The sequence below is a fragment of the Syngnathus acus genome, chromosome 11 (assembly GCF_901709675.1).
Source record: "Syngnathus acus chromosome 11, fSynAcu1.2, whole genome shotgun sequence".
In the NCBI taxonomy this organism is placed as follows: domain Eukaryota; kingdom Metazoa; phylum Chordata; class Actinopteri; order Syngnathiformes; family Syngnathidae; genus Syngnathus; species Syngnathus acus.
Window position 1 is genome coordinate 3984375 of NC_051096.1, and position 101543 is coordinate 4085917.

Genomic DNA, 101543 nt, shown 5'->3' on the forward strand with positions numbered 1-101543 from the left:
AAGGAATGCAGACATGTAAATTGTTAATTTGGTAGCAAAAAAAAAAAAAGACAACGCCTTGGGCCTCAGGTGGTGGAGAAAAAAAGCAATCCTCTTTCCATTAGGCTACTCTCCTGACTGCTGCACTCAAGTGATTCCTATTAGAGTTCAATTTAGAAAACGGTATCGCACTCAACTGTTTACCAGCCTGATTGAGACCAGATGACTTTGTCTTGCTCTAATTTATCTCTCATGTCTCCTGCCCCCCCAACCCCAATGGACTCTCAGCCCTTAAGACAACTTTTTCGCTTCAATTGACCTCACTTGAGTCCCACAAGCTCCCAGGTGCTTCCGTATCTCGAGGTAGGGACAAAACCCAAACATTTGACTAATTCCATGAGCAAATGGATGAGCGCCGGGGAAACTATTACTAACTCACAGGCATCCAGCTATGCCCCACATGACGTTCGCCCGCTGTGATATGCACCGCTTGAACCGATCTCTGTCTGCCTCTTTCATCTGAGCAGACATCCCAGCTTGGGGGGATGGTTGGGAGGAACAAGAGAAAACTCTTGAGATGAAAGAAATCTGACCTGGGAAAGCTCTACTGATGGACGTAGATAGCTCGCCGTGTAGCCATTGCATTGCATATTTGGAGTACCGTATTTTCTGAACTATAAGGTGCACCGGATTATAAGGCGCACCTTCAATGAATGGCCCATTTTAAAACTTTGTCCATATATAAGGCGTACCGGATTACAAGGCGCACCTTCAATGAATGGCCCATTTTAAAACTTTGTCCATATATAAGGCGTACCGGATTATAAGGCGCACCTTCAATGAATGGCCCATTTTAAAACTTTGTCCATATATAAGGCGCACCTGATTATAAGGCGCACTGTCGGCTTTTGAGAAAATGTGAGGTTTTTAGGTGCGCCTTATAGTGCGGAAAATACAGTATAAATGAAAGTAATAAAGAGACTGATGATTGCAGCCTTAATGAGCACTTCATTTGGGACCAAAAGAGGGTAGAAGACAGCTACCTGGCATGAAAGAGGGCTCCAAAACCCTTGACATTTCCTTAACCTTTTGTTCGGAAACCCAAGTAGCCAAATAAATAACCGTGATTAACAAAGGAGATTTTACTCAGATGGTGTCTAATTTCAAGGTCAAGTTTGGTCTCCATTCGAACTCCTGACATATAATTGCGCAACCACGGACACTAAAATCAAACAACTCCAATTCAGTGAAAGGTGGTGATATAAAGTCCAACCACATTGATGTGAGCTGAGTTTGAGCGCTTAAAAGGGATTGGACATGTTCAAGGCCATCACAAGCTAATTGGTCTTGGTGAGCATGGCAACATGAGCTGCTACAGTGAGCTTTCCTTCGCTTCATTAGCGCTGCTGTACTTTGATACAAACACTGCTTTCGAAAACAAGATAATTAGTCCAATTGGAATAAATAAACTATTTTTAAATATTCAAGCCGCTGACAATGGTGGGATAATCAAATGCTGAATTTGACAGACAAAAAAAAAACATCACATCAAAACCATGATTTATCTTTTTGATTTATTTTGATTTGGTGGTCAGGTTGAAAGACAAAATTGAGCTCTACGCTTGGACTTTTTAAACATTTAAATTTGAAAGCTATTTAAAAAATTACCTTGTTAAATCCCGTCATTGGAATCAATCATAGGTGACCTTTTACTGCCACCGTCGAGTGTGAAAAGCCTTGATTAAGCGTGCCACTGCTTGTTAGTCACAATGTCCCTCTGCTATTTTCCATCCTACACCTTCTAATCACAGCCAAACACTCAAAACATTTCCAACTTTCGTTAGCTGATTATCAACCTTTGCAACCTTCCACAACTCAACAATCAACGTGTCTCCATTTTATGTCCATTGCAAAGATGACAACAATGGGAGAAGGGAAAAAAAAAAAACCCAGCAAAAGACTTTTCTGAGGTCTGTTTGGTTTCCCACAACCTCAAATTTGCCGAAAGAATAGCTTGCAACCACAAAGCTTGATGTATGAGCCAGAGGATGATGTGTAAGAGATTGCCCAGGGTCTTCCTATCAAATCCAAAAAATCATATCAACACTATGACAGTGGCAACCAAGGGAAGAGTGGAAAAGAGAAAAATGGGGGGAGTCTGAAAACAACAGACTAGAATTCTGAAACAAGAAAAATCATTCCACCAAAGCGTGTTCAAAACAAAGTATAGGTGGAAATGTTGAAAATGCTTTTAAAGAGACTTATTTAAACGCTGAGCTATGATTGCCTACAATCCCATAATTAGAGCCAAGAAAAGTTCTTTGTTGCATCTAGGGTCAACTTGAAGACATTCAAGAAAGAAAAGTGCTAGGTTTAAAACAACAAGTTGACATTTAAATAGCAACCTGCTGAGCAGCTTGTAATACACAAAGCTGTTAATCTCCGTTATTGCTACAGCAACCTTGAATCGCCTTTTTTAGCACTCGATAACATTGGTGGACAAGTTCAGGAAGTGGACTCCACAAACTGGACTAACATAACAGACAAAAAAAAAAAATTGTATCCTCCCAGGTCGAGCTAGAACCAAAGATTGTTTTTCTTTTTTTTTTTTTTTTTTTAACAAAAATGCATCCATCCATATTCTGCTAGCTCAGATTTTTTTTTGTTTTTACCCATTTGCGTGTTCACGGAGTGAGTGACAGATAGTCAAGCTCTGCCTGGGAGATCCAAAAAGCCCAAGCGACTGTGTCTGACGCTTCACTGATCCGGGGCGAGGCTTTTTATTTCTGTATCCTCCGAACGGACAGCTGCTCTGTCAGGTCACTCCAAGTCATGGCGACCTGACATGGCATTCCAACCTGAACAAAACAAAAAAAAGCTGAACTACTGTAACAGAGTTACAGAAGGCTACAAGTATGTGAAAGTACACAAAGTTCCCCTGCGATATATTTATGATTTTTAATGATGCTGCAATTTGAGTGCCAGGATGTAAACACCCTGCAATAGTTAACGGCGGCTCTGAGCAAGGCCTTAGGCTCACTTCTGAGTTGAGAGGGAAAATTCCCAGAATAGCACCTATTTTCAAAAAGGTGACAGACATCTCTTTCATTGCCGTATTGCACACGGTTGCCATTGGAAACCGACACTCAGATCTTAATGACATTTCAATGTCATTGCACCACAGCCATTAATTATTGTATTGCTCTTTGGAATAATTTGCATTCATGGTCTGAAATAGCAAAGTTATTTCCTTTTTTTGAACACGGGAGCCAAAATAAAGAAATCTTCCTTTGGTACATTTACAAAACATCACTCAGATGAAAAATGGATTGCTTTCACTTTGATGTGATTTATTTGCAGCTGAGTCCAGACAACAAATTCTCTGCCTCTTATCTTTGTTTGCCTTCACTGCGGGTTGGCTCATCAATAGTTGGCGGTTACAGCGGCGTTTGTGTTTGACAAGCCACAAATCATTAAATCATATCAATAAAGTTGCGACACGGGCTTTGTTGTAAACTGAGCACTAGGCTACAATTCGGAAAGTACACAATCCTGTCTTTTCTTCTAATGATCAAAATTGATTACGGGGGTCACGGTATTCATGGTATTCATTCCGGCGTGTCAAACTCAATTTTGTCGCGGGCCATACTGTACTCATTGTTTCCTTCGGAGGATCAGTATGACTGTCAACGCCTTATATTGTATTCAATATAAGCTTCAAAACAAACTGATGAATAACTAGCTTTGAAATCAGACACTGGTAAAAAAAAAAAAAAGTCCAAATATTGAACAAATGGTCATAAAAATTGCTAGCAATATCTGTAGTTTTTAAAAGTAAAGACTATTTGCAATTTTAGTATTGACACATGAAGTCGATTTGTCTTCGCGGGCCACGTAAAATATGGCGGGCCACATCTGGCCCCTGGGCCTTATGTTTGACACCCATCTCCTATCATATTGATTTTTCTGTATAAACAACAAATTTCCATAATAGTCCATTAGGTGACGTTTTTTTTAAAAAACTTTTTTCATCCACCTTCAGCTGTCTAACCCTGTCTTTGGTGACACGTCATTCTCTCTGACGACTGTCAGTTTTCTTTCCGAGTCTAGTCTAGTCGAGCCGCCACTCTGCCTCCAGGTAGAGCAGCCCTCAGGGGGTCAGGGATCAAGGAAAGCGTCGCACACTGACACGTCAGAAAGACTTTTCAGTCAGAATAGCCAGCTGCTCAGATGTGGACTGCTATTTGATCTTCACTCTAAACTAGTCACCAGCTGTATCTGATCTTTTTCAACATCTTCTCTCAACCTGATCTTTTGGAAAGGGTGCCCAAACAAAATACATATTTTGCTGTCTTAATGATTGCCCAAGCGTTTGTGGAAAAAGGCCACCACGGTGTTCTAATCCCAATTTTGTGGGCAGAAGGACCATTCAAGTTTCAATTTTACACTTTGTTCTCCCACCCAGATTGCCCTGCTTGCTTGTCTTTTTTTTTTTGGCTCGCTCACTCCTCTTTCTCTGTTTCTCCATAATCCTTGGAGGCAGTGCTGACAGCAGAGGTATGATAGAGGAGAGCCTGCTGGAGCAGGGAGGGAAATGATCTGCTAATGGTACACTCGCTCCCAAAGGACACCTGCTTACACTCTACTACTCTGCTGAGCACTTAGCTGCTGCTGTGTGTGTGTCCATGTTTGTTTGTACAAGAGGCACTCTCATCTTTGTAGGGTATACACCTTTTTTCAATCAGCGACCCTCTGTTCTCTTCAACATCATGTTTCAATCCAAGCGGAAGTATCCCATCGACGGGACTCCTACAGGTGCTTGGAATTTCGATAACCAGTGCAATCGGGGCTCGTGAAATTAAACTAGATTTGATTAAAATAATTAGAATTTAATTAGACACCCCAAAGCACTTAATAAGCATTCATCACTGTGGCCAGCGCTCTGTTTTGTGGATAATAAACAATCAAGTAAATTGATTAACCCCCAAGCCGCGGTTTCATTCTCATTTCAGATATTCACACGTTTGAGCTCATAGTCATTTCTAGAAATAAATTTAATCCCTTTGGACCAAGCATGCTGGAGTGTCATTTTAATGGCATGCGAGAATCATGTTTTGCTCCCACAGCAACGATCCGTGGAGTTCAAACCTAAACTGGAAAATGTATGCATTATAGATCCCAAATGACAACAACTACTCCTCCAAGCGCTCGCAAGGTAATCTAATATTAATCTGTGTAATCATGAAATTGAATCCATTAAAGTAATACATCTTCTAATGTAATAACATAACAGGATGACTTTGGGAACCAATAAGGGGCAAGTAAACATCTTTAATCGCCCGCTTGAAAGTCACATGACATGAATCTGACACCAAGCATAGCTGGAACATATGTGCCTATAAAAATGAAAACATTTGGAGACTTCTTCTGACTTAAAGCCACATACTTGTCCAGTAAGGTTGCCATGGAAACAAGACTTTCTTTTATATCCAGATACGACCATATTTGGAGTATGTGAGTGTAACTCAGGTGACTCTTATCTGGATGGAATTCAATCAACGGAAATTTTTCGCTCTAAAACATCCCATCTGAATTCACAATTGTAACTTTGAACTGATTCTTCTGTTTGTTCCCGTCACCGGGGAGCCCTGCTTGTTATTTTTGGAGGGTGCTGGTAATTAAGAGTCCGTGTGTTTGTTTGTTTTTAACACCACGGCAGATTTGTGTTTACACCAAAGTAGCACAATTAATGGATCAATATGAAGTAGAGAAGCAACGAGCACTTCAGTCACTTTAACTAGGATGAAAATTAGTGGATACACGTGAGGTGGGTACAATAAAGTACGATTACTTATGCAAATTGTATGATTAAGATGCCAGCTAAACAGGAAGTGATTATGTAATCTGTATTTAGGATGAAATATTCAACATGCACGGATGTGTGCATTAAAACTTTTTTTTATTATGTATATATTATATTATATATATATTATATTTTTTATATATTATTTATATAGTATTTTATTATATGTATAATATTTATATTAGATGTGTGCTTCATTAAAACTTGGTGGTTTTTTATTATATTTTGTATATATATATATATATATATATATATATTTATATTGTTCTTTTTGTATATTATTTATATAGTATTTTATTATGTTTATATTTATATTAGATATAATATTTAGACAATTTAAGCAAAAGTGGACAATTCCCCGTAGCACAGATAAATATGGCGCACACGGCACTGGGGTGCCACGGTCTCTGTGTGCCGCTCAGGTATGATAGATGAGAACGACGTGGGAGGCTGATTGTTCCCGCGCCGCCCCCCCTTCACGGAGGGCCGAGGTGTAAGGTCTCATCTCCCTGATCAGCGGGTGGTAGATGACTTTAATGAGTGGATGTAAAGGGCAACATGTGTCTGCGCACTGCAAATACGCACAGAAAAAAAAAAAAAAGATTGCTGCAACAAAGCTTGATATTTGATTCCCCAGCAAAAATATCCAGAAGTCACTTTGCGTGTGTAGGGCTCACCTCCCTACCACCGCGCAAGTCGTCATCCGACAAAGCTGGATTTAAACTCTCTGAAGGTGACACGCTCAAAAGGCACAATCCTACACACGCAAATTACACATTCTCGCAAAGACATGAAAAAGACGGCAAGCAAATGAGGATTTGTCCATCCTCTTACCTCCCGCTAAAGTGCTCTATCTCCACAAACCACATTTGTTTTATTAATTTCATGTCACATCTCAGTTGACTCAAAAGTAACTTACTTGCCTCAACTTGTATTTCTATTTTTTCTCATTTTCTCACCAACTACTTACAGAACAAAGCCCAATGAAAGAAAATGTGAGTGACTAAGTGAGGAAGAAGGCTGTGAGATTACAGTCGACTGCCGCCTCCTCATTTTCGTTTGCCCTTTAGATAATGTCAAGTTAAGTAAAAGACTGTAGCAAAGGTAGCCTAACCAATGTTTTTGTCCTGTAACACGATTTCTCAGCTTAATATCGGAAACGACAAGGAAAGGACATGCCGAGGGTTGTAGCGGAAGAGAGCATTTGTCATATGTTGAAAAGCTTCAGTCCAACTGCAGATTCTTCGTGACCTCCCCAATCAAGCCCAGCTCGCCACCATTTTCTTCACTGATTGTTACTTTTCTGCCGTCCGCATTTAATTGGCCACTTTTAGCTGTTCATCAGTGCATGAACTCGTTTTGGCCTCATCAGCTTCTATTAAATGAACAAGCCTATCCTCACATCCTCAACCGAACCTTATCAGCCATTCCAATAACCCAACAACCCTGTTTTGGTTTGACAGAGTACTTTGCATTTATTTAGCCGGAGGTTGTTGTTTTTCCCCCCACTAGCCTTCAACACGTGTGTTCTTTGTACGTGTTGTTAATAACAAGCGAGTTATGTCTGATGTCACCACCAGTGTCCGGAAAAAGGAAAATAACATTGGATGGTGGGGGGCTTGATTGTTTGTAGCTCAGGTTTGATCATGGTTTGTTGCATTCAATGTAAGAGTGGATAACAAAGAAGCACAAAGCAGAAAAAAAACAAAAAACTGTCAAATGTATGGCTTCTAAACAATGAAAGGCTTTTCCAGAATAAAACAATTCAAACTTTTAACTAACAATTTAAAGAACTTACTTATCCTATACAGCTCCAACGCTACAATATAATTAGGATGTTTTTACGAGGCCGTTATTCACAATGACTTTAAATATATAATCGGAAGTTTTTATGTCTGCAATTATTCTGTTTGTGTGAATGTTTGGAGATTCAAGTTCAAGCTCACCTCTAGTGTCCGGAAAGTTAACGTCGGGGAAAAAAAATCATAAACAAGCTTCCTTTTCTCCGCTTCACATCTGTCCGAGTCTTGCCCTGATTGCTTTGCGGTTGCACTTTAATTGCCAATTAGTGGGGAGACCAAGACAGCAATCACAATAGGTGTAAGCGAGTGTGTCTGTGCGTGTGCGTTTATTTTGGTAAGCCGAGGCGAGAAATTCTTTGTACGGGTCCACGTGTATTTTTCCGATAAAGTAACCTCCTTTTACAACTGTCAGTGCTTGTAGACATGGTTACAATTCTATGTTTAACAACAACAATAATGCTGGTAGTATGAAAATAAATAGAATGAAAACATCATTGCAGTATATTTTTATAAGAATATAAAAAAAAAAAATAGAAATGTTGCCATTCGCGAATTCACATCGCCTTTCGATAACCGCACTGGTCGCAAATTCTTTTGTTCCAGTCTGACCTTTTCCGGCTCGATTTCCATCCAGCAAGCCTTAATTTGCCATGACTTTTATTTCCTCTCACGGGGTATCCCCTTAGCATGCTTGTCCATGGGTTGGCATACGAAGCAGGTCAAATACTAAAATTTGAATCAAGGGGCTCGATGAGAGCAATGTCAACTATTTTTTTTTTTACGAGTGCTCAGGTACCGAAAGCACGAGGAAGGTTTTGATTAACTTCATCCTAATGCCAACGCTGTAGCTTACATTTGAAGTCAGATGGGACTTGAGTCAAATTTTGAGAGTCTAATGGCTTGATAAAAAAAAAAAGCCACAATGGGATTTATAGGGAGAGGTAAATAGCGCGAGAGAGGTGGCGCGCACAACACGACAACTTGGCGTGTCAGTCAAGGAGATTGATGGAAAGGAGTTGGGCTCTTTGTGTTTGATTGCATTTGCATCGGAGTCACTCGAGTGAATTTCAATGAATGTGTTCATCAGCGACATGCAAATCGAGCATGATCATCCCAATAATTCATATCAAAACCTATATGGAGTATATTTCAAAAGAGATGTATCGTTACTCGCAACAACAGATTGCAATAAATCATTAAAAATGAGTCAAAGAGAAAATTGTCATTCATTTCATTTAATTTTAATAGCCTGGTCCTTGTTTTGCCCCTTTTTCACAAATGAACACAAATCGGATCTTTTGGCACTTTTTGATGACATATGACAGCCCTCAACCTTCCTTGAAAAAAAAAAAAATGGCTGCTTGAATGCACATTTCAAAGACTTTGCGTCATAATCGGAAGCATCGACCTCAGATGAAAGCTTCGCTTTCCATTCAAACATCCCTGCGCCGTCGTTTCCGATTCCTCTCCACGGTGACATACGTTCTAATCACCGGGTCACATTTTTTACGCTCTCGCCGACATCAAAAGGCCCACGTGGAGATGCAAAACAATCTCAAAAGACGCAGCGGAAAGAAAAGGGGGAGAGAAAGTGACTTCCCGGATTGGTTATGCGGAGGAGGAGAATAGCACATCTGACACCTCCTTCCTCGCCATGCCGACGAGATAGAAATATACGCTAACTCTGATGATGAATAAAGCCATTTCTTCAAACCTGTACTTGTATCATGATGTCATCATATTGCAACGCCAAAAGCTAGTCCTGCTTAAAGCTCCTCATTTTTTTTCCATATGTACCTGACGGTGCCTGCCTGCAGCACTGAATAAATGACACTGTTCTCTGGCTTATTACAAATGGATTCTGTACTGTGGTTCGACCTGCGGCGTTTCATAGCACAAACATCACAAACCGTGTCCGAGCTCTCCGTGGTGCTGAAAGAACTTGAATTACTTATTACTTGGTATGGAAGGCATCGATTTTTGCATCGGTCTGCATATTACGGGATTCCAATGATCAAACGAGAGAGCAGCTAGTTTCCGAGCACTTCAATTCTTGGAAATTTATTTGTCATTTTATTTCCACTCATTTTCTTTGAAATATCCTTCATACATTGGACGAGATATTCAATTAATTACCTAAAAAAAATGAAGGTCTCAAAAGGCTACAATAATCTTCTGTTCTTGGAATGGCATGCATACACACACACGCACGCACACACACACGCCTAATCAGAGCCCACACACTTCGCCGTATCTCCACTTACACTCATTTGTAGAGCTGCTGGCTCGCTCAGGGAATAAAAAGAAAACACTTTGTGAGTTCTTTCTTGTTTACCAAGTGCACTACCTTGTCTTGCTTCTGCAATCTACCCAAGTGGTACATTTACATGTAACGGGTCACCTTGTCACCTCTCAGGTCCAAATATTACCCAGCACCAACTCTGCCAGCTTTGAATACAAGTACGCATCCTTCCCACGGCACACAAAGTCGCATTTGTGATAAAGCGCTCAGAAGGCAAAGGTTCCCTCAAAGGAATGAAAATAAAAAAATAGTGCACACGCACCCAGAAAAAATTTGAACTCAGCGGCATCCCCGTGAGAGAAAACATGTTTTGTCGCGAGAGTAAATATGGTTCCTGACTCTTTTGAAAGTCTATTTATACACGCTGAGCTGTAGGTTGAACTGTCACACGAGAGCGAGGGAGATGTCAGTCTAAAAATCGTCAAGTGACAACACTGGAATTTTCTCCAGGCAATTTGCGTCTGGCTGATCCCCCAATTATGCTAATTATCAGTTTTGCTATAGTTTAGCACATTTCGCGGTAGCAAGTATGTTTCGCAGGACTCTGGAATGGCAAAAATACAAAATAAACTTTTAGGCTAACACTTAATATTAGTTGTTTTTTTTATTGCATTGGTCTTGTGTGATCTCTTCCAGCAATATTGTAATTTAATTTAATTTAATTTATAATGAAGCTAATAATTATTGATAAATATTACTTTGGGAAAATTTTTGATTTGTGACTGAATTTTATAAACAGCACAGATAAATTATTCTTTTGCACATTTCCACCTACTGTGTAAATGTTTTTGGGCCGTTGTGAATAATCTCGACTGCCTGTGCGTGTGCATGCACATGAGATCATGACGCTTTCAAATTGATTAAACATATTGTCCCTAAACTCCCCCTTGCATAATGTGTGTGTATCAAGAATCTGAATAATTTAGTTCATTTTCAAAATATTATGCAAATGAGGAAAAGTTAATTATTTTGCATTGTAACCATGGCAACTGGATTTCTAATGCCTTATCTCTGTGGGGACTTTCTTTGAAATACCTTCTGGTGTGAGCAAGTTTGCTATTTAAAAAAAAAAAAAAAATGGTTGAAGTTCACGATTTATCGCAATGTTCTGACCCAGTGTCCTTTCACCGGGCTTGGAGGGGGGTTTGCAGCCTCCAGCTACAAATCCAAAAATCCATTACGCAAATGCACTGCATTATTTTGCTTTTTCTGTCTTCTCATCACCCAAATTATTACTAATGTGCCGTGTGGGCCTCATGCAGATGAGGCGCATTCCGTATGCAACAACAAACTTTATATTTTATTTGTCTTTCAATTTAATTTGTCCCACTAACACTCATCCTCACACTGCCCCAGTTTGATGTATAATCACGCTTAAGCGACTAAATAAAATACATGTCCCCCCTACTCTAAAGCTCCACACACACTGATTCTTTTGTTTTCACAAAGCAGCAAGTGGAGACACACGGAGAAACAAGTAATTGTGAGTAATCAAGTCTGTCTGCAGTCCTAATTACACTCACATCTGGCATTTAGTCACCCATGAGTTGCCAAACACGCCAGGATAAACAAACCCTTAGAGTCAATTCTTGCCCATCAAAGAAAAAAAAAAAACTTTTCAAAAGAAAGAAATACACAGACGTGACGAGCCAATTCATTCTCTTCAAAGTGGCAGCAACAAGCTTCTTTCTCACTTGGGCTCTCTAAAAATTGCTATGCAGCAACCGAGTGCAGTAAAATAGGGTGGAACAGCGAGAATAAAGACATTTCTGACTGCATGGAAAGCTTTTTGTTCAAGCTGATGTGTTTGTGTTGGACCAGCAGATGATACAAAAACCTTGAATGCAATCACAGGTGGGAGGGGCATACAAACTCATTTTGAAGCTTCTTGCTGAGTAATTATCTTGAAATATTCAATTACCGTATTTTCTGGACTATAAGGCACACCTAAATCATGTCATGAAATCAATCACAAATGGCCCGCTGAAGACTATGAATCATGAATCAAAAAGACTATGGATCATTATTTTGTGATTATAAAGTAATTTGTTGCGTCTGAAGTTGGAATAAAAAAGATAAAATGGAGAATGATTTGATTTGGATTAAAAATCTGACATGAAAAAAGATAAAATGGAGAATGATTTGATTTGGATTAAAAATCTGACATGATGCATTAATGGTGCGCCTTATAGTCCGGTGCGCCTTATATAAGGACAATGTTTTAAAATGGGCCATTCATTGAAGGTGCGCCTTATAATCCGGTGCGCCTTATAGTCCGTAAAATACGGTAAATTGCATATTAAGAAATTCTAACGATAAACGCCGACCTGTGAATCCGTCTTGTTCGAGAACACCCTAAACAATACAACTCATGACAAGAATACGACAAAGAAGCTCGAGGGCCCATCGAAGGAACAACGGGACTGCTGCAAATCGGTCGAGCCGCGGCTTGTGGCGCCGGCTAATCAAATCGGAGCCGCTCGTCAAGCTCCGGCTGACACCGCGAGCTGCAGCAATTAGGGCCGCCTCGACAGAGAATGAGTTTTTTGCTCGGGGGCTGATTGACACACATCAGTTGGCACGGTCGCAACGCTCACTCCGAAATAATCGGAACAGCTATTGTTTGCAACACATGGTGCCGATGCATTTCCAACTCTGAAATATGTGCAATCTGTGAATGTGGGAGATGCTTGGCGATAACTAAGATACGTTTTACGAGCTTTGCTGGCCTGATGAGGAGGCTCAATTGGCCGGGCTGGTATTTCTGCGCGAGCGTACGAATGAGCATCTATTATTCACGATATAATTATGCAGCAAGCCACTTTGTCAGAATCTCGCTTTTCACTACGGCGTCTTTCGATGCACCACAAGAGTATAAACGGAATGAATAGAGCGTTTTTTCTTAGCAGCGGATCAAAATAAGCACATTTCAATACCGTTGGATTGAAACGTCAAATGAGAGTTGTTGAACCATGACGAAGGGTCAGTACGGTGAAAGAAATACTCGCCATCTTTTTACTATGCTTTCCAAAGTGAAGGGGAAAAGTAGATACACAGCGTGGTGGAAGAGAATGTACGTCTTTTCCGCTTTTGGCTTATTTGTTTTTCCATCTGTCAAGCCCATCTGGTTTGGAGGATTCGAAAACAACTATTGCAATTTGTTTTAACCAAATTTGGTGGAGGAATCAAGCATGGGATAAAGAATAAACTATAATAAGATGGGGAAAAAAGACATTTATAGAGAATGTGCATCTGTTGGTGAAATTACCAGAGCCACTAAAGAAAATACAAAACTGAACAAAACTGATCAGCGCAAACAACAAAAATGATGAAAGGAATAGAATGACACAAAAAGATAAAACTGAAGGTTCAAATTATTTTAAGCTCATTAAAGTCTTTGGTAATTGCTAAGGGAAGCCAAGAGGGACAAAGTTCAATAGCGTAGCTGCAGTATGAGGCAATAACCCGTTTCACTGCAGGTGTACGATGATAAAAGCGCTGAGTCATTCCATTGATCACCAATTAACGGCAAAAAAAAGTCACTGCCATTGGCATTATGGCTGATTGAACCTGACTTTAGTGCCGACTCTCCAATTTTAATCACTTGAGTTGATACAAGTGATTAACGGGAAATGCTGATCGTAAATCATGTGCAAATAGCAGTTTTGCCTCTTTTGTTCAATGACGAACGACATCTGAATATTTAAAAGGGGCAACACAAATTATACTTTATTGACTGCCAACTGAATCAATCAACAATAGTCAATAAGCCACGCCCACTTTTGCCAGACCAGAAACACAATCCGTCTTCTTTGGATTTTCCTTATGGATTCCATCGTCTCGCTATCTCGGAAGCTGAAAAATTCAGCGTCATAAATCATGTCATTATTCAGCCGACATTGCCTTCGCCAGTCGTGTCTCGCACTTTGTCGTCTTTTTTTCCAGCTACTGCGGCTCCTTCTCACATTTCCATGCATGTAAGATTAATTGAACTGACTGAGATGTGAAAAGGTACGAGCGTGAGGGTGGAAAGATGTTCTCGCCGATTGACTGCCAATCATTCTCTTGCCTAAAGTCAACTGGAACCGAAGCCGGCTCACCCACGAACCATTACGAGGATGAAGAAAATGTAAGGTGGGATTTGTATGTGGACTTGAAGAAAAATCAATTTCCATGCCGAGGTATCAATTAATGTCGCAAACACACAAAACGGGATGTGAACGTTCTCCCGATAAAAATGGGACCTGTTTTCGACACACAGAAACTCTAGGGGGATAACTTCTAATGATTCCCTGTGAGACTAATTTAATCAAAATTAATGACATGGAAAATGAGAGGTTGAGATGGAATGGTGAACAAATGGCCGATCAAAACACTCCGTGCATGCTGGTAAACAACTAAAAGGAGACAAAAAAAAAGATAAAAGCTGCTCTCAGTGTGTTTGCCAGTCAAAGCTGTTCTAAATATTGACACTATGTTTTTATATCTTACGTATGTTTGTGTGTATATTTACTCTCCTTTGAAAACAGTAGCGAATGTTAGGAGCGACAAAAGTGGATCAAAACCGCATGTTTGTGCTGTAAAGAGCTGAGAGAGAAAAAAAAAAATCAAGCCCACTTTACTGTAATGATGTTGACTCGAGAATTTGATTTGAAAATGGGGGAAAGTGTTTTCAATAGGCACGCGAAGGAGAGCGGGAGAAAAGGAAGACTGTTATGAGGAAAAAAAAAAAAGGACAAGACAGGCGGAGGATGATGGATGCTTTGAACAATGTCGTTGACAAATTGAGTGTAATGGGAAGGTAATTTTCAATTCAATACATCAGTGTAACTATTGTGTCAGGGCAGGGGGCAACGTTTTCGGTTTCCAACACAAAATCCTGATCAGGACTGATGCCGCAACAGTCTATGTTAAAAAAAAAAGCCACTATTATCACATTCGGAGCAGGAAATGATGTCATACATCTACCATATTTTCCGGACTATAAAGCGCACCTAAAAACCTAAAATTTTCTCAAAAGCCGACAGTGCGCCTTATAGTCCGATGCGCTTTATATATGGACCAAATTCCTAAATTTAAACTGGCCCGAAGCATTGTGTCATGAAATCAATCATAAGTGGCCCGCTGAAGACTATGAATCATGAATCAAAAAGACTATGGACCATTAATTTATGATTATAAAGTAATTTGTTGCATCTGAAGTTGAAATAAAAAAGATAAAATGGAGAATGATTTGATTTGGATTAAAAATCTGACATGATGCATTAATGATGCACCTTATAGTCCAGTGCGCTTTATATAAGGACAAAGTTTTAAAATGGGCCATTCATTGAAGGTGCGCCTTATAGTCCGGTGCGCCTTATAGTCTGGAAAATACTGTAGTTATATTTTAATTAATTAATTTCTAAATTCAATCCCATTGCTGAAACTTGAAACTAAAACTAATCGCTTCAATACTGACTGACAAATCAGCCCGTGTAACATCTTTTTATTTTGGATTTGTTTGCCAGCAACAACTTGAGTCATTTGCTCCATTCGATAGCAAAATAATGGCGCATTGATTGGCTGCGGACTCATGAAGGCCAAAGTCAAGATGACATGGATATTGGGTTTTCCTTGAACAAAATGTCAGTAGGGGAGTGGAGGATGGGGTCGATCATTCTGTGGCCCGCTGATCCACTTTTATGCCTGTTTGCCCCATTAGCACTTTAAAAAAATCGGCAACAATGTGCGTGTGTATAAGCCACAGCAACACACCTTTGCAATTCTTTCGTCCCTGTACGAAGTCCAGGTAAGTGGCTGCTGATAGGCCCTCCTGGCATTTTCCTATTTGTCTTGATTGACGTGAACCGTAAGAGGTGTCAAAGAAACGACGTGATTTTGACAGCGGGCCAGCGAGAGTCATCTTCATTAAATATCCGTCCAAGGCAGGCTTGGTGCTCAGGGTCATGACGCTATTGTGAATTCAGAATGTTTTGGTTTTATAGCTGTCTACAGATTTTCTATGCTTTTTCTGCATCCTTTGTCTACAAAGAACAACATTGCCACTTCACCGAGTGCTGGCTCTATATTATATAGTGGATGTGTTAACACAAATGCACATGAACGCAGCAAACGCCTCGGGTCAGCATTGTACTCCCGTCATTCATCACACGAGATGAAAATACAAGAGCTTGTCAAGAGAAAACACGCACCTACACGACGATAACTGTTTCGCAACATGTGCTTAAACGTGATGTCATCGTGCGGAGGATTTTGCATATTTAAATTAATGATGCATAGAATTAAGAAGTAGTGAGCATAAGAGGCTAAATGGGGTCAAATGATCCAAATTGAAAATAAATCTTGAGAGTTAACAAACGGTGTAAGGTTTTACTTCTCTTTGGTGCATTTGTTTTCATTTTCGTTACATCAGACAGTGACTGATATTGATTTTTGGTTTATGCAAAGGCGTGCAAGGAATCGGTTCCCGCAGCTGGAATTCCCGATCAATATCTTGGTACAATCATGGTGTAATGAACCCGCGCTTGTAGATTTAGAAACGTTCTGCTTTTTAATTATGGAGAGAAACATAACGGAGAATCTCACAATTTGCATGGATTTGATTGCATTGTTAGCTACGGCGAGGCAATTTGCCAATGTCACACAATCTTTTTTAATTTTTTTTTACTTGCACATGGACAAATCAATATGAGGAAAATATTTTGGAGCAAATATCTTCGAACGGTCACAAAAATTTAATTCCCAGTTGAATTTTTTTTTCCTAGCAGCTCCTACATTTAGCTAACCCATATTAGCAATACACCAAAACTAAAAAATATAGTCAGACTTTCCCAAACTGACATTGAGAGAACATGGCATGCTTTATATTTATCAAATGTGGGTGGAACTATCCCAAGGGCATTCCATATTTCAGGTGCTTTGTATTGCAACACCTTGTGTGTTTGATCCCCCCCCCTCCCCCATCCACCACACCGGGACACTAGCTCCAGATTGATTTTAATCAGACCTGTCACCGGATCAATGTAGGTTTATTACCCCCGCAAGGAGCAGCAGCAATGAAGCTCTGCCCCCTTGGGAAGTGTAGTTTTACCAGCCTTCATACAACTTGCGAGCCAGCGAGCGTCCCTCAGAGACCGTCTGGCATAGGGAATTGCACTTTTTATTGTGCGTAGTAAATATCATTGTTATTCCTCCGAAAAGTGATGGATTGGCCAGTGATGCGGTTGTGAAATGGAATTGAAAAGTGTCCCATAACACAACACAACATAGCTGAGAGGACATTTGGGCTTTGTTGAATACAAAATGTCAAGATCAGACGCAGATAGACAAAAAAAGGAAGCGCGCAACAGTAAATGCTATTTATGTGCGTTGCCTATCTTGTCAGCCTGGTGGGAGGGAACTGTCAGTTTCCCGGCCCGCCTGCCGAATGTTTCGTCGAGCGGCGATGTTTGAAGTGCTGCTTTTGATTTCTCTCATTGACCACTACGACGGTTTGATTAATTAACCAAACGGTAATCCTGACATAAACTGCCGACTTAAGCATTTCTGAGCACTTGTACGCGTGCCAGCAAACACACCATTTTACATGATCCCATTCTCTCGGGGTTTAAACAATTACAAACAAAACTACTATCGTCGCCATACTTCATCGTCCCTCCTGCTTTGTCCGATGATGTACGAGGTGAACCTAATACTGTTCTCAGCAACCCAATGTCCTGATTACAAACAATAATTCATTGTTACTTACAGTAATAAAGAGCTAATGGAGCCTCATAAATCTTCTCTTAGTACTAATGTTTAATCCCGGAGGGGGTCGCCGCTTGGCCCGTGAAGAGCCCAAGCGAATCGAACAGAAAAATCGTTGTCAATCCGTTACCATTCAAAAAAACTTTATTGACTCCGATTCAAGAAAACTAAATAGTCAACGGAGGGAAGTGAGCTTAACCTTTATGAGTGATTAAGTATGTCGCGAGTGTTTTGTATAGCATGAAGGATAAGTTAGAATATCATCCAAAAATGCCTCATAAGGCCGGAAGATTCCATCCTTGCCAAACACGGGTAATTCAAATACATTACTTTGGATTAATGGACCACCTCGAGAGAGAACGGTGGTGTTCGCATAACATTACTCCAGTCAGTCACCGAGGATGCTTCATTGAGATTCCACTCATCCTTTCTCTCTTCCCCCCTCCCACCTTCTTTCCTCAGTCGGGGTGAAGCGCCTTTCCTTGCAGCGTTACATAAGTGCCCTGGAGTGAAGCATAAATGCAGAGAATAACTCGTGTATACTTTGCACATGTAATCCTTTGGAATCAGTCATTATGCTCTTAAAGAGGGATTAAATGACCAGCCGAGTTGATAAGACTCAATAGATGATGTTCATGAAGGACTTCAGTCATTTCCAGACAGCACTTAGTGTTAATTTAAAACACTGCACCGGGATGGGAGATTCAAAGGAACACATGGAAAATATGGCCGATGGATGCCAATGGTCGGAATGTTATGATTTGGAGTCGATGGGGTCAGAAGTGGAAGCGAGGTGATGTGATAAGTGGGCCGTTTGATTCATTTGCATCCAATGTCAAATGCATCGCTCTCACTCGCGGCCAAATGTATTTTCAAATTTATGCCGATGTAGCACATTATCGCAGCCGTGGAATGAATAGCCGTTGCTGTCATGTGACATTACGACATGCGGGGGCTTATTGCTGAAAGACCCCCCCACACACACACACTCGTCCCGTTGGCTGGTCCATTAAACATGTAGACAAGAGACAGAAAAGTCACGGGCAGCCGAGTGTCGCTTATTCAAACGATCAATCATACATTAGCCTCGTAGCAGAGCCACCTGAGTAAGCTAGCAAATAGAAGGTGAGAAGAAAACAGTGGCAGGCGTGAAAATCATAATAAAATATGAGCATAACGAGCCAACTCTGTTATATCTAGGCCAAGTGAGAAAAGATTTTTTGGAAGCATTTAATCAATTGAATCCAAAGAATTGAGATGAATAAACTTCATGTTTTGGTTTTCAGAGACTCTTATTTAAAAAATATATATATTACCAAGACAAAAGTACCATTGAAGGTCATTAATTTGCAACTCAAGAATTGATGAAGAAATAAAAAGCAGTCTGTGCTTTTTAATCCAAAAGGAAAAGTATGTAGCCTTCCTGCTTTATCTGATTAAAAGTGCTTTTTCAAAGCAGCAGAAAAGAGATTGTAAATATTTCATCTTCACTGCAGTCGACCACAACATGAAGCCATGTTTAGACTTGCTTGCTTGCTTTCTTTTCCTTGTCCATGAGAGCTTCTGAGAGTTTGACTTCTGTTCCAAAAGAGCCTCATAGATTTCATCTAACAACAACCAATTTGATCACTGCGAATATTTAATCATTTGTTTCAGTGAAGAGCAAATTGGATGTTTTTTTTTTTCTTCTTCCTCGATGTCATGATTCTTTGAGCGTGACTATTAAAAGACGCCAAGTGTGTAAATTATGAACAGAGGCTAAAATGGGAGTCGTGCACGCATGCTGCAGTTGTTTAACTTCACGCAGCCGAATTGTACATCGTAATTCCCACAGCATGCCATTTTTTTGTGTTCTTTTTTTTATTGCAGGCAAGTGAGGGGCACAGGGGTTGTGTCATCGCATTTGTGCAACAAAACACTTTTGAAAAAAAAAAGAAAACACATCAGTGGTGATTTCTGCCACATATCTGTCTCCTTTTGTGTACTCGTATGCGGTCACAAAGCGACTGGGGAATAACAGCGCTGGCCTTTGCCTTTTACTGTTTGCAGTGCTTATTGGAGCATGCCGTCTATGCTATGACGCAGCTCCCAAAGAAAAGATTCCATTTAGTTAAGAGCCTATACAAGACCTGTCTTGGGGCTAAAAGACAAAGCGGCAAAAAAAAAAACAAAAAAAAAAACAACAGTAGTGGGAGAGTCATCAAGGGGCTTAAAATGGAGGACGGCGCTAGGTAATTGCTTGTGTGTGAGTGATGGATGGCTTTTAGAACGAGCAGGTAAAACTCAACCAGACAGCTCTTAAAAACTTTATCTTGGGCCGTGTACACATTAAATAAATTCTGCCGTGCTTTATTTAATTTGATTTTTTTTACATGCGCCAAACTACTACCTGAGTGTTGCTTCATTTATTAGCTAAGAGTTCCGCCATTTTTTTTTTTTTTGGAAAGTGGCGCTATGCTAAGCAATCTCATCTGGATTGGATTGTTGTATTCTCAAAATGATGGAACTATAGCAACATTTCTTCTGCCCTTCCAAAGGGTGATGGGTGTTTTCTGCTGGCATGAAATTGCTAACTCATCTCCTTGAGGGCAAGATCAAACGTCATCACAACTGTCAAGGTGGATTTAATTCATCGTCTCCCTCGGCCCACCTTGCGATGATGGAGTGCAACAAGGTTTCTCAAGTCAACTGGCGATAAAGTTCAATTAGGGTCTCGGACCCGAAATTATTAGTTGATTCTTTTATAACGCGGTCTTTTTTTTGTGTAAAAGGGATTATTTTTGTGTAAGCGTTAATTGTTGTGTTCATCTGCAGCGGCGATTTGATCAATACTCCGATGAGCCACCGTAACAAGTTATCAATCGTGCCTTCAGGGAATTCCAAAATCATTTTCCTTTTGTACCTTTCAATATTCACTAAATTGAATGATAGCTTAACCAGATCCCGTCGTTATCTGTGACTATAGCCCAATAAATAAAGTCACGGTTGCACGCTGTTGAAATGAACTCGCCCGGCCAAAGTCAAATGATCGTTTTCTTTGTGTGAACTCGTGTGGCCCCTAACGAGCAGTGATGGATGGCGCTACACACTCCGGTCCACACTTGGTTTCAGATGATCTTGAATGTGTGGAGGGGATGGACTGAGCAAATGGAGAGAGGAAGATATATGAGAGGTGAGTCGGGGCGGGTGATAGGTGGTCACGAAGACGGGGTAAGTTCAATGGGATAGATGGACAGACAACTCGTCTCGCTTACTCCTTCATAAGTAAAAGTAGATTTCAAACCATTCCCAAGTTGTTTTTCCGTTAGATTCCCTTCCTAGCACAGAGTAAAAACAAATGTACAAAGTAGCAGCGTTGCTTGCATGTGAGCGTAAAGGGCAGCAGCGTGGCGGACGAAGAGAGAAGGTGGCAGTAAGAGAGAGCACAATAGAATGGATTGGGGAGCCGGAAGGGAGTTTTGTACCCACGAGCACCATCATAATTGTCACATTTGATCAGGGAGGAACTATAGTTAGCTTCATGGACCACTGCTTTTTACAAAACTCCCACCCTAGCCAGGATCCGCTAGACTGCACATTAGGCTCGCACAAATAGGCTTATACACCCATAAATTATACTTGGCACTCATGTACACAACTACACACAGCCACAGCCATATGTAAGTTCCATTTAGCTTAAAACTAGTGAAGTTGAAGTTAGCGGCTTAAGTCTGCCTTGGTGGACTCCGAACAAATCCAACATGTTTATTGTGGAAGAACATTCGGAACACTCTTCTGATTAGCATCTTCACATTGTGAAAACACTTTGGGCATTCTTCCTATAGCGTCCGTACAGAAGGAAGCCCTCAGGCTACAGCAGATGTCGGCTAATCAGGTCAAGGGGCTCCTCTGACTTGTGCTGATGCATGCTACTTGGACGTGTGCTGTACGCGCGTCTCGGCGCATGGACAATAAGAACGGCCGACCTAGCTGCTTCCTGAAGCATGCAGGTCAGCAGTGCCCCTGCATCATATTTCTAAAGATATTGTCTAGCTGTACGAGAGATGGTTTATTAAGCAACCTACCGAGCACAATGCGGGGGATTTGAAAAACTGCGTAAAAAGAAAATCCCAATTGCAATAGTCCCTATCAGAATTAAAGGCCACAAGAACTGTCCATGGTGCTGAAATAGCAAAAACACTTTTCATATGATCACTATTACACATTCTTATCCTCAAATTATGCCAACATCAAAAATCCTAATTGCCATAGCCCCTAACAGAATTAAAGTTCACGAGAGCTGTCCATGGTGCTGAAATAGCCCAAACACTTTCTATATGACCACTATTACACATTCTTATTCTCAAATTATGCAAACATCTAAAATCCTGATTGCCATAGTCCCTAACAGAATAAAAATTCACGAGACCTGTCCATGGTGCTGAAATAGCAAAAACACTTTCGCTATGACGATTCCACATTCTTATTTTTAAATCCAGAGTTCATAGGTCATCTATTGCCAGAGTCCCTAATAGAATGAAACTTCGCGAGAGCTGTCCGTGGTTCTGAAATAACGCTTTTATATACAAGTTCTTATTCTTATATTGTACCATACAGAGTGAATCCAATATAAATTCTACTAGTTTGAGCTGAATACACAATCATTAATCATAATGATCTCAACTGTATTTTAATTAGATGACTTTCCGAAATGAGTGAATCTGACAACTGCGACCTTTTTGCTAGTGTGCACTTGACCTCGTTTTTCAAGTGTTTCTTCAAAGTACAGACACACACAGACACAGTTCAGAGCAGTGAGACTTTTAACACCCATGACAATGTGATTATTATTTCTCTGTCAAAGAGGCTGTTGAGGTTAATGAAAAATGTCACTTTCTGGTGACGCGCTTCTTCCGAGGCGCTGTTATTCTGACGGGTTGATGTATGAGGATGCGAGCGTGTCAGCTTTGAAGGATGTTTGTTTCTATGGTTGATATTAGGCATGAAGGAGGAAATGTGTTAGCATTATGCATAGGGTGATTTTTCCATTAGAAATCTAACACGCTGAACCATATTGGAGTGTTCAACTTCTTTGTTTACAGAAACAGATTGAAAATAGGTAGACAGATTTTTATTGGCTAGTATTGTCACAGCATGCCAGCTTTTTATTTCGCCGGGGTTTGTTCACTCCCACAACGGCGCACACGCTCTTTTCAAACGGCGTCTTCCATTTTCTGGCAGCGCATTTACTTGTTCCGCCACTATTCAACACCAGCTCAGATCATTAAAGATGCATATTTTAATGCTGATTAACTAGCAATCCCTGTATTCGACAGTGGATGTGTACCTAATTAAGTGTCCAGTTAATTCACTCCACTATTCTTCGACGCGGAAAGACGCAAGTAATTCTGGATTTTTGGAAAGTGCGCGTGCAGACGTCACAGTCACGAAGCAAACGGGGAAGAGCTGGAGTGGGGGTGGCATACGAATGGGGTGTGGGACGAACGGGGTGGGTGGGGGGGATTCTGTGAGCGCGCTTGACGATTCTCCCGGTGGAAGGCGACGGGAGCGCGCACCCTTCCTCCGCTCGACAAGCGACTGCAGAGGAGGCAGATGCCGACTGAGAGCCACTGCCTGTGGATACTCTCTCCGAATAGCACAGCAGACGTTATCGTCCCCCTCACCCTCCCCCATGACTTCACGGATGAAGCCAAGAGGACCCATGAGGTGGGGGTAGTTTGAATATTTTGGGTTTTTTTTTTTTGCGTCAAATCAAGAGCTCCCTTGGACTTGGAATACCGGGCATCGGTCGAAAGAAAAAAAAGAAAAAAGCTCCCCACTCCGCTGCCTCTGCTGCTGCAGCTTGTCTCTTTGCTTTGGAATATACATGCGCCAAACCATGGAGAATATATGACATGGATTTATGTTTTTTATTTTCTAACAACCAACGCAAGCAAGGTGGCCCTTTTCTCCTCTTTTGTTTTTCTTTCCTTTCCCCTTTTCTGTTGATCTTTTCTGTGCTTTCCTTTCGACTCATGCTTACTTTATGATTTTACGCCCCTATAGTCACCCTTGTTTTTTTGGTTTTGCTTTAATTTCCTTATTAATATATATATTTTTCAAATTTACTCATGGGATTCTCACCAAGAACATTTGTGTGGAGAAGATTCCGGAGCTGCATCCTGATTAAATGAATGAATGAGTGATCGTCTATCTCGCTGCCTGCACCTGAGACGTGCCATGGATGAGAAACTTAATTTGGATCCACGGAAACGTTCGGGGATTACTCGTTACATCAAATAACTACTTCTGACAACGATCAGGTAAACCGTAGTTGTACTTTCCAAAAAAAATAAAATAAATTTAAGCATGCTGCTTTTGAGCGAATCTATTGATTTTATCCTTGACGTCTTTGCCTGATGATGACGACCATTATGGTGCATTTTGTAAAGACACAGTGAGCAGAGTTGATCCAGTGAATGCCGCAGCCACACTGTGACAAACAGCTCCACTCATCGGCCACTTTATTAGGCACACCTGCACAGTCTAATGAGATCAAAATAAAGATCCTGCTCAGATTTGATGCACACAGTCAACGAGGAGGCCGTTTGGCATCATTTCGAATTGTAGTTTGGAGATGCGTGGAACTGCACAGGGACGTTTTGTGATACTTATAATTCCCTTTTTAGTCACATTAGAAAGCAACATTTTAAAAACACCTCCCACTGTGATGCAGTGCAGTTGAACATCACTGCATCCATAATAAATACTAATTAATAGCTAGTATGTGCTAGTGAAAACAAAAACGTGGATTTTGCTCAGCATTGAATTGTGCAGGTGTGCCTAATAAAGTGTCCATTGATAAACCCTGGTTGCTTTATCACCACCAACTTTGAGCAGTACCCGCATTGGAAGACGCACACACAAATGTGAGTCACGTCCCAAAACATGTTTTTCCTGTCAATATGACGGGGAAAAAAAAAGTGGATCATCAACACAGCTTGAGTCCACCAATATCTTCCCCGGCTAGAATGTTCAACTACTATTTCCACGTGTGGATCGATAGGGTCACAGGTGGGTTAAACCACGCCGCGGGAAGGCCCCTTAGGGGATAAGTGATCACTTCATGTGCACATACTCCATCTTAAGGCATCTGTTGTCAGTGGCGGGTGTCATGCCGCAATGTCGCTGCTACTTTGATGACACTGTTTAATTAAACAAAAATAAATAAATCACTTAAGTTCTAAAGCGTTTGGTCCCAGATTTATTTTTATTTTTTTTAAATACTGAGCTCTCCTGGTAAGCAGGTGGCAAACAGGATGGAACCATGTCTAAGCCTCCATGGATGATCTCCACTTCTCCAACTCTATCATTTGATGTAAAGCTGATCCAAATTGGCAATTTTTTTGTCATCTTCAGTCCACACATCAACAAGTACGATTGGATTCTGAGTTGCAGGCTGTCATGTGCATCCCAACCAACAGGTGGTGCTGTTAGCGCTAAATGAACCAATCAGAAAGTCAGGGCTGAAAAAAGGGCAGAGTCACCACACTTGGATTAGATTTTCACTTTTGGGTTTCTTCTCTGTTTCTAAATCTGTGTTGAAATTGTGTGGGAGTGGACGGGGGGATAAAAAAAAAAATCCTCGACCCCCCCCCACTGGGAGCACTGAAAACTTTGGCTTCTTTTATTACAGATGCAGTGACTGATCTCATTTGTTTTTATTTCTTTGGGCTTCTGTTGAGAACTAATGGAGCCGGCAGGGCCGTGTCCCCTTTTAGTGGTGATGAGCAATGTGGGGATGATGGCTGATGAGTTGGATGTGCGAGAGGGCTGATTTGTAACCCTGCTGAGTAGAGGACAAATAGCAGTCGGGGACAACGACTTGGTGAAGCACTTGGGTGAATTTGAACCCGCAATTTGCCCATCTGTGAAGTGACGTGATTGGTGTTTGATGAAAGTGTCCTCAGGCACCATTTTTTTTTTTTGTGACAATTTAATCATCACATGTCAGCTATGGGGACAAAATGATTGACATGACTTGTGAAAATGCAACGTTTAGTAACTCTGCTGTTGTTGGAAACTTGGGATGCTTTTAGAAGGAATTTTATGAATTCAAAGATGTCATTTTTTGGACTCAGACTAAAATTATACAGAAAGCATTTAAATATCATTAGCAGTGCCAATGGAAAAAAAAAAAAAATCAGCCTGTGTTGTTAAATGTGATCGTTATTTTCAGAGTGGGAGCGAAACGTTCCATAACTCGAATGAGTAATTCAACGTGCAAGGTTAAACAGGATAAAGTGACAGCTTGCTATCATTGAATGATAACGCCGAGGCTTGGGACCCAAATGGCGCTGTGACGCCTATCAGACCAAGATGTATGAAAAGCATCCAACTCGTCGACACTTTTATAAGGCCTGGAAATGCGATACTAATAGCGTCTTCAATATCCGCCCACATGTCACGCACTAATGCAAGCAGCAACAGCCGAATACAAACCGTGCTCGTCGTCTGCTTCACATCTTATTTTTCATGCAAGCAACTCAGTGCAGTGAGCAAGCAAAGACGGCTGCGTACACTTTCTAATGAGCTTCTCAATGAGCCACTTGTGACGCTAAAGCTCGGCTTGTGGAATCGTTCGGAAATTACCGGACATCTGTGGCAATTTTGTGTTTTTAAAAAAAACAACTCTATGTCTCAGCAGGCTGTTCAGTTCTCAATTATTTTTACCTCTGGTTACCATCCTGACCGCCTGTTAGCTAAGCAACTGTTACATAGGCATCATCCAAAACATGGTTAGTCACGTTGTCGGTGAACGGCACTATCAAAGTTAACCGCGTGGTTGATGGGCAAATGAAGCTTCAAGATGATTCATGAACTGTTGTTGTGTTTACTGAGCCTTCTAGATGGCACTCTGTTCACCGAAGAGCTGAAAGCACACCAACTTAAAACCCTGGCTTTAAACCAACATTGCCATCTAGAGGAGCCAAAGAATACAACAATTGGTTCATGAAGCAATTTTGAAGCTTCATTTGCCCATCATTAGCATTCCTTGTTTTGTTTACTTGTGATTTTATGGAGAGGTTAAAAAAATGGATCGTCAAGTGATCCTGAGCTCTCCTAGGGAAAAAAATAAATCATATTTTTTTTGTGTTAACGAGGAAAACGTAAATCAGGAAATGGTTGAAGCTAACGTATACACTTACATATCGTATAATCTTGTAGTGTGTCATGTAAAAGTTTCTTTTTGCTCTTTTGACAGTTAGCGATTGCTTCCAATCAAATACGCATCATGTTTGAAACCTTGGAGAAGGTGTCTTCTTTATCCTCGGCGCTCATCTACTTTGTATCCTTGCCATGCTCCATTTGGAGTCACAGATGCCTCTGTCACTGGGGCGGCACTCATTTGGCGTGGCCTCGGGTGCCTGTGTCAATATTTGCGAGTGGAGCGCTATTTGGGCTCGCGCTTGTCTCTAAGCATGACTGGGCTCGGGTGAGGCTAAGGCTAAAAAACGTCACAGAAAAACAAAAAGCCGGTATGTGGAACCGCTGTCTGTAATTAATGAGGGCCTTTTGGCAACAACCACAAAAAAAAAAAAAGATAGCTTTCATTGAGAGTCGTCGGGCAGAGTTGGCCGGAAGGGCAAAGACACGAATAAATGAATTGTCAAGAATCACATCGGTAATTTACTTGTTGAATTAATCAAACGCAAAGGGGGAATAACAAAAAACTGTTTTATTTAATTTAAAGTAAGGGAATTTTCCAAGACAGTGACTCTGCAATTTGTCTGTGCGCTCAGTAATTGTTTGGTCAAATCGCTGCATGTCCCAAGCCAAAAATATTTGCCTTACAAGCTATATTTTTCATAGAAGCCCTGAGGGATTGGGAAAAATAAGAGGTGACAGAATCTATTGATCCAAAAAGTTTGAAACTGAGTTTATAGAATAGTATAATTCGCGAGGGCAGGTTTTGTTTCTTCGGGAGTTGTCATCATTATTTTATTTTCTTCTCTGCCACTGCATTGTGACTCTTATCTAATTTGTAATTTGAATATCACTCAAGTGATTTACAAGCTGATAATTCCATGCCGATGCAATAGGTGGTGCTATAATCCTCAATTGTCTGTTTTTAAATAGAAGCGCAAAGTCGTATCTGACAAAAGGCGTGTAAATGGTAAATCTAGTAAGCTCATCTATCTTACTTGAAGGCATAATATTAAATAAATCATACCGGGAGATAATGCAGCACAGACTGAGAAAAAAATAATTTAAAATGTTGTTTGAATAGACTTTTCTTCCCTTTATCATAGACACCCAACCACACAAGCCCAAACATTTTTTTTTTCTCATTATTTTCTTTTTAACTCCATTCAATATAATCCCAATGGTACAAAACATAGGGGTTGGCTGTTCCAATTATTCTGAATTGAAAACGCAGCCAATATCTTATCCCAACCCTTGGAACACCATCTGGCCCTTGAGGACAATTCCAAAGTCATCTGCTGCTTCGTTCCCTCACATGACATATGACGTCTTTATTCTACTTTAGTCAACATCTAAGCGGGAAATAAATCGGAATCAAAAGCTCCCACGACTCTCGCAACATTTGCCACATGGAATTTACGGGTCATGCCTCCATGAATGAAATTCAAGATAAAATTTCAGACGGGATGTTTTATGCATTGAGACAGCGAGTGGTTTGTAGGAACCGGTACATGAGATTGCATAAGCAGTTGTTTTTTTTTTTTTTTTGCTGTCTGGTCAAAGCTTTTCTCTGCGTGCACTTGTACGAGATAGCGAGAAGGCGGAATTATAGAATATTATCTTGCTGAGTGGCCTCACAGCATAACAGGTGGGGACTGTATGGCATTGTGGGGTTGCCATGGAGACCGTTTGCATGGTACAAACTATCAAGATGCAATCGGTGGATACATTTCTCAGCTTGGAAACTTATTCTGAGGTTTTAAATTGTATGGCGGTATTTTAAGTCAGGTGACACGATGGCGTCATTTCCCGAAAGCGAGAAGGTTAATGGGTTGTGGGTGGCGGCAAAAAGAGAGAAAGGTTAATTGGTGACGCTCACCCGTAGGTGTGAACGAAAGCCGTCGTCTGTCTGTGTCGGTCCCGGCATTGATTTTACGTCCATCTTACGTGTACCCCATTTTTCTCTCCCCAATGTCAGTCGAGATGGATCTGGTTGGTCCTTGATAAGCAATTCAGATAACAATTTAGTCTAAAAAAAAACCTCAAATTCCAACATGGAGATTTTTATACCTTGGGGTGTGACGGTATTTGGATTCCCCTTGCGGTTCTGCAATCTTAAAAATGACAATTTCCTCTCAGCACGCCATCAGCACCTCGCACCCCCAAAACCAATTTAGGCGCTGATCCCAAATCTGGCACGCTTGGTAGGGACCCTGAAGAGAAGTGCACATGGCGGAATAGCAGCCGTGCACCTTCGAGGAATACACCACGTCTGAGTGTAATTAGATAGTGTCAATCTCTTGCTCACAAACTGTCCAAGAAGTGAGCAAGTGGAGATTTTTTCTTGAATGAATGTGAAAAATTCTTCTTAATTCATAAAATCAAATCTTTGGATGCATCGAGATTTTATGTCAGTGGTGGCGTTGAGGTTTTCCAAATATTTTTGTGACACTTCTACCTCCCGCTTGCTTCTTTATTACAGTTTTTAACTCCTTCTGGGATCTGTGAGGAACTAGATTGATCTGTCTTGTCGCATTCGTGAACAAACAACCCCCTGCCGGTTTTGTCTGTCTCGTTGGCAAGGGTCCCATATGAGTTACCGCAGTTTGAAGTGTGCAAAAACAAAACGTTGTTTGTTATTTTTTATTTTTTTTTGCAGAGGCTTTTGTTGATAACATCGCGGCATCCGATTCATTAGAATTTGGAAGCAAAACTGGAGTGAAGCAGCATGAATGGAATTGCTGGATGTCAGATGCTTTTGTTTCTTTCGGCTCGCTGCCTCCTTGTTTTGGCCGCGCTTGCGTTAATTTTTGAGAAATATGACGCAGAGCAACAACATATTATTAGTAGAGCGAACGCCATTCCAAACAACAAAACATGTGCAGTCAACCGGGCCAACTAGCACCATCACAAACATCCCCCGAATTTTATTTGCTCTGTCACTTCCATCCCTTTCAGGTTTTATTTTAAACTCAATGCCTGTATTTTTTTGCATTTAGTAGATCTGTTGCCATGGCGACTGGGTGTCTTTTGAAAAATGTGTCGAAGTCATTCATGAGCCAACTGGAGCCAACTTTTTTGGTTAATTACCAGAAGCTAGTATGCGATGGTTGTTCGGATTTAACAAGACTCTGATGCCGCCGACTGTCTGCCCTCTTTGCTCTGAACTGCCACGCTCACCTCCGCCTATTTCCGTTTTTCGGCTTGAAGACGTCAAGCGCTTCGGCTGTCTTCATTCACATTGACGGTCTGTTTTCCTCTCTCTAACACACCTAATGAATCATGAAACGTCAGTTACGGTTATGATCAGAATTGGATTGATGGAGCCTTTTTTTCTACCTCCTGTTGTCAGGAAATTTCACACTTTAGTGGATCCCTCCAGGCATGCTTGTGCATCCAATTAATCTGGGAAATTGGACCCATTGAATTAAAAATGCCTTTATATGTATGTCAAGATTAAGAAACATATGGTTGATAGTATCCATTGAGAATATCGAGGTACCGGTATCGGTACTCGCAATGGTAGCAGTAGTGATGTGTCAAGAAAAAAAAAATTGCTATTTGGTAGGATTTTGCAGGTAAATTAAGCTTTGTAATAAAAAAATAAAAAAAATCGAAGTTGCTAACAAAAATGGGAGCAAAACACGCAAGTGGACTTGCATTACCAAAGCTGTTGACACACACTAAATAAAATCAAACATTTTCCCCGCAATAATTATCCTTAATCAGACTGTCACTGCATATTTTTCAGAATAAGTTGACTTTAGTAGCTGTGCATAAATCAGCCCACCGCCCTCGCTTTTTTTTTTTTTTTTCCTACTTAGCATTCCTGCCAGCAAAATTCAAGTTCAGTTGAGGCCAGCAGGTAATAAATTATAGCTGTAATATCTTTCCTGGCTGACATCCAGATCTCATCTCTATACACTTTTCAAAAATGTGTGCGTGTGTTTAGTTATATTCCTAAAAGGTTGACTTTGCGTGTGTGTGCGTATTTGCTTTTTAACCGCAATGATCTGTCATCAACGTCGTCTTGTTCCGTCATTAACTTGAACAATCCGATACAAAACGCACCGTCATGTTCTTGTCATTTTGCCGCCAGGTGATTATTACTCTTTCCAAATTGTAACCTCATCAATCTCGCCACGTTAGGATGAATTTCATCAGGTTGTCGCCATGTTTTCAAATGACAGATAATGTGCTAAATGTGTCGCTAGCGCCCGTCTTCCCTCATTAAGTCACCCAGCGACATTTGACGGTATCAGAAGCCCGGACGAAATTCTCAACCTGGTGGAAGCTTAGTTTTTTTTTTAATTGACTTTGATCCTTTATGGTTGCCATAAAGTCTGGCATGCTACTAGCAAATCATCTTGGCAAGTAGGTGGATTCTTTACGGTATGAAATATATGCTGGGCATGCCGCTCTTCTTTTTCGGCAGCTGTCGGAAATACGCGAGCTTAATTGCAAGTCAAAGGTCATCCCGACAGTAGGCGCTTGGAATTGACGCGATATTCAAAGTCTCGTGTGAAGTCAGAGTAGATTGAAAATCATTATGCATGACTACTTTAGACATTTTCTCAAGTGGGAACATATCAATTTGAGTAAAGAAAGAAAGTTAGACCAACTGTCAAGGTCTTAAAGTGGGAAGCAAGTAACTCCACCCATTGCCTGTATAAATTTATGCCATTATTACAGATTAACGTTTTTATGAGTCGGGCTGGAATTAGCATTAGTGACGGTTTTAGTGCCAAATTCCCGTTTCAGCTCTGTCACTCCCCGCCTCCGGAATATGAGACGACTTAATATCACAGCGAGCCACCCCGACACGGTGCCAGATGAGCGGATCACCGTGGTGGCATTAGTACATTGGGTCACATTTGGCCTCTCTCGCTATTCAGAGAAGGCTAAAGCTTCTTTTCGTCATGTCGAGCTCTCATTCCATTATCACAATTGTCCCCTTGATTAATACGTTAGTATGCGCAGGATACATCCGTACAAAAAAAAAAAAAAAAAAAACTACCCAGAGGTGTTTCTTTGAATCGAGCTGGCCGATTAATTTGGAAGCTTATCAGCTGAACCACAAGTGTCCAACTCAAGATCTGGGGGGAGAGGGGGGTTGAGGAGGCACCAAATAGATTAAATTAATATAATATATAAATAAATATTCTAAAAATGAACTAAATGAATAAATAAAATTATTGATAAAATGAATAAAATAGATAACATTAATAAAATAAATTAAAAAACAAATGAATTAATAAATGAAAATAAATAAAATATGTCTGGTTCAAGTTTTTTAATACGTTTTTTTTTTTATTTCTTTCACTTTTAAAATAAAATAAATAAAAATAATAGATACAATTAATGAAATAGATAACATTCATAAAATAAATAAATAAATAATTTAATAAATGTTTTTTTTTAATTTCCTTCACTTTTTTTAATCAACATTAAGTGCAATTACATTTATATGTAATGATAGGATGAGGTCTCAACCCGTCTCTTTAGGAAAACACTAAAGTTCTCCATAGCGATTCAATGTTGGGTCTCCCCCAGCGGGACGTGATCCCATTTGTGTGCTCCATCTTCAGCGAAACGAGCAGCACCGGAGATGAAGTTGGAAAGCTCCCATTATTTACCATGCGGAACTCTCCATGTCGAGCCATTAGGCGCCATACTTGAGCTATATCTCACCCCGGTTCTATCAGGGGATTTTTATATGATCTAATTACTTTTGTTCATCACTAGAGAGCTAAATGCCAGCAAATCTCACTGTACGTCCCGCGCCGCCGTCAATCACAGAGTCGGACAAAGATGATATACGGCCTTCTTTGCCGCATGTAAGATGAGCCTTTAATAGTCCAATGATGAGGACGAGCTTATCGCTAGCAATGTACAACAATTTAGCCGTCTATTAAAAACACAAATGGAGGGCTAGTGCGGGATTAATGCGCAAAGCGGCTCCTGTAATCTTCACACTACAGAGCTGCTTTTGCGAGAGAAAAAAAAAAAAAATGTTTTTCAAGAAACTCAAAGCCTAAAACCAACATGAATAACTTGTTTGATCACTGGCACTTAACACGGAATCACAAAGAATTAACAAGAAAATTGCCAGCCCATCAAAAGGTTTTCGGGCTTGTCAGAAGCTAATTTTGCTCTGCTATTGCAACAGTTTTTTGCCGCACTGCCTAAGGAGAAAACAGAGCTTCATCTTGTTCGGTTATCTCACAATGTTGGGTTACTAAATGCTATTTTGACTTCAATATTTTTAAGTGATGTAAGTTGGTCCATGTCGTTGAACCGCTTGTCCTGACTAAACAAACCAGCAGACTGGATGGTGGGATGAGCCAGATGAGAGGGTGTATATTTGAAGTGAGGGATGTGCCTTTAATCCCTCCTCTGACTAATCCTCCTCTCCAATTAGAGACCGCTCAATGCCCACGGCTACAAAGTCTTGTAAGTCTTTAATGTGGAGCCATTGCATACACTTTGGGCCCTTCATTTTATGTATTCATTCATTGTCCTCTTTACATCTGTCCATTATTTGGATCCCTCTGCGTCAATTTGTTTTTTCTACATATGCTATTTGCATCCCGCTGCGTCTCTGCATTGTTTTTCTAAATATGCAATACTCAATCTCACAAAAGCAGGTGGAAATGATCAGACATGAACATGAGTCATAAAGTAAAAGTAAATGTAAGCAAAGCTATGCAACACGGTCAACAAAATCACTCCTACTTGGGTCAATTTGACCCAACTTTGTGCATTGATGTGGGTAGAAAAAAAAGGCCAACCCAACTCATTTATTTTATTTATTTATTTATTTATCCATTTATGTATCCATTTATTTATCCATTTATTTATCCATCTATCCATCTATTTATATTTAAATGTTATTTATTAATATTTAAATTTTATTTATTTAAATATTGGGTAAAATGAATGGCCATTTGGAGTTGTTTAGACACATCAACTTTTTTTATTTTGTGGATTTCTCCATCATTCGAAACAAAACGTTGACTCGGATACTTTTAGACCTAATTTGGGTCATCTTGTTTCACATGCCTGTCGTTATTACGAGATAAGCTGCAGCCTACCTTGCACTGTGCTGTTGACTTTTACTAAATTGTTGCTATGGTGAAAAAACCAAACTGCAAAATTGCGTGGCACCGACCATCCATTTGTAATATCCATCAAAGTACACAATGTACAATTATTCCACCAGAAAATTATTTCATGTGTCTGCCTGTATAATTTTTCCAGTCAATTCTTGCAGGAACAAATGATTCATAGATATAAATTGGATCTTGAAGAGTAGCGCAATCGCAAAAAATGAAATACTGAGAAAAAGGAAGAAAATGAGAGTGCACTATAATGGGAGTTCCTAGCCTGGTTTGCTTTCTTTTTAAAAAGGAAATTAGAATGGAGATCATCACACATCACTATTGTCCATTTTGCATAATTACATCATATCCATCCACAAAATGCAAACTCATTAATTTTCGCAATCGCCATCAATTAGTGATTTCTTTTTTGCTGATCAGGTAAAGCAGTAAGATATTTTTTTCCGTTCATATCAAAGTAACTGAGATGTTAATGTAACATTGGCAAGACGTGTCCATTTGTGGAACGGCGCCAAAGTAGGCATATGCAAGAAAGTACAATATGTACTCACACGATCATATAGCATGTCAGCCGCTCTTGCACTTTTACTCCCACTCGCTCTTGCAAATCTAATTAGACGTACTAGCCCGCTGCATTAAAATGTACATTTGAACATTTATGGATCTTTTTTTCTTGCTCATTAATCGACAATGAGCGAGATGAAGTGCTTGTTTGGTTGCCAATAAACTTGAGGTGGTATATATTTGATTTTTTTTTCTTTTTATCTATTCTTTGACCCTTTGGAATATCTCGAAATAGAAATTACTTTACCAGTCATCTCGGTAATCGCTTGAAAACAGCACAGATCAATAATCATGAGAGTCACTGATTGTTTGGATAATCGCACTATTACCGTTTCTCCATAATTAACTTGCCTTTTGAAAAGGCAAATGAAACAATCTCCGATCTGAGAGAAGATGTCAGTCTTCTATCTTAAGTTCTCCAAGGAGTTCTTTATTTCATCCTTCAAGATCCTCTTTCCTGCCATTATGGACGATCACTCAAGGGACAACGGCGAAGATGAACATAAGATGAGACACATGACCATCTTACTCAAAATGTTACTACCTGGGTTGAGATGGTGTCCTGTAACAAGATCATCTCTCTGGTCCAGAGAAATTGATTTGAGACATCTTGAACCCTGCAGGGAATCCCCAAGTGGGTAAATCCCGTCATGGTCCAATCGTCTGCAAGGCTGCACAATGATGCAGTGGCCCGGTTTGCGAGTGGGCCACCAATGCCGTCGTCAGTTGCCACCCAGCCTCCACAACACCATTTTGAATGACAAGGTCAGCAACCTCCCCCCCCAGAGTTCTCTGCTCCCATGGTGCTCCTTCTTCACTCCATCTGTTCCCACCAACCACTGTCATAGTCAGGGACAGCATCATTAGACGCATTCGTTATCCTGGTGCCATCACTGTTACTCCAGTCCAAAGGTTGTGAACATCCTGTGTGGCAGCACTGGCTTCCGCAAGAATAATCTCAACACCCATCTCCAGGGCGATTGCAATAATCGGACTCCAGACATTTTTTTTTTCGCCGCAAATGATTCAGTGCCATTGTATATTAACTACTGTCCATCTCAAAGATGGAAAGTTCACCTTATTCAATTTTTGCAGATATGATGTTTGACGGAAATGGACAAGGAATACGTTTTTTTGGAGAATGCATTTCAAGTTTTCAAACGGGCAAGCTTAGGGTGGACTGTTAAGCAGCCTTGACCTCTGTTTGGGAAAAGCAAGGTTGTGCTGAGCTTTCCCCAACCTGACTTGTAATTCATGTCAGCCATGACCTGAGACTCCACTTCAATCCTTTTTTTTTTTATTGTACTACAATAAATCTAATTTTATTGAATGAGACAAACAAATAATGCATTATGCTTTAATGTGTTTGTGTGCATGATATACACCACACGAACCATAATCCCAAATGCTATGGGAGATTTTTATTGACTTGGAGGAAAAGCTTGTGTATGATCTTGAGCGCAAATTTCCCGTCGCTGCATTAACATCGCTATTAATCTCTCAGCTCGAGGCGAGCATTACTGTGGTAAATTTCCTGTATGATGCACTTCCATGTGCCTGCGTGCATTTACGCTTCCACATTTGCACATATGTGTGTGTGTGGTCGGTAAAGTGAGATTTCATACCTCATGGGTAGCTTTCGTTTTTTTAATACACTTGCATACTTCATCGTTTTAAATACAAAAATATCCCCGGGGGATGCAGACATTTGTGAGGATAGCGAATGAATTGCTGGAGTGAAAGATGATAGCGACGAAATATAACCGCCCTTGAGGGTACAATGTTGTCCACCTAGGGACGTCAAGGTCTTATTATTCAGTGGAAAAGCAGGATGCTGGCCAGAAAAGACATTTTTACATAGATGGTGATTGCTGCAATCTGCAGGGTAATAAATTGAGAGGTAATGATGTCAATAGACAATCGCACAGCCGAGGCTTGATGGAAATCGGGAGAGCATTGGCGCATAATCACACGGTCCAGCTTTAATGTTGCCCTTGGAAGAATACCCTCAAGGATGGTCCCCCTAATGCCCCCATTTTGATTTTTATTGCCGGATGGTGAGAGGAGACACGTTCATTTACATTGGAGTATAAAATTATGATGATTCGATACAAAAGCAGTGAATGGATACAGGATACTTATAAAACATTATTTTCCTTTTAAGTTGGTTTGTGTTGACGTAAAAATGACAATTATTGTCTAAGATTTGTCAGCGACCCGAAATGGTTCAAGAATCTCCTGTCAAAATATGACAGTATATTACGTAATTCCCTTCTCTCAGTGTCTAATAAGGCGTTTCCTTCTTGCTTCACGAGATGCGAATTGAGCAAAAGAAAGATAAATAGGGGAGAACTTGACAGTTTTTTTTTGTTTTTTTGTTACACTGACACGTCTCACCCAGAAAGGGCCAAAGGAAGGAATTAAGATGAAAAGAAGAAGCTCTATGGAGGATTGTAAAGTGAGATTCTCGACTACTGCGCTCAATAAACACATTTTTACAAAAGCAAATCATTTGGAAGATAATAATAACTTGATCATCCTGCCAAATTTCATTTAGCAGGAATTGATACTGCCCGGCTGGTCGTAATATATTCTTTATCTGCTGCGAAGACAGAAATGCAATCCCCTGTTTGGTCTTCTTTCTTCCTCCCATATCTTCACCATTCGTATTTTTTTGTTTGAAGAGGCCTTGCTTATCTCACCTGCTACTCTGTGAATGTGTTTGCATTCAAGACTAAGTGACACCCGGGTCCAGCAAACGCTTTATATTGGTTTAGATGGATTGCACTTTCCGCCAACATTTACACGAGGGGGAAGGAGGCACGGCACGGCGGCCGAGGTAAAACGAGGAGAAAGTAGGACGAGAGTACGTTCGCTCATCCCTACAGAGGATGAAATTAGCCTAGCCGTGTCTGCGGTCACCGCTATCTGCTCCAGCGAGGATGATAATAAATCTTTGAATGGGATTCAATATGCATGCGTACGAAGCGGCCCCGGCGGGAAGGCGGCTTTGTCGGAGCAGGTGGGTGCTCCTGTAGGAACAAAAAAGGACTGTGGGTGGAATAAAATGAATCAAGCAAAAAAAAATAATTCGCGTTTAAAACGTTCGCTCCCATTGACGGCTATAAGAGTCAAAAATTTATCGGCAGAGGAGAACATTTTTGTTCAAGAGTAAAAACTCAAAATGTGGAAAGATTTTGTAAAACATCTCCAAATTAGGAACCAACTGAAGCTTCTCCCGAGTGATTCTTGTTTTTGCTTTTTCAATGCATTGTACTGCTTTTTTCTCATCTCTCCCTTACCTCCTAATTTATTGGATCTGAGCACTGTGTGCAAAATGCTAACTTGGAAGACGAGGGAAAAAAGAAGTCCTCCGAGCCAGAGACATCAATAGCTTCCTTTTAATTCCGAGAACTTTCTCCTCCACATTTTCTTCTTTCTGCCTCAGTCTTTTTTTATTCCCGCCACTTCCGCTAATAAAGCCAAATTGGCATGAAAGCTTGTGACCTCCCCCCCTCCCCCTCAAAGGCGTTTTCTTCTTCGGGACTTTACCCGTGAAAGAAACAACGTTTTAAACAAAGCTGTTTATTTCAAATATGTTTATCTAACATCAAGCTTTCACGGTTTTTACATTTAATGATTTCTTTTGATGCCGCTCTCGGCTCTGATAGTGACGCTTTGGTGTTTGCTTCCCTCGCATTTCTTCTTCAATCTCAAAGGCGTACTGAAAGATATTTTTTTTTAACTCACTGTATTGACTTTTCATGTGGTTGCTACTCTGACTGCTTTTGTATGTGCTCCGATAGACCTTCACAGTTTCTTGAACTTCAACGATACACCTTTTACTCACCGTCTTATATTCGTTTTTATTCTTTAACCACCTGTGTGTACGCGGAGAGCTCCCAGCGCTTTTTGAGTTATTCATAAAACATTTAAAAAAGCCTTGGATTGATCTTTTATTTCTGTTTCTTTTGTTCTTACTGGTTGGCTCTTATCCTGCTCTGACCATCTTTTTTCACATCAAAAGAGTGACACCAGAGGTAAAAAAGTAGTTCCAGGATTGGCCGGCACCACCTGTGACAACGTTGATTAATGCAGCTTCATTTTTGGACCGCCTCTGGTGTTTGTGTTTGAATTCCATCTTTTTATGCGAGTCTGTCACATCCCTGTGGGAGTATTTACACATTTTGTTTGAGCCACCAATGATTATTTTTGTCTTTGTAGCTCTTTTGTACGCCGAGGAACTGAGGAACTATTATAATTGGCAATTAAATTAAGCCAGCAAGCTTTCCACACAACCTCTGGTGAGTTTGCACTGGCTCTCCCAAAATAATCTGCACTGGATGCTTAGAAAATACCAGATATGTGATAATTATTGAATCTCTTAAGTTTAAATTCACTCAGACTTTTTTCCAAATGACTGACTACATTGGTATGTGCAACATTGGCCCGAGCCCATTACGAGGAACCCATTGGGTGCGAGGTTTGTTTAGCTCTGCGCCGACGGGAGTGAATGTTGTTTGAAGGCCCGCCATTTCAATCAGGATTGTTGTTCCTACCTTGTCGTCTACAGGGAACCCGTTCCGTCTTTTTGACCACATCTGTAATTGGATTAGATTTTACGTTCATGAACTTTTTCCCCCCTCACGGTAGCTTTGACGTCAAGTAAAAACCGCGACGGCGTTCCGGAAGATTTACGGAAAGCCTGTAGGGTGATTAGCGGTTTGGGAAAAGTGGGTAAAGTCAATTAGTATCGTTAAGGATTTGTCGATTCTGATTAGAGGAATATTAATCTTGGGGATTCATTTGTTTATGGACAAGAAATTTCATTGGAGACAACAGATTTTTTTTTGTTTTTCAGGGTCAGGCCAATTAATTATGATTAATTATTATTAAACAGGACAATTGCCGATTAGTGCTCATGTGGACGTGTGGGTTGAGGCCATACCAAGTATTAACACAATTACTTCCACAATTTTGACACTTGGCAATCTTGTCACGCATACTCATCTGCTTCAAAGACACTAGCAAGCTGATATTACTGTTAGCTGGGATTACGACGTACTATATATATTGTATACAAGCGGCATTAACTGGCTGGAGATGGCTTTGCGCTGCATCTATTTTTAATGCCGCACTTGTGCTGATCAGAGCCTGCAGCGTTTTAAGCAAGCACAATCGGTCAAGCGACTAATAAAAGAGCTCCTTTTTTGAATGTGCGGCTTTTTGGGGTTGATTGAAGCATTCAAATAACAGATTCAGAATTTTCTTACTTGCAATAAAAATACATGAGATACATTCCAAGACAGGTCGGGATAAAGATGAGATTCAACCCAAGAGAGAAGTATGAAGGGAAACATGATGGAGATTTTTTTTTCCAACCTCAAGGCTGCTGTCAAATTGTGTGAGAAAAGGTGAACTCAAGAAAAAAGTGGAAACTTTCCAGACTTTATAGCCAACTACTTGTGACATTGCAAATTGATGAAATAACGTTGACGATGAAACGATCTACGTACGGCAGCCGTTAAAAAACGACCTTTCTCCGAGCGAGCACGCTTTACAGTACCCTCACTCTCCAATGACGCTGGAATGATAACTACTGCCTGACACCTATCATACATACACACGCCCGCTGAAATCATGTCAAGGTCTCGCTGCAATTTTTGCTGACATGATAAATCCTAACAGGTTGGAGTTACATGCGCACTGGATCCGTTTATTGATTCAATATGTGACCCTCATATAACTAGCGCTCGCTAATTAGCCCTGTAGGGGAAACTCAAATTGGACATCTCACATTGCGGTTCCCAACGTCACAACGAAAACCGGATTCTGATATTCTTCGATAGCACGCATCCTGGCTGTTTGCCTCCCATAAATATTAAACAAGACGAGAAGATACCTGCAGCGTCAGCTTCTCTTGCTTTCCTCTAAAACAAGAAAAGGAAATCCAGATAATGACATAAATACCCTTGCCTGGCAACACCTCAAAGAAAAAAAAAAAAAGTGTTCCACTGCAGCTGGAGAGGCAGAGATGGTCCAGAAAGTAAAACAATTGGGAGATAGATGAAGTTTGATTGCTTCCCAGCTGGACAGATAAAAAAATCATATCCTGCTGTTTGGTTATTTTGGATCAGTGAGCAAACATTAACTTGTTAGTTCCTGATTGGCGGAAACATAAACAACTTATTCCACCACTTTAGCTGGTGCCGTGCCAGAAAATAAAAACCGTCAAGGCCGCACAAATGATGATTCGCATTGATTTCCGTTGACCGAGCTTCCGCTCATGGATTTATTATTCATGCATTCAATGTAATACGTCCAGGTTGTGTCCATTTAATTTGCATGCATGACCCCCGCCCCCCCCCAACCTCATTAAAACACTGACCACACTCTGCAAGGCTTATCTTGACCCACCTGAGACATAACTCACACGATTTAATCCATACGGCAAGGAGAAAACACGTTTGATGGATGTCTTTTCCTCCTGTTCACGCTGTATACATGCGAGTGCAGTGACAAATGTACGCAGAAGCTGTCAAACTGTCAGGGAAGCTCGCAAAACCCCCGCCTTCCGATTTTTCTGCCTTACTTGCAGTTCGCAGTGACATAAAGCTCTACAATTGGCTTTACGTTGTTTTTATTACTGCTCATCATCATTACTGCCACTTCAATGGCAACTTCTTTCTGATTCCTTTTTACGTGTTCTAAGTAGTATTCCAGACACGCTTAATTTAGAACCTGGAACGAGTTTAGCTCACTTATATTTCTGTTTGATCAAGGACTTCTTTGTTCTTAAAGCTGAGATGCAAGATATAATTGCCTCTTTACCACACCTGAAATAAAACTTTTTATTTGGGTCATTTTTTTCCCTAGCTTTTGATTTTTTTTTTAATTTCTGGATGCTGGTGCATTTTATGCAAATGTGACGTGTCCTGACAACAATTAGCAGTTATTTTACGGAAGGTGGGCATATTGAGTAAATAAATATATAAATATAAATGAATAAATATTACAGAACATATGAATAATTCTATTAAAAAATATATATTTTAAAAATAAATACATATATAAATATACTAGAAACAAAAAATATTATATATGTAATACATAAATTATATATTAATATATATTTTAAAAATGAATATATAAATATAAATACAAATCTTATAGACCTAATATATAAATAATTATATATTAAAAATATATATTTTAAAAATAGTCAACTACAAAATAAAAACCTCTTCATCCACAACAGTGCCACATGTTACGATTTAGATTCATGCTAATGTTTACAAGCTTGCGCACGCCACTGGTTACGCATGCATGAAATTATAGCGATGGGCTGTCCAGATTCACTTTTAGTCCAGCGGGATCTGACTGCGTGCACATGTGTGTCACATTGAATCCCGTTCAAACACTCAACAGATGGTGACCTTTTTCTATTTTGCCCCCTAACAAGAAAAAGTTAAGGGTGTGAAGATGCCTGCGTGAGTTTGGTGGCGTTCGCAAGGCCAAGCTCGACATGTTTGCAAAATTGTGTTCTGCTAAAACACTTTATCATCAAATCTACACGGAAAGGGCACCACACCGCCAGTTTAATAATCATTTCCTCTCTTTTAAATCCAAACGTGACTCCATCCTGTTAAAATATGCTGAACTTGTGTCCTCCTCTTGATTTTGTGCTTGCACTGGTTTTCACAGCAAAGACAAACATCAGATGAGTCATATTGTCACTTGAGTGTATTAAAGAATGAAGACAAGCCTAAAAGGAGATGAGATGAGAGCGAGACGGCAAGAGGGAGATTCTTTATTTCGCCCTCCTCGGAGATAACATTAATGTCAAGGTGGAAGAAGGGGGAAGAAGACATCCAAGCTAATGAATATTTATTGTGCCCACAGTAAAGTGCTGTTTTAGAGTGAAGTGGGACAGAATGGAGCTCAAGACAGCACTTTAGGGCCTTGTTCTTGCATGTATGAATATTCATTGTTCATTGTCCCAAAAACAATTTGCTTAACGCTTTTGACTTCTTTTCATCTGGAAAATCTTTTTTTTTTTTTTTTTTCCCCCACCTATGCATGGTTTGGCTTCTAACTTCTGATTACTATTTGTTTGACATTGGAGAATGATGGCGAACCTGAAAAAGAAAATTTACTGCCTTTAACTTGTCATTTATGTTTGTTGCGCAAGAGTCTTAAGATATACAAGCCCTGTGGGGTCATCTCTTGACATGTTAAAATGAACAGTTACTCGTTACCCGAGCCCAGTGGACTTTGTGTTCCGTGGTGCAATGCTTTTACACATTTGCATAAATCCAGTTAAGTAGCATACTGTTGTGTTTTATTAACATCTGCCTAAGGCGAGTGCGGGTACTTTTTGCTGAAGACACAAGCGTGCTTCACTCGGAGGGAATGTAGATGTATGTTTATTGATGATCCAAAATATTTCCTAGACTAATAAAAAAGCGTGTAAAAAAAATAATAATTAAATATCTGACTGTTGCTTCTTATTTTAAATATAACAGCCTCAATTTTGGGGGATAAAAAAAAAAAGCATCCACCAGATTATACAGTGTCGAGTGATGTGACTGTAAGCCTGAATTTTTAAAAGACGCTAAGGCTGCTGGGGTGTGCATGTTTGTAAGTTTTTGCAGTAATTACAGAGCAAGGAAAAGTGCTTTGAAGCTATCAAATTCAAGTGAGGCAGCAGTCTCGAAACCTTTGCTCTCCCACATGTCCTCCCTCATACTATCATTATTTTTGACCCACTTGACAGTTGCAGGTGATGGGAAAGGCTCACTGTGTACACCAAATAGCAAATTATGTGCTGGATGCTGAAGTATTTCAACACTAAAAGAGTATAAATATTTATGCTTGTCCGAATTTTCCTCGTATGGTCCTCCAACTCCAGAACCAAAAACTCCATTTTTTTAGGGTGCAATGAAGGTGCTAATTGACATATTTTTTAATATAATTTAATTTAAAATAATTAATTTTTTGTAATATTTCTAATTGACATTAAATTGTTCCAACTTAAATGACAATTTTAGCCCAAACATTTTGTTCTACAAAGCAGTATTGAGATACCAAATTCCCTTCCAAAAAAAAAAAACCCAGCACAATATGTGCTACAGTAAATTCATTAAAAAAAAAATAAAAAAAAATGCTGCGTGTCATGATGGACATGAACATGGACTGACATCCATTGTACATCGCCCAAGGATTACATAAACAGCAAGTGACGGGAGAACCTAAACAGAAACACAAGCCACATTGGGCCGCAATCCTCCATGCTGATGTAGTGAAATTCCTGCCAATTTTACAAATGCATGTCTAATCCCAAAATGATTTTTTTCGAAACATAATATCTCTGCCCGTGTGGCTAATTCCAAACGCCTTCTCGCTCTTTTCTCTCCTAGGACGAATGTCATAGGATGAACACTGCTGGCGGGGCGTATCTGTCTGTGCTGTCCTCTCTCCTGGCTGTGCTCGGGGCCCTGGCTGCTGCGTCTGCCCTCGCTCTGGCTCCTCTGTCCGCCCTGGCCCATGTTGCCTACGGGGCCTCCGACGTCATCCCCAGCGCCGGGGTAGCCGGACCCCCGTCGCCCATCTCGTGCTCCAGCTTGGTGGCCGGGGTGCTCTATGGCTCTTTCTCCCTAAGGGAGCTTTTCCCCTCCAGGGCTCCGGGGTGCTCCTGGTCCCTGGAGAACCCGGACCCCACCAAGTATTCCCTCTACCTCCGCTTCAACCGCCACCCATCCATCTGCCGGACGCATTCCCCCATGCTGCTTTCCCTTGATCACCATCTGGCCAATCAAAGTTGTCCGCTTCACTTAGAGGCGGCCTTGGCCCGAGATCAGGAAGTCATTGATCTCTGTAGGAGCCAGTCCAATGAGGATGCTCCTTATTCCTTCCTGCAGTTTGATAAGAACTTCGTCCAACTATGTCTCAGCAGACATCCGGCCGCCGACGAACCTCAGGTATCCAAGGATTTACTGGAAATGAGGCTGGTGGAGGTGCTACTCATCAACAACGAGAACTCGAGTCAGTTCACCTGCGGCGTGCTCTGCCGATGGTTTGAGGAATGTTTACGAACGGGTTACCACAAGGAAGAGGGTGTTCCGACCCGGGACGGTTGCGGATTGACGCAAACGGGCTGCATCTGTCCCAATCACAACATCATGCCGGCTTCTATCCCACTGATACCCGAGACGCCTCACAGTTTCAGCAATGGCTCGGCGGTTCCCGATGACTGCTGCGTTACTGAGCTGCATTCCAACGACGCCATCGCCATCGCGCCCAGAGATGTCCGACAAGGTAAGACCAGAAGCCCATCGTCGAAATGTCCTTATGCTGTATTTCCTCACAGGCACATCCATTTTTTTTTGTAAATGCAGCGCATGAATTTTGTATGATGGCCTTTAATTAAGATAATCAGCTTAAAGTGGACCTTCCGAGCCCTTCATCAAAAAGATTTGCTAATCAAGAGTTCAGCCTTCTGATCTATATTTTAAAACCCCACCTCCCTTCCCTTCAGGCCAGGAAGTGTTATTCCGAGCACATTGCTTGACATTCTGCACATTATCATGTGTGCACATGCGTGGCCAACTGATTTTTTTAGGACATGATGATATTTGACAACCATGCGCATACACATGGTCGTTCATCCATCAATGCATAAAACAAGAGGAGCGGAATCTGAATATACACAAGAATGGACATGGACATATTTCTGTGTTTTCAAAATAGACTAGAATATGTACGCCTACATACATAAAGGTGTTTTAATATCCTAATAAATCCGCCCAACACGCACTTTATGGTTCTTCGTCAATGCTAGCTTCTCGATGAGTACCGTATTTTCCGCACTATAAGGCGCACCGGATTATAAGGCGCACCTTCAATGAATGGCCCATTTTAAAACTTTGTCCATATATAAGGCGCACCGGATTATAAGGCGCACTGTCGGCTTTTTGGGTCGGGTTTTTAGGTGCGCCTTATAGTGCGGAAAATACGGTTTCTCACTCGTATCCTTCTCCCACTAAAACAAATGGAAGGAAAAGTGCATGTGTGAAAGAGGCTGTCTGAGGCAAGGGGGGGATTAGTATTCTCTGCTCGTGAGCGATGGTTTTCTCTCTGACCGGGATCAGCACTGAGCCTCTTTATACTCAGGGAAAAGGCCCTTCCACACGCTGCGCTTACTTGCGCACACACGCGTGCTAAGAAACTTGATCTGTGCGTGTGATACGTTCGTGTCCTACAATGGATTGTTCAACCTTGGCTGTATTTTGTGAGCTTGTTGACGCAATTAGAATGTAATCTGTCAAAATTGAGGGCTCAACAAATTTTTCTTGGTGATGCACAGGCTAATGAGATGCAGGATTAGGTTCAGAATACGAATTGGGTTTTAAAATTAGGAACAGTAATGGTGGCTCACGTTCCCCTCACAACGTTTCTGTCCAAATCAAGTACTCTATTTTCCGCACTATAAGGCGCACCGGATTACAAGGCGCACCTTCAATGAATGGCCCATTTTAAAACTTTGTCCATATATAAAGCGCACCGGATTATAAGGCGCATAGAATAAATAACCTTGCTCAAACGTTAATGCAATCACAATATAGTAACACTCGAAATATTGAAAACAATATATCAATAACTCAACGTTGCTCAAACGTTAATATCACACAACACACAAAATAAACACGGAAAGCTTACTTTAATAAATTAGTCCTCATCCACGAATCCATATTGGTCCATATATAAGGCGCACCGGATTATAAGGTGCACTGTCGACTTTTGAGAAAATTGGAGGTTTTTAGGTGCGCCTTATAGTGGGGAAAATACGGTATTTTATCTCAAACTTACACTCACAACAACTCAGACTGATATTCATACAAAACGACAGACATGCCATTGGGATTTGAATGGTTGGAAGTTGACGGAATATTTTCATGCAGTCACGCAAAGTCAACTTCAACAAGCGGATGGACACACACATGCACGCACACACGCACAGTAAACAGTAAATCGCAGGACCCTGGGGGATCGCATCACATCATGGGCACAGGTGCACTATGGGATGCGAGGCTATTTTCTACAGTTAATCGATCACATGAAGGCACTCGAGCTTGACTAGGAGTCAGCGAGCCAGAGACTGATGCGGAGTGTGTGCGTTTGAGAGAGAAAGTACGCAACGTGGTCATACATCTCCGTATTTCATTGCCATCCAGTTGCTCTACAACTTCTCAAGAGCGGCACGAGCCTCGTGAGATATACTGCGGCTCCCAAGTTATTCTGTCATCCACTTTACGCACACCCGAGCCGAGCACGCGTGTGAGGTCTCGGGGGGTTGGCTAATGTGGCCCACTGGTGCCTTCAGCAGGCATCATCCTTCTTTGCTGACATGTCACTCCAAATTCCAGACTTCTACTTTCCATCCCATCTATGTGTTCACCTTTGTACGTCATACAATTTTCATTCGGGGTCAAATTCAGAAGCAAGTTTTGAATCACAAATCCTATTGGATGATAATAGGACAGAGCACCTTCATAAATATTTGAGATTAATATATATGTTGAGTTGATTGTGATATTCATTACTTTTATAAACGGATCTAAATTTTAAAAAAAACTGCCGAAAAAAATCCCCAATTGTCGTAAACAACAATATTCAAGCAAAATTATCATTTTTCTACAACATTTACAAATAAAATATTCCATTGCTGCTAACATGAATAATGATAATCATGATGTATTAGCATGATATAAGGTCACTTTATTTCCAAAGTAATTCCACTGAGCCCAAAAGTCCTCCATTAATAAAAAGCTCTGCAAGGACGATTTTATAATCATCATTTATCTACGCTGTTGCCAATCTTGCTCACAGTGCTTAGCTGAGCTCATCCCATACCTAAAGTTTAATTCACCCCTCTATCCTATTTAATCTTGGGAGCTGTGAATAAATCAGCCAGTGATAAATAGTCACTGCGAGACTCCACGGTAAATTCGTTTAACTCGTTTGTTTTACATCGTGATGAGAAAAAGATTACATTTGCGGTAAAACAAAAGAGATTCAATAAAACAAGTATGATACTCGGGTGGCCATTTTATGTTCGCAATCAGTTGACCACCTGAGTCCACATGCGTGTGCAATCAGACATGCGAGAAGATTGCGCAAGATACCAATTTACACTGGCAGCCATTTTAGATCCGCAATGGAATAAATAAACAAACAATGTTTGTTTGCAAACATTCAATTCTTCAAATCTGGCACCCACCAAAATACGTCCTTGACGTTAAAGTGACACTTGAACCCATGAAAAGTCTTCCCGGGGAGCTCATTTGTGTTAATCTGCCATGACGTTTTGGGAATCTATTTGCCAGACACAGCCTTGCGCGATAGACAAGGGCTATTTATCCTAACACGGGGAATGGGATCGCTTCACAAACATACTTGCACATAGACATTTGTCAATAACTGCCAGCCGCCAAGCATGACTGCGTTTTGTTTTACTGCTAGCGGGTGTAAACTTCCCACAAATATTTACGCATCACATATTGCACGAAACCGTATTTTCCGGACTATAAGGCGCACCGGACTATAAGGCGCACCTTCAATGAATGGCCCATTTTAAAACTTTGCCCTTATATAAGGCACACCGGACTATAAGGCGCACCATTAATGCATCATGTCCGATTTTTAATCCAAATCAAATCATTCTCCATTTTATCTTTTTTATTTCAACTTCAGACGCAACAAATTACTTTATAATCACAAAACAATGATCCATAGTCTTTTTGATTGGTGATTCATAGTCTTCAGCGGGCCACTGACGATTGATTTCATGACACAATGCTTCGGGCCAGTTTAAATTTAGGAATTTGGTCCATATATAAGGCGCACCGGACGATAAGGCACACTGTCGGCTTTTGAGAAAATATTAGGTTTTTAGGTGCGCCTTATAGTCTGGAAAATGCGGTACTACAAACTGGCACTGCAAATAAGCGCCAACTATAATTGACACTGACGTCTAATTGTTACTGGAGAAAAAAAACCTGATAATTGCCTGGAATGGAGACGTGTGTGTACATCAAGCACTAGACTGCATCTAATGACCAAATCTCGGTAGACAATGACCGCGCAAAGCCGTCCGCTCTGTGACAGACTGGTGTCCTTGCTAAGTCAAAGTTACTTCAAAACAAATACGACTCCCCTCGTCTCGCTCTCTCTGCCTCTCGTTCTCATTTTGTCACTGCGTATTAGCGTCACCGGCCGGTGTGTGGCAATTAAATGTATCCCAAGGCAAAAGGCCCAATTTAGAAATCATTACAAAACAACGGAATGCTATCCCTTGAGTTGAGCTGGCTGGTGTGTTGGGTGACTGGATCGGTGGGTGGTAAGGCGTTTTTCTCCAAAGCTTTCATACAGTTTCACTCAAGCGTGACTCTCTGCTTTGCCGATACGTCTCCCATGGAGCTGTGAAAGCTCCCCTCCATTCTTCCACCTTCCAACTCGAGATGATATCATCTCAGTGGAAATGTAACGGGCCAGCGGGGGTGATGCGACACGCTCTTGTGTTTGTTTGTTGGTTCTAAACGAGATGAGCGGCGGGCTATGCAGGTGAAAGGGGCGATCAATCATGTTTTCAAGTTCCCACCCACCCCCTCACAAATGTCCTTGACAGTGGGAGTTGTTTTGTGAGAGGAATCGAATTATGGGGAGGTTATCGCCTCAGCCATGCGAGCTGTTTTGTAATCAGAGTTTGATCAGTACAATAAAAGTCCATGATACACGTTCACTAAAACTATAAATAAAATATATATATATTAATAAATAAATACAATCATAAAATAAATCAATAAAATAATATACATATATAATTTCATTTTATTTTATTTATTTTATTATTAATTTATTATCATTTACAATATAGTACATATATAATTTCATTTTATTTTATTTATTTTATTAACAATATACATGAATATACATATAATTTTATCTTTTATTTATTTCAGTATATTTGTTTATTTATTAATATATATTTTTTCTATATATTTCTTTCATAATCTTATACGATATATTGATATGATAAAAATATTTTATTTATTTTATTTTTTCTACATATTTCTTTCATAAAATTTCCTACTCCTTTTCGAACAGTGATATACTATATCGTTTGTTGTTTGTTTTTTATTGTTTTTATTCTTTAAATCATGTTCGAAATAAAGATTCATTCATTCATAATTTTCTAGAATATGTATCCGACGGAAAGAAGACATACAAAGTCGATAGACATTTTAAGTCACAGGTCGTCACGGGCACCTTCAGTAACAGCTAGGGAAGGACGTATTGATCCAGAAGATTCTCTAAGCTTAATTGTATATTTTAGCTTTAAATAATAATCCCTACCCTTTATTTAATAGTCTTCAAAATGAGTCGAGTAGTCTCCCATCCTTAAGATAACCAAGTCCTGCAGAGCTCAGGAGAAAAACTTGCCAATATTGTTCCATCTACCGTACTAAACTGCACTTTATTGTGGTATCAGCCATATCAAAAGACAAAGTAGATCCAAAATGCTGCTGGCAGGCTTTTAACAGCACTTAAAAGCACCCTTTGCTGCCCTTCACTGCTTACCCATGCAAGTTTTACAACTGATTTCACTGCCTCATTTAAAAAGCCCGCATCGGCGCGGCCTTCTCCTTACAACGGACTCTCCCTATGGTTCGTATCTTCACATTGTCCGTTACTTCATGCATTATGGGCTGCCAATCACCAACAAGGAATACAATTAAAGTTCACGACGCATGTCACAGCACGAATAAATAAAGAATGACACAAATAAGCAATCATGGTGTTTTTGTGTTCTGAAGGGAAAGCATAAATTCAAGTATTCTTCTTTCTTGCTGAAAATGCGTTTGGGATTTATTGACATGGTGGCTTACACTCCAACAGTTACCAGTGGTGGATTTAAGAGCCAGGGGGAAACCTTCGTTATAGTCTTAACCTTGATGCCGTCTTTTCCGGTCAGCTTGCCGCAATTACTTTGACGCGTCTGCGGTCGGTTCTTGTTGGGGCAATGGATTTTAGATGGCGCATTTTGGTGGAGCATGAGTGCCAAGTTCCTCACGTGGATCAATAATTTTTATTGATGGATACACACTTGGCAGTGAGCCTTTGGGAATCTGCATGTCAAATCTCTACAGTTGGCTTTTAAATTAAATGCTTATCTGATAGATAAAATTGATTAGCTTCTATGTATTGTTGTCAACAAACTTTGATATCGCTTTAAAATATTCCTGTGCAACCATTCAAGCCCTCAACAATAGCAACAGCATGTGTCAGACATTTTTACATTATTCAACAGGTACACACACATATTTACGTAACACACACACTTACTCAGTTCCCTGACGGGACGGATGTTCAAGCTTGGGAGTCGGTATCGATCGACACTCGTCAGCATGTCCTCTACGACAAGCGCTGTCCCTGAAAGCACTGCAGCGAGCCTGTCAGAAAAAGAGATGGAAAAAAAATAGTCAGAGAAAGATGGAGAGAAAAATCCTGTATCGGCTTGAAACTTTAAATAAACAGGGTGAAAACTTTCAGATATTAAGGAGCACCAAATTATGAGGTGTTTTGTTTATTTTGCAAAAATATTATCAAGATCTTTTCTTGTCCCTTCTTGCAACTTTCATTTAAGATTCTGAGCAAGGGCAGAATTGCTGCAAGTGAAGGGCGAGCCTGATGATGATAATGATGAAGTATCTAGCCACCCGGCTAACGAGAGCCCAGATCTGCCTGGAGTCTGCCTGCTATGCAAATTACCCTCACACAAGCAATGAATCAAAGACGTAGCAAAGCAATGTTTCTCTTCACAGCACTTTAGCAAAGCCATCATTCACAAAAGGACACAGCAAAGGCGTCCACACCCGACACAGAAAAAGCAAGCTTACACTCATGCTAATCGTTTCTGCGTAAGAGAATATAAGATTAACTAAATTAGTCCCCAGAACTATATTTTATTTTATTTTATTTTATGAGGTTACACAAGCACAGAGTCTAGCATGACAGTAATTTGCTCTAATTGAAGATGAGGCGGGCTCATCTTGTGTTCTGAGAGGTTTCAACAGGAGGTGACCTTTGACCTTTCTTCCTGAAGAGTAATCCAGCATGAGTGTTTTGTTTGCGCCGGGTTTTTAACAACGCAAATGACAGTAGCTCCTAAATTCTAAGTAGAATTTCCCGATTAGCATGCATGTTAAAATCACACAGTGTTGCAGTTAAGCCCTTGATGGATTAATAGCCACTTTCACTCAGCAGTCGATAAATGCTTTGGGGAGTTCCCTGCGAGGTTCAGGATAGCTCCAAATATATAATTGTGTGTGTTCCAGTGCGTACGCGGGAACCTCTAACAGGCCTCATGGGTCAAACTGTCACCGCAAAGATGGCTAAGCAGTTGGCCAAGCAGCGGGAAATCAATGTAAAGTGATGAGGCTCCTCTACGTGCACGATATGTCCATTTGCAAGTGTGCACCTTCCGAACAGACAATGCCGATGACCTCACACCATCCGACGTGGTAGAACCCGAGAGCCGAGGGGTGGTCTCGACCACATATACTTCAGGCTCAAAAGGTCAGCCTGGATTTTAAACCATCTGTATGAGCCCCGAGGTGATGTTTGGTGGAAACGATAAGACCCAGCCGTGATGGTTTTTTTGCCTTGGGAAGAACGAAGGAGCCCAGTCACGCTAGTGAACCCTGCTAGCTTAAATGGGCCCCAGTAGTCCTCATTACCCTCTCCCTTGGCACTCTCACGCACACAGATGTACTCTCACACAATCATCATGCCCTCACAGATAGGAAAGAGCAGCACTTGCATACGAGCAGCTGTTGTATCTGCTCATGTGGAAAGCAAAACGCTAGTTTGCTATAGTTTACTCGGGCAGCTGTCCGGTCTTTTATCAGCATGGGGGGGGGGGGCTTAAAGGGGCTCATTACCACACTGATAGGACCAATGAGGCTCGGACCCTAAGGCTTCAAAATCCAAAACCAGTCAATCGCCATATTTGGAGTGCACAATTTATATTCCAGTACTACCGTATTTTCCGTACTATAAGGCGCACCTTCAATGAATGGCCCATTTTAAAACTTTGTCCTTATATAAGGCGCAGCAAATTATAAAGCGCACCATTAATGCATCATGTCAGATTTTGAATCCAAATCAAATTATTCTCCATTTTATCTTTTTTATTTCAACTTCAGATGCAACAAATTACTTTATAATCACAAAATAATGATCCATAGTCTTTTTGATTCATGATTTATAGTCTTCAGCTGGCCATTTATGATTGATTTCATGACACAATGCTTCGGGACAGCTTAAATTTAGGAATTTAGTCCATATATAAAGGCACCGGACTATAAGGCGCACTGTCGGCTTTTGAGAAAATTTTAGGTTTTTAGGTGCGCCTTATAGTCCGGAAAATACGGTATTTTGTTTTAACAATATTTAAAATCAATAGTCTTCTTGCGCAATTCCAGTCTTAGATCACAAATCACTTTCTACTGTATTATAGCTATGCACTCAAGCTACAAACACACAAACAAGTCATGCTGATGGAAAAAAAGGGAGACGCGTCAAAGCCTGACTAGCTCCATCTTGGAGCTAATCTTGCTTTTCATTCAATTTTGTTACATGTCGTGCTCTGGCAGTGAACAGCAAGCAACAGTGGAGCTCAACGTGCAACTGCTGCTATGCCGCTTGCGTCTTTTGCTGTTGAGCACCGTTCGACTGGAATTGTGAGCTGTGATTAGATAAAAAAACATGTTCTTAAATATAAGTGGATCAAAAACGCCTTTCAATAACAGCAGCTACTCAGATTTCTTTTTTTTGTACAGTTCAGTTTACAATAAGAGTCAGAATGATTCCTCAAGTGAAAAAAAAAAAGAAGTGTAAATTTCAAAGTGTTGCACCAAGTAATGATTCTGGCAGTGACAGAAAATAAAGACAGAGAGGTGAGATGTACGGTTCGTCACGGGGAACTGGTTGAGGCCAGTTGAGAAAGTGAAAAAGTCAAGGTAGCAACAGGAAATACTGATTCAAAGCAAGTCAGGTATAAAGAGTGGCGGAAAGTGAAAATTGCATTCTGCTTTGTTTTGTGTATCATTTGCTGATCCAAATTAGGTCTTGGTGAATTTAATTGTTTGGAGAGCAAAGTTTGAGTTTCACAGTCAAAGGACAACAAAGCAGACAAAAAAAAGTTTCAACAATGCAACTAGAGTAATAAGGAAAATGATATAATGTAATATTCCAACCTGTTTGTCAAATAAGGAAAATGATATGTAATATTCCAACCAGTTTGTTCCACTGGAGCCGCACCCAAGCACCAACAAAAACTGACTGCAAACTGGTAGACAGGCTCCGCCCACCAATTATCCAGGTAAATTTATGGGCGGGGTTAGAATGACAATAGGCCTTTTTTTTTTGCAAATTTATTATTTATTTCTACATTGGCAGCAATTACAGCCTTGAGATTATTATTTTTTTAAATCTGTGCATTATCTGCAAACATTTTTTCACAACAATAAACTCAACTATCTTTGTCCTGCATATCATTTCAAATCCAAGATGCTTCTGTCTCTCAGCATGGTTATGGCGGGGGGGAAGTTGGAGGGTGCTCTCCATCGCGAGTCATCTCTCCAAAAGCCATTTGCAGCCATGCCTTGAGTGGATGCGTGGCATGTTGTGCAGGAGTGAGGACTCCATGATGGACAGGGCAATTTGCTTTATCTGCCGCCGTTTCTACCTGCAATATAGGTGCCTTAAAGTGTAGAGCACGCTGTACAGTAAGTAGTAAGGCTATATCTCTGCAGTACAGCACTGCATGTTTATTAACACTAAGAGGAAAGATAAAAAAAATAGAGCTGTTCCTTTTCTCTGTTGTATGAATAAGTTAAAACATTGCATGGCCGCTTTCACAAGCCTCGTCGGACTGACTGGTCTCTGCGCTTTCTTTTCCCGGACTAAATTACCTGGAACCTTTATTTATATCAGAGTAAAGAGAAGCAAAGTAAGGTTGTCGACTTGACTCATCTCAACCGATGCATGGCCTTCTTAAAGCCTTGTAAAGAGCGAGATTGTTCTCACCTTGGGTTTTCTAAGTGTGTTCGAGCGATGTGGCCTCAGGTTTGATTTCTATGGCATGAGCAGGAAAATGAAGGTCTACATAAAAAAAAAAAGAAAATCCATCTAACACGTTGAGACCACAAGTTCAGAAATGACTTTGTAATGATAGTTCTCGACTCAGATTGTGTTAAATGCCGCGTCGAGTACCGAATATTTTGGATAGCGTCTGATTACAATAATCAGCTTGTTTTCCTTCCGAGCGCTGAATCAAAATATGTGGAACTTACAACCTCTTGTGCTTGTGTGATATGAATTATGCAAAAAAAAATAAAAATAATTCATGCTCTGAGTTGCTTTTATGGTCTGTAAGCTAAACAGCCATGAATACAAGCAATCGGTTTGTATGTTTGTGAAGCAATTGTATTACAAATACATTTGAGCGCGTTGACGGGGATTGGGCTCGCTTGCGTTTGTTGAATACTAAAAAGTCATCACGCATGAATGAGCGGACGTGACGGAAATTACAAGAGCATGACCACTGACACGTGCGGTCGTACGGGATCCATGCCAGACATTGTGCTGCTCATGTTGGTGCCACAGAAAACCAAAAAGATTAAAAAAAAAATGGATGGATGCCAACCAATTAGTGAGGTGTTCACCTTCATACTTGATGCAGTGGCCGTTGATTTATAATCACTCCCCAATCATCCACTCGCATCTCTTAAATTTCTTACTGACATGATCACGTTGCTATGGCAACACCTGCTTCCTGCAGAGGCAAGCCTCAGCAATTTTTTTTCTTATTTTGATTTGAAGCTCCATTGTGTCTTTTTATCCAATCAAAAATATAAACATTCATTACAATGAAGGAGCCTCTAATGTTCTCTACTGATGCTTGAAAACCTTTCAAAAGATCTCATAAGAGGAAGCCAAACAGGTGGCGATGGGGCGACAAAGAAATGAAACAAAACCACTTTGGCATGAGGAAATAGCCAAAGCTTGCGAGGATCATTGTGTACGTATTTGATTGTGTATGCGGCAAAAAGACGAGAAAAATACACAGGCAGCCCGTGGGGGGTTAAGAAAACTCGATTTTGAATCCATTTTGAAAGCACACAAATGACCTTGAGGTCACGGCAGCCGGGGAGACTGTCCTGCACCAATCTAATTCAACTCATATCTGCTTTGGAGCCAGCAAGGAGGTAGTAAGGTAGAGTAGAGTGGATCTATCTGTCCAGTAGCTTATAAAATGTCCATTACAGTCTGCTTCTATCAGTTTGGACCTCCCCAGATGGACTCTGGAATAAATGGAGAGCACCAGAGAGCCATAAACCCAGAATGGATGTACGGCTGGGAAAATTGTCCGTGATGGTCGGCGTTAAGGAAAGTGCGGATTCGTAATGTGAGCCTGCAAACAATGACACTTTTGCAATATTACCATATGAATTATTTTTGTGTAGCGTATTTAAATCCAAGTTGAGCAAAGACAATCGGAGCTCTCCCCCTGCCTTCCTCCCCAAGATGTTTTTCAAAATGCTTCGCTGCACATTTCTTTGTTCATTCACCGTGTTTATAGTCGTGTTTGCATGTGCCATACAAATGTGTAAGCATGTTTGTGTTGTAGCGTGGGGGGTGGGGTGGGGGTGGGGGCTTTGCCTAAGCTGTTTCTCTGAGGGAGATCTTCTTTGGTTTGTTCTTTGCATTGAGTTAAAAAGCTCAGCGACAGAAGTGACTTCCATCTCGTGTGTATATAGCTGCTGAGTCGGTTCGAGCACTGTTGATATCAGCGTGAGTCCAAATATGGGCAATTTCCTTGTTTCCATTGTTTGCTGCACCATATCACCTAATCACACATTTCTCTATATTGATAAAAACAAATTTCAGAACTGCATGTCTTATTTTCTTCCAGACCCAGATGATGATGACTTGAAGGTGAAGACGCAAAGACCAAGATCAGCTGACCAGCCAGGTGTGTTTCAGGCACAAACAGGTGCGTAAGAAGGAGGAAAAAAAAAAAAAAAAAAATCCTAATTTGCCTTTATGAGCCAACTGTTGTAATTTGTGTAAATGCCACCAAGGTCGAACAGAATAAAAATGAATTATGTAACATGACACAATCTATTAAATATAAGAAAAAAATGTCAGGAGTTGATAAGAAGTGAGCCGTGCTTTTACATACCTAACCTTTCTCATTATTCATGTTGACATTTTGACCTACATTTGAACGGGTCGACCTGCGCCTATCAGCATACGGTCATACTGTGCGCACACACATACACACGCGTGTTCGCTGGTACAACTGTGTGGAACAGAGAGACCCTTCTGTCAGGAAAAACCCCCGGCTCTCTCGTCAACTCCTCTCTTGTGCGTTCCTGTTCTTCCATTCCTCCAGGCATCCAAGATGAGCTTAAACCCTGACTCACGGGTTGTTAATGAAGATGTAATGCGATTAACGGACATGAAATTAATTTGATTTCCACCGCTGCCACGTGATGACGCCTCTATCAAAGAACACGCGGATTGGAAAACAATTCAGAGAGGAGTGGAGCTGCTTCATACTTAATCGCTGCTTTCTAGGGAGGAACCAACAGTTTTGAGGAATTGTACAAACATAAGGCCCGGGGGCCAGATAAGGCCCGCCATCATTTTATGTGGCCCGTGAAGACAAATTGCGCATTGAATTCATGTTAATATAAAAATAAAATAATAAACATATGTTGAAAATATTTGAACAGTTTTTACTAGTCTTTGATTTGAAAAAGGCATTTCACACATTTATTTGGGTTGACAGTCATAATGGCCCACTGAAGGAAACTATGACTACGATGCGGCCTGCGACAAAAATGTGTTCAAAAAATCATTTTTTTTTAAATTAAATATATGAAATAAATACATTTAAATAACATATGCATGTGCTTATATCGTATTTTTGGGCTTGTTCCCCCGTCCTTCCTTTAGCTAAGCGTGAGCCTCTGTGTTCAAATCTCTAGGTGACCCTGCAGCTGAGGAATGGTCTCAGTGGAGCGTGTGTTCTCTAACATGCGGACACGGCTGGCAAGTGCGAACACGCTCCTGCGTGTCGTCCCCTTACAGCACTCTGTGCAGCGGTGCCCTCCGAGAGACACGCATGTGCAACAATACAGCTTCCTGTCCGGGCGAACCCGGGATAATATCCTCAGGTATGCACGTGGGTCAAATTTGATCTGCAACCAAATGTCCAACCTCAAAAGCATCATCAGGGAAAAAAAAAAACAATTTCTCTAAAATTATGACATTATCAGTATCTTCTTTCGAAGCATGTTTGGATTTAAGTGCCAAATCCCCGCCTCAAAATTCTAAAAAGGAAAAAAAAGAAACCTTCCCTCCCTGTCAGTGCATATGCTAATCTTGTTTTTAAAATTTAAATCCGCCAATGCGATTTGTACGTCTAAGTGCCTGGCTTTTCCGTTCAGCGTTGATATTAATATTCTCAGCCGCTTCTTTGATAGGATATTGGCTGCTGTGTTGTTCCAGGTATTATTTTATTATTTGCTATTTGTGTGTGTGTGTGGGGGGGGGACACCCCTGGGAATCGCCCTGATTTGTACCGCAGCAAATTCAGCTAAATTAGGAATGTGAAGGTGGTAGCAAAAAAAACCATGAATGTTTTTAATGAGCTTGATGTAATTGACTTTTAAAAATACCCCTTTCAACCAAAACAGGATTTTTTTTTTATCTATATGCAGAAAACTGTAAAAGGACATTTTTGCTTGGGTTTTTTTCTCCCCAAATTGAAGGTTATTCCGAATTCATTTAGCTAATGTCTTGTCCTTGTTAAAGCCAACTAGGCAGTAAGTGGTCGAGCAAATTTGTTTTTTTTTTCCCTCCCTACTCCCGTTCCCGAAAGCATGCAAAGTAAAGTTGTACTTCTGCTTCTGTTGTATTTAGCTCCTGCCATAGATTCAGTGACATTTCAAACACGGGCTAAAATAATGTTGCATTATGCAGTACAAGTCTCCGGGTCAGTGCGTAGTCAAACGATGCAGCGCTAACCATTTACGTAATATCGTCAACACAAGAATGCAAAACTTCCAACTACCTCCAAACAACAAGCACTTAAATAATACATGCAAATTCTGCTAATGATAATAACTTAATATGACGCATGCGTCTCATTATCGCCGAGTTGCCTCACACGTTAGCGATAACAAATTACAAGGAGATATCTTAATAATGTATATATAATTAGATTCACATGTTTAATAATTAAACAGATTTTCACGCTATGGTGAGTTGCCATATGCTAACGACACGTAACCTGGGTCTTATTAAAGAAATGCCATCATGGTATTTTAAGTCTGTATTCATTATGAAGGAGGATTCACTTTTTCACTTTGTAATAGAAGCACAAGAGCAGATCTCGAATATATGCAAGCAAATCTCCTTCCTCGTAATCCTCATTCCATTTTTCAGTTCTTGTCACTGTTCTGTTCCAAACATGCCACAAATGACTCAAAGGCATAACAAGAGGTTTTAAAATTCTGACAGCTGCATTGAAAACGATCTCACTATTTACTTTTTAATAGCACAATCGTTCTGTGCCGCCAACTCCTTTTCCTTTGAGCCTTTTATTTTATTTTTTTACTGAGTCGACTTAATTATTTAGGACTATGATTTATTTAGTTTTGCCAACTATCTTTATCCTCAAGTTTTTTTTTTCCCCCCTCTCTTTGTCCAAATGTTGTTTCTTTCTATCAAATAAAGCATCTTTGTCTTCATTTTTTGAACACGCTCGGTTTGTCGTTGCGGCCTATTCCAAAAATGTTTTGGCAAATCCGTTGAATGTTTGCACGCATTCATTTGTGTACCACTTCAACGTTGGACATTGCGCAAGCATTCCTGCATGATGAAATCGGATCAAGCTGACACAGCTTGAAGTTAAGCTCAGTGATATAAAGCAACGCAAGAGGAGTCTTGAGGTCACATTCATTATTGACGAAGGTTTTGTGCAACTCCGCCGCTCATTTATTCCGCTCGCATTTATTTCAACAGTCTATTGCTAAAATTAGATGAGATGTAGGAAGACGACTTTGCAGAACACACTCAGAACCGAAACATTTCCTTTCTTAATTGCTTGCTGGAGTGTCTGTTGTAATTACAGTCTTTGTTGACATTAGTCGTTAAGTAATCGTTTGAATTAAATCTTGACTGCATTACCGCATGGCTGTGTCCATCCATTGCCAGTTCCGAAATCTTTCATTATCATGAATGATGGCCCCGCCTCTTACCCCGCCCTCATTTCTCATCGCCATGTGTGTTTCCTGCGTGGCCATTTGCAGTGCATGGACTGTGGCACGAGTGGTCCTCGTGGAGCCTGTGCTCTGTGACATGTGGGCGGGGCTCCAGGACTCGAAGCAGGAAGTGTGTGAACGAAGGTGGGGCCGTGCCTTGCGGATGGCCCGAGACTCAGACCAAACTCTGCAACATTGCAGTGTGTCCTGGTTAGTACCATGTCCATTTGCATGTGCCCGCCAATCCAATCCGCTCTCCCCTTAAATTGACTTTTTATGGCTCACAGGATCTCCACACTTGGAAACTAATATTACAAGTTCAATCATTACATTTTGTTGACCCTGCCCATTATCCCGGCCTACTACGCCCAAGTTTTCATTTCCATTTTCATTCGTCTGCGATGAGCCGTGAGGTGCCAGCTCACGTGTGCACATGCTCACTCAGGCATCCTGCTAAGATTTTGCTTTTCGATTCTTGATGTTGTCTTCATGGTTGGCTTGTTTTGGATTGCGGAGTGTATGTGTGTGTGTGTGTTCTTCTGCTCGTGTCTCCAAGATTACCTGCTAGACCTGCACCTTGTCAATAAATTGCCGGCCCAATCTTATTCTCGGGTCGAGGGCATCTCAAGAATAGCAATCTGATTCAGACCGGCCATCTGAAACCTCTTTATTAAGCCGTCGTCGATACAAAATGACTTCATTCCTTCAAATTCTGAACCATCAATGATGGAACTGCTTTAAAGCAAGAGTGACTATTTTCTTTGCAGACATTTAAATATCACTGCTTCTTGAAAGGTGGTATTCTAAGAGGAAAAAAAAGTTGCTTTTAGACTTGAGGTACACTTAATGTACGTGCATTAGCCGTGCCCTTTAAAAGACTTTTATTTTGAACGTACTGGCATTAAAATGTTTTGAAAAATAACTTCAACTGCAAAGTGTTTTATGACTCCGGAAATCAAAAAAAAAATCTTTATTTATGACTTTGCATCAATGTATTAATGGATGTACGCATGTGGCTCTTGCATATAATTGCATCATTATAACAGGAGCCACTAAATGTGAGTGCTTTTGCGAAGTTATGCTTGCTCGAGCTTTTAACAAATACATGCTGCTTCTCCCTTTGGAAAAAGGCTCTAATCAAACTTGTTTTTTGTGACCTTAAGGAAATGTGCGAATGAGGAATATTTTTTAAAATAATTATATAATAATAATTTATTAATTTAATAATTTAATAATATATGATTAATTTTATTTTAATAATAATTATATGCCCTCTATAGTCTCATTAATTAATGCAATAATTTATCAGTTCCAAAATAATTCTTCAGATTGCGTTTAGCTTGTAGCTTGTAGCCATTCGACTTTTTTTTTCTTGACACTCAAAATTACCCAATCTTTTTTAAGGCCATGACAAGCCACCTCGCCTTGATCATTGTAATTTTCGGGGGGGGGGCATCTGCAGTATTTTATGTGACAACTCAATTACTCCAGCAATCCTTTTCTAGTGCAGATCAGTCGTGGGAGCTTTGATTGCGTGATGCATGTCACCAGGCTTTGGTTAAGCTCTTTGCTAGTGTGGCAGTATAAAATACATCTATTTTTAAAAGACATCTAATAATGCACAAACACATGTCAAAAAATTGTCATCAACATGCAACACTCTGTATGAACCCTTTAAACCGCAATATGAAAGGAATTGTTACAGCAGATTTAAATATTTAATACCAGGAATCTTCTAAAAAATGCTATTTATGGGAAACAAAATAACGCCTGCACTCTGTTTACACTTTCTATTAACCTCTTTTAACGCTACAATTGTTTCATCTTTTGTCTTTCTCTATTTTATTCCCTGGATCGTCACTTCCACGGGGGGTCAGTGGAGGGAAAATGGTTGGAGTGGGGCCCGTGGTCAAGATGCAGCGTCTCCTGTAACACGGGCACCCAGCAAAGGCAGAGACGTTGCAGCGTGTCCGTGCACGGCTGGGCCGAATGTAAAGGCCCCCATCAAGAAAGCAGAGATTGCACCAACCCGTCATGCACTGGTAAGGATGATCTCCCAATTTGTGAGTCTGGGGAAAAAGAGGATTTTTCTTTTTCGAGGTGGGGGTAACTGGGGCAACTGGAACCATTGGAGCCTCTGCAGCAAGACATGTGACTCTGGATGGCAGCGGCGATCCAGGATGTGCGAGGGTAACGGGGAGCAAGGCTACCCGTGTCAAGGCTCGGCGGAGGAGGTTCGCTCGTGCAACGAACAGAAATGCCCCGGTTAGTAGTGATGAAACTCACCACACCCGCCACACAAAACTCAAAGTATCACTTCTGTTGGGTGAATATCATCTTGGCTTTCACTCTGCTCATCTTTTTTCTGCTTGCATTCATGTGCCCCCTTGGAATACCTTCAGAGCACTCACTGGCATTTGTTTCATCAGGGTTATGAAAGAGACCAAGGGAGGTGAAGATGAAGAGGGAATGAGATCGTGTACTGGGGCAGTGACACTTGGGGGGGGGGCTGAGCTATTCATAAACGAATGGAAGCGGAAGAACAATGATTTGACTTTTGTTTTTCTGAGGGACATTTTTTTTTTTAGCGGGGTAGTTGTTATCACTCATGCCTCACACTTGAAAGGCTCCATGTAGGCTTTTAGTGTACAATGAAATTTGATTTGTGAACTCCAGCTCACTTTTCTCTGTCTTTTACTTTCTCTGGCAGCTCCTCATGAGATTTGTAAAGACGAGAACCTCCTCATGATGTCGTGGAGGAGAGCCTCAGCTGGAGAGATTGTTTATAACAAGTGTCCAACAAACGCTACTGGTTAGTGAGCCAGCATCATTCAGACTCACAATATTATATGTTGAGTGAATATTATTTTTTTTTTGCTTGTTTCCTTTTAGGATCTGCTAGTCGTCGTTGCATGCTGGACAATAATGGAGTTGCTTTCTGGGGTCCTCCGAGCTTCGCCAGATGCATCTCAGTTGATTATGGATATTTACATATATCTGTAAGTTCTCAATTTACATATTCTGGAATGCTTCAAAAATTAAATTAAATTAAATTAAATTAAATTAAATTAAATTAAATTAAATTAAATTAAATTAATATAATATAATATAATATAATATAATATAATATAATATAATATAATATAATATAATATAAATAAATCACTGACCATGGAGCCCTCCAAGTTTACTAATTCTCGTCCTTCCAGTATCTATAATTAGCTATTTTTTCCAGAGCTTTGCGCTCACACTTATCAATTAATGAACATAGCTAATGAATGTGTTCATCAGCCAGACTTTGCCTGCGCTGTGAACTTCCACCTTTCCCTCTCCTCGATTATGGCAGAGGAGATTATACATGGGATTGTTCAGTGGAAGGTTGGAGATTGTGAAGTGGAGGACTTAATTACACTGATACCTTCTATTGCAAGCTTCCATTAATAGCATGAGTCAATAATTAATTTTCCGCGATTGATGTTATCTTGTGTTGTCTTCTGGTTTGCGCTCACTCTGCATTTCGCGCATCACGAGCAAACATGCACTCTATCTACTCATTCTTTTTTTTCCCCCTCCCTCATTTAAAGTTACGAGAGCATCTCGCGAAGGGTCAGAGGACCCTGGCTGGTGAGGGCATGTCTCAGATCGTAAGAAGTCTCCTGGAGCTCTTGCGGAGGAGGAGCTACTACAGTGGCGACCTTCTCTTTTCCACGGAGATCTTGCGAAATGTGACGGACACCTTCAAAAGAGCAACCTACATCCCAGCTCCTGACGACGTGCAGGTTGGAAGAGGCAAAGCCTCCCATGTCTGAGAACAAAAATAATATCCTGCAATACCTCTGCAAGAATTTCAGCATTGAATATCTTCTTTCAGAAATTCTTCCAGATAATCAGCCATATGTTGGACATGGAAAATTTAGACAAGTGGGATGACGTACACCAGGTAAAGTCTCTCAATTTTTTAGAAAAATCATTGAACAATTTAAAAAAAATAATCTTTTTCAGGTCGCCCCTGGTGCCGCGTTGTTAATGAGAATTATAGAAGATTTCATTCATCTCATCGGTGAAGCCCAGAAGCCTTTTCAAAGTTTTTTGGTGGTTACAAACAACCTTAGTGAGTATTTTCATATCATTTTTTGGCTTTCCTCTCACTAAGCAACATCTGCTCTTTTCACAGAGTGCTAAGTTTTAAGTATTACTCTCTATTGTTTGCACAGTGATAACAATCCAGAGAGAGCCCGTGTCAGCGGTTTCCAGTGATATTAACTTCCCCATGAAGGGCCGGAGGGGGATGAAGGACTGGGCCAGAACAGCGGAGGACAAGCTCTTCATCCCCAAGGAAGTCTTTACTGTATCAAATGAAGGTAGCAAAACACAAAACAATTACTGGAACTTTTTTTTTTTGTGGCTTGATGACTCAACTCAATTTTATTTGCCTTTAAGAACAACCACAGCAGAAAGATTGAATATGTCTGAAGATCAATGAGTTGCGTTTGGTATGCTGTCACATTTCTTCGATACATGCCTCCTCGCTATCTCAAGGCTTTAAAACACGGGTGTCAAACTCAAGGCCCGGGGGCCAGATACGGCCCGCCACATCATTTTATGTGGCCCGCGAAGACAAATTTTGCATCAAATTACTAGAATTGCAAATTGTCTTCACTTTTAAAAATATCTTTTTTTAAAAATTTGATCAGGTTTTACTAGTCTGATTTGAAAACGAGTTATTTGTCGATTTGTTTTGTAGCTTATACTGTATATAATATGAGGGTGCTCATACATTTATTTTGGGTCATAATGGCACTCCGAAAGAAACTATGACTACAATGCAGCCCGCGAAAAAAAAGAGTTTGACACCCCTGCTTTAAAACAAAGCTCACGATTGTGATTTGGATCTGATTCAGCTATTATTTGGACTCTCAACAAATTGCCGCAACTGTTATCACACAAGCCGACACGCTCTTCACTAAAGGTCTGGTTGTAAATGTGTCTTATTGACACAGACAATTTTTCGAAGGTGACAAAAGGCCTAAGATACACGGGCACGATACAAAGTCCGTGTTTGGAGGCAATTGTATTTTGCAAAGAGCTAATCAAAAGTGTGTGGAAAAGAAATCGACTGTCCAAGTACAAGAGTAAACTAGGAAACCTTGACAAGCAGCCAGAGTAAAAAGCAGCCATTTTCTCCAAGAGAAGCCTTAAGTGCTTTTTCCTAGCGACATGTGGCATTTTAGCTAACATCCAAGTTAGCAACACACTAGACATTTACGAAAGAACACACCATGTCCTTGGTAGGCCATGACTTTTTAGTGATATAACACTGAAAGGATTATTGGAGGATTTGATGGATAAAAAAAAAAGCTTCAAAGTGGAAATAACGACACCTGAGCACGCTTGTAAGAAAACTTTCACGATAACAAGAAGAAGACAAACCTTGAATTGAGATACTTGTGTTTTTGTTGATTGATTTTGTCAGGCATTCAATACACATCACCACAAGGTCACGTGAAAAAAAATCTTTTTAGTTCACCGATGTTTTGGTCTTTAATGCGCACTCAGAAAATATTTTATATGAAATGCACTTTGTCGGCACAATCGCAGAAGGGGAGTGAATCGATATTGAAAAAGCAGATTAATGCTTCTGAAGTGGTCCATATATTTAGCTAATAGGCTGACGAATGTGTGTTACAGAGGCGGAGACGGATTCGGAGACAACGATGTATTATGTCATCGGCGCCATCTTGTACAGGACTTTGGGCAATATTTTACCGGCACCAAAGTGAGTAGCGCTCATTAGAGTTAGTTGTTCAGAACCGATTCACAGCTTGCAAGCATGCAACTTGATATATCGGTTTTTTTTTTTTTACTCTCATTCTGAACTTTAGTTTTGCTTTGATGCAACTTTTTCACTTTGAAAACTTTTCACTCGCCTTGTTACCTTTTTCTATTTCCGTGGCCTTTCTTCTGCCTTTTCTTTCCTATCTAATTCCACGCACCAATTTCTCATCCATCTTTCCTGGTACATTGTCTCTGCTGCTTATCTTGCAAATGTTTTTGATCTACAAAAGTTGCATTTCCTCGGGTGCTTCAGTTTTTATCGCCGGGCATATAAATGGATGTGTGTCCTCATGTGTCCTATAACTTACAACAAATATATCAGCAAGTTGTCATTGTGAGATATGGTATTTGTCTGGGTTTTATTTGTATTCAGGTCAGGATCAGCAGCAAAAAATTTCTCCTTTGGACATTTTGTCCGGGAATCTCCTTGCTAGCTTTTCATTGAAACGTTTTGACATATCGCAATTAATGCAATTAATTTTTTTTTTTTTTAGCCAACCCGCGGTGATCAATTCCAAGATCCTGACGGTGACAGTGCGACCAGAGTTGCACCCAAGTGATCCTGTGGTGGTGGTGGAGCTCGCTACACTTTTCAACGTAAGTAAAGACGATTCAATCCAACACAAGTTGAGCAGGAGAAGAAAATGCCGCATGCCGTAAAGTGCCACCGTGCTCGGCGGGCCTAAGGCCTGAATAAAAACGAAACCTTTTTGACTTTCTTATATTGCACCGGGGTCCCTCGGTGGCTATTCGGTTTATATCGCATTGAGATATGTTATTATAAAAGACTCACTGTGCTTTTCAGCGGTCACAACTACGAGTTGGCAAACTCAATACAGCGCCGGTTTTATTACTCCCCCAAAATAAAATAAACATAATAAATAAATACAATTTAAATACCGTTTTTTCCCATGTATAATGCGCATAATTTAACTAATTTATTGTCCTAAAATCTGGGGTGCGCATTATACATGGGTACAATTTCTTTTTTTTTTTTTTTTTTTTAATCCGGATATCATACGGAGGCCGCCATTACAGATGCGCTTTCTTCTCTGCTGTTCACTTCAAACACGCTCCATACGAACACAATGCTCTCGTATCAGACGCTTGCTCGATCACCTGCTCGTTTGCTGTCACAATGTACCCTACACAAATCCGAAACATTTCTTCGCTATTGAGTTTGCTAGCGCATGCGCAGTGATACTGACCGGCAGAATAACATCCGGTTGTTCCCAAAGATGATCTTTTTTCTGAAATAATTTTACGTTTACGGACTTAAGTAGGAGTCAAAATTTGGGTGCGTATTATACATGGGTACAGGATTTTTTCCAGCATCAACATGCCATTTTTAGGGTGCGTATTATACATGGGGGCGCATTATACATGGAAAACGGTAAATAAATACAGTTTAAATAAATAAATATAATTTAAATAAATAAATAAATAAGTAAATCATTCATTCTTTTGTGATTAAAAAAAAACAAAAAAAAAGAGAGCAGCTGTACTGCGCTTAGTGCTAACCTTGGCCAAAAGTAGGAACAACCAGCTGCCGACGCTTTGCCCAGAGAGCCTCTGCCCCAGGCTTCGTTCTCAAAGTAGAGGTCACGCCCTCTCTATAAGGTGATCTTATGAAAGTCAGCTCAGCTCTAAAAACGTGTATGTGTGTTAAATGTTAAGTAAGAAGCAGGAGGTCAGAAATGAGAGCGTCCTGAGAGTGAACCCCAAGACAATGCCAAATGTCGTACCCATCACCTCTTCCCCTTCCCATCCTTCATCCTGCCTTTCCGTAGGGCTCCCTCGGCTCACCAGCCGGGTTAAGTAATTGAACTTTAATCTAGTTTGCTTTCATCAAAATGCATCCTCCCCTCCCATCCAGTCCTTTGCAGCTCATCTGATTAGAATATATTCATCAATATTCAAGCAGACAGCAAAGCTCACATGGCTGTAAAAATATAAAGGGAATTATTTTGGATTTTCAAAGATAAAAAGCACATCTGCATGATGTTTGAATCAAATAGCGCTACCATTTTTTTTTTTTTGGGTTGTCAAGCAAGCAGATGCAACACATCTGCATTGTGGGCGGATAGTGTTGTCATTCGGGCTGTAATGCACAGTCAGCCATGATGTGCTCTGATTGATGACCGCATACTAACACACATATTTGCTCTCCAACACACACCGCACGACGTCTGATGTCGGCGCGTTTGCATGCGAGCAGCCCGAGCGTTGTCATCCATCAATCCAGGTCGCCTCGCCTCTCATAAATCTTGCATCATTCTGTCTGACGGGTCCAGCCTGTGTCGAGGCCCCCGGATTCTTTTGTTCATGGGAGATTAGTTATGAGGACATGAACCTGCTTTGCTTTTTACCGTTTTGGTATTCATATTGCAGATTAAATTAGCGAGTACTGTTCCCGATCAGCTCTTAAATATTGCTTTTATATAATTCACCAAAAGGGGGAGCCCAAAGTCAAATTGAAATGCCCAAATGGGTTCACTTTGAAAAGCACTTAAATCAGAGAAGAAATGTTCAGCTCTCATCTTGTAGTCATTTATTGATGTCAAGCCTAACAATTTTCAGTTCAACGCAAAATTGGATTTGGCCCCTGCAGTTCCAATTGCACTCCAACTAAGCGAGCCTTTATACAGTATAATAATCAATTCGGAGATCACCAGTAGTTGTGATGAGTCAGTTGAAGGTATTGATCCACTAATGGATCCACTGACTGAGTCCAGCCGTGTATTCCTGTTGTCCCATTTTTTTGATTGCTTGGAACATTCCGATGCTTTTTTCCACTAACTGATTATCTTCTTGTCTTGTCTTGCAGGGTACATCCGATTCTCAGTGTGTGGTGTGGGACTACGGCAACCCGTAAGTACCCTGAATTATTTCTTCCACAATGCACCTTAGCGCCGAGTCGATGCTTATCTGCTTTGGCGCTGATCTCCACTCCGATTCTTTTTTTATTAATGAACCGAGGCCAGTCTAACGATGTTCCCTTGCATTTCCTGTTAGTGTTAATTAAATGACCCGGTGAAAGCAAACACCATCCTCCCCGTGAAGAGTTCAAAAGAAGCTATGCTCAGATTGCCTCGGTGGACTTGTGTTTTATTTGTGACTAGTCTCGCGTTCACAATTTAATTTACTCGGGAGCTATTCATGGAGTAGTTTTGTCTTTGCTTGAGGATGGTTGCTTTGACTTCAATACTAAAACGGTTCGAGTTTCGAAATTTGACCTCAATGGCTGAAATGTTTCAGTTGGTCCAACAAAACAATTCTGATAAACTCATATTTAAGATTTTTTTTTTTCTAGTTGCTAAGTACCGTATTTTTCCGCACTTTTAGGCGCACTTAAAAACTTAAAATTCACTCAAAAAAACCACAGTGCGCCTTATAATGCAGAGCGCCTTATATATGGATCAATTGATAAATTTGTTGATCCATACTGGTTGTACACAGCGCTCTGCCAAAATGTTTCAGTATGTTTTAGTACGACTAGTAAATTACACTTTGCTGAGGCTCATGGGAGTCTGCGAGCTGGGAGTTTGCAGGTGGCTAATGCTATAATGATAGCTGCTACACGCACGAGGCTATTTCATTTCAAAATAGGCTGCTCCGCTAATGTTCCGAGTAAATTTACGGATCGATATGGAAGGGAAACATAAGTAAGCAGTACCAATGTGTTAGATCGAACTTTAGTCGGTTCCGATCACTTTTATAGGAGATAGTTTGACAAACACGATCGTTTACTGAGGGCTCATCGGTGATTGGCTAGTGGATGCATACCGCAACCCTAGTCAACCTCAGTTTGTTGCAGTATAGCTTCTATTTTATGCGCCTTTTAATCCGGTGCGCCCTATATATGAAATCATTTCTAAAATAAACAATTCAATGAGGGTGCGCCTTATAATCCAGTGCGCCTTGTGGAGCGAAAAATACGGTACCAAATCTGCTTGTCAGAACTGATCATTTTTAGAAAGGACGACCACTTGCTGATTTCTATTATCTTCCTCTAGTTACGAATCCAGATGCTGCTTATTTTCAAAATTCATTTGTGTCATTCCGTATTCCATTCAACACGCTGCATCTCGTTTCTAGCGGGTATCCAAGCAACATGGCGCCAGACCAATAACGAAGCCCGAATCGCAAGCTACGCAATCAAAGCTTGCTTTAAATAGGAGCCATTAGTTAGAGATAAATGTAATGCACACCACGCATGAATAAACGGATGACATTTATCTGGGGAGAGGTCGGGGGGTCATTTAATCCTATTTCTAATCTGTACTGTTTTTTGTTTTTGTTTGATCTGGGATCAGCTGTTAAGGACCCACAGAGCCAGCTCTGCCTCCACCGTCTGTCACTGCAAAGGAGAAATAATGAGTTGCGCAACTCAAGTGGCAATTTCTTCAGGGTTGACCACAGGCGGGCTTTTAAAAGAATATTTTGCACATTGAGAGGGAGTTTATAGTTATTAAATAAAAATGGATTTTCCTTTTTAATGGTTGGGATTTTTTTTTTTCAGGATGTTGAATTTTGCCAACTGTTGCTTTAGCCACTTGTCCTCCACGCATTAGCAAAACACTAGGCATGTACGTATCAGACAGCCGGGAGGGCCGGGCGGGCTGATGGGGATTGCTCCACTTTCCCATCTGACTGAGCAGAAGGGCTCAGAAGTGTGTCAAACAGAGAATCAGCGTATCAAGAGCCAGTCGGCCAGTAGGGCTTACGCGAGGATCTGCCTCCGCAGGGTGTCTCAGACGTGCATGAGCTCATTCCATCACTTATCAAAACGGGCCTTTGTGGCTCCTATTCTGGATTCATTTCTCCAAGCGTGAATCATTGAGTGACATTTTTTTGATGATTTGTGGCTCGTTAGGATCGATTGGTCACATGACTCGTGTGGATTACATGGATATAAATGGCTCTTTGAGTTCTTGCTTTTTCTACAATATTGTAAAGACAGTCAGAGGACAGAAAATCCTTCACTTCGGGAATTTGAGAAACGTAAGTAAACGCTACAAAAGCCTGATGAATATGGAAAAGATTTAGTTTGCTACGTGCCTTCATTCTCTTGTTTACGGATGCATTATCCGCTTTAATCTCGGCCTATTGGATAGTCCGCTGTTGTCTCAAAGTCGCTTTTCTAACCTTGACTTAGCCATTCAAAATACTTTTTTTTTTGGGATAAAAGCAATTTTTCCAAAAGCTTTACAAAGATGAAACTTTTGGGATGAATGTTTGCTTCCGAATAATCAGTCATGAAAGCGCAATTATGAAATGTTTCCTTGCTCCGGCGCCACAAGTGGATTGATAATCCATTTTCCACATGAATCACTTTCCTCAGAGCCATATTGCCTGTCCGTGTTAATCGAGACTGCCGTCTCTTGCAATGTCAGGCCATTTGTGGCTGTGGACAACCAGTATCTCTACTTTCTGGTTCACGCTCTGGCTTGCACGTCAGGAAGAAAGATAATCCCCTGAAAAGAAGCTTTATGAATTAGCTGATGGGATGCGGAGGTCAATGACAAAGCACGCTCGTAGCAAGGGAAACACGGAGGAACCGGAAAGGACAGCAAAACGAGAACTGATAACGATAGAGTCCGCTAAATATTTCACTTTGCATCATGGTGAACATTTAGAAACAGCTATCAGTCTCAGCGTGAAATGATGAAAATAAATATATAAAAGAATGAATAAGTAAAATAATCAATAAATAAATAGTTAAATAATTAAAAAATAAATAAATAAGTAAAATAAAATAAAAAAATAAAAAAAAAATACAATGCAAGTCAGTATAGACTAAAAATACAAAAAATAAAAAATGCAATCAAATCACTTGCAGCAGGTAGGAATGTGCATTTCACTATAATTGCCTGGACATGACTTGGAATGCTTAATGTCACGATGGGAATTAATTTTCATGAAATAATCCAAAATTGTTTTATTTGCTGAATATCAAAGTTATTATTTTTGCCTCCTCAGCCAGGCCACATCTAGATTCGATCATGTTTGTATTTGTGCCCACTTAAATCCTCCAATTACCTTCTGCCTGCGTAACCCCCCCACTTCAATTTAACAGTGAAGAAAATATTACATTTTCATTTTAGTCCTTCTTGCTTCCAGAGATGCAATTTTATAAACTGTGCATGATAACGTATTAGCGGCTCCTTTCACATCAATTTATGTCTTATCTTTTTTTTCCCCTCTATTTCAAGAGAGGCGAGGTATTTATGGCACACTCACTTGATGTCCCGCAGCCAAAAAAGCAGTTCTGACAAGCTGCAAAATAGATGAGTCCGAAAATATAATATAAAGCGTAAAATTGAAGGCTTGTGTTCAGTCTCATAAATCACCTTGGACAATATTTGGCAGCATCCTAATTAGCTTACAATTTTAATCGTTAGTACATTACTGACGCTGGTAATGTGGGATGACATTGATATTAAATAGATCTTCGACTAGATCTCCTAGCTTAAGTCGACAAAAAAAAGTCAGGACTCTGTGAAAGTTACTCCAGATAGGAGCCCTCGGCTACAAAACTTTTTTTTTTGCATTTACAAGCGAGGCACATAAAAGTGTTGCTTTCGTGGCAAATTCACCTGCTTTGACTTGAAATCCTTTTATCTCCGACACAGCTTTTGAGAATTCATCGCATGTTTAACCTTTTTCTTTTCTTAATAGGGTGCAATTGGCTTTCATAGTGCTGCCCTTTCAGTCAAGTGTCAGTGCCAATTTATTCTCTGTAGCCATAAAAGGTCAATTTTCTCTGTTCTTCAGAGGCTCGTTTTCCAATTGTTGTCTCGACATGTGCGACGGCGTTTTGATCCCAAATAGTAAAAAAAAAAAAAAAAGCAAACGGTGCTCGGTAAAACTCAAAAGTTGAAAAATCCTTCCATAAGTGGCGGCTGGTATTTTCCGCTCTGTCGCAATTTGTCGGTCGTTCTGTGATTTTTAGTCTGCTGTGTAAAAAATGGCGCTGTAACAGTTGGATGGATTGCCGTGACATTTTGCGCAGACATTTATGGTCCCCGGCGGAGAAAGGATGCCGGCTTTGGTGAGTCGCTTATGTTTTATTTAGCAAAGCAATCAGGTGAAAGGTTTTCACCTAAATTAAACATTTGAAATATTTCACCCGCCTGATTGTCAGCTAGACGGACATGTTCTATATATATATAACGTCAAAATTATGGAATGCCAGCATTGTTGATGTTATGACATCACCCATCCAACAACACATGCTGGTTTTGGGCGATCCAGAATTTGCTGGCTCCATTTTGCTGTGAGACCTGGAGACAAGCCATCCATATGTATTTATAGTCAAAGATCGAATTGAACAGATTTGTTTTATCCTCACTTCCCAAAAGGGAACGTGATCCAGAAAAAGAAGCATTGCCCTTATAGCTGGAAGGAAAAGACGTCCTGAATTAGAAGAGGACAGAATCAATTACCGTAATCTTTGGACTATAAGCCGCACTGGACTTTAAGCCGCACCAGCTAAAATTCGTGATTCAGGGTTCAACATTTGTGAAATAGTCCGAAATTTATGGTAGACTTCTGAGAACAGACTTCATGAATATTCTTGAGGTTAAAGAACAATTTTAAAAAAGTCAAGACGTGTGAGAACAAAAGGACTGACTCATCCGCCATTGACTTCATGCCAGCCAAAATCCCAAGATAATACTTCCCAAGGCTGATGTTTTAGTTTTCTAAACACGGAGTTGCTGCTAATGCCAACGAGGGGAAAGTGCGCCGTATATTTTAAACCGTGTGAGCGAATGGATCACCACGCGAACTCTGTGAACTCAACAGTTTTATCCCCGGGACTCTTCTCTCCCTCCGAGGTAAACGTTCCAATAAAACTTGTGACACTCACAATCCCTGTTTATGTCACCCCCCCTACCCCCTCCCGTCCCATTTCTCCCCACCTCCAGGGAAGCTGGCGCTGAAAACTGGGGCACCGAAGGCTGCCAAACGCTCACATCAACCACTGTCCAAACCAAATGCCTGTGCAGCAGGATCTCCACCTACGCTGTGTTAGCGCAGCAAGCTAAAGAGCCGGTGAGTCACCGCCGCCGCATATTCCGACGGACTCTTTGGGACTTGGGGAGGCTAATTAGGTAGCTACTACCAAGGGTCAGGTCAGTGAGCTGAATACATTTAGATGGCATCCCTGTTAGTAGGATTACCGCAGCAGGTTGCAGGTGCCAAGTTCTTGTCAGTATTGTGAGACTGTGATGGATGATGGAGGCAAAGTTTGAAAGCGAGGTGTGTTTTTAAAAAAGCATCTTGCCTCACATAAGAAAATATCTACAAATCGAATAATGCTGCCATTGTTCAAAACTGCCCAGACTGATTTTATTCAACTTTTATTTCACAAGCTTAGGAAAGGTCACTTTTTTGGTGTGCATATGATGGATGAGAAAAGGCTTCAAGAGGACAAAGTATATTTTATTGGGACTGGGTGTTTTTGCCTGGAGGTGCATAATCTGCTATAAATAGCTCACATAGCTTGTGGCGTGTGTTTGACATGATTGAAAAAGGCTTTTTAGTTTGTGAGAGGGGGCGGTGCATGTTCTTATAGATTGACCCACTCTCATAGGGTGCTAATGGACTTTCCAAAGACCTCCTCTGACTATCAACTACTCTGCGTATTGTCCATCAGGTCCAATTCATTTCCTTGTGCAAGATTTCTTCTACCTCCCAAGGTTAAAAATGGAGCTAGACAAAACCAGATCCATCGAGAGTAACTACAAGTGTCATAAGGCTGGAAAGGAGATAGTAAAAAGTGGAGCACGTGTATTAACACGAGATGATTTGTAGAGGAAACTAAAGAAAACCCTAACCCTAACCCTAACCCACTTTGCATTTTGACAAATTAATTATTAGTCACAACTTGAGTGGAAATTACCAACCGATAGCAATCCATGTTGAATGGACTCGGACAAAAGTGTGAAGGAACATTGAGTTTTGAAACAAACCATTAAGGCCAGCACTTGGAACCAGAAGGCACGGGTCAATGCCTTTGTGTCAACTGCACTCAGTCAGGAGCTGCTGCGATCAGCGTTAAGTGCACCAGGTAGCTTTAGGCTTCTTCACAGTGAGCTTTCAATTTCAGCTGAGATTGGATTCCCTTAAACCAGGAGTCATTGACTGAATTAATTAGCTAACGCATGACACTGTCTGGTCTACACACGGGCACACAATGAACACAGTCCCTGAATTGCCTGCCATGGCGTAGTGGCGGAGCTGAGGTCTGAAGATTAACCTCGATTTTTAATAAAAAATAGAAAAAGGGAGGAGGGGGGGGAAGCAGTGCTGCCATCAACGGTCATTTACAAAGGAGTGAAGGATAGCTGGTTAATCCTGTTTACTTTTCCATCGCCACTGAGATTTCAACGCGTCTGTCGGGAACGTCTATCACCGAGTCGAGACCGAGGCAGAAACAAAGGCGCAAGCAGGAGTTGATTGATTAAGGTCATGCCGCCATACAATAAAGCCAGGCAACTGGATTGCCAGAATGAGTGCTGAGGGAACGCAAACTCCGCCGATGGTGTCTAGACTCATTGCCTCAACAGTCCTCAGAGGGATCATGGGATTTGGAGTTGAAAGAGTTATTGGCTTTATGAAAGTCAATTTAACATTTGGTGCCTCCAATTCATCAAGTGAGTTACAACTCGGAGCTTTGTATTGTTTGTGTCGGCTTGGAAGGTCCTTCTGCCCATATTTAGGAAGACTGGTGATATTTTGATTTCTAATATTGTGTTACCTTGAATTTATTTTGAGATATAAGCCACCAAAATACTTTTCCAGGCTTTAACGTCTCCCCTTCAGGAAAAAAAAAAAAAGCATGCTCGATTGGGTTGAGGTCCAGTGATTAACTACGACCTTCCAGTTTTTCTTCCGATAAAGTCCTTTTGGCTTTGCGGACTTTGTAAATCATTCTCCTGCTACTGCCTTGTTACATCATCAATAAAGATTGGAAGAAGGATGTGGGGAGGAAAAAAAAAACGGGATTTGACGCCGTGATTGGCTAGAGCAGGGCAGCCGAGGGACATTTGCGAGCGGTGATAAGTAGGTTAAACTTCCTGTGCTGAAAATATCTGCCGTTTCTATCTCGGGGTTAATCAGGCAGGCTTAAGGGAACTCGGTCATAGGCAGCAGAGCCATGCACACTTTCTAATCTATCTGGGTGGCTTTTACTTTCACATCATAAGCAAATTGAAATATACTAGTGCAAAGACACATTTGCATGTAGCTGGAGTCCAATTTTGGATTTGCATCTTTGAACTGGAATGAAAATAGACGTATAATCGCATGAGTCTCATAACTAATTAGGAAAACTCTGTCAGCTAAATTGACACAATGAGGAGCTGAGGGACAACGCGTGGATTTAAATTACACAAGGGAGTCGTCTTTTTTTTGGTGTCATTTCACCTTTCAACATAATAATGGAATAATAATTCTTTGTCAATATAAATTTCAGATGAATCAAAATGGAGGCAGTTTTGATTTTGCGACTTGGGAGTTTGTGAGGGTGGCACATTGATATTCCAGTCTATTCCACTCTCCTCTGGAGAAATTGCCTTTCATTGATGGGCAAGGGGAGAAAAAAAAGGAGCGCTTTGGCACACTGGTTTTCTTTCTTCCTGTACGTTTCTTCCCTCAACTTCCCTCGCTAATCTCAAGCAGACGTACTCACGGGCATGCAGCTTTTTCGATTGCTTGGCACACACTGCGTTTTTATTTGCATCAATACCTTGTGTTAGGTGCGTCAGGTGATAAATCTTGATGAAAGAGGCGGCGGGGTCACCCGAGGGAACGAACCGTGATTGAGAACTCAAACACGGACAAATATTAAGCCCATTTGGAAGGCGGCGGGGGTGTTGAGTGTCCTAGCGGCACTGTTCTTTTTCTGGGAGGGAGGCCAAGGAACATAGCAAAACCCGAGGTATGTTTATGATGCTAAAAAATAATCCCAAACTCCTTCTTTTTCCACTTATCTTCAGGAAATGGGTCCCACCAGCATGCCCTCGGTGCCCCTCATGGTGGGCTGTGGGGTCTCCTGCTCTGCTCTGCTCATCCTGCTTCTTATCTACGCTGCCTTCTGGAGGTATTTTTTTTCTTTCTTAATGGCTTCATGCAACATTGTGTTTAAGAGAGAATCTTTCCATCAAGCCCACCCCCGTACATCTATTTGGTCTAGTACATTAGGTAGGATCGGGAATTTGTCATGACAAAGTCAATCTATGGAAATACATTAGCGTTGTAGTCATTTCACACCCGTGTTCACATGATTTCGTTCTCTGCCCTGAAGGTATATACGCTCGGAGAGGTCCATTATCCTGGTGAATTTTTGCCTTTCCATACTGGCCTCCAATTTATTGATTCTGGTGGGACAATCACAAACACTTAGCAAGGTAAGGCGCAAGTAAAAAATACCAAAATGGATGTCGGTATTTATTTTTTTTGTCTTTTTAGGGCCTATGTACCGTGACTGCTGCCTTTCTCCATTTCTTCTTCTTGGCCTCGTTCTGCTGGGTGCTGACGGAAGCTTGGCAGTCCTACCTGGCGGTCATCGGCAAAATGAGGTCGCGACTCATTCGCAAGCGCTTTCTGTGCCTCGGCTGGGGTGAGTAGCCGGCATTTGGATTTGATGATCGTTATATTTATCCCAAAGAGCCAACATATTGAAATATTCTCGAACGCACGGGATACAAACCGGTTTGGATCATGGATCATGAAATAAAAGCAATTTATTTCGTCAATTTCTCTCCGAAAATTGAACCAATGTTGCCTGTCTGCTGTTACACAGCGTTGTTTTTCCAATTATTACAGAAGATCTAAAAGTCTGTATACTTCACCCAAGATATTTTTTTATTTTTACAAAGCCAAGAAGCAACTCAAATCTGAGCTCTGATATTAATTCATATCTACCCACAAATATAAACAGGCAGCAGCATATGCATAATGGCCGCCATGGCTTTTAATATCCATAGAGGGGATTATCTTGGTCTACTTATCCAGATCACCCAACTGTCCCCTGGATGCACTTTTCTTTCCTCACTCCACTTGTGGAAACCCTCGAACCCTAACCTCACAGCATCCTAACCCTCACGAAATGTTGGCGGAGAAAACAGCACATGATAAAATCAGCGGAACAACACAAGCTGATGTTTCGCACGGACGATGGAATTAACAGCAACATCACCAGCTCACTTCATTTCCCTTCATATTGATCCCTGCGGTCTAATCAGCCACCTTGCTGATAGTCTGGCCCGATAAAAAGGAGGCAGAATGTATAGTATAGATGTTGGTGGTCACAGATCGATTGTTGTGTAGCTACGGAAACGCGCGACAGAATTTGCAAAAGATGCATAAAATTCACGAAACAATCAGCCACAATAGACTTTATCCGCTAACCGTCCAGTTTTGCAATTTTCTCCCTAAATTATGCGAGTGAAATCCATTACAATTTTTTTTCCGTCGGTGTTTCCTGGCTGATGCATATGGAGTTTATTATTGTCCTAATAAAATATTTCCATGCTGGTTTCTCGACCAGCTTGGCTCCCCGCCGACTTATATATTAATGTGTCTTGTTCTAATTGCTTTTCATCGTCGGTCATAATCACAGATTCTTTAATTGCGTGAATATTTTAGAATCCAGCTTAGAATGGGCCAATCATAGCCCACTATCTGTCACACTTGGTCTGTGTATTAAACACTTGATTTACATATTTCATGCATATGTTTTGAATTCCAAAAGCAATGCGCCGAGTATGTATTGCAAAAAAAAATTGCAGATGGTTGAAATATAGCCTCGCACGACGTCAAATATAAATAACACCAAAGATGGGATCCGAGCCAAGTTTTTTATGCGTGCAACATGACCTCTGGCTCAGAGAGCACTTGTATCCTATAAATCGAAATTCACATGCCGTATACGCTGATGATGCCGCGTAGCTACTTGGCATATCATCCAAAGGGTTCATATTCTTTTTCCAGAGCCTAATTAATTTAATTTATGCATCTGCCTTGCAGGTCTTCCAGCCTTAGTTGTAGCTGTGTCGGTCGGGTTCACTAGAGCGAGAGGTTACGGCACCGCCAGCTAGTAAGTACCAAGTTCTCATCTCTCACTATTTGGAGAACAAGAACTGCAATTATATTGACTGTTCTCGAGACATGGTTTATGTTTGAATGAAGCATGAAACGTGTCCATTTGGTTTGCTGCATTTCGTGTGTCTGCTATGGGCTTTATTTACTTCCACCTAGTTTGAAGAGGATTAACATTCCAGGGAGTGGTAGAGAATGAAAAATGGTGCGTAACGCTTCACGGTACTTTAACTCATCGTTTCCAGATGGCATTTTAACCATGAGGAGGTTCAATAAGGAGACATCAAATGAAAGAGCGTAGTAACATTTATTGTGATTGAATGAAAATGGCATTTAGATCAATCCCCCCGCAGCAATGCATCTTCATTAGAGGGCAGCTTGCGCAAATAGGCGGGAGGGCGAATCTTCCGAGGGTGCAGACAATGTCGGTGCTAGAACAGAAGCCGTATATGGATCAGCGCGAGTGGATCCGTTTCTGTGATGTTTTTCTTTTTTTGAAGAAGAAGAAGCAATACGATACAAGTGGCTCTTGTCTTCTAGTTGCTGGTTGTCCCTTGAGGGAGGTTTGCTTTACGCCTTTGTTGGACCTGCTGCTGTCATAGTATTGGTGAGTAATATATTTTTAATTATATTATATTATATTATGTTATAATATGTTATGTTATATTAGAATATGTTGTTACGTTACGTTACGTTACGTTACGTTATGTTTTGTTATGTTGTTATGTTATATTAAATTATAAAAAATAACAGTGTGAATATAAAATATAAAATTATATTTTAAAATAGTAAAAAATTAATCCTAATGTGGATTGGCAAGGGATTAATATGACGACACAAAAATTTTTTGGAAACAACCTACTATGATTATTATCAGCATCATTGAAGCTGATGTAAATTGTAAAATCTCCAGCCTGATGACTGTGATGGTCCATCCGTGCCCTCGCAACAAGATGCTACATTGAGAGACAGATGTTGGTCAGAGAGGCAGCGACTCTTCCCACAGGGCCCAAGTTCTAATTAATAAAGCAGACCTCAGACAAATAGCAGATGAAGATTATGTTGGCACTCAAAGCTGGCCCTAACCTGACAAAGGTCTCTGCACAATCTGGCGTGTTGTCAACAGCAAGATTAAAAACAAAACAAAAAAATAGAAGGGGTAAGCGGTTATTATGATACAGAAGGCGATATAATGAATGTGTTCTCGGCAAAATGTCGCTGATGTTATCCTGACTTTTAATAACACCTGCGAGTATAAAACTAAATCTTAAAATCTTTCTTGAAAGAAATCACAGGAGTCCTTCCAGCATTTCAAATCCCTAAATCAGCACCACAATTCCAAAGTAATCTTCGATTCCATTTGAACAGAACTATGCTGAAAACACATCGAGACGTGATTGTAGATGAGAGTCCCTGTTGGCAAACCATTAGTGCGATCTTCATCAAACGTTCTCCTCTGTCTCCCTCAGGTGAATATGCTCATTGGAATCGTGGTGTTTAACAAGCTCATGTCTCGAGACGGCATCTCCGACAAGTCAAAAAAGCAGCGAGCTGGGTAAGAAATCCACACAAAGGCATTCTCATCCATTTTTCTTCTTGAGGTAACACAATTTCTGCTGCTGCTGCTTTAAATTTGTTTCTGTCAATCATTCTGACTCTTTCTCACAAGAAACAAACTACAAAATAATTTCAATTATTTATGATGTTACTTTGAGCTCCTTGGTTTATGATTTAGAAAGGCAGATTGATCATCCCTTGTTACCAGACTGTACAACAAAGTTTTTATACATTGTTGTGGCATGCTAAGTCCTTGTGTTCTCAAGCAAACCGAATTCCATTAGAATTGGGCAATGTTGCTCACAGGACAAGATCATCATTAGCATAATGTGTTTTCTTATGAAGCTATGGGGATTAAGGCAATGAGGTGTGATGAGGTGCTAATGTAGCAAAGCCACTGCATGGCTTCATTGTTTACAACTCACGGATCTCACATTATCTCTTCTCCACTGTAAACAACCACAGTTTGTTGTCTAATTCAATCCCGTAATAAAGATTTCTCAATTTTAAATTGATTTAAAATCCAAATTGAAATATTTTCATTTTATTTTTTTTAAATTATATTATTATATATTTTTTTACAATTATTATTATTTTATTTCTTTGCACCTGCATTCACCGGCATTGGAATACGATTATTGGATAAAGACTGAATAAAGATTTTTCAATTTTAATTTAATTTAAAATTCAAATTGAAATATTTTCATTTTATTTTTTTCAATTATATTATTATATATATTTTTTTACAATTATTATTATTTATTTTTTTTGCACCTGCATTCACCAGCAGTGGAATACGATTATCGGATCATTTCCTGTCTGTGTCATTGTAATCTGTTAATCCTCACGACAACTGTCTGTTTTATTTTCACTTTAAATCAGTACTTGCATCTTTTTAATCTTTTTATTTATGTGCTGCTACTTTAAGATCTGATTTTAATTTGCCTTTTTCTTTCTTTTTTGTTGTTCTTCCCCCCTTCCGCTCATTTATTTTTTTGCCTCCCTCCCTTTTTCCCCGGCACAACTATATCCATCTATAACATATGGAACATTTTCTCTCGCCACCCCCTTTTCCTTCACTATCATTTGTGTCTTGTTTGTGTGTATATGTGTGCACAATATGGCCCAAAGTGTCCCGGTGGAGGCGCATAGCCGGCTTCTCCTGAAATGCTCCAAGTGCGGCGTGATCTCGAGCACGGCTCTCTCCAGCTCGACTGCCAGCAGCGCCATGTTAGTCCATCTTCATCTTGCTCTCTATTTTCCACCCCCCCCCACCCTTTTTTATTGTTAATCACCACAAAGTGATAGTCACAGTTCACGACGAAGCAGGGCGCTGTAAAATTAAAATGTCACCCATGAAATATTTAAAATTACAATGATGTGATAATTCCAATTTTGGACGGAAAAACAAAATGACTTTTCCTTTGTGGTGACTACACACTGTGTCATTTCTTTTAATCTCTTTCCATTCTTACTCTATGCACCATCCTTTGAATCTCCAGCTGTTGGTAATGATGCAGGATGACATTTCGACGTGGCCGGGTTCCCGAAAAATAATAAAAAAAATAACGATGAAAGTAACAACACTTGCAAGTGATTGAATTTAATGAGAATTGTCGTCGCGTGTCAGGCGATATTTCGGAATGCCTTTTAAAACGCGTTTAATGTGTAATATTATCGAAACTTTTGGGGCAGCGCAAAGTTTTCGTTTGTTGCCGTCAAACACCCCATTGCATACTTTGCGCTTTACGACTCTCGTTATGTCATAACTCATACGATAAACCGTCTCTGTTGCACACGCTAAATCAAACGTAGCGCACTTGCCAGCATCTCATCAATCTCGTCCTTGGATGACCTGTTTGTATTTTAACCATATTTTTAAAAACTCAGCCGTGTTAAGCAATTGTGAGCCGTTGTCAGTCTGGTAACAGTCGACACGATTGGACATCATCATTCCACTTCAGTTCTTGGTTTACCAGTCAGCCTCAAACGACCCACCACTGAGCGTTTGACTGATGGCTGTGCGGATGCATGCGACAGGGAAATGTAATAACACGACCTAGCTGGAGCGTTTTCAACCCGAGTGGCTGGTCCCTGTGTCCATTATTCCTCTTTCTCCACCATTGCTCTTTTACAGGGCGTCTCTGTGGAGCTCCTGTGTGGTTCTTCCTCTGCTGGCCCTCACTTGGATGTCAGCTGTGTTAGCGATCACAGATCGCCGCTCGACGCTTTTCCAGGTAACCTGACATGATTACCGTATTTTCCGGACTATAAGGCGCACCGGACTATAAGGCGCACCTTCAATAAATGGCCCATTTTAAAACTTTGTCCATATATAAGGCGCACCTGACTATAAGGCGCACTGTCGGCTTTTAAGAAAATTTGAGGTTTCTAGGTGCGCCTTATAGTCCGGAAAATACGGTAGTAACAACATGTGATGAATAAAATTAAATAAGAAAAGTGTCAGATTGTCTGCAAAAACTAAGCAGATGTCAAATGTCTCCCGCAGGTCCTCTTTGCCGTTTTCGACTCGGTTCAAGGTTTCGTAATCATCACCGTGCACTGCGCCATGCGGAGAGAGGTAAGACCCATTTCCTGCTCTGTGGGCTCAGATGCCACACTTCCAGGTGGGATTAATATTCGAAAAACTCATGTTAGCTTCCAGGTCAGTTTGAGGTCGCATCAGAATACAAGTAGATCAGACTTGCCGGGGATTAACTCCGCGTCTATGTCCGATGTTGTTGTGAATTTTTTTCTCATAATGCCGTATCGCAGCGTTGTATTGTCCATCGGAGCCAAGCCCGCTTTAAGAAGCTTAGTAAGTATGGAATAAGACGATAAGTCCCGCACTAATACCTCCCCAGTGTAAATTTGCCACAGGCTTTGCTATACCCGCCCCCCCCCCTGGGTATGCTGTATTTGAAATTCATTATGTACATATATGTTTTCATTCCATTGAAAAGGGATTGGCGAATTTCCCACAGCGGGAAGATTGCAACATGTGCATGCAAGTAAATATTAAAAGGTTGTAGAGTTTTGTACAGGGAGGTGGGAACAAGATTCATAAGAGTACTATGAGCTGATGATAGCAAAGTGTTGGAGCAGAATTGGATTGCCACACGGAGAACAATCGCCTCTGAGGATGAGTGCAAGCATAAAAGGAAGAGACGGATGGAAGGAAACAATGGAGGCAATAAGCTTGCCCATGCAGTATTAATCAGACATGGATGCTGCTCCAATCCAATCCATTTGTAGCGGCGCATACACACAGATAAGACCACCCAGCAAGAATGAAGATGCTCTTGCACCACTCGGTACATGAGTGCTCTTGTTTCCCTCCCGTGACAGTCTTTTGGGATTTGACAGCGGCAACACTGACAAATGAAGTCACTCCTAAGACAGGAAGGCGGGAAAGTATATTGAGAAAGTCTGAAGGGAAAACAAGCCTGGAACTGCCCATGCGATCCAATTTATTTGATTTAAGCTGTTATGAGAGCTGGTGCTTCAACAAATAATTGCTATGTGTTGCTAGGATGCTTAATAGAAAGAAAACAAATATGACACTAGGATGGCTCATGTGTTAGAGAATCTACAAACAATGGACCTTGAAGGAGATAATTGGGCGGGGCTATTGCCTGGAGAGGAAAGTGAAATGACGCTTCGAGATGACCGAAGGTGAAGATGACTGCGAGGAAGCAGGGAATTAAATGCAAGCAGACTGATGAGACGGACAAGCAACACACAAAGCGGTGCCAGCTGATTGGTCAACACAAGGGACCACCATCGTGAATGACGAAGACAAAAAAAGAAGCTAAAGAAACAAAACAAACTGAAGCGAGTGTAAATAAAAAAGTTCAACACATGATTTCTATTTCTAAACCAAGCAGCAACTGCCTGAAAAAAAAAAACTTCCCTGACAAAAATCCTTCTTCCCTTCCTATATTTCTCTCCACCCATCCTCCTCTATGTCACCGCCACATCCTTCAGGTGCAAGACGCCATGCGCTGTCGGATGGGAGGATGCAAAGACGACAGCGAGAACTCGCCAGACTCATGCAAGAATGGACAGGTGCAGATCATGGTGAATAGCAAGCCAGTCCATTCCGTTTCACATTCAGCTCGACGTTACTTAGGCTCCTTAAATTTGGATATCAAAGGAGATTGACGCAACCCTCACGCCCCTCAATTTTTTTTTCCCAATCATAATTATGAGTTTCTGAATACCCCTCTAAGATTTAACCTAGCAGTTGCCTGCTGATGGAAAATCTTTAACGGCATTTATCTCCGTTAGTTTCCATGACCTAACGGAGCATTTACAGACAAAAAGCGCTAATTTAATTTCTTGACAAATGGGTTTTTATCGTCCGCATCTATCACCCTAGAGAGCGGTTAGCATGCTTTCTATGCCCAATTAGAAAAAAGCACAAGTGACCTTTGTTACCTCACTTTACAATCTGTACTTAAAGAAAATATGATCTGATAAAAAAAAAAAAAAACACTTTGGCAAAGCGACCAGCAGTTACCGCCTCAAAATTAGCGAGAACCTTTCTGCAATGTTCACAGGGAACCTCATTAGAATTTTAATCCCTTGAAATTTACAGGCACGTTGTCCCCCTGTGCCAGCTTGTTAAAATGGAATCAAATGTACTGTTTGGGGACATTCTGTGAAAAGTTAATTCCTTGTTAAAGCTCTACAAATTTGCTTTCATCACCACTTGTGACAACTTTGTGCTCTCCTGCACCATCACAAGAGTCCAAATGTGGCCCATTACGGCACACGCCAATGCGTGACTGGGTGCCATCCCCGTCGGTATTCCAGCAAAGACTCAGTGAAATAAATTTGGATGAACTGACCGATTTTATAAATTGCCTCGACTGTTGAGTCACCAAGCAAACAATCCATCCCCTCAAAGATCCTCATTGCTCATCTAACACGAGGAGGTCCAAATATGAATGTGTATATGGTAGCCAGTCACTTTTCCCTTTCTCTACTTACCTTGCCTCCCTTTCTCAGACCGATTTTGAGAAGGACGTGGACTTGGCATGCCAAACAGGTGAGTTCTCCTCGTATTCTTATCATTTTGTCCGACGCAATTAGCATTGCAGTCAAGTCGAGCTCTGACCGTATTAGTTTTGCCGTACGCGGTGATGAAATGACGGATTATGGGTTGCAACGGCAGTGAACAAATTACTCTCGCTTATCAATCATATTCTGCCTCGGGTGTGTTCACAAAGTGTGCGCTTTGTTGTGACAGTTTAATCGTGTATTGAGATCCCACTCCTTTGTATTCAGGACTGGTTAATTCACACTGGTCAAGCGTGTGTGTGTGAGTGCCTGAATGTTTTCGGATGTATACATTTGAAACATTAACGCAGGGTCACTTTCCCCCCCTCCTCCTACATCCTTGCAGAGAGAGGACACCCATGTAAGTTGCCCACCTCAACTAACCCTGCCTGGTCCCCCAACAGAGAATTTAATTCAATTAGTTCCTCAAGGGTCAATCTTAGGTCCTCTACTTTTACAATCCTTTAGATTCTATAATAAATGCAATTGTGTGCCCCTGTGTTTTGTATTTGTATGTAGACAAGCTGAGTAGAGAATCCACTTCTTGATTTAATTAAATACATTTTTTCAAGAAAAGCTGTTTCATAGATTCAGGGGCCAGGCAGTTAATGAGCATGGTGTCTAGCATGAGTTGCTTGACCTTTTTTATGTGATACAATTTGAAGCTAGGCAATAGCCACACAAACACAGGTACTCCAAATATGGATTTTGTCTTAAAGAATTAAATCGCATTGGTTTTCTTTTTGTTGACAGTCTTCTCATATATAGTTATTTTTATTGCAAAAAAGATGCCTTTTAAAAATACCTGTTTGTGTGGACATAGCCTGGATGTTTTTTCTACCACCAGCATGCGAGGCTAAAACACTCTTTGCCCTGAATTATATGCATGACAACTTACTTCGAGCAACTATGAGTTGTTGTTTTTTTCCCAATTTATTGCATTGTAGTAAATAGGAAAATCAAAGAGTTCACCATCGGGAAATGCTTGCTGATACGTGATCGGGGAGCACGGGATAATAGTCATTTGGCTCGCTTTCATTTTGAGGACAAAGCATTTTCATTCTCGACTCTATTAAAAAAATAGTGGCTCTGTTGCCAATTCTCAGCTGGAAGGTCAATAAGATAAAATTAGTGAGACCAATATACTGGGAAGTATGCAGATTGTGACTTTTCACGGCTTTGTGTACGTCATGGGTTCTGAACCATGCTGTATGAACGTCTCATTCCTCTCTCCTTGCCCCTGGCCTGCTCCTTTTTACCCGCTCCCCTTCTTTTGACAACCTAATGCTTCATTCCACTTCTCCTCCACCCCCTTGCTCTCCCAACGGGAACCATTTGTACCTCCTGTCCATTCAGTCATTTTCAAGGAGGTGAACACCTGCAACCCCGCTACCATCACCGGCACCTTGTCCCGGATTTCCCTGGATGACGACGATGACCCCAAACTAGCCGCCCATCAGGACGGGGGAGTCGGGGTCAACTTCAGTTCCCTGCCTGGGAACATCCCTCCTCCCAACCTTATTGTGCAGGTACGGCAACCATATCTAAAAACGTTCTCTTGAAACTAAACATTAAAGCCATAGGAGATCAATCTTTGACAGTTTGCTTCCATCCTGCGGGAATACCGTAAAGACTCATTTCAGATCGTTTCCTGACTTTTCACAAGAAATAACTTTATTACCTCTCCAAGTGGAAAAATATGCTAACTTCACTTAAAAGGATACCCAGTGAGGCTTTAAAACTGTGTCTTATATCAAGTCAAGCATCAAAGGGAAAATATTTTGCTTTAGAAAGCCTAGCAGCATTAATATCAAATGAAATGAACTCTTGCTATAGATGCTGCTCCATTTAATAAAATGTTTGTCTTCCACAAGGTTCCGCCACTTGGAGGGCTCAATGAACTGAGCGAGACGTCATTGAAGAAGGAGATGAATGTCGATCAGCAGAGACAACAGGCGCCACAGCGTTGCGGCGCTCCCATCTATTTGTGCACCGAAAGTGGCCTCGGCTGGGCGAGACCGCCCGGGTCCTCCAACACCTCCCAGGACGGGAGTGCCGGGAGCGGGGGGAGCGGTGGTGGAGGAGGTAGCGGAGGAGAGGGGGACTACATGGTCTTACCTCGACGAACTGTCAGCATCAAACCCCCGACGCCGTCCTCCCAAGGCCTGGGACTGGGAGGTGAAGACAAGCCTCTCAACATCACTGTGGAGGACCCCCCTTTCCCTCCTCCCCCCTCCCCCTTGACCCTCCACCCTGCAGAGAGCGAGGCCTACCCGGCTGATTTTGTGCCGTCCAACGTGGGCGACATGAACATCAACATGAACCTGAACCGCTCCTACGGGACAATCAAAACCCTGCCCCACGAACACAGCCACGTGATGGCTCCGGGCGGTCTCGTACGCCCCCATGGGGGCCACATGCACCCTCATGGCCATTCCCTCCAGCTGAAGCCGGGCCAGAGGCCATCAGTCAGACAAATTCTGACAGGGGGAACGGCGGTGGAGAGAACCAGAACCCTGCCACGCAACTTGGGTAGCAACAATGCCAATGCTAGCCTCTCAGCAGGATCCCTAGAGGTGGGTACAATTTGGAGCGGGCACAGAAGGGCTCCCTGTGGAGCTCCAATTCCGTTTTGGCTTTTGATTTGATGTCATGAAGGGTTAGATAAAAAAAAAAGTAGACTCTACCAAGTGCATCAAGGTAAGTAAAAAGAAATTAACAATTAAGTAACTTCTATTTATAACCGTAAAGGAAAAGACCCCTTCACAGGTTCAACCATTCTTCCAGCACTTAGAGTATAAAGCAGTGACTATCATCCATTTCTCATGAGCAGCACATTTACTGAAATGAGTTTTCGTGTGTGGATCTGAGCGAGTGTGTGAGTCAGATTGTGAGAAAAAGCCTGCATGCCACATTTACACCAGCAATGACACACAAATTGACTCAGGGTTTATTTAAACGATGAAAAGGACACTTTGCCCATCAGTGAAGAGGCTTCATTCAGCGTTGATGATAAGGATGAGTCATTCTTACTCAGCAGGGTCACAAGTTCAAAACTGGCATAAAAATGTCGGCTATAATTTTACACTGTGATTATATCCTCTTAAAATGATATCATGATAGTGTTACACAAACAAAATCAGAATACGGTCTGACACTGAAAGGTTGATTACCGGATTCTTTCTTTAAGAATGGAGACTTTTATGTGATTAACTCCTCAATCCATTTTAATGTCTGTACTTTTGAAATAACTTGGCTGCTTTTTGCGTTCGATCAGCAACTCTGCCTTTTTGCACGGTAAACACAGTTTTTAAGTCACTGTGGGGGGAAGCGTTACTCGCTGCCAAATACAAAGTTGGCAGGGAACACGTACACCGAGTGGGAGATAGAACACGACGCCGCTCGCTGTCATGGCCAGATGAGTTGGAAACATCTGCAGGTGCTAAATTGGCAGCTTGTGTGCAAACTCGATATAGAACGGAATTGTACGGTGGGGAAAAGGAAAGGACTTTAAACAGATTTAAGGATTAAAATCGTTTTTTTTGTATGATTGATCAAGTGTTCCTTTCTTTCCTGTAATTTCTGTGGAAGTGTGTCAACGAATGATTCATGCTGATTATTATGGGGATGTGGTACTTGAGGCTGTGAGAAAAATGTCATCCTGCGCACTAATTTTGGCTTATTAGACTTCACTGATATAATTATGTCGAAATAGAATAATTAGTGCCTTCGTCTTGTGGAGTTTAAGAATATTTGTTTCATGTTGGGAAACCAGAACATAGTACTTTTTTTTTTTTTTAACTAAATGACCCCAAGGTGAGGGTCAAAGCTACAGACCAATACGAGGGGGTGGACATTGATGTTTTCTTCTCTCCCCCTCGGCCCCTCCCCTTCCAGAGGAAAAGAGTACGATACTCTGAGCTGGACTTTGAGGTAAGGTCTTAGACGTCCTAACTTTCTACCTGCTTGTCTTTGCTTTCTTTTATTTCGTGCTTCTGCCAGGATTTTAGTGTACGTAGGAGCATCGCTTAACCCCTCCCCCCTGCATGAAGCACAAATAACGGTTTCGGAGTTTTGTAGAATGCTGTTTCTCCAACAAATGCCCTTATTTCTGTTTCAAGAAATTAATGCGGTGATTAATGATAACATGATGGGGAACACATCCCACTGCCTTGTACAATTTAGTGAGATTATGCTGTAATGTAGCTGTGGGGGTTCTGGTTAAAGAAACAGCAAAGTTGAGTGTTTGTGTCTGGAGAATTGATAGTGGTTGAGTTTTGGGTCACTGCATTTGGTTGACTGGCTAGTTATTTTTATTTTTGTCTGGATCAGCATAGTTTGGCTGTGTGTGTCTCTGTCATGGTCTCCGGGTTTTCTGTGAATTTCCAGTCTTTTCATTTCTATCCAAAATATTCCTAGTGACGATTTTTTTCCGATATTTTTGTGGATTGTTTGTTCTAATCAGAATGTTTTAAAGACTGGACATTCATTTTTGACCGTATTAGAAAAGATCATTTTATAGCTTGGGTGCGGTAAGCTACTAACTGTTTCTGGCAATTTAACTGGATTCACAACTGGCTGTTGCATGAACACGGTTAGGGATTAGCTGTTTAATTTTACAGTTTGAGTATAATATTTTTTTTCAAATGACACACTTGAATTTTAGTTCAAAACGGCAGTACATTATTAATATTACAAAATAGACACCTCACATAATTCACACGAATGATATGATGCACTAATAGTACCTAAAATTGCCCCTCCAATTGCCAAAATAGAGCATCAACCAACAAGTCGGCCATCTTTAATCCCTTTTATCAAGCGCATCACTGTAGTCCCCTCAGCATCCCCAGTTTTGCCCCCCCTCCCACCTTCCGCTTATTTTGTTTTCTCTTTGGTTCATTTTTGGTGTCCCCTTCCTTTCTTCCCTTCCAGAAAGTGATGCACACTCGCAAAAGACATTCTGAACTGTACCATGAGCTCAACCACTCCTCCAAGTTCCACACCATAGACAGGTATAGCAGGGACCCAGCCATGTCCACATTCAAGGTAAGACAAACTGCCTTAAATGTAGATTGGAAGCCTCCCTGCACCAATTCAACAAAACCCTTAAGCTTGTCAAAAGCGCACACTGACACACTGAGCCCCCTGACACGGCAAATCAAAAAACAAAAAGTCAATCAATAGCTTCTCGTCTTGATAACAGCCTCAAGCAAAGTAAGGAGAAGGACCCAGCTCATGGAAAGACAAGCCCTTGCATGACATTAACATTTGCAAATTGAATAAATGGCTGGAAAAGGAAAGACAAGACAAAGGCGCTCACCACAAATCTACATGTATATATTCCTAATATACTTTAGGACATCAATAAAGACATATAACCTCATAAGTGATTTCATTTAATCTACACCCACAATCAATTTTTCCAATTGGTAAATACTACTCAAATCATTTGATCCTAGCTAACGTCTAAGAGGGGATAACAGCATGCATGGAGAATTAATAAATTCCGCACATTCAAGACTTGTAAATCCCCCGCTTGCAAGTTCATTAGCTTATCACCACACACCGCCCGTGAAGCCGACACTTGTGCCAAAGGTGCTTTATTTCTATGTCCAATTAGTTCATGTATCTGTCGTATAGTTAGTGTTTGTTTTTTTGTGTGACAACGCTGCATGTGTGTGTAAGAAGTTGGCTCTCGGGTGGGCGCCTATGAGAGCATAATGCTAAGGCGTTTTTGACTCATTAAAAGACCATTAGCAGAAGATGAAAGTCAGTCCCAGCTCACTCTGCGCTAACCTTCAGAGGGACACTTTCATTAAGTTTTAAACACATACTCTTCTCATCTGTGGAGGGCACAACCACAGAGACATCCGCGATCCATTTTGCATCACCGATGGAGAAATGGAGGCTGACGTATCTCATATTGGCCATTCTTGTCACACGATATAGATCATTTTTTGAATAGCAACTGTACATAAATAATCCACAAAATAGAGCTGCAATTTACGCCACAGCTGAACCAGTTGGTCACACCATCTGCATATACCGTATTTTCCGCACTATAAGGCGCACCGGATTATAAGGCGCACCTTCAATGAATGGCCCTTTTTAAAACTTTGTCCATATATAAGGCGCACCAGATTATAAGGCGCAACTTCAATGAATGGCCCATTTTAAAACTTTGTCCATATATAAATCCATATATTTGGATACGCCTGCTGTAGTGGCTCAATATTGGTCCATATATAAGGCGCACCGGATTATAAGGCGCACTGTCGGCTTTTGAGAAAATTGGAGGTTTTTAGGTGCGCCTTACAGTGCGGAAAATACGGTAATCTCTGAATTAATAAACCCGACAAACGTACGGCATAGTCATCCTGATCTATTATATTAAAAGAAAGTGAGCAGTTGACCTAACTGTCAATAATTACACGGCTAATGCTATCAGTGTCAGGCCTTTGACAGGACCCAGCTTCAATTTATCTATGCTGTTGTCAACAACTCACTTTGAGAGTCACCCCCAGACACGGACATGCTGACTATACAGTAATTATGGAGATGAGGTGTGTGTGCATGTGTGTAAAACACATTCGATTGTGTGTACTTGTTGAAATTGGTGCACCTCCGCCGCCATGTTTTTTTTTTTTCCTAAGCACCTGGTGTCACCTCCATTTAAAGGACAATTACAGTCTGAGTAATGATTTAATAATTTCATTTTAACTTGAATAATCTTTCCTTTACCGTGTGATGTCAATTTTACTAATTGAGCAGCAATGGAAGACAAACTCATTCATTGACCCTCTCCTTTCTCTTACCAAGGACCTAAACACCCTTTAACCTTTTCTAAAACAGGTTCCCCCACCCCCACCGCCAAGGCACAACACAGAACCGTCGCTCGTGCGCAGAGCTTCTTTGGTTTACAAAGAAAGTCAACGTAAGGAACTTAGGTTCCCGTGTGATCCCAATTGCAGTTTTGTGTCTCATTATCAAGTGCTCTAGATGTATAGCCTATAGTTTGCCTTCCCAGTAGTGTCTTGTGTGATAAACGTCTCGCAGCGTGGCCATTACCTGTCAAATATAAATAAATAGGATATTTTTGTTGTTCATCTAGCCCTTTGTTTTGTGCTTTTATTGCTGTGGTATCATTACGTGTGGCGTGTCCAACCATGAAGCCATTGCATCTCTTCCCAAGCCTGAATTAGAGCCTCCTAACCATTACAAGTTAGGAATAAATCCTAAAGACAATCAGCCATCCAGATGTATAATCACCTCGTAAAGAATTCCATTCTCGCCGTAAACTCTACCATTGGCACCAACGAGGGTAAAATACTCTAGGTGCTGATGAGCTTTTCTGAAATACATATGGCAAAGTTTATGGGATTAAGAAGGCTTGATCCATTTTCTCTCTGGGGTAAGGTTTGATCCATGTGCTGACTTTATTGAAAAGATTGAGTGGATACCAGAAAATATCCAACAGAGAAAGATCGAGATGTGGACACATTTTTTCTACCTCCCCATTCTAATCCAATTTTCCAACTAAGTGCACTAAGCTTAAAGTAAACTGGGCGATAATAAAAACCACCACAGATCTTCAGTCTCTCTATTTCTGCTTGTCTTCCTCTATCCCGCCCTTACAACTCTTCACACACTCACACAGACAACCGTTTCTTTTTTTGAAGCCTGGTTGGTAATGCTAATAATATTTACCAAATTGATCGCTATGGGCTGTGAGATAATGACTCGTCGTTACACTCAATTAGCGCAACTGTAAAGAACCTGTAAGACGGCAGCCGCCACTTCCTCACAAAGCTCCGCATTAACTTCAATGATGAAAATCAATCACGGGCTTTTCTGTTAAGCTCTTGAGTAAACCAATATTCATACTGATTTTGTACACATAGTACATATATATGTATACATATACACTTGCACGTAAATACATATACCGTATTTTCCGCACTATAAGGCGCACCGGATTATAAGGTGCACCTTCAATGAATGGCCCATTTTAAAACTTTGTCCATATATAAGGCAAACCGGATTATAAGGCGCACCTTCAATGAATGGCCCATTTTAAAACTTTGTCCATATATAAGATATATACATTTGGCCCGCGGGCCGGACTTTGTACACGCCTGCTGTAGTGGCTCAATATTGGTCCATATATAAGGCGCATCTGATTATAAGGCGCGCTGTCAGCTTTTGAGAAAATTTGAGGTTTTTAGGTGCGCCTTATAGTGCGGAAAATAGGGTACACATGTATACAATTGCAGAAGATAGAGAGGGAGCATAGCAAGGAGAGATTCATAGTGCATTTGCACTCTTATCTATAATAGAGAAGGCAGGGAGTCAGAGAAGTGAGTCAAAAAAATTGTATGCGGTGTACGCACAGTGTGGAACGTATGGCCATGAGCTCCTTCTCTATTGCTAGAGCTTCTTCTTCAAAACCAGCGTGTTTTGTCTTTGCAGGGTTCAGAAGGTCGTCCTACATTTGCATGCGGTAGTTATGATGTGCTACGTACGCTTATGTACGATGGTTGGTATGTGTGTGTGTGTGAGAGGAACAGAAGGAGAACTTGCGCCGCATAATGGGAACGGCAGTTTGTGGCTCTCAAAAGGTGTATACAGTATTTTCCTCCTATCGCCTGCTGCGTTCTTGATTAAATGAAGAGTGCTTGGCTTCCCTTTGCAGATAGACGCAGCATGTCTGTGCAGAATGCAAATAGACGGAGACAAGAGAAACTCTCGGGAACCTGAAACCGCATGTCACATGGAATCCAGATGTAGATCTTGAGAGGGTTCTTCCATTAGGTTACATCATAAAAAGAAGAGGTCAGGCTCAGGTTGAGGGTTTTATGAATATATACTTAACCGCAGAAACTGTAATTGATGGGTTTTGGCAACTGGAGGGGACATTTCGCCAAGGTAATGTGTGTGCTTTTGTTAGATCTCATAAATTGAAGTGAAATGACAAAGAGCCATTTTTTCTTGTGTTGATTGAGGGTGGACAATTTGCTTGCACTTAAAACCCCGGAGGTCCTGAAAATCAATTTGCTGGAGTTAAGCAGAAGGGCCTTTCATATTCCAACAATAAAGCAAGTCTCCCTGCTTGTCATTTTTTTTTTTTTCTCCTCCTGATCTAATTCCCCCCCCCCCGTTTGTCCTCACAGCTTGACATCATCTATCTCGTTGTCTCGTTCATTTCTCCATTCTTTACTCATTTGATGCCTTAATTGATTAATTATCCCTCCCTCCGATTCTTTCTAATTAATACCCTCCTCCTCGGCGTTGGCAATAATTTGCTACATGCAAAAGAAAAGAATAGTATCGGTGTTTTTTTTTTGTGTGCAACAGTGGCTTTGAAATCAAGTAGCTTAACAGTAGCTTCATGCACCGAGTGGCGTAATACGGTTTCGGCTCACTTAGTGTCTTTGGGCCAATTAAAGAGAGGCTGATTCACTTGTGAGGGGACTGTTTTGGGTGCTGGCGAAGCTGGCTGTGGATCACATCGCTTCTCATTACGGCCTAGACAGCCTGCGTCTGATTGCTCGTTTGTTTGCAATGTGTTGTACTAATGGAATTTATTCGCCCTACATTCTCCTAATTTGGCTCCTTTGAAGGGCCTTGTTACTCGTCGTTTCTTTCCAACTAAAAGACGAATGATGCTAGCGTCACTTTGTAATTGCTGACTCATCAGAAAATTCTGGTATCCACTCAACCTTTTTTGCTTTTTGTGATTTTTTTTGTTTCATGTGTTGTGCCATTTAATTATTTCTGTGAGCCTAACACTCCATATGTATTTTATTTTGCCTATATTGATTTTTCTTTTGCCCCTTCCCCCTCCCCCCTTCTATGTCCTTTGTTGGCTGATGGGGGTCTTTCTGTTGCTTATTGTCACATCTCAGTTTGAGTGTAGCCAAACAGTCAGCAGATCCATGGGCGTCCAAGTCAACAAAGGTAATATTTAACCCACTCACCTATCATACCAAAATAATCTCCCAAAACCTAATTAACATACCATGCTCTAAAAGAGAGGATCAATGAGTTCAATAGGTATTAGATTTCTTCCATCCGAAAATATCATTATTAATATTAAAATAGCCAGTAGATTTTTCTTTTACTTGCCTTTCTGTAGCTTCCTCTTAGAAAATAGTCCAGTAGTATTTTACTTTTTGTATGTTAGAGTCTTGTGCTATTAGTTCTGTACTTGCTTATGGAAACTAATTATAAAAATGTTTGATATCATCGAGGTATGGCTCAGTATTTGCTAACAAATCCCCTGCTGATATTATATATACTTTTTTACAACAGATTTTTGGTGTATCAATGTTTTGAATATTAATGAGTGAATCATAAATGCTTTTTTTCTGAAATATATTAAACATGGGACTTATTCTATATATTCTTTCTATGCATGTTGTCATGCATTTATCGTTTGGGCAGAGAGAGAGAGTGCGAAAAAGCAATTGTGTCTTAACACGAAGCAACGACGACCTGCTCACCTGCAGGAACAATGTTTATTGAATAGCAGAGTTGTGAGTGACTTTGATTTCCTCTTCTCTTTTCTCTACCTTGTTTTTTTCTTTCTCTCTCTCTCTGTTCGACATCCCATGCATGCCTTTTCATCGCCACAGAGGGAAAAGCGATGGAGCATTTCATCTGCTGGAGGTGAAAAGAACTCATCCAGTGTAAGTAGAGGGGATTCTGGCAGAGATGTAGATGTGTGTGTTGGGGGAGGGTGAGGAGCTGGCGCTTTTGGGCATAGAGGAACAGAGGCCCGCATAGATGGGGGACAGGCAACGGGATAGACATGCCCAAGCAACACAATCGCGTTAGCCCGCTCTCCCGGGGATAGTGTTGAGGCCTAACGGCTGCATTACGCATACTCCCGCTTTACAAAATGCTCCTTCGCCAGCAGTTAGCATGCAAATTGGCTCCCAGATTATGCCTTTTGTATTCATTTTTGCCAACTGTCAGAATGTGACGCTGCAAGAATGATAATAAGGCGCAGATTGCCCCCTTGAGCTACGACGATCATCATCGGTACTGCCAGGAAGGCGGCGGATCTCCGATTTGTATTTTGTGGGTCTTTGTGGGAATTAAGTGTCGGATAAAACCTATTCTTGCAGGTGGACGCATAAGGCTTGATTATCACTCCTGAACTTCTTGATCTAATTTTGTTGTCTTTTAAATTTCACACAAGCATCTGAGCAAGCGTTCTTCCAAATCAGTACATCACAGATCTGCAAATCATTATCTCCGCAAGCACCGGAGTGACATTTGAATAATGGGCCTTATCTGGTGCATACCTTTAATTCTGTTTATAGTTAAACAGAATTAACTGAATTAACATGCATTTTACATGTGTGGGGGGCACATCTGAGGACCACATGCAGCGATCACAGGCCTTCAGACGGAAGCTTCATGCTATGATTAGTTCATGTGAAGTAGAACCGATTGGCAGGAGAAGGCGGCGGGTTTACTGCTCGATCGGGAAATACATGAAAAGGTTGCTGTTGTTATGGATTGTGAGCAGAAACAGCTTTTAAGGAAATTGTAGTGATGTAAATTTGATCATTTTTGAATATTGAAGTGGATATGGAAGAGTGTTGTCTGGTTTGGTTTGTATTCCCAGTCAGTTAGCAAAGTCTGCCAAGTTTGAAGCAGTATCGTTCCTGCCCACAAGGGTTGCTCGGGGCAAGATTGTAATAGACAAAAACATCTTTTGAAAATGCAATGACGATGACAGGAAAATGGTGTGCTCACCTCCACTGAATCAGAAAATTTGATGATTGTTACTCATCAGTCAGCCAATCATTTGACCAACAACCAACAATAATATTTATTATTATTATTTTTAATGTATATTTTATATATATTTTTATATTTATTTTATTTTGTTTATTTTAGTATTATTAAAATAAATAGATCTATTCTTTGGGACCTTATAAAGTCATCACCAAAATATGACAGGTATAGATGTTTGAAATATATTTGAAGATATATTTCAAATATATCTTTGAAGAAAGATATATATATTATTCAATATTTGAATTTGAATTGTTACTCATCAGTCAGCCATCATTTGACCAACAACCAACAATAATATTTATTATTATTATTTAAATATATATTTTATATACATTTTTATATTTATTTTATTTTACTATTTTATTTATTTTATTATCATTAAAAAAATAGATCTATTCTTCAAGACCTTATAAAGTCATCACCAAAACATGACAAGTATAGATGTTTGAAATATATTATGTATATCTAAAAAGCCTTACTTGTATTTACAAATTCAGGCCATAGCTGTGTTTAATTTACCCAAAAATATTTGCAGTTCACACAACTGGGACTTGAGTCTGAAAGGCATCTGGACAGCAGCCCGCTTCATTAAACGTGACTAAACAGATGGTTTGTACAAAAAAAAAAAAAAGCGTTTGATCAGCTAAATGCTCCTACTCCTTCCTTGTCAGACTACTTTTGAACATTGTATCTGCTTGAAACGACACCGATAAAAGTGCTCTGAAATGCAATCAAAACAGGAAGTGGCTTCAGTAAAATTGCTTCCACGGGGATTACACTTCCCCATCTGCCTTTTTTTTTAAATTGTTACCTTACATGCCTCGATTTGTTTTGTTTTTTTTGCTCTCTCCATCCCCCGTCAGGACAAGTCAACCCCTGAGGACCGAAGCTCGTGGGACAGTTTTAAGACCATGACCCCCGAGTTGACCATCATTCCAGGGGAGCAGAAAGACCGCATGGAGCTTCACAATAAGAACTGGGACTCATCGTCGGCAAATACCCCGGACTCATCTGAGGGTGACTTCCAGACTGAAGTGTGATCACAGCAAACTTCAGAAGAGATTTACATCAACACACACGCAGAATCTTCTGCAACATGCTCTGTTGGATTCTGGGGCGACACTTTGTTTACTGCTGCAGTAGACAGACATGAAGAGAAGACTGTTCGAATCTATATTTTCACAAAGACTATTCAAAAGACAGAACAGAAACTTTGACACGTCTGTGACTGAAGATCATTTTTATGTCAACCAAGAAACTATGAACGTTTATTGCGGACTACAAAAAAAATTCAAACTGATTTTCAGAGGGGAGAAAATTAAGACTTTCTGCACCGTTCACATTTTCTTACAGTGAGGGGAGGGAAAAAAAATATTTGACCCCCTCGCCCCCACCCAATAGCCAGCCACTCTGCTTTCATTTAAAACTTTTGCCCTGCTAATGAATGATAAAAAGCATTCCCGTTATTTCATTTTCTTTTGTGTCGTTTTATTTTTTGGGGGGGGTCTTTCATTTGAATTAGTGGGTGGGTGGGGGCACAAAATAAGCTGCTCACAAATGTGCCATCCTCTTCTTTAGGTTCTGAAAAGTCCCATCTTGACACCCTGCACTCATCCTCTGTGTTAACATTGCATTCCACCTTTTTTTGTATTTTCTATGGCTTAATTCAATAAATGTCCTCCCATATGGTTTGAAACTTTTAATGAAAAAAAAAGAAAGTATGATGGAAACAAATGTGTTGTTTGGTTTGGTTGAGCAGAATTAGCAATTTCTCCTCTTTTTTTTTTTTTTTTTTTGCTTTTAATTTCCTGTGAGACGAAGCCCCATGTGCAATTCTTGCCTCCCCCCAAACATTGGGACAGCTGGAATAAGGTGGATGATTAAATACAAAATTTGAGCTAAAATCAAAATAAATAATTAATAAAATATAAATAAATAAATAAAACCTCTTTTAAATGTGTTAACCTTTCCAATTTTAATTGATTAAATTAATAAAAAAAATATATCTTTATGATTAATTTAAAAATACAATCTGGTGCAATTCTAATTTTGGCAATACACTGATCCCTTTGTCGCCGCAAGGTATCACTTGTTAATATCAGCTGCAAAGCTACATACACACAATTCCCCATCCACCCACGTGATCGTGCTCCGACTTCTACAATCCGGCGTTACAAGGCAACAAGGTGAAGAAGGTGAGTCAACGTCTCCGCTTGACATTCAGCAGTCATACTTTGGTCGATATAAGAGAGAGACTTGTTTCCCTCTGTTGTTTCATTCAGGTGTTGAGGTGCAGGATGGATTCAATACCAGGCTCAATTATCGTTTTGTCCTTTTTCAAAGCAGCTTCCATTATTCTGACTATGCGTCGAGAATGAGTTATACTTCAGTGAGAAAACAAAGTTTCAATTCATTGTTTTTTGCAGATTTAAAATAGCAGTAATTGCAGAGATAGTGATATGTCCTGACATTTTCCAATGCAGCCATCAAACCATCTGTTTAAAGAATCCCTAATGTGGTGCTAGCGCAGCGCAGCACAGATGGTCGAGACACGAGTGCAGCTCCTTGAACCTTTTAAGCCAAATAGCCGACAGGCAACTCGCTTTCTCCCGAAGGATTGCGAAAAGGTTCGGCCCCTGAGCTGACGTTGCTTAAGGTGACATTCGTGTGACCTTCTAAGAGGTCCCGCAACCTGGGTTTGGTGTCCAAACAGATTTCTTTCAGCCGGGTAGCAAAAATAACATTCAAGCAGCTGAAACAGCTTCATCCTTCACAAGTAGAAATAAAATTTACTTCAATTACAATGAGCCTTCTTGTTCCCATGACAACTCCATTGTGGTGTGCACAGAAAAGAAACAACATTGGAATACCATATTTTTCAAGTATAACAAAACAATTTTTTTTTTCCGACATTTCACTCTTCCATACTTTTATTCTACAACCTGCCTGCATTCTAATGTCCGTTTTTATTTTACGATCTGATCTGAGAATGTCTTGGATGATGCTGCCTCAAGGTCATCTGCGTACTCACAGTTCTCAGTATGAGGCTACCCAGAAGCACTGAAGCTAGAACCAATCAGAGGATCTCTTGATGAGGAATCACTCTGTGGGAATCCATTGCTTAATAATTTTATTCCAAAATGGAATCCATTCAAATAGTATTATATAATCAGGGGGTTAAAAAGTGAGGCATCAATAATGCAGCCAATGAGAATTAAGTCACTCCAAATTTCACTCTATGAGGGACTTGTGTGTAATTAAACGTGGATAAGTCCGCCTACGATGTTAGTCGCCCTGGTGGCCTTCCCACCGACTGGAACTTTCTCCAGGGATGCGACAGAGGTCAGAGGAGGGAACAAAACAAAGAGGCTAGCCCCAAGGATGAAATGCATGGTGACAGAGTAAAAGCAAGGAAGGGCTCTTCACATCTCACAGTGATTAGAGTGCCTCTTGGTTGTTGTTTTATTTTTTTGCCTCAGAGGACTACGGGTGATTACGTTGGTCATTGTGTGTCACTAGTGGCCCAAGGAGAAAACGTGTTGACAGATAACAGAGACAGAAAAAAAATGAAGAGTGAGGGAAGTGTATACGATAATTAAAAAGCTCCATCATGTCTGGCTGCTCTTTGTATTTCAAACAAAGTGTTATTCGTTTCTGATGAAAGAGCCAGACCGGTCCTTGGAGGATTCGGTCACCACAGTTAGCGTTAGATGTCTGTCCACACCAAATACATAAGCCGTCCTTCTCCCAAACTCTGGCCAAACTAATTCTCTAAATGTCATAGCCCGTATCATATAACAGGATAATGCCCGTGTGGCATTTGACAATTTCACTGTCTAAAAATGAGGTAAAGGCCTCGCGGATGATTTTTTTTTTTTTGGCTCCTTCAACAAAGCGCTCTTCACATATCAAGCTACTTTCTGCGTGGATGAATTGCCTCTTCAAACTGCCAAGGGGCTTCTCCAAATACTGGCATCGTTTAGCGCTAGGCTTAGTTTAATGTAATCCACTACAGGCTCTTCTCACATGTCAAGCGACCCACAAATGCCCCGCGACTTGTTCGATCCTTTACGGATATTTCGCTTTTTAATGTCTTGGCGGAAATGCCTTGCAAGAACTTAGGACAGATGGCTTCAAAAATCAGTTTTTTTTTAAGAGCGAAGTATCGAAGGTGAAGATACCACCCACGTGGACATG

The 101543-nt window shown here is 40.8% G+C and overlaps 1 protein-coding gene across 17 annotated transcripts; it reads left to right on the plus strand.

Annotated features, from left to right (window-relative positions):
- Nucleotides 1-23250: 23250 nt before the first annotated feature.
- Nucleotides 23251-99072, plus strand: adgrb2 (adhesion G protein-coupled receptor B2). 17 transcript variants are annotated; one of them, XM_037263500.1, is made up of 36 exons: nucleotides 23251-23997; nucleotides 43986-44883; nucleotides 56606-56686; nucleotides 57687-57875; nucleotides 60015-60176; nucleotides 61844-62008; nucleotides 62067-62231; nucleotides 62677-62778; nucleotides 62859-62965; nucleotides 63551-63745; nucleotides 63838-63906; nucleotides 63969-64077; nucleotides 64181-64327; nucleotides 65655-65742; nucleotides 66296-66398; nucleotides 68629-68672; nucleotides 73733-73859; nucleotides 76808-76911; nucleotides 77116-77218; nucleotides 77280-77430; nucleotides 78840-78909; nucleotides 79452-79518; nucleotides 80381-80466; nucleotides 81600-81698; nucleotides 82606-82705; nucleotides 82978-83049; nucleotides 84456-84548; nucleotides 85482-85521; nucleotides 85879-85893; nucleotides 86889-87061; nucleotides 87407-88108; nucleotides 89430-89465; nucleotides 90468-90581; nucleotides 95441-95492; nucleotides 96170-96223; nucleotides 98210-98342. In XM_037263500.1, exons 2-35 carry the CDS (start codon nucleotides 44001-44003, stop codon nucleotides 96205-96207), a joined length of 4851 nt encoding a protein of 1616 aa, XP_037119395.1. In that variant the 5' UTR covers nucleotides 23251-23997; nucleotides 43986-44000; the 3' UTR covers nucleotides 96208-96223; nucleotides 98210-98342. The 17 variants fall into 17 exon arrangements, 16 of the variants coding, with proteins under 16 accessions (XP_037119395.1, XP_037119396.1, XP_037119399.1 ...); XM_037263501.1 differs by lacking the exon at nucleotides 98210-98342 and adding an exon at nucleotides 92388-92469 and having other exon boundaries at nucleotides 96170-96207; XR_005099340.1 differs by lacking the exons at nucleotides 95441-95492; nucleotides 96170-96223; nucleotides 98210-98342 and adding exons at nucleotides 92388-93147; nucleotides 94208-94219.
- The last annotated feature ends 2471 nt before the right edge of the window (nucleotides 99073-101543 follow it).

Excerpts from the sequence above, each read along its gene's own strand:
- adgrb2 (XM_037263490.1), top strand. The coding sequence starts at position 44,001 with ATGAACACTGCTGGCGGGGCGTATCTGTCTGTGCTGTCCTCTCTCCTG. Across the intron at positions 88,109-89,429 it reads TCTCAGCAGGATCCCTAGAG|AGGAAAAGAGTACGATACTC; the intron begins GTGGGTACAATT and ends CTCCCCTTCCAG. Across the intron at positions 96,224-98,209 it reads GTGAAAAGAACTCATCCAGT|GACAAGTCAACCCCTGAGGA; the intron begins GTAAGTAGAGGG and ends ATCCCCCGTCAG.